The sequence below is a fragment of the Muntiacus reevesi genome, chromosome 11, assembly GCF_963930625.1.
Source record: "Muntiacus reevesi chromosome 11, mMunRee1.1, whole genome shotgun sequence".
Taxonomy (NCBI): Eukaryota; Metazoa; Chordata; class Mammalia; order Artiodactyla; family Cervidae; genus Muntiacus; species Muntiacus reevesi.
This window is the reverse complement of record NC_089259.1, coordinates 73,088,165-73,196,375: the sequence shown is the minus strand read 5'-3', so window position 1 is coordinate 73,196,375 and position 108,211 is coordinate 73,088,165. Positions and strand designations below refer to the sequence as shown.

The following is a 108,211-nucleotide window of genomic DNA, read 5'->3' as shown; positions in this document are numbered from 1 at the left end:
GAGACCCAGTAGATGCTAAGTAAATGTTGAGTGAATAGCTGGGAAGGTGACTTGCTAACGAGAGGTAAGAAATCCTTCAGCACCACTTTGTCCTACCTCTGAGAAGACAAATGATAGCAGTTCAAATGCAGCTGAAAATAATGAGATTAAAGGGGGGAGGGCAAATGCTGTGTGTGCTCAGTCCTGAGCGACTCTCTGGACCCCACGGACTGCAGCCCACCAGGCTCCTCTGTCCATGAAGTGTTCCAGGCAAGAATAGTGGAGTGGGTTGCCATCCCCTCGTCCAGGACGAGGGATCAAACCTGCGTCTCCTGCATGTCCTACATTAGCAGGTGGATTCTTTACCACTGAGCCACCTGGCCAGGTTGTTAATTTTGAGTGATGGGAGGAAATGAAGGAGTCACGTAAGGATAAGAGTGAGGATGGAGGAGGCACAGGAGTTAGAGCCAGGCTTTGAAACGACTCCTTGCCTGACTCTTCGCAAATCACACATTTAGGAAGTAAAGGAGGACGTTTGTTACCTATAAGAATTTACCACGTCCAGTAACCCCACTCCTGGAGCAGGATAGCTGGTGGTGGTTGTTCTGTCACTCAGTCGTGTCTGACTCTTTGCGACCCCAGGGACTGCAGCACGCCAGGCTTCCCTGTCCTTCACCATCTCCCAGAGTTTGCTCAAATTCATGTGCGCTGAATCGGTGATGCCATCCAACAATCTCATCCTCTGTGGTGCCCTTCTCCTCCTGCCTTCAATCTTTCCCAGCATCAGGATCTTTTCCAATGAGTCGGTTCTTCACATCAGGTAACCGTAGTATTGGAGCTTCAACTTCAACTGAAAACTAATTCAAAAAAATATATGCCCCACAGTGTTCGCTGCAGCACTGTTTATAATAGCCAAGACATGGAAACAATCTACATGTCCGTCAACAGAGGAATGGATAGAAATGTGGTGCATGTGTATAATGGACTATTACTCAGTTATGAAAAGAATGAAATAATTCCATTTGCCGCAATGGGGATGGACCTAGAAATTATCAAACTAAGTGAAGTAAGTCAGACAGAGAAAAACCAAACTCATATATTGTTTATATATGAAATCTAAAAAAATGATAGAAATGAACTTGCTTACAAGACAGAAATAGACCCACAGATGCAGAAAACAAACCTATGGTTACCAAAAGAGACTTGTGTTTACCAAAGGGCTTCCCCGATGGCTCAGCTGGTAGAGAATCTGCCGGCAAGCTGACTCCGGTTCAATTCCTGGGTTGGGAAGATCCCCTGGAGTAGGGGAGGCTACCCACTCCAGTATTTCGGCCTGGAGAATTCCATGGACTGTATAGTCCATGGGGTCACAAAGAGTTAGACATGACTGAGCGACTTTCACTTTCACCAAAAGGGAGTGGTGGGGGGATAAATTAGGAGTTTGAGATTAACATATACACATTATTATATATATAGATAACCAAAAGGGACCTACCACATAGCAGGGAAGTGTACTCAATGTTTTGTAATAACCAATAAGGGAAGATTATCTGAAAAAGTATATGTGTGTGTATGTATGTATAACTGAATCACTTTGCGGTATACCTGAAATTAACACATTATAAACCAACTATCCTTCAATTTAAAAAAATCTATTAGAAATTTTGTTTATTAACTTACAGAGCCAAGGAGAGAGGCCCCTGTCTTGGTCACTACTAGGTAGCCCTATGAAAGGTAAATAGTAATAACCTGTGAAAGAACTAATGTGCATGGTTATTCACTGTATCATGATTTGTTATTGCAAAATATTAGGGAAAAATCTAAATGTTCATCATCTTGGGGCCAATTTTTTAAAGTATGCACATGAAACAACAGAAAGGTATGCAACCATAAAAAGAATTTCCTTAATAGTTTGTGTCCTTATTCTTTTACTAATATATGAATGTACCAATACAGAAGCAGTTTCATTACGTACAATAGAATACATTGAAAGGGATAAAAAGACATGGCACAGAACGATTGTATTATATTTTATCTTCTGTGTAAAAAGAAGACTAAAATTAAAATACGGTTCACATTTTATCCATTTTTAAATTTGTTTTATTTTTGGCTCTGCTGTGTCTTCGTTGCTATGTGGGGCCTTTCTCTCATTGCAGCAAGTTGGGGCAACTCTCCAGGTTCAGGGTGCAGTCTTCTCATTGTGAGGGCTTCTCCTGGTGCAGAGCTCGAGCTGTATTTTTGTAAATGAAAAGCACTTGTAGATATTTAATCAGTACTATATGTCTGTTTTGCAGAAATAAAATGCTGCTGAGAGATTCTCTTTAAATATTTCTTATTTTTGTGCTTAAACGTATTTTCTGTTGGTCTATGGAATGTTCTGTACAGAGATGCATTGTGGTACTGTTGGGCTAGGCCGTTTTTTCAAAATCTGGAGTTATCCACGTATCTTTGACCATGTTAAAAAAAAATAGTATTTTTTATTATTAAAATTTTGACTGCATAATTAAGAAAAAAACTCTGAAAGGAAAAATGTGTGTGTGTGTTAGTCATTCAGTTGTGTTTGACTCTTTGCAACCCCATGGACTGTAGCCAAACAGGCTCCTCTGTCCATGGGATTCTCCAGGCAAGAATAGTGGAGTGGGTTGCCATGCCCTCCTCTAGGGGATCTTCCCGACCCAGGGATGTAACCTGGGTCTCCTTCATTGCAGACAGATTCTTTACCATCTGAGCCACCAGGGAAGCCCGAAAGGAAAAATAATGCTTCTAAATGAGGGGTTACCTGTTGGAGGAAGCAGGAACGAGGCACATGGAGATGGGGATGGGGAAGATTTCCACCGTATCCCTTCGGCAATTTTAAAACTTTTGAACCATTTACATGTATTATTTATTCAAAATGTTAAATTTAAATCATATGAACAAGTCAAAAAGAAGAAGAGAAACCAGAGTCTTACCCAACTAGACGCAGGTCCCTAACTCAGCCTGACACAGAGACCCCTGCACCATGGTTGTATGTGGACAGTGGGATGCCATACGCATGTTGGCATCTCTGTGGTCACAGAGCTCCGTGTCTGTTTCACATACCATATTGGGTTAAAAACTCCCAAAGGCCCAGTCTCTGATTCCCAGACACAGGGCCCGGCGACTTACACAGTTGACAGAGTCTTCACAGCCTCTGTGGACAGGAGACTTGATAAAATGTGTAACACTGAACCCTATGATGACAGCTGGTTGGTTAAGACCCTCTGGCTTTTGTGGAATAATCTTTAATGCACCAGACAAGAAGACTGCTAACCAGCCTTATTACTGACAATTTCCTCACGTCCCTGGTAGGGCAGGCAGACGATTTGAGGATTATCCAGGCTCTGACAAATCCCCTGGGCCCTGACAATCTCGTTTACAAAAGAATCAAATCTGTTTATTGCTGATAATAGATGGTATGCCCTAAGGTTTGCTTGTAAGTAACATGTGAGTCGTTTTTTTTTTTTCTTTTTTTCTTTTAGCAACAGGAACCAAACTTAGATTCATCCTGATAAACTGGGCATTTGGGATTTTATGTGATGTAATTGCTCTGAATGATTTCTTAATCCCCCTTTTCTAAACCTTTGCTCCCCAGCTCATGATGATACAAACAGCCTTGATTCAGAGCAAAAATGGTCCATCTAACAAAAGAGCGTGTTCTTGTGATTAACATTCACTGGTCATGGTGCTTCATTTTAATCTGTTGCTCTGAGAATTATTTAAAACAAAGGACAAAGCGCATCTTGAACTTATATGTCTGATAAGCCGAGCCCTCTGAATGCAAAGACCATATCCTCATTTGTCTCTGTATTCCTTGCCATAGGTATAGTAGCTCGCACATTGTAGATTCTCAAAACCAGTTGTGAGATTGCCTTGTTCATAAACTACCATCATTTCTCCAATGACATGTTCTCTAATGTCTAAATGTTAGCGAACTACATTTAGAAACCCAAATAATGGGTAATTTTTATTAGCTCTGTCCTTCCTCTTGATTTCTGAGAAGTAAAATGCCCTGACGAATTCTAGCCTATGCATGTTATTAGTATTTAATCTTATTCATAACGTCTCATTGAACGTGGCTATTTTTTCAAGTATTGCTGCATAAGGAAAATTTCCAAGCATAAGTTAATATCTCCCTTAGATATTAATTAATGTCTAAGGGATATTAATATTAATATCCCTTAATATTAATCTGTGTGACTCTGGTCTTCTATTTCCCTCCAAGTTGCACCTGAAACTGATGCAAAAGCCCAGGCTTGGAGGGAACTCTGGGCTCCTATATTTCTTTTGTTGGGGGGCAGGGGAAGGGGGCACTTACTCTTCTGTACTTTGTACACTAATCTAGAGATCAATGAGGACCTGTCTGGTGAAGAAACGATCATTGGTACCCAAATTCATCCTCTTCCATGTATAATAGTCCTCATTCTAATTTTCTGCCTAATGAAGCAATACAGCTAGCCAGATGATTTCCAGCATTCAAAATCCAGGCTTCTTCTGAAGGTTTTGTCATTAGTTTTCTCCAATTTAGAGGAGTTTTAGGATTCCAGAGGTTGAAAAGGCCCAACTGTTACATCTCTCTCTATCTCTCTTTTTAAAAATAATTTTATTTCTTTCTATTTGGCTGTGCTGGGTCTTCATCGATGCGCAGGCTTTTCTCTAGTTGCACAGGCTTCTCATTGCAGTGATTTCTCTTGCGGGGCACGGGCTTCAGGGTACAGACTTCAGTGATTGTAGCTCCCAGGTTCCAGCGCACAGGCTCCACACTCGTGGTGCATGGTCTTAGCTGCTCCCTGGCACGTGGGATCTTCCTGGACCAGGGATCAAACCCATGTCTCCTCCATTGGCAGGTGGATTCTTTACCACTGAGCCACCAGGGAAGCCCATCTCTCTCTTTTAAAATCCCATTTAGTATTCAATATATATTCATTATAGACTGATTGAAACATATGGAAATAAATCAACAGGGGCATGGGGAGAAAGTTAACATTCAAAGGTAATTATTAATATTCTGATGGTTTCCTTATAAATAGGTTCTTAAGCATTTTTCTACTGTGTGTGTGTATTTCTCTCTCTATCTCCATAGATGGATAGATAATTCACACACACACACACATATATCCATGGGGTTGCAAAGTGTTGGGATATGACTGAGCGGCTGAACAACACTCTTAACAAATACATATACATACTACTTTAAAATTTGTTTTCTTTGCTCTCAATAAATTACTAAAACATATGTTTAAGGTTATATTGTAACACTCCAACACACATGGAAATACTCATATATTTTCTTCTGTGGAAGCAAAAAGAAATAAAATACATATATAAAAATACTGAAAACAAATCTAGTGAAGGGGCGTATGTAAGCCATGAAAACGAGTTCAGAGTATTAGGAAATTAATTTCTTCTAATTCAAATTTTTTTCTTTACTCTGGTAAACGTTGAAAAATATTTTTCACACCATAAAGTTTTTGTAGGAACACAGCTAGGAGATTCTCCTATTGTCATGTAATCCTAAGCTTAAAGTTTGCAAAGTCTAGTTTTTCTTCTTCTTTTTTATTTTAAGCCTTTTAATTTAACTTATTGACCCCAGTATTTTTGCTACATCCATTGCTAGGATCAAATCGTTATACTTTTCAAAAGCATTCCTTTAACCTGAGGTCAAACAAATGTGAAATATGAGGAAGTTATAAATAGACTGAAATCTAGAACAACCATAACCCTGATATCTAAATTTTTATATCTTTGAAGTACACTGAATACAGAAAGAATGCAGACTTTTTCTTTTCCAGCCAGAGAAACCACACACACAAAAAAAAGAATAAAAAAAAAGATTTCTTTCTCATTTCTCTAGTCAATCTCTCAATCCAAAAAAAGAAAGTGGGGGAGGATTTAAGTCAAGCCAACAAAAATAAACTGTTGCCACTGTTTATTGAGAAAATAATTCCCTGAGATTTTGCTTTTCCCCAAAGAACTACCCAAAAAAAAAAAAAAAAAAAAAAATCACAAAGAAGATCTCTGGCTTAGTTTATTTCCTAGAGGAAAAAACTGTTAACATTTGTTTATTTTGTAAAGCCTACCAATAACAAGTGGGCCCATAAAATTCCCCTCTTTTTTGTGTGTGGTGGGAAAGAAGCAGGGGGCAGGCTAAGTTTGGCCTGCGGTGTGAATATAGTTTGCTGTCTGGGATTGCCCAATCTTGTCTGGCTTCTATAAGATTCCCAAGGTCCATGAATCACGTCCCAGATGAAGAGCCCAAAGGGTATTGGACGGATGACTGGAGGGAGACCAGACAATGGAAGACTCTGAAATCCAGATGGTAGAGTCTAGAGTGGACTCTGCGGTAGATGGGGTTAATGACTCCAGGTCTCCCCTTTTCTCTGCGTCCACACCCCTCCACAGGCTCGGCGGAGGTCAGTATCTCTCCTGGTCCCTTGACCTTGAGCTTGGCCAATGACAGTGTGGCAGTTTTCGGCTCTAGGCCTTGGGAAGTCTCACGCGTTTCTGCATCACCGTGAGAACACCCTCTGGCAAAGCCCACCGGAGACAGGAGGCGGGGGAGGAAGGTCCTGGGGGGCAGAGCTGCCCATTCAGACCTGCAGGAGCGACAAAGCTGCCCCAACAGGAAGCAGAGCCCCCAGCTCAGTCCAGGCTGGCTGAGCCTCAGCTGACCGATAAACACTCGCCAATAATAAATGCCCCTGTGCTAAGCCCCTGAGTTTTCAAGAGCTCTGCTGTGCCCCATTTGTATTACTGTATTTGTATTACTGCTGTGATTGCAGTAATACAAACTGAGGCACACTTTTAACCACCCTCTCCCCCCAAAAAAATCATTAAAAATTTCTTTTTAAGAACCTAGAGACTTCTGTGGTGATCCAGAGTTAAGACTCCACGCCCCCCAATGCAGGGGAACCATGCAGGCTTGCTCCCTGGTCAGGGACCTAGATACCACATGCTGAAACTAAGAATCTGCATGCCTCAACTAAGATCTGGTGCATCCAATTAAATATTTTAAAAGCATTTTTTTTAAAGAAACTATAATTTAGGGAGTTTAACATGCGGCTGTGTGCAGGATGGGCTGGGATGGGAAAGAGACAGGATCGTCATCTGGATGTCAGATGATGAGCCCGGAGCAAGCGTGGAGGGGGCAGGCACAGGATGAGGGAAGAGACTGAGGACTGGCCGTGAGGATGAAAGAAAAGTCTGACTCAAGGAAGAATCGCACACCTGCAGACAGGAAATGGCGGTATCTATGGGGGACTTCGGATGTGGTTTTGGGAAAATCACTGGGCTCACTTGGTGCCACGGTGGGTTTGAAGCGACAGCAATATAATCACAAGGCCATGTGGGGTAGAGGAGAGACCAACAGGAACAGACAGACCGGCTCGCTAGTCCTGGCTTGACTTCTTGCTGATCGTGGGGCTCTTCCAAGTGACACAAACTCTTTGAGCCTGAGTGTCCTTCCCTGCAGCAGTCTTCAGAGTTCTCAGGATTGTGGAAACAGGGCAGGCGGAGAGGAGATGGACATCTTGGTCTGCCCAGCTTCTCTGCTTTTGGAAATGCTCCTCCCTTAAATCCAAGGGGCTGTAATTCACGTGACCACCTTCTCTGCCCCCATGATTCTTCCAATCAGACAATGAGAGTCCACTTTGGTGGGGTGGATATGAATGTTTGATGAGAAAAGTGCTTCTTCTAATATTAGGAACAGTAAAGACACTACAAGTCTAGAATATATTGAAGGTGGCTCAGATGGTAAAGAATCTGCCTGCAGTGTGGGAGACCTGGGTTGGGAAGATCCCCTGGAGAAGGGAATGGCAACCCATTCCAGTATTCTTGCTTGGAGAATCCCATGGACACGAGGGCATGATGGGCCCCAGTCCATGGTGTCCTGAACAGTTGGGCACAACTGAGTGAATGCTTCAGTTCAGTTAGGCTGCTTTGGGGAAAGAAATTGCCTGAGAATGCCGGTAGCCTAGATGAAAGGTGCAGATAGAAGGAGAGAGAGAGCCCCAGTGATATTGCTTGAACACCTAGATCTAACAGAGCCATCTACTGGACTTTCCAGTTACATGAGCCGGTATTTGCATGTGTGTGTGTATAATACATTTATGTGTATGTACTTTTTTGTATGTATTTACTTTTTTTCTTTTGCCTGCACAGCTTACAGGATCTCAGTTTCCTGACTAGGAATTGAACCTGGGCCACAGCAGTGAAAGTGCCAAATTCTAACCACTAGATCAGGGAGGAAAAGGGGACGACAGAGGATGAGATGGTTGGATGGCATCACCAATGCGATGGACATGAGTTTGAGTAAGCTCCGGGAGTTGGTGATGGAGAAGCCAGGCGTGCTGCAGTCCATGGGGTCGCAAGGAGACGGACACGACTGAGTGACTGAACTGAACTAAACTGAGACCAGGGAACTCCCTATATATATATATATATTTTTTTTTTTTTCCTGGTTAATGTATTTATTATGTAACAGATAGTTCTGAGACAAAGTCAATTCAAAACATATTATTGAGGACTCTGTAATAGTTGACTTTAGAAATGGCATATGCTTATGCTCAATCGCTTCAGTTGTGTCCGACTCTTTGCGACCCTATGAACTGTAGCCCGCCAGGCTCCTCAGTCCATGGGATTCTGGCATAATCCAAACCTATTTTTCCAATTAATTTCAGTTCCCCAACCAGAGATCAAACCTGTGCCGTTAACAGTGAAAGTGTGGAATCCCAACCAATGGACCTCCAGGGAATCTCCTCCGATAAATTTTCTCATGTAACCCCCAAAGAATTTTTCACTGCCATCATTTGGCTCTGGAAATCCTTTATAGGCAATAATATTTTTACATTAGAAAAAAATTAAGTACCTGTGTTAGGCACAGATTAAAAGGGTGATATGCGCAAAATATAATAATTACAGATCAATTTGAACACACATTTGTATTTAAATTGTTCAAATAATCATTGTTTTAGATAAATTTAAAGCATGCTTCAAGAATCGGTTTTAACACCTCTGTTCTAATGCACTATGGAAAAAATTTCTTTCTTATTTCTTCAGCAGTAAGAGCCTCAAAAGTGGTGTTAGAAACCCAGATTCTATCCTTGTCCTCTCAAAAAACAAGTTGAAGAGGTTTTGGATCTGATTAAAAACATTATTCTAAGGGAAATATCTGCAGAGAGAGAAACCCTGGGTCTACATTTTTAATTAATATATTTTGAGCTGGGTTTGGGGCTCTTGAAACTGAGTCCTAAATCAGCAGGTATTCAAGAAATAGCAGCTGAACAGCATTCAGTAGGGAATTGACTCTTAGAGCTTGCCTGACTTCATATTTCATGCTTCTTCCTATAAAGGCCTTGAAGCCAAATGGCAGCAGAAAAGGCATAAAGTCTGCATTGTTGAAATAGACGTGGATTCATGGGCTTTTGAAAGGAAACATGACAAGAATCACACTGTGAGATATGAAGATCTACTACAAAGCCATAGTGATTAAACAAAACAGGACAAAGCCCAGAAAACAATGTGGTGTTGGCAGAGCAACAGATAAATAAGCTGGTGGGACAGAATGAAAACAGAGTCATTTACATATGGGAACTGATGTATGATTCTCAACACCACAAAACCGTGGTGTTAGGAAACCAATTTACCATATAGAGAAAAATAGACACCACACATAAGGGTCAATTTTGGATAGTCTAAAGTGTGAAAGGTAAAAATATAAAGGGCTTCCATGGTGGCTCAGTGGTAAAGAATCCCCAAGTCAATGCAGGAGACGTGGGTTTGATCCCTGATCTGGAAAGATCCCCTGGAGAAGGAAATGGCAACCCACTCCAGTATTCTTGCCTGGGAAATCCCATGGACAGTGGAGCCTGGAGGGTTACAGTCCATGGGGTTGCAGAGAGTCAGACATGACTTAGTGACTGAATGAATGAATGAAAAACATAAAACCAAGAGAAAAAAAAAATCAGATACATTTGTTATCTTGAGGTTGAGAAGAACTTCATAAATTCTAAACTGTGAGACAAAAACAGATGGATTTGAACCCATCAAAATGAAATAATCAACCAAGGACACCACAGACAGCAGGAGAAGAGAACTGTGATGTCAAAATCCAACAAGGAAGTCATATCTAGAACAGAGGTCAATAAAACCATGGTTCACAGGCCAAATTCAGCTTTGCCACCTGTTTTGTAGGCAAATCTTTACTGGAACACAGCCCCACTCCTTCACCATGCGCCATCTATGGCTGCTACAGCAGCACAGTTGGATTGGTGCAACAGACAGCATATGGCCCGCAAAGCCCAAAATACTGTCTGGGCCTTTACAGTAAAGTGTATTGACATCTTATCTAGAATATACAAGGAAACTAACCAAAAAAGTCAGAAATCCGGTAGAACAATAGGCCAAGGATATAAAAGAGGAAATATGACGACACGCTCAATCTCACTATTGTTTAGCTGCTAAGTCATGTCCAACTCTTGCAACCCATGGACTGTGGCCCAACAGGCTCCTATGTCCACGGGATTTCCCAGACAAGAACACTGGAATGGGTTGCCATTTCCTACTCTAAGGGATCTTCCTGACCCAGGGATTGAACCTGCATCTCCTGCATTAGAGGGCAGGTTCTTTGCCACTGAGCCACCAGGGAAACCCAATCTCACTATTAGAGAAATGCAGATTATGTAAAAGGAGAATCCCCCTGTACACCCACACCATAGGGAAAATTAGAAAGTCAGATGATTGCAACTGTTGAGAAAGATCTAAGGAGGTGGAAATTAGCACGCAACGCAGATGGGCAGGTAGACTCGGCCGTCTTCTGGAGAGCAGCTCAGCAGAGCTCAGCAAACCTCCTATGTGTACACCCCATGAGCCTGAAATCCCACGCCTGCGTGCAACTCAGGAAGTTTACACCGGTCTGCAAGAGAAGGTGTGCAAGGATGCATCCCAGCAGTTTGTGGAAGCAGGCTGTTGGAGTCAGACCAGTCACATCAAAGGAAAGGACAGACCAACTGTGCTGGGTGCATGCCGTGGGGGCTGCAAGGCAGTTAGCAATGAACAAGAGGTTCATACAGCTGCATGAGTAGGTCATGGTGTGGAGAGAAAAACAAAAGCAGAATGAGACCCAGAGCCCAAAACTATATGTATTGTTGTTCGTTGTTCAGTCGCTAAGTTGACTCTGCCAGGCTTCCCTGTCCTTCACTGTCTCCCAGAGTTTGCTCAAACTCATGTCCATCGTGTTGATAACACCATCCAACCATCTCATCCTCTGTCGCTCCCTTCTCCTCCTGCCCTCCATCTTTCCCATCATCAGGTTTTTCCCCATTGAGTCAACATGTACTGAATTGGTCAAAAAATTCATTGTGGCCTCTCTGTAAGATGTTACAGAAGTGAAGAAGCAGATAGAAAGATTGGTAAGTCCCTTAAGACAAGGCTCTGAGCAGATGGCAACAGATTCAAGCCTTGGTTTTCAGACAATCAGGGAGCTTCAGAGTCACCTTGATGGCTCATTTAACCTCAGCTTCCCGGGTGGCCCCAACCCCCTGTTTCCAGTCCAGTCCAGTGGGCCTGGGCCTGGGCCTGAAAATGTGGGCTTCTAACAAGTTTTTAGATGCTGCTGCTGCTGGTGGTCTGGGAACCACGCTGAGAGCCGCCAGAGCTTCAAGAAGAAGTGAGTGGCTAAGAAAATCAAACACCGCAGAGGCTTGGCAGGAAGTACTGGACAGACTGAGAAAACATCTCTGCTGTCAGTCCAGATAGTAATTTCCAGAGAATAGTAGATTGGTGGCTTCCTGTCCCCTGAAAAAATACCCCCCAAAGCTCTTCCTGTCCCCTGGGAACACCCCATGCTCAAAAGCTGCAGCAGCACAGAGTCTTCTTCACTAAAGCTGCCGTCAATCACACTGGCCCAGCGCCCAGCCCTGGCTAGGACGGTCGCAGTGGGTTAGCGGGCAGTCAGCGTCTGTCGCCCTCAAAGTCCTGCCCTTTTAACCAAACACCTCGGGTCAAACGCCTTCCGTGCGATAAAGGCACTCGTGGTCTGAATCCATATTTCAATAGCACGGAAACTGAAAATAAGCAAAATCATTTTGAAAGGTGATCAAGAGAGTCACCCCCAGGAAAACAGCTATTATGCATCCCTCATCTAGGCTAGCGTCAAAATAGGAATGAGGGAGCGAAGGCTCTAGAGCTCCCTCAGGTGGACATTTTAATTTCAATTCTGTTCCCACTTCATTTTTTAAATTTTTTAATAACTAAAAAAAAAAAAAATTTCTTTTAGTGGATCTGCATGGCCTGTGGAAGCTGAGGTCCCCAGCCAGGGATTGAACCCACGCCTTCTGCCCTGGAAGCACAGAGCTGCATCCACTGGAACACCAGAGGGCAGGTTTCATTGCCTGCTGAATATGGGAGGTTATACTGAATGCCGGCTGTTTGAGTTTCCTATAGCCGCTGGAGCAGGTCGCCACAAAATGGGCAGCGGGGGTTGAAGGGAGGCTTAAAATAACGGAAACATGTTCTCTCACAGCTTTGGAGGCTAGAAATCCAAAATCAGGGCGCCTCTGAAACTGCGGAGATGGGTCCTTCCTCGCCTCTCCCAGCTTCTCGGGATTTGCTGGCCGTCCTTGGCCAGCAGGGGCCTCACTCCAGGCGCTCTTCGTTGTGACGTGGCATCTCCCGTTTGGTCTCTGTCCTCACATGGCTCTCTCCTCTTCTAGTGAAGACGCCAGTCCTTTTGGAACAGGGTCCACCTAAGGCCAGTAGGCCCTTAACTTAGCTAATTCCGTCTGCAAGGACCCTATTTCCAAATAAGGTCACATTGTGAGGTGGGGCCGGGGTAGGATTTCAACACATCCTTTCTGGGAGGACGCGATTAACCCATAATATCACCCCAGGACCCTGTGCTTTTTCTCCTAATCAAACCCAGGTTTCCCCCAAAGCATAGTAACTGAAACAACTATGACTCACAGAATTTCCGGGCTGAGACCACGGGGCAATGGCCTGTCCCAGCAAATCCTTACTGGGCACACAGCAACAGACACTCAGGTAGCTCAGAGACTGTGCTCTTGAAGAGCTTCTAGCGAGGGGGCATCTGGGCCAAGGGACAAGCCTTTAAAAGATGGGATATCAGAGGGCCATGCATGGCAGTGGTCCTTCTCAGATCATCAGTTTGCTAGTTATCTGCTTTCCTGGCTATTATCCCCATTAGAATGGGAAGGTTGACCCTTTTTAAAAAAAAAAAAAATGTATTTGGCTGCACCAAGTCTTAGTTGCAGACTGAGAACTCTTAGTCATAGGCATGCGGGATCTAGTTCCCTGACCAGGGATTGAACCTGGGCCCCCTGCATTGGGAGTGCAGAGTCTTAGCCACTGGACCACCAGGGAAGTCCCAGGTTGACTCTTAAAAAAAAAAAAAAATCTATCTAAGCTCTCACTGTAAAGCCGAACATATAAAAGGCAGTCAAGTTGAATAAATGTTTCAATATTGTTAAATGTCTATTCTGCTAAATCCTCTTTCTGCCCGATGGTGAGCTGTTATCTGCCTGTGTCATAGAATGAGCGAGGAAGTGTGTTACTATAGGAGCAGATATTGGTTTTCCCAACTCGGAACCAAGGAAGCAGGTGCGGAGCTTGCGGGTCAGCTGTGATCAGTGGGCGATCAGTTACCACATTGGGTGATCACACCACTTGGGTGATCAGTTACCACATTCAGCACTTTCACAAGTGCATTCAATAAGACCAAGTGGCGAATGCTGGAACCACGGCAGAGGGTCTGTTCCCCCCCTCAGGCATCAAGTAACTGCGGGTCCCCAGGGATGTAGATGGCAGGCTTCCCAGGTGGTGCTAGTGGTAAAGAACCCGCCTGCCAGTGAAGGTAGACGTGAGAGGCATGGGTTCGATCCCTGGGTCAGGAAGATCCCCTGGAGGAGGGCATGGCAACCCACTCTGGTATTCTTACCTGGAGAATCCCATGGACAGAGGAGCTTCAGTCCATACTGGCGCACAGAGTCAGACACAACCGAAGCAACTTAGCATGCACTTAGGACGCATAGAGGGATGTAGATGTGGCTTACGTGGCCTTGCAAGGAGGTCAACTGGTAGGATGAGTTTATCCTGGCCCATGAGAGACAGGCTGAACCAGACCCCAGGTGAGGTCAGAATTGAGTGAGTTTCCTCCCCACCAAGTTGGGTGTGAACTCACTCTCAGGGACCCCCTTACACATTGCAAAATAGGTATGCTAGGAAAATGGCCAAAGGTTTGGAAATGGGCAAAAGAGATTATTAGTATCCTTCCAATAAAATGCTGGTCTGTTGTCCCCCAGATCATTCAGGAGTACCAGATCCTATAAAGGTGTGTGCACCTCTGATTGCTTTTGATTGGACTAGTATTTAGTTTTGTACAGATAGAAGTAAACGTGTAGAAAATGGAGAGTCAGGCAAACATTCTCTGTCTCAAGCCATGCCAGTGAGTCCTGTTCATAGTAATGCAGAAGAATATTATCCAGTGGAGAATATAAATCCCTGTAAGTCTAAATCTCATTTGACCTGGTTTTAACCTCTTACTCATTCTCTCATTGATTAATAAGTTAAATAAAATCTTTAACAAGCAAGAAGTGTAGGTCTGTTTGAGAGTCATGTTTTACCTTCCAGAATTTTATAGTTTAACAGGTAAAGAGGTAAATAGGAGTGAAGTGGGGGACAGCGAGGATGCCTGGAGTCTCAAGGTTCAACAAAGAGGTAGGTAACTATGCAGAAAATCAAGGCAGGGTTGGGGACGGATGAGGAAGTAATCTGTTCCTGAAAGATGGCCGCCCTCCAGCACACCTGCGTGAAGGATATGCCAAGGAATATTGCTACCTCCCCTCTCTCCCCTTCCTATTAGCTGGTATGTTAGCTTTGTAGGGCTGCCATAACAGTGTATCATAAACTGGGTGGTTTACAAAACATAGATTAATCCCCTACAGTTATGAGGCCGTAAGCCCAAGCTCAAGGTATTGGCAGATTTGATAGCTCCTTAGCTTGTAAATGACCATCTTCCCTGTGTGTGTGTCTGTGTTATCATCTCCTCTTCTTATAAGGACACCAGTTATATTGGATTATAGGGCCCACCCTAATGACCTCATTGAACTTGATTACCTCTTTAAAGCCCTTGTGTCCAAATACATTCGCATTCTGAGGCACTGGCCATTATGGCTTCAACATATGAATCTGGGGGGCGGGAAGGGGACAGGCACACAAGTCAGCCCTAAACACACCACTCTCATGCCCTGTAAGTTTTTAGTTTGCTGATTTGATGAAACTGGGTTTATGGAATACGGTGCTCACTATGTATTGACATAGCCTCGAATCTGCTTAGTGGACACAAAACCACTCAAGACCAGATCCAAACTGCAGAAATCTCTGGGAGGAGACTGCACTAACTCATTGACTCAAATGCATCCCAGGGCAGGATTTTCTGGCTGCTTCCTGAGACGAAATGCATTCTCCCTGAGCAGGTGGTGGGGGTACACGAGATGCTGCCAGTGAAGGTGGTGACGGGAGTGGGAAGAGAGCTGGTTGTGAACTTTGTGATTTGGGGTAAATTAACTTACCTGGGCCTCGGTTTCCTCCTCTGTGAGAGGGAGGGGCTCTTTAGGCCCTTCCTACTCAAACCTGGGCCAGGAACCAGGAGCATTGCACCACCTGGAGCTGATGGGAAGTGCAGACTCTCTGGACCCATCCCAGGCCAGGTGCATCTGAATCTGCATCTTAAGATCTCCATGTGATTGACAGGCACATGGAGGTTTGAGAGGCACTGATTTAAGTCTCGCTGGGTCTGGTGGTCACAGATGGAGATCACGGAGGCCATCATTATAAAACAAGAAGCCCATCGTTTCTCCCTTCCCTCATTGCCCCTTCTCAGAGAGCAGGTTGGAGGAAAGACGCACATCCCTGCTTCTGAGCTGCTGTGAATGTGCGTCCTGTCACCCCACTGAAAGCAGAAAATAGGGATTCAAATGCAAGTCCCTCACCCCACCCTCACCTTGCTAATAATCCTTGGCTAAGAGATCAAGGGGATGAGCAAAGACCCAACAGTTACTGGGTTAATTTGAGAACTTCCCCCATCTCCACCCTGCAATCCATTATAGAAAGGGAGAGATGAACTCAAAGATCAAGACAAGACAATCCAATTAGAAAATGGGCAGCAGACATGAACAGACATTTTGCCAAGATGGCAACTAAGCACATGGAAAGATATCCAGTAATCAGTAGCCATGAGGAAAATACCGATTAAAACCACAATGCCAATATGAACCTATCAGAACATAAAAAATAGTGACGTCAACGAAGGCTGGTGAGAATGTGGAGAAGTGGATCTTTCCCATGTTCCCAGCGGGAATGTAAAATGGTGCACAGCTACTCTGTACAAGTTTGGCAGCTTCTTATAAAACTAATCGTGGAACTACCATTTGACCTTGCGATTTCATTCTTGGGCATTTATCCCAGAGAAATGAACTCATGTTCTCACAAAAATCTGTATAAAAATGTTCAGAGAGGCTTTATTCATATTTGCTGCAAACTGGGAATGATCCCAATGTCCTTCAATGTGGGAAACAAACTCTGAACACCCATACTCTGGAATGTTGTCATCGATAAAAGATAGTGAGATTCATCCCACTATCTGGGATACAACTGGGATGAATCTCCAAAGACTGCTGGTGAGTGAAGAAAGCCAGTCCTAAAGATCACATACTGCTTGAGTCCATTTAAATGATATTCTTGAAGTGGTAGAATTCTAGAGATGGAGAGTGAATTAATGGTGGGAGGAGACTAAAGGAGGTGGGGGTAGCTATGAAAGGGCGACCCGAGGGATCCTTGTGATAGAGATGCTCTGTATCTTCATGAATCAGTGTCAATGTCCTGATTTTGATATTGTGCGATGGTTTTGCAAGATGTCATTACTAGGGGACCTGGGCAAAAGGTAATCTGGGGTCATCAGTTTTGTTTCTTAAAGTTGCATATAGATTGACAATTCTCTCAAAAGAAGAGACAGAGAAAGAAAGGGAAAAAAAAAACCTATTCCTGTCATTAAAAAAAAAAAAAAAGCAAGTGAGCTGGGTCCCAGTCCTCTTTAGAGAAATGTGCTGAATGCTTTGCCAGTTGAGGAATTCTGGTGCTTCTGCTTGATGTGAAGGGGGAAGGGAGAAAGTCAGAGAAGGTAGAAAGGAGATGTTTTATTTATCCCCTAGAAAGGCCTATGTTTCTATGCGAAGTAGGCAACTGCTTGGAACATCTTCCTCAGGAAATAACTGGTCGCCAAAGCCCAGCCAAACCTCAGAACCTGCCAGAAATCCTAAGAAACTATAAAGTAGGTCTTCCGTGCCCTCATGGGCACTGCATGTCAAAAGCCCTGTTTGCCAGCAGGATGGGCCCTGGGGGACCCAGGGATCTGCAGCTTCTGGCTGTGGGAGAAGTCTGTCTGGGGTGTCGGTCCAGTCACACCCCATCAGGAGGCTCAGCCTGGCTCAGCCATTCTTGAATCAAAGCCCTGCGTGCATGCTTAATTGTGTCTGACTCTTTACAACTCCATGGTAGTCCGCCAGGTTCCTCTGTCTGTGGGATTCTCCAGGCAAGAATGCTGGAGAGTGGGTTGCCATTTTCTTCTCCAGGGGATCTTCCCGACCCAGGGATGGAACCCAGGTCTTCCACATTGCAGGCAGGTTCTTTACCGTCTGAGCCACCAGGGAAGCCTGGCCTTTGACTGAGGAGCTCATCGAATCCCATTTGAAGACGAGGGAGTCAGTGGCACAGCTCCTCTCTCCAAGGAAAGCCGGTTGCCTGGTCTGAGAGTTCCGGAACTTCCCTCCCCCTACATCCCTCAGCATCCTGCCCGCTCAAGGCTTGCCTCTGCGAGTGCTTACAGGGCGCTCACAGACAGGTGGAACCTTGGCTTCCTGCCCTGCCCGATGTAGACAAGGACAGGAAAGGCATGAACCAAGGACACCTTGAGCTGCCCTGCAGTTTACAGAGCAAGTGGCAGGAGGGTGGAGGTCAGGCTTGGAAACTGAACAAGTCACCGTCCTTCCTTCAACTCCCACCTTTTGATTCAAGAACAGTTATCATTCAACTGCCACCTCCTATTCTGTATTTTGTTCATGTTTTCTGTTCACGAGAAAGCCAGTGGATCTGGGCTTCTCAGTCAGCAGTCAACAAACACTTCTCTGTCAACCTCCAGTGGTTTCCACCTGCGTCCCGTGCCTTGACTGGAGGGGACTGGGGCTTGCTTCCACCACCCAGCCAGCAGGTAAACCCTCTGCCTGCACCACCGGTCAGCTGCTTCTTGGCAGAAGCCTCTCCTTCTCCCAACAATGCTCACATGCTCTAGCAATTCCTCTCCTTCCTGTATGGTCACACTAGGATTTTAAGAAAATGAATAATGCACTAGTAAATGCACATATAGAATATCTAAATGCTGTAGAAAATCAGATAAAGTTAGGATGAACATTGCAATGCCAAACGATTGGGTTTGTAAGTAGAACACTGAGAAGATCAGAGGTAACTGTGGTTTAATATACGATGACATCCATATCCAGCTCCCTTTGAGCCTTTTGTCACCTGCTGGGAGAACTTCACATATGTTGATTCACACTTGTTCAGTCGCGAAGTCGTGTCCGATTCTTTGTGACCCCACGGATTGCAGTATGCCAGGTCTGTCTGTCACCATGTCCCCGAGTTCGCCCAAGTTCATGTCCATAGATTCAGTGATGCCATCCAACCATCTCATCCTCTGCTGCTCTCTTGAAGAGTAAATATTTGAATCTAAGTGTCAGTCAGGTGGGATTAAATAGTGTTTATAAATTCTTCATGGTTCTGGAAATAGGCTACATCTTCCAGTGAAAGAGGGCAGCTCCCGGGCACTCAGGTGTGACGTCTCTCCTTGCTTTCCTGGGAGCACATTTCCCCACCAGCACCCTGGGCTTCCGTGGGTGGGGGTCTCCTCCTGGGACTATCCTGGTGGCCAGGGCCCACAGGGCAGGAGGGGCCTGGGGGACTGCCCGAACCCGGAGCCTGGGCCCCAAGGGTCTGAGGCTCCCGTGCGCCTGGGCTTGCAGCCACAGCCAAGCTGTGGACAGTGAGGAGAACAAGGGGGGTCCCTTCACGCCCGGAGGGGCTGCTCGGGAGTGTGAAGCCAGCCAACTCAGGGGAGCAACAAGGGCGTGGGGAAGGAATGGCTCCCCATTTGTTCACGCTGATCCTTGGATTTCTTGCCCCCAGGAATCAAAGCTCATTTCACTGTTACCCATACGGTAACATACTGCCACTGCCTTGACAGAGATGTGAAAAAAAAACAACAACACAAAGTTCACACCTGAGGCAGAAATAACACACATCGTGTCTTCTTCTGAAATTAAGCTTTCACAAGGCTGGGTTGGGAGGGCACCCAGCTCCTGAGGCAAACAGTGTGTGTGTGTGTGTGTGTGTGTGTGTGTGTGTGTGTGCGCGCGCACATTTTAGGTTGGGAGGGCACCCAGCTCCTGGTGTGTGTGTGTGTGTGTGTGCACATTTTAGGTTGGGAGGGCACCCAGCTCCTGATGTGTGTGTGTGTGTGCACATTTTAGGTTGGGAGGGCACCCAGCTCCTGAGGCAAACTGTGTGTGTGTGTGTGTGTGTGTGTGTGTGTGTGGACAAACTGCCAAGTGCACATTTTAGTGTGTGTGTGTGTGTGTGTGTGTGTGTGTGTGTGTGTGTGTGTGGACAAACTGCCAAGTGCACATTTTAGCCAGGCACCAGGTTGCTTTTAAGTTGCTTTTCCAAAAATTAGTAACAAGGGGCCACAGGAGCTGAGGTCTTTTTTTGGGGATTCGTTTAAACACTCATAAAATCGCCTTGTTTCAGAACTCATTTTCTCTTAGGTACAGATTCGGTATCCAGGATGGGAGAGTTTTCTCCAAGGCACCTACGTGCTTCGGGGACCCACTCTGGTGCACAACCTCAACTCGTTACGAAACATCCTTTGTGAGCTGGGATCTTTCATCAGATTGCTCATCATCGTGTGGTCTCTGGGCAGTGAAGCTGCGGCAACTATCTTGCTATGGAGTAAGAATTTTCAAGTTTCTCTCAGATTTCTTTCCCCAAACAAGTCCTAAGAGGTGGTTTATACCACCTTACAAATCTATTAAGTATCAATGAGGTGACTTTGTAACAGCAATGCTTTGTACTAATATATCAAACATACTCTGCCCAATAAAAATAAGAGTCTCCACAGTTGCTTTCTTAAAACTCTCACAACCAACTCTGAAACGGAATACTCTTAATACTGTCAGTTAAATAGGAAATCAAAAAAGAGGTTTCAAGTCGGTACATTAAGAACAAAATTTCAATTTCTGGAAAGAAATGGTTAACCATGATTGTCTCCAGGCAAGAGAAGTCAGTAACTGGAGGTTGAAAGTAGACTTACTTCTCTCTATATTCTTATACATTTTGTTTTTTTTTTTTTTTTTTTTTTTTTTTTAAATTATTATTTTATTTGGCTGTGTTGGGTCTTAGTTGGAGCATGTGGGATCTAATTCCCTAACCAGGGATCGAACTGGGATCCCCGGCATTGGGAACATGGAGTCTTAGCCACTGGACCATCAAGGAAGTCCCTCTTATACATTTTGAATTGTTAACCATGTGTGTGGATTACCTATTCCAAAGAAAAATTTGAATAAGTCAAAATTAAATATTCAGAATCTAAATTGAAACTGTGAATACAGACTATCCCTGTTAAAGTGATTTTTCTTAAATCTTCAAAATAAAGGGAAACAGGCTCTATTTTAAAAAGCCCTCCCCCCTGCATCCCCCACCACACTTCCTTTGGTAGCTGCATGTAAGGCCTTCAAGGAGCAGAGTAAGCCTGTGCGGGAGTTAAAAACACATTCATTTCCCTCCCCACCCACCCCAGATTTGACAGAAGTGTGGCAAGGAGGGCCATCTGTTTTATTTGAATGAGAAATGACCCAGCATTCTGATTTCAATTAGCCTCTTTGTAGCTTTATGTTTGAGCTGGTTCCATGGGTAACAGTTCAAACGAAGTGCAGAGAGAAGCTGGCCAAGTTCTGCCAGTGCGGATTTGTTTTAACAACTGTCAATGAACAGAGAACGAGCGGGCAAGACAATGTGGCTGGATGCACGTTAAAAGGCAAAATTTCACAAGATCAAAGCACATCCTGGCATCTGAGAGCTAAACAAAACACTGAAACGGAGTCTTTCTATCATTGCACCGATTTAAATATTTAATATCAGTATCACTTATCATTTAAATGCCTAGTTCGGTTAACAAATACGTGCCTTGGTGTTGTTCAGTCGCTCAGTGTCCGACTCTTTGCAATCCCATGGGCTGCAGCACACCAGGCTTCCCTGTCCTTCACTATCTCCCAGTTTGCTCAAACTCATGTCCATTGAGTCGATGATGCCATCCAACCGTCTCATCCTCTTTCGCTCCCAAATACACACCTAACAAATGCAAAGTCCTGTTACACTTGAGGCCTGAACCAAAGAAGCAGCAGTGGTTCCTGCTCTTGAAAGGCCTGTGATCTATTTGGAAGGATAAGCCTGCAAAGTTATACAATAATCTTGAGTAATATTAATATTTAGGACAGTAACAGAACTGTCAGACATCAGTATTGAACAAAGTAGCGTGAGTTCTGAGGATGGAAAGGGAATACTTTCGTCAAAGGCTTTATATTGGAAGGGATCTGTTCATTAGTGGTAGAACAGGGCTGAAACAATCCCATCTAACACTTGGGTCCCTTCCGCATCACCTCTACTCCCCTTTTCACACAAGCGTGCATGCACACACACACTCAAAAGCCCAATGAGGCATCACTGCATTGGTGCCAGTTCAAAGCCTCTCCCGTGGCTCCACGGAAACCACTGCCTCCCAGGATGTGTTTGTCAAAAGACACCAGATTCCAGAGGCCCCATTCCACACAGGCTGACTACCCAGTTCTTTGACAGCTTCATGTGATGGGTCTCAAGGAGGTCATATGAACCAGGGGGGCAGCGGAAGAGTCGTTTCTGATGGCAGCTGGTTTGCACAACCACACTGAGTCGCGTTTTCCCACGGCACTCAGGGGTCCAATCCTTACTATCTGTTTCCTTGAAGTCCTGAGAGAAGAGTCTACGACCTTGGTTCTGCAGCTTCATCAGTTTCTCAACATGTCCCTCCTCAAGGGGTTGGCCAGTTCTCCAAAGCCACATCGTCCAGAGCAGAGGGGTCATGGTGGAGACAGCCACCAAGAGGGGAGCCTGTGGCTGGGTCCTGGCTCAGCGGCAGTATCGTGGGATGGATGCTGAGCGCCCAAGCTCCTTCCACCCCAGCTCTGCTGACAGGTGAATGTCCACAATGCGGCTGACCCAGCCCCACCCGCTTAGCTTCCTGCTGTCCAGGAGACAGTCCCAGTCAACACGCTGCAACACAGTGATTTCTTAATTTCAGGAAATCCAAATTAAGACAAATGTAATCATATGTTTGAAGAAGAAGAGCTGCTAGTCATTGTTAATGTATAGATCATAAAAACTGATTTAAAAAAATAAAAAATACTGTATTTTGAAAAACAGGTAAAAAAAAATATGAAATCCTTAACGGCAATGCAGTAGACTCATATTAACTACTATACTTACATAATTCATCTAGATATGCGTGACTAAAATTTCTGTTACTGCCTAATAGTGAAAAGTTTAGTTTTGTTACAAAGACTGGGAAATTGGAATTTCATTTAGCTCAAAGCTCAGAAAGTATATTAGCGATAATCAGTAGAATCTGATAAAACAGTATAAAACACTTAAAAACACCATTGGTAATTAGATCTGTATTTACAGAATCCCCATGAATATACAACAGGTAATGATGCAGTGAAGATGTTTTTACAATATTTATTAAGATAACAAATTTATAAATTGAAAGACTCAGAGGCACATAGTTTAAAAGGCCAATACCATGGGAATAATGAAGTCAACACAGAAAAGAAGATATGAACAGTTACAACCAATACAAGATTTTTTTAAAAGCAGCATCCCCCCCACCCCAATACACATCATAGGAATCATCCTTCAAAATTACCATGATAAAAAGTTACTTCCTTCAAAGAAAAATAATTCTTTCCACCTACCGAGCCTAGAAAATCCTATTTACAATGAACTGTCCTGTATTTCATCAGTATTGTTTAATATGGCCTCTTCTATTCTGCCATTAGAAGTACTGAAAATTTTATAGCTATTATATTTACAAATGCACATAATATTTAAATTTGCTCTTCATTGAGAACAATTGAATATATACTTAATTAAATCACGATACAAATGTTTTAGTGTTGATAACACATTCTGCAGGGACTGGTGTACCAGGAGAGGTGTATTTAGAATCATGTTGTTTCTTAAGGATTACTAGGCCAATAAGTCTGGTAAAACTCAAGGTAGTCACAAAAACAGGTGTTTGTTGATGAAGAATTTAATTTATTTCTGTTTTAACTGGACACACTGGGCTTCTTCAGTCAACCTTCACCACACTGTATATTTTGGTAACAAACCAAAAGCATGCAAAGAAGCCAATTGTTCCTATAAAAGAAAAAACAAAAGTCAACCTCCTTTCAAAGGCAGCTTCATGATTTACATAAAAGTACAGGCTTAAAATGACTGGTTCCTTAAAAAAGCCATAAAACTATAAACCAAAACTATAAGCCATTACCAGGAATACACCAAAGACCCTAAACTTTTCTGAAAAATACAGAACTAATTCAAATCAAATTTCTTATAGAAATTGATTAAAAAAAACTTTTTATGCTATAAGATTATCTAAAGCTTTCTATAATATATTCTTTTTCTTATTACATGGAAAAGCCTAAAATTGGAAGAGAAAAAGGATGCCAATCTTACTTTCCTATTTAAAAATACTTTCTTATCACAAAATGGAAAATGCTATTAATTCAACATATGATATGAACAACTTAAAAATCAGAATATCAGATTCACAGAATTAAAAGGGAATATTTTCTAAGTACAGTTATTGGGAATGATCAGTTTTCCAAGATTATTATTACAAAATAACTCAAAAAGATTTTACTAAGTGTTAACGTGATATGATAAAGAATAATAATAAAGACACACGCCCTCTGAGATGAGAGGTGGCACAGAGCTGGAGGACACAGCAGCGCTGTCCTGAGCTGTGTGAATCATCTTTAGATGAGTCACCTGGAAGCTCCACCCCATTTATCTCATTAAAGAGAGAGAATTTTATCTGCCCTCCCGCCTCCACAGACTGTTACACAGAATAAATGAGCAGATTCATGAAAAGATACAGGCCTTGATTTTCAGGTATTTTTTAATCACTTTAGAGTCCAAAAAATTTGAACGCCAGAAAGTTGATGAAAGTGAGGCTCTGAGGGATTAGGGAACTGTTTAGGACCTGTGGCTGATAAGAAAGGCCAGGATTCAGATTTACTTCTTCTGATTTCAAGCGTAGGATCCTTTTAAACTGTACCATACTTACATGCAATAAATGTAAATTCAGAGACCCTGTTTTGCAAGACAATATGTACTAAATTATGAAACTGCCTACCACACTTTAGAATTGATGCATAGCATTTTCCCCAAGATTATTCCCTAAGAAATAGTCAATAGGTAGGGCTATAGAAGAATATAGAAGGGGATACACATGCCCCTTGTGGAAGTTTTATATTTAAAGTTCCAATGGTTTTCACCACTGTTTTAAGATTTCATAAGTCAAGAGACTATAGTTGGGACATTACCACAGAAGTTATGAATGTTACTATACCCGTTCTTACATCATACATGTAGCCAAGCACCTGCTCTGCACATGCCATGTACCATGTGTTTTTTCAAGGACACACAGATACACCTTCTGGATATTCAAAGAGTCATTATTAAGGCTTGAGAAGAGGTTGGGGTTAATTCCAGAAAAGTAAAGGTGAAAACATATATACACTGAAACAATTTTATGTGAAACAAGAACTTCAAGATAATAGAAGGCATTTTAAGATAAGAAAAAACATTTTATCATCATACCAGCAACTCCAAGAAAGTTAAGTTTACTTTGTTCTTCAAGTACTTCTAGTATTTTATTTTGTTCTTAATACTAGATGGGTACAGTGTACATACTAAAGTGGCATCTTTCCTAATGTGGCAGAATAATAATTATTGTTTTGTAAAATAGATTGACTTAAAAAAATGGTGTCAGTGCAGACTCCTGAAATAAATGTGGATATTCCCACTTTAGAAAAATGCTAGACACTGAAAGGGCTCAGCATTCCCATGCAGAAACCCTTTCCCACAAACTGAAGTACACTAAAAGTCACTGGCTTCATTGGTTGATTTAAATTTGATGTGGCTCCAGAATTTAGATTAGAAAATTTGTTTTATTCAAAATAAATAAAAATGCTTTAAAAGTCAAGAACAATAAAGTTGAGGTGATGGTTGAATGATCATGATAACATGTGCCTGGAAAAACAAGACATTCACCCAGACCATGACTTTTTGTGTGTAACAAGGAATAAACTGTGTATGTATTCACAGACACGGATACAGATGCCCCCAAACAGTAATCCTCGTTTCATAGGCTATGACTGTTTCACAGATCATTTATGGAGACTTAACGGCTGTGGATCTAAATCTATCACACAGAGACCAAGATACGCATCCCCCAACACACACACCCACACCACTATGTCTGACTAATGAATGGCCTGATGTACAGAATTGATCTAAGCGCCTGAGTCCTGTTATACACACTGATGTAACAACAGGGGCGCTTCTAAACTCTCCCTAATTCTCTTAAATGCTAACAGATGAGTAGAAAGTAGAAAAGTTAATTTTTTAACAAGTTTCTTTTTCTTTTTGACTCCTATACTTCCTCACATAGCATGCAACACAATCTTAAGATAAAAGAAATGGTCCCTCCATTTGTTATTCTGGTTTAAGCATCCCCAAGCACCCAAGCACTGAGATACAGAGAACTTTCCTAGGTCGACAGAGAAGGTGTACATGTATAAATACCAATGTAAAGCACGCTTTATCCCACTAGGTAAATGGGTTTGGAAGTGGAGATATAAACCTCCAGTTTAAAACCTCGAGAATAAGGGATGTCCTATGCTCATCTTTTCTTGGTATCACTTATTCTCAATCTCATCTTAAATTTCTAACCTCCAATTTCTACTTACTCCTCGATTTAGGTAGTTAGAGCTTTTTACTCTATTTCTGAAATGAGCAGAAGCAAGACTGTTCCATTAGGAGACGAGCAGGGGGAAGCCTTGAGATGTTCTGCTCAAGGCGCCCCTGCACTCTCCGCACAGCAATGGTCCCTGGGAGTCTTCTTCCCCTCGGCCCTGTCTTCTCACCTTTGCTTGACTGGCACTCACCTCACCCTCACAGGGGGGCAGACCAAACCACGCTTAGTTGCACTGAGAACTAAAAATAGGAGCAACAAGTAGTAGAAGCCTTCATGGGTTTTACAAAAGCAAAATAATTATAAATAATAAATAATTATAAATAATGTTATTAACTAAAAATAAATCACTCTAATTCTTACCTGTAAAAAGAAAGAAGATCAAAACCATTATCATGGTATACCCGAAGTACAGGATCGTACTTGCGGTCCCTGTGATTTGCAGTTTTGAGAAGAAGTAATGTATTGCATATATTAAGAAATACACCGCAGTAAAGCCACTGGTGAGGAATGAACGCCACTGCCAATGATAATCCTGGGTAGAAGAGAAAAAAACACAGGATCAAGAATTACTTTCCAATTAAAAGGTAATGCAGCTGAAGAAAGTTAATAAAGAGAACATAGCTAAATGGAATAGCCCCCCAAACCTAGTTTTTGCTATTGATTCCAGTCCCTTTTCATACTAAAATTTGCCAATTTCACTAAAGGTGCTGAGAAGCACCTTCTATCTTTGATGGAGCTACTTAAAAGATTGGCTAAAAACATGGAGAAAAATCTTAAATGGTTTATGAATAATAAAGCATTAGGCTGTATTTTAAAATGTATGATTCCCTAAAAGAAAAGAAATATACAAAAACTTTGGTGCCAAACATATTATTAAGAAAGTGAGAAGAAAAACTACAGAATGGGAGAAAATATTTACAAATCATAATCTGATAAAGGTTAGTATCCAGAATATAAAAAGAACTCTTACAATTAAACAAAATTATAAACCATCTAACTTATAAATGACCAAAGGAATTCGACATTTCTCCAAACAAGATACACAAGAAAATATGCTCATCATCATTAGTCATTGGAAAAATGAAAATCAAAACCACAATGAGATACCACTTCACACCCACTATGGTGGCTATAACTTAAAAAACCAGAAAATATCAGGTAACTGGCAAGGATGTGGAGAAACTGGAACCTTTGTGCATTGCTAGCAGGAATATAAAATGGTGCAGCCACTGTGAAAAAGTTTGATGGTTCCCCAAAAACTTAAACAAAAAGTAACTATATGACTCGGCAATACCACTCTGACATATACCCCAAAGAACTGCAAACAGGACGCAAATGAGCATTTGTACATGGATGTTCATGGCAGCACTATGCCCAACAGCCAAAGGGTGGAAACAGACGTAACGTCCATCAATGAATGAGTGTACAACCAAACTGGAGTGTAACTACGTGATGGAAAATTACTCAGCTCTAAAAAGGAGCGAAGCACTGACACACGCTATAGTGAGATGAACCTTAAAGCACTGCCAGCTGAAGGAAGCCAGACACAAAAGGGCACACATATTGTGCACTTCATTTATATGAAATTTCCAGAACAGACAAATCTGCAGACAGAAGCAGACTGGTGGCTGCCAGGGTCTGAAGGGGAGAGAGAACAGGAAGTAACTGCTTAGTGGGTACGGGATTTTCTTTAGGGGTGAGGAAACTATTCTGAGACGGAGACAGCGACTACCCAATACTGTATATGCAGTAAATGCCCCTGAACTGTTCGCTTTGAAATGGTTGATTTCATGTTATATGAACTTCAATTTTCTAAAAAAGCATATCAGGGATGGGGAATACGTGTAACTATATGGCTGATTCATGTCAATGTATGACAAAACCCACTGAAATGATGTGAAGTGATTGGCCTCCAACTAATAAAATAATATTAAAAAAATAAAATAATAAAATAAAAAATAAAAAAGCATATCAAATTTAACAGTTAAGATTTTATCTCGTGAAAAAAAAAGATTTTATCTCCTGTATAGAAAACAACTATAAAATAATGATTTAACACAATCTAAATCTTTTAAAAGTCACCCAAGGACATCATCATTTTGTCTTGCTGCCAAGTATATAACTCACTGAAACAAAATCTCTGATATGTTTTAATAAATTTTTCCACGTAAAATGTTTGCTCTCACTAAATTTTCAGTCTATAAGTGTCTGTATCACAGTAAGAATAGTAATTTTAAAGTCCAACAGTTTTTTAAAAATTCAGCATAATGTGCTATTCTTAGGAAATTAACATTTTAAAACTTAAGTTCTAAATAAATAATAAATATACTGCATTGGGAAACTATCTTAAATGAGTCTTAAAGATGGCTGCATTTGATTTAGGAATATAGGTCAATTTCTACCTTAATAAAACATATTTACAAAAAAAAAAAAAAAACCATATTTACTTCAATTAATAGTATTCAAGGCGACCTCATGCCAAAATTATAAATACAGTTAGCAAACTAACATTAAGTGAATGTTGCTAATCCATACCTCTGCACACAGGTGGAAATAGCAAAGAAGTATAGTTGCTTCGGAACAGGTAATAACCAAAATGATGAACACCAGGAACAGGAAGCCAAACATGTAATACATCTGGTGTGACCTACAATCAGACAAGTCAAGAGGAACCGATCAACAGCTTCTTTTTGACACAGTAAATGACACACTCCTTTTTTTCTGAACTGAAAATGTCTGCTTTTTCTCCCATCTAATCAACGACAAATTCTCACAGGTTCAGACAGTGACGTATGCGGCAGGGCAGGGCAGGGCAGGACACAACAATGTGCTGAGCTGTCTTCCTGTTCCAGGAGGACTTGAAACTCTTATTTATTCAAATATGCTTAGTCTGTCTGTCTACTGGTGAGTCAGAAAAAATTTGACACTCCCCCTTCCCTCCCCAAAATTAATGTAAAGACAGAGCCAAACTAAGAAAAGGTTATATTGGGTACAGATTGTTTCTTATTATATATGATAGCATCAGCTGAATTTGGAAAACACTCTAACAAACAGGAAGGAAAGACAGGTTCTAATAACTAAAAACATTCAAATTTAGTTCTGACAATGCTACCTGGAACCCTGATACTTTCTGTAGCATATGTCAATGTGATCAAATAGAGATCACAACATACTGCAGTGTATGAGCGGCTCAAAATTACCACGGTGCAATTTTCTACTTGAACAAGAAACCAGAGAATGAAGGGATCTTGGGATAAGAAACAACTTTGAAGGTTGCCTAGTTCAACAATGCTTGCCTGAATCCCCTCCCATCAAGAGCTCAAAGACACTCCTCTGAAGCAGTACAGATTAGTTATTAAAACACAGGACTGGAGAGACTTAGGTGAATTTTCTGTCACATGGTAGCTGGGTGACACAGGCAAATTACTTCACCTTCAAAATCTCATTTTCATCTCTGTAAAATGGAATAATATCCGCCTCATAGAGCTCTAAGAATTAAGTAATAACTAATAAGCCCTTGACTAATAATAATTCTTATCACAATTCTTCTAACACTGAAAAGATAAAACAACTTTTTATCTCTTAAGATTTCTGATTATTGGAGAACAGCTTACATTTAAAGGTATAAACAGTAAGCCCTATAAACAAAAAGAGAAAGCTAGCAGTACATGCAATGGGAATGAGAATAAGAGGACTTAGTGCTCAGCTTACCAAATACTATTCAGGATGAAGAAAAGCTGTATAAAGATGCACCCAAAGGGCAAAATCCCTCCCATGATAATACCAGGTAATGGCTTTGTGTAGAAAGACTGTTCAGGAATCTGACGTGGAATCTGATTGGTTCGAACTGGGTGTTCAATGGCCTTCAGTTAAAAAAAAAAAAAAAAGAGAGAGAGAAAGGGTTAATAATTATTTATCTATTTAAGAAATTCTTCTCTGCACTAGATTATTTGTCAGCTTTTTCTCAGCATCCATGCTGACACTAACGGCAATCCAAGTCTACCTAGGTCATCAGAGTGAAACTTGTATTTAGAAGCCCCAAACCAGATACCACCAGGTACAATAGTCAGTCTGTCTACTGGAACAAGCCGCCACCATTTCCAGCAGTGATCCAATGACTAATGGCTTTAAACAAAATAAGAAACACACAGGAGGAAACAATATAGGACTCAGAAAATAGCAGTTAATACAAAGGTAGAGTTAAGCTTCTCCTTTTAGTTATATATTTATTGTAAGAAATGGGCTGGCCAGAGATACATCCACGTACCTACGGACACCTTATCTTCAACAAAGGAGGCAAGAATATACAATGGAAAAAAGACAACCTCTTTAACAAGTGGTGCTGGGAAAACTGGTCAACCACTTGTAAAAGAATGAAACGAGAACACGTTCTAACACCATACACAAAAATAAACTCAAAATGGATTAAAGATCTAAATGTAAGACCAGAAACTATAGAACTCCTAGAGGAGAACATAGGCAAAACACTCTCCGACATAAATCACAGCAAGATCTTCTATGACCCACCTCCCAGAATATTGGAAATAAAAGCAAAAATAAATAAATGGGACCTAATTAAATGTAAAAGCTTTTGCACAACAAAGGAAACTATAAGCAAGGTGAAAAGACAGCCTTCAGAATGGGAGAAAATAATAGCAAGTGAAGAAACAGACAAAGGATTAATTTCAAAAATATATAAGCAACTCCTGCAGCTCAATTCCAGAAAAATAAATGACCCAATCAAAAAACGGGCCAAAGATCTAAACAGACACTTCTCCAAAGAAGACATATAGATGGCTAACAAACACATGAAAAGATGCTCAACATCACTCGTTATCAGAGAAATGCAAATCAAAACCACAATGAGGTACCATTACACGCCAGTCAGAATGGCTGCTATCCAAAAGTCTACAAGCAATAAATGCTGGAGAGGGTGTGGAGAAAAGGGAACCCTCTTTCACTGTTGGTGGGAATGCAATAGTACAGCCACTATGGAGAACAGTGTGGAGATTCCTTAAGAAACTGGAAATAGAACTGCCATATGACACAGCAATCCACTTCTAGGCATACACACTGAGGAAACCAGAACTGAAAGAGACACGTGCACCCCAATGTTCATCACAGCACTGTTTATAATAGCCAGGACATGGAAGCAACCTAGATGCCCATCAGCAGATGAATGGATAAGGAAGCTGTGGTACATATACACCATGGAATATTACTCAGCCATTAAAAAGAATACATTTGAATCAGTTCTAATGAGATGGATGAAACTGGACCCATTATACAGACTGAAACAAGCCAGAAAGTTAAACACCAATACAGTATACTAATGCATATATATGGAATTTAGAAAGATGGTAATGATAACCCTATATGCAAGACAGAAAAAGAGACACAGATTTATAGAACAGACTTTTGGACTCTATGGGAGAAGGCGAGGGTGGGATGATCTGACAGAACAGCATCAAAACATGTATATTATCAAGTGTGAAACAGATCACCAGTCTAGGTTGAATGCATGAGACAAGTGCTCGGGGCTGGTGCACTGGGAAGACCCAGAGGGATCGGGTGGAGAGGGAGGTGGGAGGGGGGTTCAGGATGGGGAACACATGTAAATCCATGGCTGATTCATGTCAATGTATGGCAAAAACCACTACAATACTGTAAAGTAAATAGCCTCCAACTAATAAAAATAAATGAAAAAAACAAAAAACAAAAAAGAAATGGGCTGGTTCTGAAACTGTTGTCAATGTGATTTTTGGAGATGGACAATGGCATTTCTATTAAAATTGCTCAATTTTTGCTAAGACTTAAGAACACAAGGAAGATAATGAACAGCCGGCTATATGAAGCTTTATGATCATAAACTATTGGTGATGTTCTCAATGATTCTTTCCTATAACACACTACATGGTAGTATAAAAACAACTGGAGCCTAAAGTACCTAAACATAGTAATGCAAGGGGGAGGGGGGGAGAGTACACATGTAGAAATTCACTTCCTATGTAAAAAAAGTTCAAAACCTACTTCTATAGTTTTTGTTATGATACAGCAAAAGTTAAAACCTGATATTCTCATTGAGATTATACTTCTGTGAACTCAATTATTTCATATGTCAATGTATGTGTATAGAGGCAGAGAGAATCACTATACCATTCTTCAAATTTTATATTTTTAGAATTTTAAGTACTTATTTCATCCATGTAATTTAAAAATTTCAAATCATGTCAGTTTACTATTTATGCTATACACATTTCAAGTCATAAACACAATGTCAAAGAACTGAGAAATCTTTTAGTAGCCTGGCATGGTAGGTGCAGTGGAAACTCTGAAGTCTCTTAAAAGTACCTAAGTTTCTTCCAAGGTATTCCAGGCCCCCTCACAAGGTGTACTGAACTATGTAACCTCTTTTAACCTTGTGGAGACATTTTCAGAGAAGAGCAAAGATAGCAGAGTTAGAGAAGGACATAAGAATGGATTCTCAGTTTCCTCTTGGCCTGTGGATAGAAAGCGGGCAGCAGATGTGGAGACAGACAGACTGGAGGGAGGGACTGAGCCTTGATTATAATCCTTCCAAAAATCAAATACTAGTAGCTAAGTATATAAAATTTATCCCAAAACTACATATTAAAAAGTCTGCTATCCTTACTGTAAGGTCACTGATTTTTTTTTTTTTTTTACAGCTTTACTTCCTAACCCATACTCAGTTTTACCCAGTTTACTTAGTTAAGTTATATAGATTAGAAATATTTATTGCTAAGAAAAAAAGATACATGTACTTTTTAAGTTAAAAAAAGGAACAATTTATTTTTAATGTAATATTCATATTTTTCATTAGTTTAAATTAGCATTTCATTCCCTGTAATCTATTTTAGTTTCCATTTACATTTCCTTATGAAACTTTGAAATCTAAGTTTATATCCATAACCTTTCTCTAACCGCATACTTCTGAGTACTATTTTAAGAATGACTGCAGTCAAATTAAGAAGTCATCAATTTTCTATGAAATTCAGATCCTACAGGGCTAGTTTCTATCTTCTAGACACTTGCATCTTTAAGGTGGCATATGCTAATTGCCACGGCTGAGGTTCATTCAAGTAAGTTAACATCTATAAACTTACATTCTTCTTAAAACCAAAGTATGCACCAATAAATGTCAGAGGCACAGATATACAGAACCAAAGAGCCAATATGGCAACCAAGGTCCCGAAAGGAATAGCTGCTGAAGATCCTTCTCCCCACAGAATCAGGTTCATTATGAAGAAGTCAGCAAACACAATCCTGAAAGACACAATAGGCATCTGGGTAACATTTGAGGTAGAAGCAAAATGATATAGTGGCAATCATATGCAGTGAGTATCACAATTTCTGTGCTATACACAGTAAAGTGGAATTGCTGGGTCATTAGTGAATGTGAATTTAAAACTCCAGTAGATGTTGATGTCTGGAAGAAACCAACACAATACTGTAAAGCAATTACCCTTCAATTAAAAATAAATTAAAAAATAAAAAAGCTTTAGTAGAAAATCGAATTGGTCTTCAAATTGGTTTTGCTTGACTTAAACTCCTATCAGCACCTTATGAAATTTACCCCTTACCATATTTTCATCATGCTCGGGATTGCTAGACTAAGAAACAGACTTTTAAGAAAAGGAATACATAAAAAACTCTCTTGTCTAAAGGCAATTTTTTCCAGGTAAAACAGGTAGTAGTCATTCTGCAAATATTCACTGAACATTCACTGTTTAAAAATTAAATTCATTTTCTTGGATACACACAGAAAAGATTAGACTGACAGGACAGAAATTCTGGGAACTAAAATATAATTATGTTGAGCAAGTTCTTATTGAAAACTCCACTTACCCAGGACAAAGAAATGATGTTAATAAAACATTTGTTTTCCACTTCTCACCTCCAAAGGCTGCAGGAGAAAACAAAAGTGGCATTAACACAAAGACGTACCTTCAAAGCAAACCAAATGTCCATACCTCAGGTCTGGCGCTGGACAAATGAACACACAGCACTCGGTGCCTATTCCTAGAAAAATGACATGAGCAAAGCTCCTAATACTCCCTCATCAAATGATCCAAACCCAGAGACACACATCCCAGGACTGCCTGGATTAAGTCCCCCTCTAAAGACTTTGGTTTCAGCACAAAATAAATCTAGTATCAAAAGAAAGTCATCCAAACAATTTTCTCTTCTACTTTTTTTAACTTCAAAACAAAACAAACCCTTAAATTCTAAGCCAGTTTCAATCACTGGGACTGGATGAAGAAAGGGTAACCTAAATGCTCATTTCCCTTGAGGTCAGTTTCAGAATCTGTTATAAAACTAGGAGCCCTCAGGCCTGACAGGCAGCACTGCTGAATGCCCACAGGAGGTCTGAATCGCCAGGGCGCCTCCAGCAGGGCGGCTTCTCCAGTCGGGGGTGGCGAGGTCCGCATGTAGGACCAGGTGACTAAGAACAGAAGGGGTGCGGCCCCCTGACGGAACAATTTACTTACTTACCAACTTTTTACTCTTCTTTACTTCTAATTTTTCCCCCCACTTTAAAAACGTAAAGTATCTAGAGTAAAATAAATGAAAGTACTCCTCCACTCCTAGTTTAAAAGTTGGCGATCAAACTGGCTGAGATCTGAACACAGCTTTGATTTTTAAAACAAGCTATAACAATTTATAAGTTTAAGTACTTCTTGGTCTAAAATAATTTATATATATGATTTGAATTCATAGCATTACTGACAAGACTACTGTGAAATTATGAATTTTGGGGGTTTAATACAATTCCAATCAAAATTCAAATATTATTATTTGAAACATTAAAAATGAAGCTATACCATGAAGCATTGTGTGACAGTATGTCTCTGAATGTTCTGCCTGATGAATATGCTACTTAATCTGCAGCAAGGAGGTCTGAAGTACAGGGGAGGTGAAAGGGAGGTGTGTCTGCTGGGCAGGGAGTATGGATGGGCAGTCAAGTAGAGGGAACAGCAGGCCAGAGGGTCACCCAGCAGGTGAAAGGTGTGCAGGCGCAAAGCCTACTGAGGAACGGAAGGAAAGCGCGTGCACAGAAACTGTGAGAAAGGGGGAGCAGGCAGGGCTCTAACCATATCTCCTTTGTGTGAAAATACGTATGACCAGCCTAATCCTACGTCTGTCAGCAAAGAATGAAAGAAAAAGAGAAGGCTGACAAAACTCACAGCAAGTAAACACACTCACTCACTCACACATGCACGCAGACCTTCACATACTCTACACATCTGGCAAAATCTAATACTTCTATTGGGGGTCGAGTCTAGCCAGCCACACCTTAAGGTCACCTAAGTAACCCTATGTGTTTTAGCTGAAACCTTAGTCCTATCAGAAGACCTTGGGGAACCCTAGCCCTGTGTCATCATCTCCCTGGCATTTTCAATCACAGATTACCGACAGGATCATCTCAACTGGACCACAGGCTTCCTAAGTAGGGCAAACTTTGGCCATTTACTGACCCAGAAAAGCTGCTTTCTAAGTCATCTAATCCTATCCCACCCTTATTCTGTGGTTCTGAATTCTTTTTTTCACTGAACTTAATTTTACTTTTGGAAAGCAAGAACACAAGAGAATGCAACTAAACCCTGCTACAAGAGTAACTTATTTGGGGGCTCTTCAAAACAGTGAGATCTGAATTTAAGTACAGTGTACTTTCATAAATATTAAATCAATGTAAGTATGACCGCTCTCACATAAAGTATTCCTATATATATGTGTGTGTGTATATATATATGCTATTTGTTTTAATAAATGACTCAGTGATACTTTTTTCCCTTTACTAGACTAAATATATTTCTATGAATGTAGCCAAGCTGAGTTGTCCAGCCAAAACTATTAAATCAAAACTCAAGAAGGAGAGACGGGACAATGGAGAGGCAGCACCTAAACTTGCTGAAGCCACTGTTTAATAAGCATGATTAACAAGCACATCTAGGGACAGTCCTCCATTTCACAAGCTTCTTTAAATGCCTCTTAACACACTGCTTGAAGAGCCTCAACTACCAGACACCAAGGCTCAGACCCCTGACGTGGAGGGTTAGAGACTCCTGGCCTGAGAGCCAGCAGGGCAGCTCCTACTTACACTTGTAGAACCTGGCGGCGACGTAGCCTGCCGGAGTGCCCAGGAGCACCCATAAGACCACAGCACACGTCATCAGAGCTCCGCGGTTGGCAGGTGACAAAAATCCCAGGCAAGCAAAAACTAAAAAAATAAGCAATTTAAAGTTATTAATTTTATTACTGTTTCCTTTGAAGTGATAGACGACCCCACTCATTTTTTAAACAATAAACTAAATACAACATCATAAAAATATGCTCCCTTACCATGCAGCCACACTGAATCTTAGTAATATCTAAGGCACTGCATCAACAGGATCACACATACGGCAAGCTCCAATCTGGACATTTCCTGTCAGGGTCTACCTTTCCTGTTATCAGTGGAGGCTGACTGCAAGCTCAAGAGTGCTTTCAGCTCTTCTGAGATTCAAGTACAGCTTTTAAATTAACATCAATAAAATACTCCCACTGTAAAATATTCTCACTTTCTGCTCCTTTTAAAAACAATACTGAGTCCTCTGGGGTGAAAAAAAAAAACAAAACTCTGTAACATTCAAACATAAGAGATGAGGCAGAATCTAGTCAAAGGACAAAAGAGAGGAAAAAAGATTTCACAGCACCATTAGCTTTGTGAACACTAGCTACTGAAGGGCTTGGTCAGTAACTTGGGAAATTGTTTCCTACTCTTATTTAGCCGGTTAGCTTGTTTGTTCTTCACTATATAACCCTCCCAACTAATTAAGAAAAGAAATACCATCTTATATTTATAGCGATTCCGAGCTTTAAACTGGGAGTTAGATACTATGACTTTCTCAGAAAGAAATCCAAGAACAGATGCACGTGGCGCTCTCAGCCCAGGAGCACCAAAATTTCCAGTGTCTCCCCCCAGGAGCACACAGCCAAGCAAACACTTTCCCAGCAACATCGACTGGAGAGGAGAAACTCACAATCACAGGAAACCAAACAGGGTAACTAGAGGATCTACTGAAATTTTAGCTAAGATGCACCCTCCCCCCAGTCCTCTCAGGCCTGAGCCATGGATTGTTCTGAAGCAAAAAGTCCATATACAAGCCCTAAAGGGAAACAATCCCTATCATTTTCTAACTGAGGCTCTCTGAAACTGTTCTTCATGACAAGGTTGCTTTCTAGCTGACACCAACAAAGATCAGAGAGGGGCAGAAGGCCACTCTCGATCCAATTTGAAAGCAGAATTTCACCCTCAAGCATCCACTCCACTGGAACTCCACCTCAGCTCTCTGGGGACTCTGCAATCAATCGGCTGGCTGTGTCCAAACCTCTTTCCCAATCCCCCCTCTTCAGTGCAATAAACTTACACTGCTAGCTAGCCTCACCCATCACACCGACGTCACCATATCTAAGTTGTTAGTAGATAAATATGTTCTAGTTAGTCTTCAACCAAGCCGGAAGGTGCAAATCAGTCAACCCCAAACTTATTCAGGTGCCAGACATCTGGAATCGGTTCATTCTCTTTCCAAACACTTACGTGGTTAACTGTATCATAAAAACTGGAGACAATTTTACTTACAGAAAATGATTACAGTATTACATATTTAACATGCAGACAAACATAAGAAGTGTTTGCTAAGAAAATTACTGAAAAGTCAGTGATTTCTGAATTTTTCTAGGAATATTCATGTGTTACTTGTTCACCAGTAGCAGGCAACAAGAGAACATGAGGAAATAAATGCAAAATTCAGAAAACTCTTTTCATAAATATATTTTTCTCTGATAACTTGGAAAACTCAAAGACCACGGCATTAAATCTCCTGTCTGGAGACAGGAGTCTCAGGGCCACTCCTGCAGCTGATGAATACCTCTAAGGCAGTTCTATTTTTTAAAAAAGAAAAATCAAAAATTTGTCCTAATTGACAAAATTGGCAGTTTAAAAATTTACAATCTGACCTGACAAAACCTTCAATAATAAAATTTCTGAAGGCTTTCAAGAGTCACAAGGGAGAGATCTTTTGTGCGGGAAGGCCTTGCTCGGCGTCGCTGGGGAGACAGAGGCCTTGCTTCCTGAGCTCTGCCAAGGCGGCGAGGTCTCCAACAGCTTCCTGTCTCGTCCCCTCTGCGTTCTGTCCCATCTCCTCTCCGTTCTGTCCCTCTCAGCTGAAGCCAGGTGTGTCCTGGGATTTTCATCATACGCTCCGGGGAGGCAGGACAGCCAACCCGCGTGAACCTGCTTCCAGGCCGCCCAGACGAGGATCCGGTCATCGGCAGCTCCCGTGCTCCCACGACAAGCGCTTGGTCTCTATGCAGCTATGAGAGTCATCTGAAGAGTCGGCTTTGGGCACGGCTAACCCCGCCCCTGGCCACTTATGGTCAAAGAACACAGATTCTAAGAAACAAAAGGACTCTCAGAAACAACAATCTAGACTAGCTACAACTTAGGAAAACTGGATTTCAAATAATTATTTTTAAAAAATATTTTCTACTTTTTAGTTTTCACTTAACACTTACATAGAGTCACGAAAGTCATAATCAAAATCTGTGTCCCCGATCCCAGAAAGACGGACAGCAGCATCCCTTTCCTTGGAGGACGGAATATATCACCATGAACCAGCTTCCAGCCAAATTCTTCCTGGGCATCCTCCTGAGAAGGGAAGGAAATAGTTTCATCACCATGGGATCGTCAAGGAAACTAGGCAGTTTGTTCACTGTTGATATGCATATGCATATACAGAACTTTAAAGAAAAACTTACAGATATTAATTTATTTCAGTTTTGAAGTACGAAGTTTGATTCATGGAGCTTTATATAACTTTCTTGAATTGTTTCTAAAGAAATGTGTGTGTTAAGGTCTACAAATAGTTACAGAGATACTTTAAAAGAAACACAAAGATAATGGGATACCATGTCCTAGTCAGTCAAGCTTTATGATCCAACTTGATGACAATTTTAAATCATACTCTATATCCTTTTTAACCCACACTAACTAATTTCCAAAACAAGCAAATGGTATCAGTTCTCAAAGCTACTCTGCATGCATAGTAGGCTGTGAAAATTTTAGTAAGCTTGTGTCACCGGCTCACACTGCTCCTCAGTCTCCAGACACACACACATACCTGCCTAATTAACAGCTCCAGCGGGCGTTTAGTGGACACCTCGAACAGAACCATCCACAAGGGAATTGATTCTCTCCCCACCTCCACCTGCAGCTCCCCCAGTAGATAAAAACTCAAGCCTTCCGGCTGCTCAGTCCCCAAAACCTTGGAGTCGTCCTTGATGCCTGCCTTTTTTCCCCCACACTTCACACCATCCTTTAACAATTCTTACAGCTTAGCTTTAAAATCCACCCACAGGCTCCACCACGAGCCCCTGGTTCTGGCCATCCCCCCTCACCTGGCTATCACAGTGTGCACTAAACTGGTCCCGCTTTCTACCCTTCAGCTGAATCTCAACACAGAACCAGAAAGATCCTTTTAACTAATCTGGTGGTTCAGATCAGAAACATGGGATCATTCACTGGCTTCTCTCCTCTTCCACCCTCTCAACTGGGCATTCAACATTCCACCCCACCTCCTGGACACCCTCTGTTTATCTGCCCACTGCCCTACTTCTTCCCTGCTACCATCCCGACTCTGGAAATTCCATACAGTCTTCTGACTGGTCTTTGGGCCTCCAATCTTCCCCAGCTCCGGACAACTGTCCACAAACTGTTAAAGGTGATTTTCCTAAAACATGAACCTGGCCATGTCAACACTGTTTTGTATACTTCAACAGCTTCTCGGTGATCTTCTGACTGCATAGCTTAGAAAGTTCTTCAAAATGTGGCCCCTGCTATTTCTTCAGCCTCCTCTCTTAACATTTTGTCCAGGGTACTTCTGCAGCCCTCCCCCAAATTCCCACTCAGATTTCTATCTTTGCAGCAGTAGACAAGATTTAAAAATAACTTCCCATGTGGTATAGTATTTTACAGTTCCACATTTTCATTTAATCATTTCAATATAAGCAATGAAGTTGGAATTTACCTTTTTTTTCCAGATGGCCACCCACCTCACCTACAATCATCCCTCAAAGCTACCTTTTCTTTGTTGATACACTTTTGTTAACACCCATATTTAGACTCATTATTATTATAGATAGAAAATATTCACTTGGAATTTCTTCGTTCACTAGTCCTTTTAAACTTCTCTTTAGGATTATTATTTATTTTCTACTAAAGTATTTCTATCTGGAGAAGGAAATGGCAACCCATTCAAGTATTGTTGCCTGGAAAATCCCATGGACAGAGGCAGCTGGTAGGCTACAGTCCATGGGGTTGCAATGAGTCGGACACAACTGAGCGACTTCACTTTCACTTTTCAAAGTATTTCTATAGAAATTCCTTTAGAGAAGGTCTGTTTGTGGTCAACTGTTTTTGTTAGTCTGAAAAAGGTATTTCACCTTCATTTTTGAAAGACAGCATCTCTGAGTACACGATTCTATGTAAATAGTTAATTTCTCTCACCACTGATTTATTTTTTTCATTGATTTAAAGATATTATTTTTTGGTTATATATTTAAAGACATTATTTTTCCATCGCCAATTTCATTGTTTTTCCTTTGCAGAAAGTTCAGTCTTTTTCCCTTCTAGCTGATTCTAAGAAAAGATCTTCTCTCTTCTCTGGTGTTTATGGTTTTGCCTAACTGATTGAGGTATGGATTTCATTTTATTTATTCCACTTTGGATACACTGCGTACTCTTTATCTACAGATTCTCATCTTTCCTCTGTGCTAGAAAACCCTAGCTGTTACTTTTTCACATATCTTTACTCTGTAATTAATAATCCTAATATCTGAAATATTTGGGACCTGGTACAAATTTGTTTACTGTAAATTTTTGGGAATTTCTAGATCAAATGTTATGAACCTCAAACGCAGAGAATCCAGCAAACCCAAATTTGGAAGACTTTCCTTCAATTTCTACTCAATTCTGCTGAGAACAGAAGGCATTTACTAACCTAGAATCATTCTGCCTGCTTCAACAATCCAGGCTTAATAAACAGGAGGAGATAGAGGTTCACCACTGACTCAATTTAACTGCCCAATTGGTTAGAAACTTGATATAAGCATATTCCTAAAGGAGAACTTTAACCTCTCATGCTTGCAATGCTTCCTGATCTAGCCTCACTCAATCTGGGGGGACCGGGTGGATCTGGGGAAATTCTTCGGTTTGTTGTTTTTTTTTTTTTAACCAGTCGTAAGTCCAGCAATGCATCATGTCTGGTACATCAAGGGCTAATTCATTCGTTCCAACAAATAATTGCTGATCACCAACCATATGCTTGGTACTGTTTAAAATACCAGAGATCCTACAGTGAGTATAACAGACAACTTCCTGTGAGCACATCTTCTCATTGGAAAGGCAGACAATACACAAAATAAGCAAAACACATAGTACATGAGATGGTGTTAGGAATTATGGATGTGGGGTGTGGGTGGAGAGGAGGTAATCTTAATGGGATGGTGAGGAAGGGCTCACTGGGAAGATCACATCTCAGTAAAGACCAGAAGAATGTGAGGGGCTCCCTGAGGGAGGACACTTGAGGAAGGCAGAAAAGTAACTCCAAGGAAGAGCCTGGAGATGGGAACATGCCCGATGCGTCTGGGGAACAGCAAGGCGGCCAGCACGGCTGGAGCAGAGCGCCAGGGGCTGCCGCAGAGCCTCGCGGGCCACTGTGAGAGCCGACTCTGGCTTCTCTGAGTGCAGTGGATGGAAGTCAGTGGAGGGCTGTGATCCGAAGGGAAATGCCCCGACGCTTTAGAGCAGACTCGCTCTGACAGCTACCGTGAGAGACTGGCGGGAGGCAGAGAACAGGAGCGAGACTGGAAATGGGGCCTTCTGTCCTGTACCCCAAAACACGTCTATGCAAATTAAGAAAAAAACTCCACTGACTCAACATTTGGAATTACCAATTATGAACAGAGTATCGTGAAATTATTTCAATAAAATATTTAACAAGACATATAATCAATAATATCATGGGAAAGAAACTACAGCGTGTAAGTGCTAAAAAGCTTCTAAATATTAACATGCTCTTTTTTCTAATTAGAACAAGACAGAAAGATGGGTGGGGAGGCTAAGAAGCTAGGGAAGAGAAAACAATGAAAACCTGAGTTTTATATATTCATTACAAATCATTGCTGGGATGTGAAAAAGCATAAAATGCAAAACATTACACAACTTAAAATGAGAATAAATGAAGCTAAGACATTAAATTACTTTGAATACAACAAAATGTTGAAATGATATAAATTCAGTTAAAATTAATTTAAAAAATCAAACATACACACATATAAAAATTGCTTGGGAGTTACTACTCTATTTAACTCTGTTGCTTCCCGAACTGAACACCTGCCGGAAGCAAACTCGGACAGGGACGACGGCGCTAAGTGAAGGAGGGCAGAGGCGGGGCCCTGCACCTGCACTGTTCCTCCCCCTACTGGTGTAGACGAGGCTGAGAGCAATTCAGCTCTGAGAGCTGCAGGCACCAAGTCTCTACCAACAAAACCAACTCTTAGCCATCATTTTCTTCTTTGAAAATGTCAATTCAGGATCACTTGTGAGAAGAAATGTTTTAAAAGCAGATTCTGACTAAAGATATTACTTAAAAATTTTCCAAAGAAAAACATAAAGACTACCCATGGCAGACCAGGGTCTAGTTCAGATGTCTCACTCACTGTGGAATCCATCTGATTATATCTGGCAATATCCTTATGCAGCGTCCGCAGCATAATCATAGCCACCATTCCAGACAGGAAGAGGACAATGACCAGGGAATTCATGATGCTGCAGAAATAAGCACGTCAGGATTAACTTAGAGCTTAATCATTGGATCAGCAGAACTCTTTTTAAAAACAATTTACTGACTAACATTACAACAGCATTGATCAATTAAAAAACTGACCTAAAATCAAGCAAATTCAATGAACTGTGCTCTGCTTCATGGCCTATTGAGAACTAGAGTTTTTTGTCCATGGTCAACATTAATAACTACTGTGCAAAAATTAACACACCATAAGCTGCAAGAATCAATAATGGACTGGTCTCTACCCTCAAGAAGTCTACTGAAAAACAAGCTATTCAGTAAATTAGTGTGTGTCAAAAAGATTAGTCAGTGAAGTAGAAAAAGGAGAGTAACAGCACCTTGAACAGTTCTCTAGATTAAAAGTTCTGGGTCATGTTCTGAAGAAAGAATAACAGCAATAATAACTCTAACCCTAACTATTATTTATCAAAAACAGTCCTAACAGCTGTAGCAGCTTGGATACTGAGCCCTCTTCCATGCTAGGTAAGGTATGCAAATGCTCTGTTTCATAACCTCCCTTCAACCCTCAGAATAGTACAGTGAGACAGGTTAATGTTAGATGAAGAAATGGACTCTGAGCACCTGGGTGATCTGGCCTGACTCACAACCAGTGACCAAAATCCAGGACTGAATCCAAGTCTACCTAATTCAAAAGTCCAGCCTTCTGAGTAACTGGCGAGAGTTAAGAGTGAATGAGATGCTCAAAGCGACAGAGAACAGAATAAGGACAAAGCAAGGAGATTAACGCTATAGTCTTACCTAAACCACTGAATGTGGGTATGAGGCATGGACTCCAGAATGTAGTCCCATCGAGATGCCCATCTGATATTCTTCTCTTCCTAGACAGACGAAAAAAACAAACAAACAACTCTTTGAATAAGAATGGGCCAACAAAGTGTACTAGAAATCCAAAGATTTCCATTCAGAGCTTAACCTTCCAACCAACAGATACAATTTCTCATTGCCATAACTCGAGTCAGTCATAAGATTGACTGAGCGAGACTTACTCGAAACTCAGGAAAATCAAGATGAATTTAAGCAGTAAATAAGAAATAATAAGGGCTCCTAACAGTATCTAGTTACTTGTATTTTTTAAAGTCTTGTTTTAAATCTTAATTAGCAAAGGCTTATTTTAAATGTTATGATTTAGGAGCTGTATTTAATTTTTTCGGAAAATTGAGTGGAATAGCTTACTCTTGATTCTCTTTGATGCTATCTATCTATATCTGGGACATTTAACCAGACCAAAGTCATAACCTAGGCACCCTGAGCCTCTAGCAGGTGTCACCCACACCGAGCTCTTAATATCCAGAAGGAAAGGCATACTATTTACTGCACCAGGCTTGCAAAATTACACACTATATAGGGACATTAAACGTCACAACTATATTGGATTGCCAAAATAGTTTATTAAAAATAGAGGTGGAACATTGTCTAAGATTCTCATACAATAAACTTTACTTTCCTCCTAATAAAACCCTCCAGTGAATGTATAATAAATCATCTATCATCAGGAAACTTCATTTACAATCACACTTAAATTCTGGTTTCAAAAATGGTGTCGTTTTCCCAAATGCTTGCTACAGTGCTCACTTTGGCAGCACACATACCAATGCTTGTTGCATATCTTGGATATCTTCATACCATCCTTTATGCCTCTTTTCTACCTTTTGCCTTGTTTGTATCTCTTATGGTTTAACATTTTAAATAAGGCTCAGTTCTCCAATTTCCTATACTTTTTGTTCAAATGAAGACTTAAGTTTTGAGCACGATTATGCTGCCTGGTGCACTGACAAACTATTCCAAAAATCAGCTCATTAAAAGCTTACCTACTTGACAAGCCTGATCATTAACATTTTTAATTAGTTTAAGTAATATGAATTTAAAATCCATTTCTGAGTTTATACTAAGGATAGAATCACACTCACCTCAAAGCTAACAGAGTAAGTATAGGCAACTTTGATCTCTCCAGAAGCCTTGTTACTTATATCCATGGGGGGTCCAGAGCAGTCTGGTTTATCTATATGGGTATGCTTGAAGCTGTGAGAAGAAACATTTTGGGAAGATGCTGATGAAAGTAGTTTTTTTAAATGGAGTAAAGGTTAGAGATCTTGTACGTATTTCACAACGCTGCTGACAGTCAAAAGTGATTCGGATTACACTGAACTGTACAAATCTTTACTTCATATAAAGGGCTTAGTTATACATATGTATTACTCAAACTGTTACTCAAACAAGAACCAAACTTTTGAAAATATTACTTTAAGAGCACTAAAGAATCTTCAAAGAAATCAAAACAAACACTGAGGGAGTGTAAATTAACTGCCATCTTATTATGGTATGCATTTCTTTACCATTAGTGGCATGAGAAAATGGCTAAATCGGTGTTGGGGGCGGGGGGGATCATGGGGGGAAAAAAAAGAATACTCAACCAAAAAAGCATCTCCCAAATAAATGACAGGTACGTTCACACTAAAAAAGCTGATAATTTGAAGAGATGCCCTTGCAATGACCTGTCACATACTGGCATCTAACACTTTACGAAGACTTTCGATATGACACGTTAAGCAGCTCATCTGGGGCTCTGCTTTTCCACTGTAAAAGGGAACATGGTCCTGACCACTCATGTTCTCCATTCCAGGCTGACATGGAAAAGCTGTCAAAAAGTGACTGAAAAACAAAACAAAAAGGCACCTTGGTTTGCCTACCAGCTACCATGACAGGAAAATAAATATTTATATGGTTTCTCTGGACAACCCATTACTCAATAACAAATCATACTAAAGGGAGTTTTAGTAAAAACAATTAAAATATCAAATTATATGTCAGAACACTGATTAAAAGTTAACTGGGCCCCAAATATTTATTCTTTGGCTCTAAACTTTGCTTACAGTTAATTTTTTTTTAAATCTATTTTATGGTTACCTTTTTGGTTCAAGTTTAGCAGCCACTAATCTTGCTCCCATGGATCCAGTCTCAACAACATGATAATATATTTTGATGTCAACATGGTTGAAGATGTAAAATGTATCTCTTTCATGGAATTCTGACTGTGGAACAGAACTTAGTGTTAGAACACTGGCTATAAAAGAATCAAAACATAAAATTTTATAATGAGCCACAGCATGTAGGAAAATTTGAACCTAGACAGAATTTTCATCTTTTCCATAAAAATGAGTAAGTTTTAAGCTTAAACTCCCCTCCCTTTTTTAAAAAAATTGAAGTACAGTTTAACTAAAGCTCAATGTTGTGCTAGCTTCTGGTATATGGCAGTGATTCAGTCATATATATATATATATCCTTTCTCATTATAGTTTACCACAAAATACTGAATACAGTTCCCTATGCTGTATAGTAAGACCTTGTTGTTTACCTAGTAGTTTGTATCAAATAACCCAAAATTTCTAATTTATCCTCCTCCCCCCTCCCCTTTGGTAACCATAAGTTTTCGTTTTCTATGTCTGTGAATCTGTTTGTGCTTTGTAAATAAGTTCATTTGTATCATTGTTTAAGATTCCACATATAAGTGATATCATATATTTGTCTTTTCTGTCTTACTTTACTTACTATGATAATCTCTAGGTCCATCCATGATGCTGCAAATGGCACTATTTCATTCTTTTTCATGGCTGAGTATTATAATATCTCACTATGTGTGTGTGTGTGTGTGTGTGTGTGTGTGTCTGAATATCATTAAGAGGCTGATATTCAGGTTATATTCATTAAGAGATTAAACCAGGTTGACCTCATTATACTAAATTTGATATATATTCTCCAATAATTTTGACTACTTTCTCAATCAATGCCTTCACTTATTTTGTTTTTTTTAATCATAAAAGAATGGCCTCAAAGATTGATACCTTTTTAAAAAGGTATAATACCGAAACTTTTGCAAAATAATATTCTATGGACTTAACTCTGCAATACAAATTCCATGGACTTACAATGAGGTCTTTCTGGCAGTCCAATAAGAACATTTTTTAATAGAGTCAGAACATACAAAGTCCAAGCCCGTAGCACAGTATTTAGCATGTAAGAAACAATACCAGTAAACGCTGAACTGCATCTGAATTATTTAGTTCCAGAGTTATAAACTGCAACTCAAGTATGCGAGTTCCCTGGCAGTCCAGCGGTTAGGACCTGGCACTTTCACTGTGGTGACCCAGGTTCAATCCTTGGTTGGGAACTAAGAAGCCACAAGCCTTGTGTCGCAGCACCCCCAACCCCCAAAAAAGACTGAGCAGTTAGTTGTCCTTCAGAACATGTGAACAGTACTCATTTGACGAATACAACAATTTCTGTCTGGATAAGGACTGAATCCTTCTACCAAAAAGCTTATTTTTAAAAGTAGCTGAGTTAGTTTATCAGAAACTTACGTTAATAACACAGGCATCTTTTGCATGTCCTTTATCTGTAATGTAACAGCCAATAGGAAATCCAGGATTACAGAATCTCTGACCATCTTCAACATCATAACACCACGTTACAGGCATATTATCCACAATCCTGTGCACGGAAATGAAAGTCAACTTACAAACCACTAAACATGACTAGGAATTACTCATCAAATCTGTCATCACTCTGTAAAATTTAAATGTCTAGAAATGCCTTAAGGTGTCAAAACGACACACATAGATTACATAGAATGTGGTATTTCATAAGTGATAGTATTACGCCAATGTATGACACATTATAGTGAGAAAAAAATCTATATAGTTTTTTTGAAAGGGAGCTTTACAAGTTAATTTACTGCAATCACTGACTTAACAATGTCATTATCTAGATAACTAAGTATAATTTATCTTCAGTAGAACACTCAAATGCTCTAAATAGGTATGAAACAGTATGTTTAGTTTCTTGGGAACAGCTTATGGAACAGTATAGAAAGAAATCTTTTATTAGTCAGGTAGTTCAATAAAAAAAGACTTCCCTGGTGGCTAAGATGGTAAAGCGTCTGCCTACAATGTGGGAGAGACCCAGGTTCGATCCCTGGGTTGGGAAGATCCTCTGGAGAAGGAAATGGCAACCCACTCCAGTACTCTTGCCTGGAAAACCCCATGGACGGAGGAGTGTGGTAGGCTACAGTCCATGGGGTCGCAAAGAGTCGAACATGACTGAGTGACTTCAATAAAAAAGGAGAAGAATATAACTGCAAGATATGGGGAACTATTCAACTTAAGGGTCAGGTGAAGAAGTGAAAATTATAGTATCTATTAAAACTGTGTAAATCCAACTTATGTCTAAATCAAAGGCTGCTATAAAGCTAAAGAAATAAATCTTTCAAGTTCTATAGTGAAAAGAAACTTTTTTAAGAATAAAATTCTGTAGTACTGTATAACCACATTAAAGTCTGAGCATGGGGTTCCCAATGCCCAGAACACACCACAGGATACAAATAAAAATAATTACTAAAAATATACTAGCTCTATTACAGTCATAAGACAACACTCCAGGGCATGTTTTATTTGTTAATTAACATATGCCTTAGGAAGTAAAATTATGATTCTATATTCACTCAAGGTACACATTCATGACCTAATAAAACACATCTCGTCACATTTAAATGCTTTTTAATAGTACCCAATGTACTAAATTTAAGAATCACCTACACTATTAAGTTGCTTATTATTATAACCAGCAGGCTAGCAGTTCCCATGAAAAGACTATAAAATATTAGACGCATGAAAACTATGTTATATAATATAAATAATTCAAATTTTCAGGAGGCCTCAAGAATCAGTTAATTGCTTCAATTTTTTAGACAATGAAGTTCAATCAACGAATATATACTTGTAATATATAAATTGTAATATCTTTATGCTATCATATCAGAGAAAGTACTGTATAAAATTATAGTGCTAGTTAGAAAATGAGAAACTAAGGTGAATATCCTAAATTACCATTTATATAATGCCTTGATATAATCTTTAACTGGTTGGAAACAAAAAAAAACAAACCCCAAAATCCTTGGATATAAATGCATAAGTTTCAAAGAATGTAATTTTCAATCACTGCCTTTTTAAGTTAGAAAGTTGTAGCTATTGAAATTTGTAACACCAAAAATATTAAAAATACTATTTTCAACTAGTGAAAAAGAATATATAAACCAACTCAGAAAATTAAAGCTCGAATAACTAGCCCCAATTTTTCATCATTAAGGGATGCCTTCTATTATTCTCTACCTTTACAGGCTCCACCTGAAACACTTCTATCAGTCAAGCTTCATTTATTAATAACTGCTTTTCCCAATAAATTAATGCCTAGAGTTTCCTTTTTTAAAAACTTCTAGAGCTTCTGACCAAAATGAAATAACCCATGTTGCCACAATACACCCAAAAAATTGCAGCAAAAAGCAAAAAAACCCGGCATTTAGGTTACTTCTGCGGCTTCCCTGGTGACTTAGATGGTAAAGAATCTGCCTGCAATGCAGGAGACCCACGTTCAACCCCTGGGTCAGGAAGATCCCCTGGAGAGAGCAATGGCTACCCACTCTAATATTCCTCCCTCTCTGCCAGCCAACTGAGATCCAGGACTGCTACTCACTAGACTAAAATATCTTCAAAGACCCCTTTCTGTCCAATAAGCCAGAGCCTGGCGATTTTATGATACTAAAAAAAAATGTAAGTACTTTGATAACTAAATAAATTATGCTTTTATAAATAAAATGTCACAAAGACCCAAGTCTTTGGCAAAACTTAGGGAAAAAGCATAATCACAGGCCATGAAGAGAACAGGGATTCAAGTGTCTATTGCTGGTATCAAAATATTTATTGTTCAGTCTCAAGAATAAAGAAGTAGCTTAGGCAACTGACAGAGCAAGCCAAGAAATCCTCAAATCATGTTCTAAAATCCCAAATAAGAATTAAAAGTATTCATCAATTTAGATATGAATATTAACTACTGTTAATTAACTGTTCTCTATAACAAGAATAATGACTTGGTGAACTAATAAATAATCAGGCATTTTAATCATGCAAAAGGTAGCATGGTTAAAATATTATAGAGGAAGAACTACGGATCAGTCATATGATGGAATATTATACGATTACAAAAAGAATGTGGTAGACATAGATCTACAGACATGCTTTACATGGAAAAATGCCTGTATTTTCTTAAAATGACCAATTTGCAAAATTGTGTACAATATTTCAGCTGCTATTTTAAAAGGCACACACTCTTTTATATACCTACATATGCACAGAAATCTGGCGACATACATGAGGAATAAACAGTGCTGCTCCTGGGGAGCAGGATAAAAGAAGCTGAGAGCAGTAGAGAACACTTAATCATCCATCTTTCATATTTCTAAAGGATCATGCTATTTTATCTCTGTCAACTCTGTTACCTGTGCTTAAAATCAAATTACACAGTAAAAAAACTCTGAAGGACAGAAATATACTCAACTAATGGTTCACATGAATTCATCAATATGAATCAATATTTTCCAAATGTGTAATCAACTGATTTGAGGACTAAACCCCATTGCATAGATTTACCAGACTGTATATCTGTGATACGGCTTAGAATTTTTTTGTTAATGGCTTCAGACTTGAAATCATAAACTTTTTTCACTCAACAACAAAAATCACTATTCACCAGTACTTTCCCAGTTTATTTTTTTTTAAGAAGAATAGTTTAAGTTTGCAACTATTTTACATTATTTATTCTTGCTGTTAAGCATACTGGGATTAAAACAGTGTCTATGTTAATTGCATTATAAATAAGTTGAGAGTATTTCTAAGAACCTTATTATCAGGGAGCTATGAAGGAAGAGCTGCCTCTGTTAGGAGTAAGACTCTAACAGTCCTTTAAGAACTGAGGGCAAAGGAGAAAGCTAAAAAATCACCCATACGCCATTAAGAGTATTCTTTCATTCATTCAACAAATGATCAGCTGTCAGAGAAAATGGAGGTGACAGGGGCAAATCTGAGCCTTAAATATGATTCTGTAGGCTGTAAAGAACACTTTGAAGCAAAAACACCAAGGGAAACTTTTGAGTAAGAAATGTATCCCAAGTTACATTAACTCAGCAATTAAGCAGTAATCTAACAGTAGCTTAGAAGAAAAATGCTCTTGGCTTACCAGAAACCAAAGAAATGAGGAGGAGATGGAGGGCACTTTCAAGTTGCCGTTTGTACTGAGGTTCAAGATGAGAAAGAAGCTGACATGGTGTAATGGGCAAGTTTCCTTCCTTCTAATGGAGCTCTGCTATGGGAAACTCATTTCTATGTGGTTCAGGTATAGTCTACCCAGGTCTGGCCAATCAGAGTGAATCCCCTAATCATCAACTAGCTGGTGAATAGCATGGGACCCTGGGTTGCCCCTCTACAGGACTTCTTTGCTCTATTTGTATGGAGGGGATGATGGGGAGGAACGCAAGAGGGAATGAGAGGTACCAACCATCCTACTGAATCACGGAATCGGGTCATGTCCAAACTGAGATCAATGAAGGAGGGCAAAGGGGTCAATCTGAGATAGCGACACGACCCACATTCAAGACAGTATCCTGTTCACCACCTCCAGCATCATATACTTTTCGGAAAAGGTAAAACATATATAAACCATGAGACCACAGAATACAGGCATTTGCTGAAAAATTATCTGGAAGAATAACAATTGGTTATCCTTGAAAAGCTGCATTTTTGAAACTCTTTTTTAATACTGTTTGAATACTGCATGGTAGGTAAATAGTACATGGAAGTAAAAAAGTTTTAAATAGTTTTTTATTATGATGCAAACTGCTAAAACAGTTTGTTAATGTTACATCCTCCTTATAAAATAAAAAAATTACACAAAATACAAGTATTTTTATTTGAAATAGATGCTACTTCTCAAAAATCAAATGGAAGTTAAATTTTTCCCCTCTATGGTCTTTTTCATGGTCCAAAAGTATAAAATAATGGTATTTTTCTAGAAGTTTGATTCAGGTTCTTTTGCCAAGCATAAATATGCTCCTTTAAACTACACATGAATAAAAGAAGTGCTCTAGGTACCAGGTCTATGTGCCAAAACAAGTAGCAGACAGCACAATAATCTAAGCATAGTCTAAAGACAACACTTTAAGCTGTCAACCTTAGTAATCCTCTGGCAAATAAACGTGCTACATTTTGTTTAGTCAATGAAGTAATTTACATATTCAATCAAACAGAAGCCTCTCCTGTGAGAGGAAACAGCTCCAAATCCCAAACTTCCATGTCTTACCAGTGATGCTGATAATTCAGTAGCATGCTTTTTTTCAAGAATTCTAACTTTTGTTTGTCTTCAGCTTTCTCTGTATGGTATGTTTTTGTACAAACAAGCTTACAGGTCTCCTCCTTCTTAAATGTAAACTGTATTAAAAATAAAGTGGAAAGCAAATTAAAATACCCAGGTCCTTCACACCTATAACATAAATAGAGTAAAAGCAAAACATTCTCATTAAATTAAAAGCATTAATATTGATAACAAACATAAAAGTTCCTCACAGCTCAATCACATTTAAATTTCAATCTGTTTCTCTAAAAACCTAAGTCATCAATATTTCTTTTGATAGTAAGTTTTTATCTTTGATAATTCCAACTTACTGATTTTTTAAATGTAAATGAGTCCTTGGAGAGGAAAAAACCCACATGGAAAACAAAACACCTGTCTCTCCATAGTAATGTCTCCTACAGCTTTCAAGTAATAAACAGACAAGCTTCTTTGTCTATACATTCATTCAGTGGATATCTGTTAAGTGCCTCCTATGCACCAGGTGATGGGAGGTTCAGCAGTGAATAACAGACTGTGATGACACAAGAAAAAGCCAAATCTGGCTGTTGAGAATCAGTATAAATGTGATTCTTTTTACTCACAACTGAAAAGACTGTCAACTTTCAAGATGTTTCAATTTTTTCAATCAAAGTTTAAAAACTAAGGAGTCCTCCAACTTTGGGATCAAGGACTTATTTGAGAGCATGAACACATACACACATATTATTCACAACATATGATATCATGTAGGCTTACTTTACCAGGGGCCCTTAGGTCTTAATTTAAAACATCTGTTTCCGAGTTTTTAGGACTCTGCTTCTGCTGCTTTTTTCACCCTGTCCCCGGATAGTCAAGGGTTCACCCCCTTAACTTGCTTCAAGTCTTTTGTTCAAATGTCTCATTCTCAGGCGAGACTTTCTCTGGCCTATTTAAAACTGCAAATTCTCCATCCACCTTCTTCCTTGATTCATCTTCAACAGTTCTTTCATCAGCAACAGACATGCTATATATTTCAGCAATTCATTTTGTTTCCTTCTCCCCATCAGAACACAATATCTACAAGGACAGAGATTTATGTCTTGTTCACACCTACCACAGTGCCCAGCATGTGAAAGGCATCAGCAGTTGTGTTAACTGAGTGAATACGAGTAATTAGATGTGAGACTTTCTGATCCTATGATAGGGAGCTCCAGTTTCACCTAGTGCATACAAAGTCCTGCACTGTTTCTTCCTGACCTCAACAGAAGTCGTAGATAAAAGACGCCAAAGCAGTTTGAGGTCTGTTCTGCTGCTGGTTGTTACCACTGCTCTTACTACAGATCTAAAATAAGGCAAAATTCTTTGAAAATAAAAGATAAATAATCAACACTGAAAAATATGGCAATACATTTATGGTTGGCTTGGGGGGAAAATAGCTGGTGTTTTAGTCTATGTTTCTGTTAACCTATGCCTTGATCTTAAGAAATGCCTGCTCTGTCTCTTTAAGAAAAAAATTGTTTTAGTATAAATCTTGATCCTAAAAAATTCTAGAAAACTCATAGAAAATGTTAGGTGCATATTCTTTCTCCATTTTAAAATGCTCTTTCTGTTCTTCTATTTTACCTCAATTCCTAGGACAAAATTAAACCTGAAAAGCATTAGGCCTAAAAGAAGGATTTTTTGCATAAGCAAGACACAGTCTTTATATACAAAGAAATGAACCCTGAGTAGAATCCTACTAAAGAAGTAATTTGCCTTTAAAACCTGCACCAAAGGGAACAAAACTTCTCTGTGGATCTGAATATTCTACTGTTCACTGTCAAGAGACACCCACTGCCCTTCAAGTTCATTGACGGTGTTATTTCCTGATGCTCTTCCCGCCTCCCATCATTTCCAAGGTCAAGGCATGTAAACAGAAAGATGGGGCTCAGAGACTAAGGGAGGATTTTCGGGCAGTTATACAGTTTATATAAAACCACTCTCTGCTATAAAAAGAATGCGACAATTTCCAAAGTAATCTCAACATACCACAGCAGGGAAATGTTACAGTTAGTACGCTTGCCCTATTCACTATCGCTCACGTCCATATATTTTGAGTTCCTTCTTTCCCAGTGACTTCATCTCATCAGGCCTTCAAATTTGTCTGAAAATTTTTTAAATTTCTGGCATCTTTACAGCATAAAATCTCAAAATATTTTAAGATGACAGTGCAGAACAGTATTTTAAAACATAAATACACACATTTAATTCTATTTATATGTGCTTGCAAAAATGGAAAATTTCAGGAAAGGTTAATAAGAAACTGTGATGTAGAACAGGGCAAAAGAGAGAAGAGAAACTTTTCATTTTATATTCTTTGTACCATTTAGCTTTGTATATGGTGATATATTATTATTATAAATGAGTTTAATTCTTCTAAAAGAGCTCCATTATTCTTTGTGGAGCAGGAGACCAGATATATATATAAAATGAACCGGGGACTGTGAATTCAGATAACAGGCTTAAAAGATAATAGATTTAAAGGGCAGACTAATTCTGGATGATGAAGAACATATACTGAAGAGAGTATCTTATATTGTCCTTACAGCTTGGTTTAACTGAAGTCCTAAAAATGCATCAAAGATGTACCTCAAATATACTTTCACTGGTCAAAATAGAACAGTTCGCTTCCGCACAAGCCAATGGGAAAGTTGCAGCAGTGCTCTAAGTGCGAACAGGGAAAATCTAGGGATACTGTTCCCAAAGAGGAGGAGGGAAGTACGGAGAATCGTGCTTGGAAGCAGGGTCTGGATCCCTCTGCAATGTGAGCCGGGGGTCTGAGCACGCTCATCATTGACAACACTGACTGCAGGAAAGTTCCTTAGGACAAACTCACTCATGACATATTGTGAAAGGGGAAGGATCCTTCTGAACTGTGACTTTAAGAAGTTATTTCTGGATGCAAAAGAGAAATGAATTCCTTCTTAGCTAAGTTACCACAGGCTTTTCTTTCTCTAAGGTGGGGAGGGGGAAAGATGCAACTAAATGACGTTTATATAACACTGTATACAAACCTTATATGGTGATGGTTCAATTCTTTCCCCAAATAATACCTGACCCAGATTTTCAGATGGCCGTTTTCCTTCTGATGCTTGGCAAAAATCAAATCTGCAGACAAGAATATTTAAGGTTTTAAGCAAAAAAGGAAGCAACGAGATACCAAACCCCTAGCCAACCTAGAGGACAGATTAGGTACTATCACTCCAGCAGCTCTAGCAGATGAATAAGAAATATACTCCTACTCCAAGTTCCATGTACCACCATCTCCTCAAAACAAAACAAAAATCGGAAAATTATGTTTTATAACACTTCTATTTTCAAATATTTTTATTAAGATATAAATTATAGAATTTTAAAAATTGACACAGTATAATTTATTATTATTCATTCCAATGATAAAATTATTTACATCCTATTCTTCAGGGGAATTCTGCATAACTTATCTCCCTTTGTTATCTTTCTAATCCAGATATTCACTTAATGACCTTTCAAGAGTGTCAAATTTACATTTACATGTGTCAAATTTATCTGTCTCACCCTATATGACAGCCAACATGAAAAGCATGGCCAGACAGACCCTCTGAGAAAACAGTCATGCAGAAGCCATGACCAGTCAGCTACAAGCTTTTCTCTATGACTTCCTGATATTACTAATCAGATTTGTTTGAACACTACAGCCAAACTTCAGTCCTGCTATAGAACATTAAAGGGCAGTACTGTGTTCACTACGGTTGAGACCAGCACAATGACTACAGACTAGTTAGAGCCGTAAGAGGAAGACGAATCTTGAGTGATAACAACTAGAGCTAGGAAGTCCCCTAATGAAGATTTTCCATCTACTGGATGTAAGAGATCGACTGAGTTTTCCCAAGAATATTCACAAAGATTTAAGGACAGGGACTTGTTTACTTAACAAAAACTAGAAAAAAGTCTCCAACAGTTACATAAATTATGGTACATTCGCTCATCAACTCTGTATCCTCCTCTTATACATGTTTAAGAATACGGATTCTCATAGGATCATCTTAAATTTTTTGTGTATTTTTCTACAGCAAACATTTTTTTTCAAAACTTAGATAATACAGAAATTTAGAACTCAACGAAAATTTAGAAACTGTATTTTATACCCAATATGGTATACAGTGCTCAAATTTAAAAAAGTATATTTATGCAGAATTTTTTATAATATCAAAAATGGAAATAATGAAATGTTCATAAACAAAGAATTAGTGAAACAAAGCATAAATAGACGCCACATGATCTCTAAAAAGGGATAATAAACAGCTACTAAAAAGACTGAGGCAAATTAGAGAAGGAAGAAATGAAGAACCCCAGGGTTAGCAGAAGGAAAGAAATCTTAAAAATTAGGGCAGAAATAAATGCAAAAGAAACTAAAGAGACCATAGCAAAAATCAACAAAGCTAAAAGCTGTTTTTTTGAAAAAATAAACAAAATTGACAAACCATTAGCAAGACTCATTAAGAAACAAAGAGAGAAGAACCAAATTAACAAAATAAGAAATGAAAAGGGTGAGATCACAACAGACAACACTGAAATCCAAAGGATCATAAGAGACTACTACCAGCAGCTCTATGCCAATAAAATGGACAACTTGGATGAAATGGACAAATTCTTAGAAAAGTATAACTTTCCAAAACTGAACCAGGAAGAAATAGAAGATCTTAACAGAGCCATCACAAGCAAGGAAATCGAAACTGTAATCAGAAATCTTCCAGCAAACAAAAGCCCAGGACCAGATGGCTTCACAGCTGAATTCTACCAAAAATTTAGAGAAGAGCTAACACCTATCTTACTCAAACTCTTCCAGAAAATTGCAGAAGAAGGTAAACTTCCAAACTCATTCTATGAGGCCACCATCACCCTAATTCCAAAACCAGACAAAGATGCCACAAAAAAAGAAAACTACAGGCCAATATCACTGATGAACATAGATGCAAAAATCCTTAACAAAATTCTAGCAAACAGAATCCAACAACATATTAAAAAAATCATACACCATGACCAAGTGGGCTTTATCCCAGGAATGCAAGGATTCTTTAATATCCGCAAATCGATCAACGTAATACACCACATTAACAAATTGAAAGATAAAAAACATATGATTATCTCAATAGATGCAGAGAAAGCCTTTGACAAAATTCAACACTCATTTATGATTAAAACTCTCCAGAAAGCAGGAATAGAAGGAACATACCTCAACATAATAAAAGCTATATATGACAAACCCACAGCAAGCATCACCCTCAATGGTGAAAAATTGAAAGCATTTCCTCTGAAATCAGGAACAAGACAAGGATGCCCACTCTCACCACTACTATTCAACATAGTGTTGGAAGTTTTGGCCACAGCAATCAGAGCAGAAAAAGACATAAAAGGAATCCAGATAGGAAAAGAAGAAGTGAAACTCTCGCTGTTTGCAGATGACATGATCCTCTACATAGAAAACCCTAAAGACTCTACCAGAAAATTACTAGAGCTAATTAATGAATATAGTAAAGTTGCAGGATATAAAATTAACACACAGAAATCCCTTGCATTCCTATACACTAACAATGAAAAAACAGAAAGAGAAATTAAGGAAACAATACCATTCACCATTGCAACAAAAAGAATAAAATACTTAGGAGTATATCTACCTAAAGAAACAAAAGACCTATACATAGAAAACTATAAAACACTGATGAAAGAAATCAAAGAGGACACAAACAGTTGGAGAAACATACCGTGTTCATGGATTGGAAGAATCAATATTGTCAAAATGGCTATTCTACCCAAAGCAATCTATAGATTCAATGCAATCCCTATCAAGCTACCAACGGTATTTTTCACAGAATTAGAACAAATAATTTCACAATTTGTATGGAAATACAAAAAACCTCGAATAGCCAAAGTAATCTTGAGAAAGAAGAATGGAACTGGAGGAATCAACCTGCCTGACTTCAGACTCTACTACAAAGCCACAGTCATCAAGACAGTATGGTACTGGCACAAAGACAGAAATATAGATCAATGGAACAGAATAGAAAGCCCAGAGATAAATCCACGAACCTATGGACAGCTTATCTTTGACAAAGGAGGCAAGGATATACAATGGAAAAAAGACAATCTCTTTAACAAGTGGTGCTGGGAAAACTGGTTAACCACTTGTAAAAGAATGAAACTAGAACACTTCCTAACACCATACACAAAAATAAACTCAAAATGGATTAAAGATCTAAATGTAAGACCAGAAACTATAAAACTCCTAGAGGAGAACATAGGCAAAACACTCTCCGACATAAATCACAGCAAGATCTTCTATGACCCACCTCCCAGAATATTGGAAATAAAAGCAAAAATAAACAAATGGGACTTAATGAAAATTAAAAGCTTTTGCACAACAAAGGAAACTATAAGTAAGGTGAAAAGACAGCCCTCAGATTGGGAGAAAATAATAACAAATGAGGAAACAGACAAAGGATTAATCTCAAAAATATACAAGCAACTCCTGAAGCTCAATTCCAGAAAAATAAACGACCCAATCAAAAAATGGGCCAAAGAACTAAACAGACATTTCTCCAAAGAAGACATACAGATGGCTAACAAACACATGAAAAGATGCTCAACATCACTCATCATCAGAGAAATGCAAATCAAAACCACAATGAGGTACCATTACACGCCAGTCAGGATGGCTGCTATCCAAAAGTCTACAAGCAATAAATGCTGGAGAGGGTGTGGAGAAAAGGGAACCCTCTTACACTGTTGGTGGGAATGCAAACTAGTACAGCCACTATGGAAAACAGTGTGGAGATTTCTTAAAAAACTGGAAATAGAACTGCCATATGACCCAGCAATACCACTTCTGGGCATACACACTGAGGAATCCAGATCTGAAAGAGACACGTGCACCCCAATGTTCATCGCAGCACTGTTTATAATAGCCAGGACATGGAAGCAACCTAGATGCCCATCAGCAGATGAATGGATAAGGAAGCTGTGGTACATATACACCATGGAATATTACTCAGCCGTTAAAAAGAATTCATTTGAATCAGTTCTAATGAGATGGATGAAACTGGAGCCCATTATACAGAGTGAAGTAAGTCAGAAAGATAAAGAACATTACAGTATACTAACACATATATACGGAATTTAGATAGATGGTGGCGATAACCCTATATGCAAAACAGAAAAAGAGACACAGAAATACAGAACAGACTTTTGAACTCTGGGGGAGAACGTGAGGGTGGGATGTTTTGAAAGAACAGCATGTATATTATCTATGGTGAAACGGACCACCAGCCCAGGTGGGATACATGAGTCAGGTGCTCGGGCCTGGTGCACTGGGAGGACCCTGAGGAGTCGGGTGGGGAGGGAGGTGGGAGGGGGGATCGGGATGGGGAATACATGTAACTGTATGGCTGATTCATGTCAATGTATGACAAAACCCACTGAAATGTTGTGAAGTGATTGGCCTCCAACTAATAAAATAATATTAAAAAAAAAAAAAAAAAAAAAAAAAAAAAAAAGACTGAGGCAGCTGTGTATTAACACAGAAAAGTTGTCCACAAAAGATTCAGTGAGAAAAACAAGCTGCAAATAAAATACATAAACCTACTTTATTTAAAACAAAAATGTGGTTAGGTACATGAGAATATGCAGAGAAAAAAATGCAGGGGGCAGACAACAAAGCAGTTTTTTCTGGGTACTGATTATGTGGGACACAAGGATTTTGTTTAAAACTATGTGGGTTTTTTAATAATCAAAAAAATTAAAGAAAACAAAATGGCTATTTGTCCAATCAGGTAAAAAAGGAAATCCATGGTCCATAGTTTTAGTTGGTGTTGCAAAGTAACACTAAGAGATCACATCCCATGTTTAAAACCTACCTTAGAAATAAAGAATACCCCCTTTAAAAATGTTTTCAGGCCCTGTACATTTTTAAAATGCGTGTGAACTTACACTAACTGTGGAGAAAGTAAAGTTCTAAATGCACAAAATCCTGATGAGTCACAAAATTTCGTATGAAAACCAAGCCAAGAAACTTACGCTGTATATTCATAAGGAAGAACAGATTCCACAGAGTCAAGCCTGTTCACGAACAGTTCTATTTCAGCCTGAAAATGAGAAAATAATGAGAATATAAGCAACTGGAGACCAAAACTTAGGTCATGCCTAGAACTGAAAAGGAATTTGACTTTTGAAATGTGAAATTTTATGATATCCAACTCACTTTAAATAAAGAGTTCTCTTATAAATCCATGCACTGAGTAGATTTATATGCATTTAAATTACAACAAAATAATTCTGAGTGCCGAAGAACTGATGCTTTTGAACTGTGGTGTTGGAGAAGACTCTTGAGAGCCCCTTGGACTGCAAGGGGATCAAACCAGTCAATCCTAAAGAAAATCAGTCCTGAATATTCATTGGACGGACTGATGCTGAAGCTCCAATACTTTGGCCACCTGATGCGAAGGACTGCCTTACTGGAAAAGACACTGATGCTGGGAAAGATTGAAGGCAGGAGAAGGGGACGACCGAGGATGAGACGGCTGGATGGCATCACCGACTCAATGGACATGAGTTTGAGTAAAACTCCGGGACAGGGAGGCCTGGTGTGCTGCGATTCATGGGGTCGCAAAGAGTCGGACACAACTGAGTGACTGAACTGAACTGAAGAAATATTTTGAAAATAAACTTGATAGGACTTTGGTTGTGTGTGTGTTTGTGTGTGTGTGTGTGTGTGTGTGTGTGAGAGAGAGAGAGAGAGTAAAAGGTAAGAGTTTAAAGATGTCTTGAGTTTAAAGATGTCTTAAGTTTAAAGACGATAGGACTTTGGTTGTGTGTGTGTGTGTGTGTGTGTGTGTGTGAGAGAGAGAGAGAGAGAGAGAGAGAGAGAGAGAGAGTAAAAGGTAAGAGTTTAAAGATGTCTTGAGTTTAAAGATGTCTTAAGTTTAAAGATGTCTTAAGTTTAAAGACGAGAGACGAATTACTTGTCCAAGTTTCTGATCTGGACAAGTCAAAGAAAAAAGGACACCAGAAGAGAATTAGGTTTGGGGGAAGAGATCATGAGTTTGCCTTTAGAAATGTTTTAAGTGCCTTTGAGATATCTAAGTGTAGGAGGATAAACAGCCATGGCATTTATTTTTAAAAATCTGGAGATATGAATTTGAGACACATTTGTAACTAAGCTGAGATACTAGTAAACTTGGGCCAAAAAACTGCAAAAGCTATATATAACACCTGTGGCTTTTTGAAATGTGAAGTGGTTACAGCCTTTTGAAAAGCAAAATATTAATACATAAAATCTTCCACCCAGCAATCCTACTTATGAGAACTTACCCCCTAGAAATAAAATCATCCAAGCCCAAGAGACCATATATCAGAATGTGTATTGCAGACTTGTCCACTAAAAAACTAGAAACATATCAGAGTATGCCTATTGATAAAAAATCAGCTATTAAACATCATCGGACTATTAAAGAAATAAAAAGAAATGCCAGGTAGGTAAGAAATTTACAGAACAACTGTCCTAGAAATACAATCTCATGCTCTTAAGCAGACAGCAGACGGACAACAACAACATGGTTTAGCTTTGGAGGACAGCTTTGATCAATTTGAGAATGCTAACTACAAAGGTAGTACAGAGAAGAAATTTATGAAGACCAAATCAAGTTCAACAACAGGGCAGAGAGAGCAAAGCTGAATGAACTTCCCAGGAAGCCGGGGCTAACTTAAAGCCATGCCTGCCTACTGAAGCTCCCCCAAATTCTCCAAGGCATATCTGAAGTTCCATAGAGCCCCATGAACCCTTCTCCCAATAGTGGCTTACTGCTACTCAAGACAGAGTTCTTTAGTTGAAAAGGTCAGTAAGTAATTTGTGCCCTGAAGTATTGTGGGTGCTAATCAAAAACAAACAAACAGGAGCTGTTTACCTGTATTTTATAGGGTCGGATCACTATGGCTGCCTCTGAACTCTGACCATAAGGCTACCTGCAAGTGCATAAAGCCACATCTCCCATTTTGTTCTCATTTACTAGTGCTGTCAGCAGTCCTCTATACCTGTCAAAACCTCAAAAGTGAGACAAGATGTTCAATGTACAAAAACTAATAAGACACTATCACTGGAAAAACACCAAAACAGTGGGCAAGAGTAGACCTCTGGGGTCTCTTTGCCTGGGTTCAAGTTCCAGGCTCCACTATTTATCCTTGGTTAAATTATTTAACATCTCAGTTTCCTCATGGGTGCTTCAGTTTCTTTATCTGCAAAGTGGGATAATAGTTATTTATCTGAGAGAGGTATAAGGATTAAATGAGTTAACATTTATAAAGTACGTCAAACAGTCCCTAATACATGAAGTGCCATGAATCTGTTATATAAAAAAAAAACAAATAAATGTAATGATACTCAGAATAGGGAATGACCAATCTACACTGCTCACCCACTAAAATGCTCTTCCAGTATTCATGATCAACGATGGAAGACATCAGCCTCTGTACACCGTACTGAAACAGCAGCACATAAACTCCCTAAAACTGTACTCAAATAAAATGACAACTCAATGGCAACACCGTCTCAAACACAAAAAGTTTAACTGTCTCCTTGTATAAAATAGGAGTATCACTGCTCATTTTGGCTAAGAAGACAATTAGGGTATGATATTTAACCTTACAGATTGTTTGATTAATTATCACAAATATTTGTAACTGTTTTGAAGGCAAAATTCCCAGGTGACAGCCTACTCTGCCAAAATAATTTTCACTAATTATAAGGAGGTCAACACTGCTATGAAGATACACCAGAATCCAAGCACTATACTTAATATATTATCTTATGAAAAACAAAAGCTCCTAAAAAGTTAATCCAGTTCACATCTTTACATTTCTTTCCAGGAAGGAATGTAGCTACTATATTCTACACAACTATTTTTTTATATTTATTTTTATTTATTTGTTTGTACTGGTTCTTCATTGTGGCATGTGGGACCCAATTCCCTGGCCAGGGACTGAACCCAGGCCCCCGGCATCGGGAATGCGGCGTCTTCGCCACTCAACCACCAGGTAAGGCCCTCTACACAACTTTTTATATTTTGAGTCTCAAAATCCACAGAGCCACGTTTTCACCACAGAAGCTAGCTTCCTTGTGCTACGATTAAGTACACTCCTTACTCTCGACCTTGTTCAGTACAAAGTGATTAAAAACACAGACTCTGAAGCCAGGCTGCCTGGGTTTAAATCCTGACTCTTGACATTTACTAGCTGTGTGATCCTGGACAAGTCGTTTCACTTCCCAGGGCCCTGGTTTTTTCATTTGTAGCATGGAGGTAACAATAATCTCTGCTGCAAGTAGTTTCTGAGAAGATTCAAGAACAGAGCCTGTCACAGAGTACTATGTAAGTATTATTATGCAGCAATGTCCAAGAGACTTTAAGCAATAATGAAAACGGCCTTATCCGCACTGTCAAATTCAGTAGCTACCAGTCACACAAGACCATCGGTTACTTGAAATGTGGTCAGTGTAACTGAAGATCTGAATTTAAATTTGTATTTAATTTTACATTTAAGAGGTCACAGGAGACTAATGGCTTCAATACAGGACAGCATGGTAATGGGAAAAAAAAAATAAAATGTTGCTTAGTACCCTCTATATAGCCTTTTCAAACACTTCATATTTTACTTCAGTCATTACAAACTTTTCTTTACCTGGAAAAATAACTCAAATGTTAGTCTATCCCAGAGGTTGGCAAATCTTTTCCCCCAAAGAGCCAGAGAGTAAATATTTCAGTCTTCTCTGGACAAACAGTCTCTGCGTTCGTAGTGCAAAAGCAGCCACAAACATTACAGAAGTGAACTAGGCTGGCTGCAGTCCAGTAAAACTATTTACGGGCACTGAAATGTGATTTTCATGTAATTTTCACTCGTCTCTAAAGGATACTCTTTTTAAAAATTTTTTCTAATCACTTGAAAATGTAAAAAGTCCATTCTTAGATCAGGACCCTACAAAACAGACAGCACGCCGGACAGGACTCCTGGAGTGCATCCCGGAGCTCTGTCTGCTAGGCAGTTCTCAAGGTTCTCTCAATTCCCACCTTCGGAAACCCAAAACAGGGCAAACGGTTAAGAGATCTGATGCCATTAAAAAAAAAAAATTAGGACACTGTGGAAGAGCATATAAATTTAGAGGAAAAGTTTCTTCCATTTCACCTAATGGATGAAGCAAGATATTTTCCTAGTCTGTGGTGTACTCTCTGAAGTTCATGGTACATCTCTTGGCTGTAGGATTGCAAGACTGAAGGAAAACCCTATTCTCATTTTCTGACTTCTCTCATCTCTCCTTTGAGTCTTAATCTTTCAAAACGGAAAGGTCTTAATCTTCTGAATTTCCTATCTCCTTGATCATGCCAGCTGCTTTTCACAGGACCTTGCCCTACTCTCTTATCTTTCTTGAAAGGTGTACCATTGAGAATTACAGGCAGAATTCAAGATACAGACATCAAAGTTTCACATCTGTATAGGATGACATTGTTAATTTTCATTAGCCTTTTTGGCCAAAAGCATAAATTCTTCAATGACACTCTTCATCTCTTTTTTATGTTTTATAACTGATAGTTTAGATCTCATCACCTCAAAGATATACTTTTTAACTCTTTTCCTTCAAATATACTTTCTTATCTTACCCATGACCAAATTTACTACTCTTTGTTTCATATAACTTTGAGAGCTTCTGGAAACATATTCCCAGTGGTTTTTTATTACTACAAGAGCTTAATATTACTAGTAAATTAAAACATTTCACATCTTTCTTTTTGCTAAATTTAAGATTCACATTAGCCTCAGATACTTCTGGAAGTGTGTCTCCACTTTTACCATTCCCCATGGTTTATTCTCCAAGCCAGGCTTCAACAATACATGAACCGTGAACTTCCAGATATTCAAGCCGGATTTAGAAAAGGCAGAGGAAACAGAGATCAAATTGCCAACACCCGTTGGATCAATGAAAAAGCAAGAGAGCTCCAGAAAAAACATCTATTTCTGCTTTACTGACTATGCCAAAGCCTTTGACCATGTGGGTCACATCAAACTGTGGAAAATTATTAAAGAGATGGGAATACCAGACCACCTGATCTGCCTCTTGAGAAATATGTAGGTCAGGAAGCAACAGTTAGAACTGGACATGGAACAACAGACTGGTTCCAAATAGGGAAAGGAGTAAGTCAAGGTTGTATGTTGTCACCCTGCTTATTTAACTTATATGCAGAGTACATCAAGAGAAATGCTGGGCTGGATGAAGCACACGCTGGAATCAAGATTGCCAAGAGAAATGTCAATAATCTCAGATATGCAGATAACACCACCCTTATAACAGAAAGCGAAGAAGAACTAGAGTCTCTTGATGAAAGTGAAAGAAGAGAGTGAAAAAGTTGGTTTAAAACTCAACATTCAGAAAACTAAGATCATGGCATCTGGTCCCATCACTTCAAGGCAAATAGATGGGTAAACAGTGGAAACAGTGACAGACTTTTTTCTCTTGGGCTCCAAAAGCATTGCAGATGGTGATTGCAGCCATGAAATTAAGACGCTTACTCCTTGGAAGGAAAGTTATGACCAACCTAGACAGCATATTAAAAAGCAGAGACATTACTTTGCCATCAAAGGTCCCTTTAGTCAAAGCTATGGTTTTTCCAGTAGTCCCGTACGGATATGAGTTGGATTATAAAGAAAACTGAGTGCCGAAGAATCGATGCTTTTGAACTGTGGTGTTGGAGAAGACTCTTGTGAGTCCCTTGGACTGCAAGAAGATTCAACCAGTCTATCCTAAAGGAAATCAGTCCTGAATATTCATTGGAAGGACTGATGCTGAAGCTCAAAATCCAATACTTTGGTCACCTGATGTGGCCATTTGAACTGACTCATTTGAAAAGACTGATACTGGGAAAGATCGAAGGCAGGAGGAGAAGGCGATGACAGAGGATGAGATGGTTGGATGGCATTACCAATTCAATGGACATGAGTTTGAGTAAGCTGGACGGACAGGGAGGCCTGGCGTGCTGCAGTCCATGGGTTGCAAAGAATCAGACACAACTGAGCTGAACTGAACTGAACTGATGGTTTACTCCCTACCTCACTTGCCTTTAGGAAACCCACAACACTTTAAATTCCAGTTTAACCTTTTAAAAAAACTATCTTGTCACAAATTTAGAAATCAAATTCACTGGTTTCCTCTACTTTAAGTCTCCGAATCAAACTCTAGAAGCCAAGAAAATTTCTCTTCTAGACATCCTGCCAGTCTTCTGATTATAAAATTTAGCATCATTTAAACTGATTATTACCACACTTACTGCATTTCAGGCTAGAGTCCAAAGACTTACACATTCTCCCTTGCTATTTTCTTAGTTGTACATTACTAGTTTTTATCCATCTAACATTTGGCATTTTGTCTAGTATCAGCATCCCATTAAATTTACCTATCAACTTTTCCTGATCTGGTAAAGTAGCTTTGAATTCTACTCCTAATAACAAAAATGTTAACATCACCTAAGAAACATATTTCATTCTTGGTTTGTGATTTATAAGGATGTCTACAATTTGTGGAGGGCTGTCCACATAATTTTCCAAAACAGCAAAAAAAAAAAAAAAAAAAAAAAAAAATCCTTCCCACAAATTTTTCACCTAAAAACAAAAATTAACACACGACATACAAACAGAGAACAAGACTTCAGTTTGGGAGGGAGAATAGGGCTAGAGTTAGAGTTCTGAGCTCGTTTCCAATCCTCGGTCTACCGTTAAACACGTGCTTACGGGCAAGTAATTTTGAACGTGAAGAATGAATGTATGTAATAACAAAAAAGAAAACAATACAGGTTCATAGTTGTCACACAATAACTAGTAAGTTAAATGTCTAACTGGGGGTTCTGGTGGCTCAGCGGCAAAGAACTAGCTTGCCAATTCAAGAGACAGGGGTGGTTCAATCCCTGGGTGAGGAAGATCCCCTGGAGAAGGGAATGGCAACCCACTCCAGTATTCTTGCCTGGGAAATCCCATGGACAGTAGGCTAGAGTCCACGGGGTCACAAAAGAGTTGGACACGACTTAATGATTAAACTATAACAATAAATGCTTAACTATAAGCTAAAGATAGCTATTATTATCTATTATTTAAGAGAAACTGGACCTTCATCAATTAGAATACCTATCAGTGTAAGGATAACCTTGAGGGTTTCTGGGAGAGGCTGTCCCATCTCCCTCTCATTAAAGGATACTAAGGACAGTGGCTTCTCATTTACTGTTTATGCCTATTCATTACTCCCTTCTTGGCTATTAGTCTAGGGAAGGGGAAGGTAATAATTATCAAGCACAACTCTCATAATAACCTTATGACCTAGGGATTACTTGTTCTACTTTAAGACAAAGAAAAAAGTTCAAAAACTGGACTGCTGAAAAGCAAGTAAACTGAACTGCTGCTACCACTTTTAATTTCTGCTGCTCTCAGTCCTCCACTTTTCTCCTTCTGAAACTTTTCCACAATTATTTTTTTTTTCCCCACAATTACTTTTATAGGAAAGTTGGTCCATCATGGATATCACCACTAAATTATGGACCTTTCCCTGTCATCTGGTGAACTAATCAAAACACACCTTGGATATTCAGTTCATCTTGGCTATTTCTGCCACACTTTCATTCATTCTCCCTTTTTTAAGTTGTGAGATTTTGAAAATTTAAGACATCTCATTTACAACATACTAAGGGGACTTCCCTTGTAGTCCAGTGGTTAAGACCATGGCAGGGGGTGAAAGTTCAATCCCTGGTGGAGGAATTAAATTAAGATCCCACATGCTCTGGGCATGACAAAAGAATTTTTTTTAATTTAAAAAATCAAAAAATAAAGCATGATAAGAACTGTAAATTAAAATTAATGAGACCTTTTCACACAGAATATAGCAACTTACAATATATTTGTAAATATGCTACATTTATAACATTCTATTTTAAATATTGACTGTTATAATCAAAAAGAACCTCAAAAATATTATAAGTATCATAAAAATAGTATTACTAGATCTTCATAATACGACAGTAGGACAAATGTTAAAAATCGCAAGAAAGGAGAAAGGAAGTTAAGACTGCTAGTGAATGTATGTGGTTTCATGAAGGGCAAAAGTACACTACAAACATGACATTTGTCTCTAAAAAATGTTAAGTGCACACACAGATACAACAAATAGAAGAAAATTTAAACAAACACTGGTTCTAGCAGGCTAAGCAGTGGATATACTGATCATTATTCTTTCAACTCTTGAATTCTAAAAACTGCTGCAGTTAAAAGTTGGAAAAGGAAAAGGCTTTAAATGTAAGAGTGAACTTCAGTCATATTATCAAGTGACAGAAGCCAAATGAAAGCAATAAGAAATAAAGACGAAAGAGTAAAATTTAGTGTGGAAACATGTCAGAAGCAGGAAAGATGACTTCAAAAGAAGTAATAAACATGGGGAAATACTAAAATTTGCAATGTATGTGAAAACTGAAGAATACTTAAAATGACAAATCCTGAAAAACCATGAGAAATTCATTCACTCAACACATTTATTCAAAGCCCATAATGTCCTGTATTAGACACTGTGAATGCTATAATAATATAAAACACATGAATGCTTTGCCTTTTAAAGAATTTATAATCCAGGGGGGGAAGAGAGGGCATTCATTGAAGGAAGTAAAAGAAAAAAGTGACAAAGCTATTTATGTGTTCTGGGGGTAGCTACTAGGAGTTAGTTTTCTAAATCTATGGGATCTAGTTTGTTTTTTTATTAAAATGGCAATTGCTATAAGAGAGCAGTACTTGATTAACTTTAAGGTCATTTTCCATTCTAAACATCTTTATTTCGCAACCATACGTTAATTAAGTGCATCTCCATCTGGAAATTTGCCTTAGAGACCGCCAACTCCAAAATCTGACATGACTCTGAAGAGTCTTAAGGTTACTCTCAACATCTCCACTTTCAGACTGTCTCAAGATGAGTTCTTACGAGCATGAAAAGTTGTGACAACATAAGAAAGGTACAGAGTAATCCTAAGCGAGACTGTAAATCCTAAAGCAAGACATAGACAAAACAAGACCGATTACATCATCACCCTAAGAAATCTTTTATGAAAATATTTTTATAGAGAGTTCTATCATTCCCCTTCTAAATCCTGCTCCTCCCAAACGTACAATTTTATTTCTAGTCCCCATCGGCCCATTCCGCTTCTGACCCAACTCTGGTCACAACTGCTGCTGCTAAGTCGCTTCAGTCGTGTCCAACTCTGTGAGACTCTAAGGACAGCAGCCCACCTAGAGAATCCCGTGGCTCCTCTGTTCACGGGATTCTCTAGGCAAGAATACTGGAGTGGGCTGTCATTTCCTTCTCCTTGGTCACAACTACACCCTACTTTATGGCTTCAAGGCACACCTTGCTGTAGGACCGCATTTCCAATTTCCTAGTTCCTTTGTTTTGATTCTGCTTTTACAACTACCATCACATATGTCCCATCTTACACCTACTATTGTTTTTCAAGGTAGAGAGAAATCTCAGGGAAGAAATTTGACTTTGGGGACTTCCCTGGTGGTCCAGTGGTTAAGAATCTGCCTGCCACTGGAGGGGATACAGGTTCGATCCCTGGTCCAGGAAGATTCCACATGCCATGGAGCAATGAAGCCTGTGGGCCACAACTACCGAGCCCACTTTGCCCTAGAGCCTGTGCTCCGCAAGAGAAGCCATGGCAATGAGAAGCCCATGCACCGCAATATATAGAGAGTAGGTTCTGCTTGCCACACTAGAGAAAGCCTGAACGCAGCAATGAAGACTCAGCATGGCCAAAAAAACCAAAAAAGTCACTTTGTACAATGATCAATATAAATGACTAGTCACAAAAAGATCTGAGATACCAAGGTGTGTGTGCACGCCCCCTAAGTCATTTCTGACTCTTGTGACCCCATGGACTATAGCCCTCCAGGCTCCTCTGTCCATGGGATTTCCCTGGCAAGAATACTGGAGTGGGTTGCCATTTCCTTTGCCAGGGGATCTTCCTGACCCAGGGATCGAACTCCTGGCTCTTGCATCTCCTTCATCAGCAGGCAGTTCTTTACCAGCCGAGCCAGTGGGGAAAGCCAAGGTATAGCCATAGGAAAGGAAAACTATGGAAGCTTCAACTACTTTAATAATGGAGAAGTTCATGGTAGGAAAACATCTAAAGAAGGAAAACCTTAACGCGGATGTAATTTAAAAATCCCAACAGACATGCTGGAACTCACAAATGCTGAGTTACCTCACCAACGGGGCCCAGAAGCTGCTCTCCTAGATCCTAAGGTGGTTCTTCTGCTCCCCCATTAAAAAATAAAATTTTAACTTTAGACTGTATCAAAGGAAGGAAGAGACATCAATGTGACTGGTTAAAAATGGATTACGTAGGTAAAGAGCTTCCCGCTGTAAGTGCAGCAACTGTGCAAGCCCAGGATCACAAGCAGCCGGGCACCTGCAGGGTGGTGTCTGCTCGGCCAACGTGAAGAGCCCAGGCTGCGGACTCACACGCTCCTGGAGCCGCACCTTCGATCCGTCCTGACCGGAGGGCACTGTATCCTACCCAGCCTTCAGGGTCCCCATCTAAAAACCACAGGACTGTTCTGAGGATCAACTAAGGTTAACACATACCTGGCACATACAAAGTATACAAACTGCAGTCTCTATCACTGTTATTAGCAAAGGGCACTAAATAGGAATGAAAGGTGAGAGTAAGAAGAAATCTCTTAGAGAAAAATACATTCACAAATTTCTTACAAAGCTTTTCATAGATACTTAGTTAATTTTCATGGCAACAAAGAATGGCCTCATAGAGCACAGATACACGGGAGCTACAATTAACTACAGTACAACACGGACTAAGAAGACACGGCGATAGTAAGCTGCAATGGAAAGTCAAAGTAGGGCTTTTGGGAACTGGGCTCTGAGGCTGAAAGAGCACAGACCAGTTTCTAGAACTTACGTGTGTCTGCATGTGCAGCACATGGCTGCGGTTTTCAGATGTTCAAGAACACACCTCTTTCAGGGCTTCCTTCTATGGAGAGCCAGAGACAGTAGGACTGTATTTTATCTATATCAATCATGCTTGCTTTCCTAATCCTAGCTCTCACATCCACTAAAATGAACAACCACAGCTTTAAAACAATTTTATGCAAAAGAAAAAAAAAAGGAGTTTCCCTCGTGGCTCAGACAGTAAAGAATCTGCCTGCAATGAGGGAGACGCGGGAGCAATTTCTCTTTAAATTTTCAAAATCTCCAAACTGTCTCTATGGTCAAGTTAAAACAAGTAAATGAATGTTCATTCTTGTATCTGTTCAGAGCAACATTTAGAACTGTTTTCTTAAATTTGACTAATTCTAAAATAAAACGCAACTGCTCCCAAAATAACAGACACAGAATTTATTAAAAGCTTCTAAAAATAACTACCATGAAAGGAAATTAAAAAGTGAGATTCTGATTTTTAATTAAAAAAGTTGTTAAACTAATTCAATTTAAACTTTTTTTCTTAACCACTAGGGGGTACATTTGGTCATTTCCCCTTACTAGACAGGAAAGAAAATCTTAAATCTTTCATTTAAGACAGGAAAGAAAATCTTAATCTTTCATCTAAGAACATTATCTATAAATCAAACAGTAAAAAAGCGACAGACGTTTTCTAGAGTTTATTCATGTTCACAAGCCATTAAATAATTGCTTGAAAGTTAAAAGCAGCAAGGGTGAACTGCTCACTGCTGCTGCTAAGTCACTTCAGTCGTGTCCAACTCTGAGCGACCCCATAGACGGCAGCCCACCAGGCTCCCCTGTCCCTGGGATTCACCAGGCAAGAACACTGGAGTGGGTTGCCATTTCCTTCTCCAATGCATGAGAGTGAAAAGTGAAAGTGAAATCGCTCAGTCGTGTCCAACTCTTAGGATGGACTGCAGCCTACCAGGCTCCTCCGTCCATGGGATTTTCCAGGCAAGAGTAACGGAGTGGGTTGCCACTGCCTTCTCCAGAACTGCTTACTAATCTTCAGCTATTAGCCATTAGAATGCCACTCAGTACACTTAAGACTCAGTTTAAAGCTAACTGCACATTTTACCCTGTGAAGATCTATTCACTCTTGACCAGGACTTATTCTACTTATTGTAGTCAACACATTATCCCCTGAGTTTAAGAAAGTAAAATGCTAGAGGAAAGGAATACCATGGTTTAATTCTTTAATACTGTGGCTTCAAAAACTAACAAAATAAGAGAAAAAAAAGAGAAACATCAATAGCAGCAAAAGTAATGCAGCACTAAAAAAATATTTGGGGACAGAGCTATTAAATTTATAAATAAAAACTATAAAATTCTACAGAGACGGAGTCATTTAGCTCATGATAGTCCTCCCAGGTGGGGTCACTGGTGAACTACCCGCCTACCAATGTAGGAGACAGAGATACAGGCTTGATTCCTGGGTCAGGAAGCTCCCCTAGAGGAGGGCGTGGCAACCCACTCCAGTATGACTGCCTGGAGAATCCCAAGGACAGAGCCCATGGGGTCCAAAAGAGTAGGACACGGCTGAAGCAACTTAGCATGCATACAGGCACTGTAAATCAAATCTATCTTTCTTGGAAAAAACCTGGAGATATTAAATAGGGCTATAAAATTGTTTCTTGCCTTTGATCAAGTAAGTTGTGAATACGCAAGTAATTCCTGCTAAATACATCCTAGCAATGTTATTTATAGTAGAGAAAAATCGGGACCAATTGAAATGCCCTGTAAGCAAGAAATTAAACCATAGTATACTAACACAATGAAATACTATATATTCAATAGAAACCTCACGAAAACGTGCACTAAGTTGATGTCCAAATGTATATGCAATGATAGCAAGCTAAAAAAAAAATCACACACACACATACAAAGCCACAGAACACAGTCATACCATTTATAAAGGTAAATGAAGATCATAAATCAGAAGCTAGAAGAATATGAATAGGATCTGATGTTCACTGGATTCCTGATTCTATGCCAATAAAGTGAACATAAAATAATTTTGAGAGGAGAAAATAACTGAATCCTCAGGGTTCTTTTGACTGTCTCTCAGTATACATAGTGAGCTAGATACGGGACATGGACTTCACAGGTTAAGTAAAGACTATACTCCATAAATTACACTTACGCTGAAGATAAACTTGATTCATCTCTACACCTATGAATACTGTATAATACTGCAACAATGATATATATTGTACTTTCTCTCTAGTGAAGGCAAAATATCCTTCAAGGGGAATATATAATAAACAGTTTGTATTGGCTCAGCCAGTAAAGAATCTGTCTACAATGCAGGAGACCCAGGTTCAATCCCTGCGTCAGGAAGATCCCCTGGAGAAGAAAATGGCAATCCATTCCAGGATTCTTGCCTGGGAAATCCCATGGGCAGAGAAGCCTGGTGGGCTACAGACCATGGGGTCACAAAGAGTTGGGATACAACTTAGTGACTAAACCACCACCACCATATAACAGGCATATATGATAATCTCTGTTTTACAGATGGGAAAAAAACTGATGGAAATAGTTATCAATGACCTGCCCAGTTCATCCAACTCCTGATTTCCTAACCTAAAATCACTGCAGATGGTGATTGCAGCCATGAAATTAAAGGATGCTTACTCCTTGGAAGGAAAGTTATGACCAACCTAGACAGCATAGTAAAAAGCAGAGACATTACTTTGCCAACAAAGGTCCATCTAGTCAAGGCTGTGGTTTTTCCAGTGGTCATGTATGGATATGCGAGTTGGACTATAAAGAAGGATGAGCGCCAAAGAATTGATGCTTTTGAACTGTGGTGTTGGAGAAGACTCTTGAGAGTCCCTTGGACGGTAAGGAGATCCAAGCAGTCCATCCTAAAGGAGATCAGTCCTGGGTGTTCATTGGAAGGACTGATGCTGAAGCTGAAACTCCAATACTTTGGCCACCTGATGCAAAGAGCTGACTCATTGGAAAAGACCCTGATGCTGGGAAAGATTGAAGGCAAGTGGAAAAGGGGACGACAGAGGATGAGATGGTTGGATGGCATCACCAACTCAATGGACATGGGTTGGGTGGACTTTGGGAGTTGGTAATGGACAGGGAGGTCTGGCGTGCTGTGGTTCATAGGGTCGCAAAGAGCCGGGCACGACTGAGCGACTGAAATGAACTGAATGGCATCTTCTGGAAATAATCATTTATAATAATATTTATATATTTATAATTTTAATGTATTTTAATATATTTATAATTATTCCAAATAATTATTTATAATTATTCCCATTTCACAATTCCAGTTCCAATTTTAAAAATAAGTTCTTTCCACTTTTCTGACAGTATACAGAAGACTGTCTTCCTTAACAAACATGAAATGATGAGAAAAAATTATTAATTCCCTGATTGATGTAATGAAAGTTTAGACTGTTTATTGTTTTTCTTCTTTGAGAGGCAAAGAGAAGAAATGTTAAAGTATACTTTAAACTCCCTAAACCAATTAGTCAAATTCTAGGGAAAAACTGCTAGAAGTACATCTTTGTACTGGTCTGAGATTTGCTACCACTGACCAAGATGTGAATGCAGCTGGCCACACAGAAGAAATCCAAACATCTCAGAAATCAAACATGATCTGTCTTGCCTGTTTTATCTCTACATCTGTGAGAATGAAAACACCAAAAAGGACTCCCTGAAATTAATCAAGAATTTACTGTTTTAAGAGTTTACAAAGTAGCTACCTAAAGGACCTGTTGAGGAAACAAAATTACCTAACTGGAAGAACATCTGTAAATTTCACTCATACTCATATCTGAAGTCCACCTCAAATGTCACTTCCTCTCTGCAGCTTTCCCTGAAGACTCCAATCCAGAGATGTTTTCTCGTTTGTGTTTTAGAGCACTTTGGACATACATCTTTTATAACATCACATTGTGATAATCTGTCATAAGCTTATGACCTTTGAGTTTCCTGGGAGACAGGAATATTTTTGTCTCTAACGCTCGAGTTATACAATACACAATTGCTGTTAAGTTTAAAGACCAAACACTAAGTTTTAAAGGCTGGTTACTAAAATATTTAATGGAAAAACTAGTGTGCTTGTGGGACTAGCTCTCTCTTCCGCTTGGAAGCACTATTTTTTTTTTTTTTTTTTTTCAGTCAGAACTCTCAGAGTGAAAGCACCTTGCACTGCAAGGTACCAGAGTTACAGCACTGAAGCGCTGTTAACCTGCGTGAAACTTAAAGATCTTTAGACATTTTTAGAGATCCATTTTTTTAAACAGAAACTGTAAAATGCCATGAAAAATTTAACAGCTTCTTTAGTGCCCTAAAATAAGCTCAAAATTCACAACTATAGTAAAGCTAGTAGTAATAAAATTAACACTAGCTTAAAAAATTCAAACTTAGTAAATAAACCTATTTATAGATTGTAAAAGTCTGCTGAACGACTATTTGAATTGTTAAAATTATTAACGGTTCAAAGACTTTTCTCGCGCCCCAAAGGGTAAGTTTTAGCCATCTAAAATAATTGCGTAGGTATACTGTCCTGCCCTACACGGAATAACCCCAAAGCAGGTTACTTCTGTCTCTTTTACACAGTAGTTAAAACTGAAAAGCCTTGGGTTTAAGGTCGTTAAGAGATCACAAAGTTTTCAAGGTCTGTCCTAGGAAGAAAACGTGGCCTGCTCCTTTTAAGTGTTCAAAACCGTCTTAGAGAAACTAAACAGTGGGATCTTATAGACATATTTTTGCACACTAAAAACTTTTTCTTTTTTTAACACTTAAACGGTTAAGACATGAACGGTCTCAGCCATCACAGCAATTCTTTATTAAATACAAGTCACACGGTTCTGGGTGTAACAACCCCACAAATAAGGAAGCGACTCATAATCGTGAAGTTAAAAATACACCCCCAAGTCCTAGAAAGCACAAGTCCTCATAACCGACCAGAAAAGTAGAAAACTGAGGAAGCCGTGAGATGAAAAAGTTCCTGCAAGACCTGGCGGGGGCCCCTTCCTTGGCGCCGTGGAGCGAACACACCCTCTCACCCGCGGAGCGCTCGCCGACCCGCACGCAGCTCACCGCCGCGCGCAGCACACCACCCCCAGTTCTTACACACACACACACACACGCACACACACCTGCTCGCTCGACTGGCCCCGCCGGACCTGAGGCGCGCCGAGGCCCACCGAGTCCTCCACAAACCTACCCCTGCCGCTCACCGAGGCCGTTCCGGAGCCGCCTCCGACCCACGGCCCCGCGCTTCTGAGAGGGGGGGACACGGATCGCCCAACTCCCGCCCCACGGCGGCTACGCCCCCTTCCCCTCGGACCCCAGTTCCTCCCAGGGCAGGGTGAGGGGAGTGTTGTCCGCCGGGCCGCGCCCACCTTGCACTCGTCGCTCTTCTTCTCTTCCTCGCAGAAGTTGACGGGCGCTAGGCCGGGCAGGTAGAAAGCGGCGCCCCGACGCGGGCCCGGGGCCGCCCCCAGCAGGAGCAGCGACAGCAGCAACCACCACCGAGGGGGACACGGCGCCGGCAGCCTCGCGCTCATGACGGCTGTTTCGGGGAAAGGGCGGCCGAGCCGCGGGGTGGAAGAGAGGGAAGGAGGAACGGGGGGAGGCTCGGAGACGACGAGCAGGCCGCCCGAGCTGAGGGAGGCCGGCCCCGCGACGGAGAGTTCCGGTGGCGCTAGGAGACGCCGCGGGTTCCGCAACAGAAACCGACCCGGACCTCGACGGCGCATGCGCGAGGCCGCCCGCACATGCTCCGTGCGAGCGGCTGCGAGCGCCCCGGAGAGTTTCCGGGAGGGAGCGGCGAGGAAATCCACTTTCCATGTTTTCGGCGGGCCGGCTTAGGCTGTTGCTACAAGAGAGGTTCCAGCGCCCGCATTCCGATTCCAAATTCCGATCTGGAGCCCCCTTGGGCGTCGGGGAGCGTGTCTCACTTGCCCAGCGCCCCAGGCTTGCTGCCTTGCCCTATTTTCCCACTGTTTTCTTCACCTCAGTGCCTGAGGCACACCAACCCCCATTACGAACTTGGAATGTTACACAAAGTACTTGCTGATGAAGGCTGAGTTGGCGGAGGAAAGGAGAAGGAGACGGTTAGGTGCAGGATGAGGAAGAAAAGGGGGGAGAAACCAGCCCCCAATCTTCAAGTAGCTACTCAGAGGTGTTTGCAGGGCCCGGTTCCCAATATTGGATGCAGTGACTCCTTGCGTGGGATAATTTATTTGTTTGTTTGTTGCATAGTGTTTGCATAGACTAAATAAGACTTCCTTTAAGGGTGAGTGGAAATGAGGTGGGGAGGAGCATGGGACTAGGCAAGTAGGGGAAGATGAGATTGACATTTCTTTACAAAAGAAGACATGGGCCTACTCTATAGAGCCCAGTGAGAAATGTAGTTCATGCAAAATAGAAATCTGGTATGATCTTACTTGAGCAAATTTGTCACTTTCCCTATTGAAGCGACGCGCTGCCTGTCACGACGTACTTGTGTGTGTGTGTGGTACATTGTTCCAGGAGAAACTTGCTTTTGGTGACAAGGGGAAACACAACATGGAAGTTTTAAGTTTTATTCAGGGACCTTACTGAGGAACATAGCATAGAAAACCCCCTCTCAGACAGCTCTGAAGAACCCATCTCAAGAGGTAAGGGAGGAGACAGGATGTATATGAGTTTTTTGGCTGGAACAAAATAGCTAGGCCAATATCAAAAGGTTACTGCTAACCACAAAGAATAGACATCTCAAGTTAAAGATTTTAGTGCTTTTGTATATATGAGCAGATGCAAGCATCTGAGTTCAGTGAAATTATTCCTTAGATATGCATTTTAACTCTCCAGGGCCAGGCTCCAAAGCACAGAATATTCTTGTTTTTTCCTCCATCCTGAATTCCCCTCAGGGTGCACTGTTGTTGGGTGACTGCAGTAGCAAATGGCTTGGTCCTTGCAGAACTGGAAGTATGGGCCACAGTTTTTGTTTACAAAGTCCATTCCTCTGATGTGTTTAACTTTCAATCAAATCTGCAGAAGAAGGCATCAATTTAGACCACATAGCAAGGAATTATAACCCAGACGTACCCCCAGCTCAGAATTCAAGAATGGGCAAGTTTGCTAAGAGGATAATTCAGAAAAGTGTGGAGCCCCATGCAACTCTATCTAAATTCTTTGAGTATCTGCACGTTTCCCCCCCTGGAAATTTTATAACATTTATGAAATTTTCAAAGGAATCTATGACCCAGCAAAAGGCTAAGAACCACTGATCTATATGCTGTGCGGATAACCGAACAATGGAAGAATTCTTGCTTGCAGAGGTAGTAGTGCCCATGAAGAACTGCAGCTTTAGAACACTACTATCCAGTAACGTGCATCTTGGGCAAATTAATTTATCAAGTTCCAGGTAATAGGGAGAACTGGGAAGTAAAAAGGTTGTCCATCTTCTTTAGATCGTTGGGAAGATTAAGGGAGGATGGGAGAGAGGGCCAGAATATACGTTAATCATAGGGCAGAGGAAAGAGAAAAGGGAGCCATTTTTATAAGAAAGCTGGAGTTGGGGGGCTGTGAGTAGGAGGCTGAAGGGGCCTGAGCGGTGGCATCCTGTCTAGGTCACTTCTCCCTTGAGAAAATCAATTAACATATTTGTTGAATTTATTTGGGCTGTGAAAAGACTTCCATACTTGAAGTCATAGAGATTTCCAATATAATAAGAGGAAGCAAATGTTCTCTACCTTTAGAAAGGGGCAGAAAAATGAACATTTCTTGTCCATTGTTTATCCAGTGCCACTAAATACTTGATCTTCAGTATCTCACTGGCCCCATCCCAACCTTTTCCTCCTGTTTTGCACATCACCTGCTTCTCAAGCGCCAAACCTAGAAGATAACCTAAATTTCTTCTTCATTCACAACATACTGTCCTTCAACAAGTTGTGTTTGCTGGGTCGCTGAAGTACGCTAAATCCTTTCAATACTTTCCAAATCCACAGCTACACTCTAGTCCAAGCCAAAATCTTAGTTCTCTCGGACGTGTACTTCCTGCAATAGCCTCTCAGCGTCCACTCTTGACAATAGCGACCTCATAAAATCTTTAAATCACTCAATTCCACTCTTCTGCTTAACGCTGACACTCCAAAACACTTACCGCTTCCTGGCATTAACGTGGTTTTTTATGGACTGCCTCACCCCCCCCCCCCACCTCACCCCCATTAGCTCTACACCCCGAGAGCCTACAGTAGCGTCTAGAACACGAAGGAGGAGTTAGTAACTGGAACACTACTGGAATTGGTACTGGCCAGACCACATCAATTCTAGATCTGAATTGACAGTCACAGACTTTCAACCATCTGATGCGATCAGCCAACTCATTGGAAAAGACCCTGCTGCTGGAAAAGATTGAAGGCAGGAGAAGGGGACGACAGAGGATAGATATTGGATGGCATCACCGATTCAATGGACATGAGTTTCAGCAAGCTCGGGGAGATGGTGAAGGATAGGGAACACTGGCGTGCTGCAGTCCTTGGGATAGCAAAAAGTCGGACATGACTTGAGCGACTGAAAAACAACAGACTTTCAGCGCTGACAGAAACCTGACGTTTTCCACACGCGTTTATCCTCCTCCATTCACAGAGGAAAGAAAGGGGGCCGCCTGACGGCTCGCCGTCGAAAGGCTACTGGAAACCCAGCCCGCAGCTGTGGGGGTGTCTAAGGCGTGACTTCTCGCTTCCCCACCCACATCACCACCTCTATCCGCCGAGCTCAGCATCAGCAAAAACCCGGAAAAGGGATGCCTGCCTCTGTAACAATGGTCTCCCGGCTCCAGACGCAATCTGGCCCGCCCACTGCGAGGACTGCGCGTGCGTACACCCAGCAGCCAGCCGCACCTCGCCATCTCCTGCCCGGGCGACCTCGTCCCCGCTTCCGCCTTCACAGTTCAGACACGTCACCCCGCGAGGCCAGGCCTGGTGGGCGCGGCCGGGGCGGGGCTCGGCCGCGGGGCGGGGCTTGGCCGCGTGGCGGAGCGCTTTCCTCACTTCCGCATCCGGTCTGGCCGGACTTCTCTCGGTTACTTAGCGCAGGTGCGCCTGCCAGGTGTCTTGGGACTGGCGTGGGGAAATCGTCCGACTCGTCAGCCAGGCCTCAAAGTGGAGCTCCTTCCTTGTAGGCGCTTGCTTTCTGGCCGCTGCCACGTAGAAAGGCTGAGTGGGGAATTCTTGATCAGAAATTATTGATAAGAAATGAAGTTCTCCTTCCATCCTTCCCTGGACTGTGACCCTGCCCTTCCTCCCAGGACTACTACTATTTCTGACTCGGCTGTAACACTTAGGATTTTTCTCTTTTACTCTGCTACAGGTAGCTTTTGCCAACTCCGATGCAAGGCTGTTTGACAGCCTGGAGTTTGGGTCTTCCACTCTTTTTTTGCCAAAGTTATTTGGACAGTATGTTTTTCGGTAATTCCCAGGGCTTCTATGTCTACTCGCAAATGAAATACAGGATCTTAGTTAATTTTTAGTTTCAGATGAATAATGAGTAATTTTTAAGTCTGTGTGCATCCCAAATATTCTGTGGGACTTGCATATGTTTTACCTGGCAGCCTTACTTTTGTGTCACGTTGCAAAGAGAGGCAGTTCTGCCCTGCTCGTTGTGTGCCTGTAGAAATTTTTGTAAGATAAAAATCATCTCATTGCCATTCCGTTTCTGATGTAAAATTGTGATAGGGACAAAAAGTCACTCATTGTCCTCTTCCCTCCCAGTCTGAACACTGCAATTCGGAAACAAAATTGGCCTGGAGGCTATAAACACAACTCATGGTAGTTAAGAGCCGAGATATCTGAAGTTTTAAGATGAAAAGTGGTTCCCAGGACAACATAACTTGATCTGTAGGCTACAAGTAGGCATTGTACCAGAAGAATGCTTATTTGGCCAGCAGAACCTAGAAAAATGAAAGCCGCAGAGGCAGACACTAAAGTATAAACTCCATATCTGAAGTGATTGTATGTCTGTGATGTAAATGGAGATATTCTAATCACATATAGCCAGTTCAACGTGCTCTGAATTTATGTCCCAACCAAATTTCTGATTACAATGTAGCTTGTCGTGTAATGTTCGCTGGGTTCACGTAGCTGGTCTTCTCCGGAATTACTGTTGTTAACTTTATTGAGGTATAATTTTTACAAGCAATTCACTCACTTTCAGTTCAGTTCAGGCGCTCAGTTGTGTCCGACTCTTTGCAGCCCCAGGGACTGCAGCACACCAGGCCTCCCTGTCCATCACTAACTCCCAGAGTTTACCCAAACTCATGTCCCTTGAGTCGATGATGCCATCTAACCATCTCATCCTCTGTCGTCCCCTTCTCCTCCTGCCCTCAATCTTTCCCAGCATCAGGGTCTTTTCCAAGGAGTCAGTTCTTTACATCAGCTGGTCAAAATATTGGAGTTTCAGCTTCAACCTCAGTCCTTCCAATGAACACCCAGGACTAATCTCCTTTAGGATGAACTGGTTGGATCTCCTTGCAGTCCAAGAGACGCTCAAGAGTCTTTTCCACCACTATAGTTCAAAAACATCAATTCTTTGGTGCTTAGCTTTCTTTATAGTCCAACTCTCATATCCATACACAATTACTGGAAAAACCATAGCCTTGACTAGATGGACCTTTGTTGGCAAAGTAATGTCTCTGCTTTTTACTATGCTGTCTAGGTTGGTCATAACTTTCCTTCCAAGGAGTAAGCGTCTTTTAATTTCATGGCTGCAGTCACCATCTGCAGTGATTTTGGAGCCCCCCAAAATAAAGTCTGCCACTGTTTCCACTGTTTCTCCATCTATTTGCCATGAAGTGATCGGACTGGATGCCATGATCTTTGTTTTCTGAATGTTGAGCTTTAAGCCAATATTCTCACTCTCCTCTTTCACTTTCATCAAGAGGCTCTTTAGTTCTTTATTTTCTGCCATAAGGGTGGTGTCATCTGCATATCTGAGGTTATTGCTATTTCTCCCAGCAATCTTGATTCCAGCTTGTGCTTCATCCAGCCCAGGGTTTCTCATGATTTAACTTCTCCGCATAGAAGTTAAATAAGCAGGGTGACAATATACAGCCTTGACTTACTCCTTTCCCGATTTGGAACCAGTCTGTTGTTCCATGTCCAGTTCTAATTGTTGCTTCCTGACCTGCATATAGGTTTCTCAAGAGGCAGGTCAGGTGGTCTGGTATTCCCATTTCTGATCTGAGTTAAATTCACCCATTCCAGTCCATTTTAGTTCGCTGATTCCTAAAATGTTGACATTCACTCTTGCCATCTCCTGTTTGATCACTTCCAATTTGCCTTGATTCACAGACCTAACATTCCAGGTTCCTGTGCAATATTGCTCTTTACAGCATTGGACCTTGCTTCCATCACCAGTCACATCCACAACTGGGTGTTGTTTTTGCTTTGGCTCCATCCCTTCATTCTTCCTGGAGTTACTTCTCCACTGATCTCCAGCAGCATATGGGGCACCTACTGCCCTGGGGAGTTCATCTTTCAGTGTCCTATCTTTTTGCCTTTTCATACTGTTCATGGGGTTCTCAAGGCAGGAATACTGAAGTGGTTTGCCATTCCCTTTTCCATCACTCACTTTAAGTATACAAATTAATGAGTTTTAGCAAATTTATCAAGTTATGCTGTCATCACCGTAATATAGGTTTAGAACATCCTCCCAAACAGGGAGACCTTTAACATTTAATCCCTCTTTCCACACACCGTTTCAGGGACCACTAATCCACTTCTAGTCTATAAATGTGCCTTTTCTTGACTCCTCTGTTTTTTTTTTAATTATTAATTAATCATTTCATTTAGCCACCAGTTTCAGTGTCTGTGGCTAGTGTAATTCCACCCTAGAGATAAGTCTGTTTTTAGTGTCCTGACAAGTAAATAGTCTCAAGCTGTTGGATTATTCCACTTGGGGAATCCAGTGTCAATGCCCTCCAAACAAAGACCATGAGGAGGAACACACCGGCTTATGTCTGTCACTATTGAGTTTACCGCTTGATAAAATGAAGGATATACAATATGGGGTTTCTCAGTAAGAGGGTGTTAGAAAGGGACTAATTTTAGGATTCAGGGCCTGCACTGGATGGTTTGGGGGAGTGTCTAAAAGGGTGGAGCTTTGTTCTGGGTTGGATGCTGCCAGGATGCAGGATAAATTCTTAAGACTGGTTATCTTAAGTCTTATCTAGAAGGAGGGCAGACTAGACTGAGGCTAAAGCTATATAGTTGGTAAAGAAACAGCAAGCAGTATTCTCAGCCTGAGCAGGGGGATGTCTGGTCATTTTGTGGTTTGGACAATGTTCAGGGTTTTGCTGTTGTTTAAACATAATTACAACAGGCCCCTGTTTTGTCTTGATCATGGTCAGAGTGGCCTAGCTGAGGTCCATGTTCTCTGAAATCATTTATACTCAACAGAGCCTAGCTGTGATTACCAGCCCAATTCCTCCTGTCAGGGGCTGTTTTTTGCTTTTTCACCAAGATAATGCCATTTTGTCTGGATAAACTACTGCTCATTCACTCCTTTGTGTCGCTAAATATATTTGCCCTTTTCCTGAAACTTCTGCAAAAAATATTGGGTCACTCAGGTATACTTCAACCCTTAAATTCAGATTGTGGTAATATTTATGGATTTTTAAATAGTTCACCTTCGTCTCATAAGTGAGGTAGTGAACAATGTTAGTATTCTATTTGTTTGCTTTATTTCATGATCCTATATCTTTTATTTATTTATTTGGCTTTGCCAAGTCTTAGTTGCAGCATGTGGGATCTTGTTCCCTAACCAGGGATCGAACCCACGGCCCCTGCAGTGGGAGGGCAGAGCCTTAGCCTCCAGACCACCAGGGCAGTCCCATCTGGACTTTTAAATGCAGTTTAGCAATATTTACTGTGCATACGACCAACAGAATGTTCATATCCAGGATACAAGGACTTTTATTCGCTGTTACAGGAGATAACGAAGTAGAAAAAGGGGCAAGAGATAGAACAGATACATCAGAAGAATAGCCAATGGTTAACAAAAATGAAAACATGTTCAACTTCATTCATCATGAGGAAATTGCATATTAAAACTTCAATGAGATACAGTTATATACACAGCAGAAGAGCTAAAATTTAAAAACTGACAATACCAAGTACTGACAGGGCTGTGGAACAACTGAAAGCTTCATCCACTGCCAGTGGTATGTAAATTGGTGGAAAATTATTTTGGACACATTTTTATATGTGTCCAGAAATTTCACTCCTAGATCTAAATCCCTATTTACTTTCACCAAAAGATATGTTCACCAAGAGAATTCTAATGTCCATCTACAGCAGAATGGAATAACACCTTGTAGTATATAGTTCTAGTATAGAATACTATATAGCAACGAAGACAAACCACTTTTAAAGGCAACAATGTGTCTTCATCCCATAAACATACTAAGTGAAAGAAGCACAATGAGAACACTTGTATGAGTCCATTTATCTAAAGTTCAAAAACAGGCAAAACTAATCTATGCCGTTTGAAATCAGGGTAGTGATTACCGTTAGGGAGCTTTAAAAAGGTCGTGATTGGGACTTCCCTGGGGGTCCAGTGGTTAAGACTTGGTGCAGCTTCCACTGCAGGGGATGAGGGTTCAGTCCCTAGTAGGGGAGCTCAGAACCAGCATGCCGTATGCAGGGCAAGTGCTGGGGCTGCTGAAGTGCTGGTAACGTTCTATAGCTTAATCTGAGTGTTGGCTACCTGGGTGCAGTCCTTTGGTAATAGTTCATCAAGCTGTACACTTATGATCGGTGCACTTTCCTGTATGTATGTATGTAATACAGTACTTGTATTCTTGTGACTAATGTCACTGCTGTGAATAACGTTTTTGTGAAAAGTTGGTAATCATTGAAGTTGGATGTCAGACACAAGAGTTACCGGAAGGTGCCTTTCTCATGACTTTTATGCATTTTCCATGATAAAGCTTTTTGGTTGGCCAAAAAGTTTGGGTTTTTCTGTAAGATATTACAGAAAATATATATGTATACAAATGTTTGTGTGTATGTGTGTACATATGTATTTATGTATCTTATATATGTATGTATATTTATTTGTAAGTATTTGAGTCACTCCTTGATTGCCAGTCTCTTCAAAAGTGAACAAGATTTTACAGAAACCATAGTGATAAGAAAGAGCCAGTAATTCTTTTATACCATATTGGGTTTAGAAATTGGTGTTAAAACATATATATGGAATTTAGAAAGATGGTAATGATAACCCTATATGCAAAACAGAAAAAGAGACACAGATGTACAGAACAGACTTTTGGACTCTGTGGGAGAAGGCAAGGGTAGGATGTTTTGAGAGAACAGCATCGAAACATGTATATTATCTATGGTGAAACAGATCACCAGCCCAGGTTGGATGCATGAGACAAGTGCTCGGGCCTGGTGCACTGGGAAGACCCAGAGGGATTGGGTAGAGAGGGAGGTGGGAGGGGGGATTGGGATGGGGAACACATGTAAATCCATGGCTGATTCATGTCAATGTATGACAAAAACCACTACAATATTGTAAAGTAATTAGCCTCCAACTAATAAAAATAAATGAAAGAAAAAAAAAACTGAAAAAGAAAAAAAAAAAAAGAAATTGGTGTTAAAGAAGGTCAGTATATCTAGACTGTATTAACCAATGAAAGTAATACATCTAATATGTGAAACAACTTGAGTGAACATTTTTATACATGTACTAATGCAATTATGTTGAATATATATTATATTTATATTATAGATATACATGTATTGAAGAGAGCAGAAGACAGTATGACAATGTCATTCACTACAGGTCAAATTCTGTTAAAATGAACTTTGGCACAGATTACAAATGTTTTATTTCATTGAAATGTTTTAAATATGCTAGAAGTAAATGAGATTTGAATGTTTTTCATGAATTATGATTGCTGTTATGAACATCATTCTTTCTGTTCATTTTGCTTTGGACCCCTGACTAATGATTGATTTGAAACTTCTGAGTATCCCTAGGTATATTTCCCGATAAAATGTTGGGCAAAGTTGTTAGAAAAATGTCCGGAAAGAGAAATAAAGAGAAAGGGTGTGTGAAACAGGATGTGATTGCCCAACAAGCCATATGAAGCCTGTCACCATGATTACTCTTAAGTAGCTGCTGAATGATCCAAAATATACAAGTTCCCCCAGAAGAAAAATATTTGAGTAACTTGGGGTTAGAATGTTTATTGAAAATAAAACGTGGACCGAGGGAGTTGGAGAGCGTGAATTGAAGGGTAACTGTGTAAAAACAATTTGACGTAGTCACAGTGTGGTCCTGTTTTTCCTGAGCGCTAACTTTAGAGCTTAATAGCCATGTGGGATGAACTTCACTATTAAATCTTGTTAAACCACCACAACTACCAATAACCACTTGTTTAAACATTTTAAAGCCTGATACAAAACAGAAAAGCCTGAAGGCAGACAGGAATCCTTGAAAATCCTCTTTTTCCTCCCCGTACTGACACAAGAGGAAAATGTTTTGAATGACCAGCCATCTGCCTGCGGACTTTTCTCCTATTCCTGAGGAGTTCTTACTGTTATGGTGCATAAGAATTACCATATAAGGTAGAAGGCAGTACTCATGCATACTAACTTTGAAAGCTACTTAAAAGGACTTTTAAAGATACTTTCAGCCTTGTACGATTTTTGCCCATTGTGCTGACTTCAGAACCCAATTCAGCCATGATTTGACTCCTAGTTAGGGGTGCAGATCAGATACAGGGTGGCCAGTTACCTTTACGCTGCAGATAGTTTTTAGTATAAGAGCATATGACCTATGTCTACCTGAAACATTCTTATTTAAAAAGTATTTGTTGTTTGCTTTTTTTTTTTTTTTTCCAGTGGGTTTTGTCATACATTGATATGAATCAGCCATAGAGTTACACGTATTTCCCATCCCGATCCCCCCTCCCACCTCCCTCCCTACCCGATTCCTCTGGGTCTTCCCAGCCCACCAGGCCCGAGCACTTGTCTCATGCATCCCACCTGGGCTGGTGATCTGTTTCACCATAGATAATACACATGCTGTTCTTTCAAAACATCCCACCCTCACCTTCTCCCACAGAGTTCAAAAGTCTGTTCTGTACTTCTGTGTCTCTTTTTGTTTTGCATATAGGGTTATCGTTACCATCTTTCTAAATTCCATATATATGTGTTAGTATGCTGTAATGTTCTTTATCTTTCTGGCTTACTTCACTCTGTATAATGGGCTCCAGTTTCATCCATCTCATTAGAACTGATTCAAATGAATTCTTTTTAACGGCTGAGTAATATTCCATGGTGTATATGTACCACAGCTTCCTTATCCATTCGTCTGCTGATGGGCATCTAGGTTGCTTCCATGTCCTGGCTGTTATAAACAGTGCTGTGATGAACATGGGGGTGCATGTGTCTCTTTCAGATTTGGTTTCCTCGGTGTGTATGCCCAGAAGTGGTATTGCTGGGTCATATGGCAGTTCTGTTGTTGGCTTTTGTTTGCTAAATCCTGTGACCCTAACATTGATGGATCTTTGATTTGCAAAGATTTGAATAAGGACTCAAAAAGGGCCTGCACAATTAAGGTACACTGAAATAAAGCTGGGGGGAAACATTTGCAATAAAATATAGTTATTATAGGACTTCCCAGGTGGCACTAGTGGTAAAGACCCCTGCACGCCAATGCAGGAGACAATAAGAGACACAGGTTCAATCCCTGGGTTGAGAAGATCCCCTGAAGGGAGGCATGGCAACCTGGTCCTGTACTCTTGCCTGGGAAATCCCGTGGACAGAGGAGCCTGGTGGGCTATAGCCTGGAGTCTACAGGGTCCCAACGAATCAGACACTACTGAAGCAACTTAATACAGTGCAGCACAGCATAGCTATTATAAGGCTTCCTGGTGGCTCCACAGTACAGGATTCACCTGCAATGCAGGAGATGTGGGTTCGATCCCTGGGTTGGCACTTGATTTCAATGTATAAAGAACTCTCCAAACTCAACAGGAAGAGAATAAATGAGTTAAAACACGATGAAAGGCTTGAATCGACATTTTGTCAAAGAGGATGTGTGGCTTGCAAATCAGCACATGTGTTCAGCATTTATTAGCCAATAGGCAAATGAAAATTAAAACCATCATGAGGTACCACTACCCACCTATTAGAATGGCTTAAAACGCAAAAGAAGAATGGAAGGACACACGTGAAAATTCTTATACTGGTTTACTTCTATGCAGTCAAACGCAGGCGACTTCCTCCCTCTTGATTCTGTGGTTTTTACACTTCTTTACTGAACATGTTTCATTTTTAAAGAGATTTTTGTATAGATAGCTTATCTATATTTAAACATATAAATATATATACCTTATATATATTTACATATATATGTAGATAGATTTTTTAATAGAAAAACTTCAATGATACCGTTACCAAGTCCAAGCTCGCTCTGCTTGCCACAAGATAAGCCAATGAATCCGAGAGACGAGGTGTTGAGGCATGGAAGAGACTTTAATCTGGGAGCCGGCAGACCGAGAAGATGGCAGGCTAGCACCTCAAAATCAACATCTTATTGGGGGTCTGGCTGCCAGGTTCTTTTATAGATCAGAGAGAAAGAAGCAATGAGGAACCAAAGTCAAAAGGCAGAATAGGGAGGGAAAGGCAGTGGGAAAGTAAAGCAAAAGGGTCCTCAGTCTTGCAAAACCTCTCCAGGGAATGGCCAGCCTCTGGGAGAAGGGGTGTGTTAATCTCTTCTATTCACTGGTGGGCAGGGACAAACTCTCTCTCTAGGAGCTAAACAAAAGCACTTTAGTTTACAGTCAACCAGAGGGTCAGGGTCCTCCAGGCAAGCCATTAAGTATGATAACAAGAGCAATGGAAGCAAGTCAAGACAACAGTTTCCAACATGGCGTCAGAATTGACTTCCTCCCTGCAACAATATCTGCCATGATTTCATATTGGTTCAGCCTTTTAGGGGCAAAGATGCTCCTCCATGCTATTGGAGAAACAGCTTTTAGATAAAATGTTTCTTTTAGTCACGAAAGAACTGGCAGTGCTATCATCGTCCCATAAATCTTGCGCTTTGCCCTGGGCGCTGCAGTGTCCTGGCCTCCCCTGCACCATTAGCATCCATTAGCCCACAATTTCCACTTTGTGGAATGCAGCCAGAATTCCTTCTGAAAGGGGAAAATGTTGGCATGATGATGCAATCAGAAACCAAGTACTGTATTTGTTTCCCTTTCTCATCATCCTAGCATGTCTTACAAGTAGACCAGAACTCTCATCAAGAATTAAGCATCAGGAAGCTGCCATGCACTTCAGCAGCACTTGGCTTATTTGATTTTGCTCTACAAAAGTGACCAAAGTTATGCTAGGTGGAGTTTTCAAATGGTCTTATCTAAAAATCTAGAGAAAAGAACTGAAATTGTTGCAGGAAGGGGGACCCCTTCCAGGGCCCGAAACTGAGCTCTTGTCTAACACTTGGAAATGAATTGTCCGAGGAGACACGTGCTCACAAAGCAAGAGATTTTATTGGGAAACGGTGCCCGGGTGGAGAGCAGGAGGGTAAGGGAACCCAGGAGAACTGCTCTGCCACGTGGCTTGCAGTTTCAGGCTTTATGGTGGTGGGATTAGTTTCTTGGTTGTCTCTGGCCAATCATTCTGACTCAGAGTCCTTCCTGGTGGTGCACGCCTTGTTCAGCCAAGATAGATGCCAGCGAGAAGGATTCTGGGAGGTGGTCGGACATGTGTTGTCTCCTTTTTACCTTTCCCGAACTCTTCCGGTTGGTGGTAGTTTATTAGTTCCGTGTTCCTTATCAGGACCTCCCGTCATAAAACAGCTCATGCAGATGGTTACTATGGTGTCTGGCCAGGGTGGGCGGTTTCAGTCAGTGTGCTTCCCCTAACAAAACTAACAGGGAAGAACAAAATCTGACTCCGTGTTGGATCTGTTTCTTTTACTTTAACCTTTGCCTCCCATTGCTTTTGTTACTATAATCACTAAAAAGTTGCTATCTATAGCTTTTGTTAGGGCTTCCCAAGCGGCACTAGTGGTAAAGAACTCGCCTGCCAACGCAGGAGATGCAAGAGACCTGGGTTCATTCCCTGAGTCAGGAAGACCCCCTGGAGAAGGAAATGGCAACTCACTCCATAATTCTGGAAAGTGACCGCTACATCAGCTCAGTCTTCTCCGAGTTAGAAGGTTGTCCTCAAGGAGTTGACTGGGTCTTCCCCTATGGCTCAGCAGGAAAGAATCCACCTGCAATGCAGGAGATGCAGGTTCGATCCCTAAGTCAGGAAGATTCCCTGGAGAAGGGCAAGGCAACCGACTCCAATATTCTTCCTGGAGAATCCCATGGACAGAGGAGCCTGGTGGGCTACAGTCCACAGGTTCGCCAAGAGTTGGACACAACTGAAGCGACTTAGCATGCATGCATAACTATTGTTGTTCAGTCAGTAAGTAGTGTCTAACTCTGCGGCCCAATGAACTGCAGAACTTATAGCTATAAGCATTCATAATAATGGCCTGCCTTGGGAAGCCTGCCCTTCTGCCTAAATGTTAAAGTAAAGTGTCTTTGCTCAGGGAGACACCATGACCCTGCCCCCCTGTGAATGGCTGCAGGAAAGGAGAAATTAACTCATCCCCTGCCCGAGGTTGGCCAAACCAGGGGATATGTTGTAAGACTTTCAACCTTTTAACTTCCTCACCTCCTCTCCCTCTCTGTTCTATAAAAGAAACTAGCATCCAGACCCCATACTCCATGAGCAGATGAGCTTGGACTTGGTGACAATCCAAGTGCACGAGGCCTCCTAGATCATTATTTGCTGCGTCCAGGACAGAAGGGAGATTCTGACGGCAGACCGAGAAGCCGATCCCTACTGGGCTGTGACAATCAACCCTCTATCCACCCCTTGAGGGATCTCAGCCTCCCTCAGCTATTCCTGCCGGGGCCGCCAGCAGGAAGCGAGGCTCCAGGCACCTCACAGGCCAAGCTGTTTCTCAAAAATCCACAGGTGTTATCAGGTATTAGGCCTCCGTTTGGCGGTTTGACTGTGAGCTGCCTTGAGGGCTCCACCACACAGAGCGAGGGTATTACAAAAGCCTAAGACAGGCAGATTATTGTCATGGTCTGTGCTCGGGTTGGAAAAGAATTTCCAGACGTGAGGCAGAACGAGAGGAGAATAGAGTTTATTAGAGTTAGGGTTGCAGGCCTACTCAAGGGAGGGTCACCTCCTTTCTTGGGCTGGTAGCCAATTTTTATAGCTCCAAGACAGAGAAGGGCTTCCCTGGTGGCTCAGATGGGAAAGAATCTGCCCAAAATGCAGGAGACCTGGGTTTGATCCCTGGGTTGGGAAGATCCCCTGGAGAAGGGAATAATAACCCACCCCAGCATTCTTGCCTGGAGACTTTCATGGACAGAGGAGCCTAGCAGTGTCAATAGTAAAGATGGCAGGGGTGGAGTGGGGTGGGGAGGGGACTTTAAATTTGCCTATAACTATCAATGTTTCTACAGCTCATATAATCTATGTGATTTAAAGTAATTTAAGTCCTAGAATCCTTTTGGGGGAGTGGGATGGAGAAAGATGGATAAATCCCACCGTTTTATCATTTGATAAGAAAGAGCAGTTACTCTGAAGGAGTTAAGGACAGGAGAATTTGAGAGAAGTGAGAGTCCTTCCTTTTCTCCTGAACTATGGAAGTCTGGAGGCAGACAAGACACCTGGAGGAGGCATTAGGCCTGGAGTAGCTCTGAACAGGGAAGGTTGTTCCACAGCTGGAGGAAGAAACGGTGGAGAAATGATACAGTATTGTCTGATGGTCTAGTGATCCAGCAGTTCTCAACTGGATCATTTCTGTTCTAACCACTGAGAGAATGTGAAGTCGTTAGAAGAAGAAGATCCAGGACAAAGAGTGGCCACATGACTGAAGGAAAGAGGTGAGCTCTGTAAGGTTAGACACACAGTGGACAGTTTGCGGAGGCAGGAAGACCAGCTGAGGACCAGGGGTAGGAGACAGGTTCAGAACCGTCCTTGAGCATATTTTCTTGCTGGTTGTACTGGCATCAATATTGTTCATCTTGCAGATTCAAGATCTTGCAGAATGCAAGGAACAGGGGCACGTTCTGAGTAGTTCTGGTCATAGGGAATGCACCATCTAGATTTCCTGCAAAACACGAGAGCCAAGTGAGACCTCTGAGTAAGAGCTTCACTGAATCTGTGTGTTAGCCTGAGAGGAAGGTAGCAACATTTTACAGGTAGAAGAGGAAAAGAACGGGCTTTCACTGACCCCTCACTGAGGGGAGATTTCAAAGGTTCCTGTCGGAAGTCAGAGACGGTAATTCAGCGTGACGGAAGTGCAAAGTGAGGCAGGAACAGACCGGAGGTTGTGACCAAATTATCCTGGCAAGTTTTTTAGAGGACTTGCTAGCTGGGTTGATGTGTATAGAGTAAGCGTGACCGTGGGCTGCCAGGGATTCAGCCTGAGCAAGAAACGAATCAGAACCACCAGGATCAGAGATTCAGACCTGGTAACAAAGAGGGAGTTAGAGGTTCAGCCTAACAAAGAATAGACTGAGATCTGCTTAGAGGAACATGGTAAGAGGTATTGTGTGCGACGTTAATTCCTCCCACAGAAAAGAAGAGATTGAATTAGAGAATCAATCTCATGAAAAAGCTGAAGAGTTGAGTCACTGTTTAGCATTTTGAGAAAATCTCTTTTGAACTCATTCAAAGATGCTAACAGAAGAAAAGCAGAAAGAGGCTTCTTTCTTTTCTCCCTCCTTCTCTCCCTTACCCTACCTCTCCCTTCTTTCCTTTCTCTCTCTCTCTCTTTTTTTCTACCTGCACGGCGTGTGGGATCTTAGTTCCCAGGGATTGAACCTGAGCCCCCTGCCTCGGAAACATGGAGTCTTAACCACTAGACCATCAGGAAAGTCCCTCCTTCTCCTTTTATTTCTCTCCTTCCTTCCATTAATAAGGAATTCTTTTTCAGGAGAATCAAGAAGGAACCTATTTCAAAGGGACCATGACAGATAACACAATGAACTTTTATTAGGAAATTACAGTCAGTGGTTCAGTGTAGGAGAATGAGGTACTATCTTAAGCTAATAGCAACAGAAGTTCGCAAAATAACAGGAGCAAAGGTTCTACTAAGGAGAGAACAAGTCACTAAAATAAGATACCATAGCTATTAGATACATCCCACTTACAATTAGTCAGAATTTCCAAGTAAGAAAATTGACTCTTTAATGATTACCTTAAATTCTATTATTTTTATTCTGAGTACAATCTGACATGTTTAACCAGAAAAAAGCAACAGAATGGTTAGTGTGATCCTATTTTTATACACATCATTGTATTTTTCCATTTATTAAATTTTAAGATACTATTGTTAAAGACATTACTAAAATTACTTATATATACTTGGCGTCTTTCAGAAAATAGGATTCCAAGAATAGTGGTGGGTCACTCTATATTTGAAGAAAAACACCTATTTTTAGAGCAAACTTTCTTCTTTAATGCATTAATTCATTTAGCTCATTTGTTTTTTCAAGTTCATTGTTCTCTTTAGTAATAAGGTATGGAAATTTACCCAACGATGAATATTTTCTTCCTAGTTGCAATGCATAAATATGGTTCATTTTGCAGATTCAAGGTTTTTCAGGCTACAAGGAACAGGGGCACATTCCGAGTGGCTCAGATACTGCTGCTGCTTCTAAGTCACTTCAGTCGTGTCCAACTCTGTGTGACCACATAGACAGCAGCTCACCAGGCTCCTCTGTCCCTGGGATTCTCCAGGCAAGAAAACTGGAGTGGGTTGCCATGTCTTTCTCCAATGCATGAAAGTGAAAAGTGAAAGTGAAGTTGTTCAGTCCTGTTCAACTCTTCGTGACCCCATGGACTGCAGCCTACCAGGCTCCTCCGTCCATGGGATTTCCCAGGCAAGAGTACTGGAATGGGTTGCCATTGCCTTCTCCGGCTCCGATACTAGGGAATGCATAATTAGGATGAGGAAAATGTCTCAATATCGAGGCCAATAGGCTTCAAAAGAAATTAAAACAGTATGAAAACCATCTGATAGGAACTCAGAAGACACGTTAGTTGAGAGTCTGCTGTCCCCAAGGTTAGGGCCCTGACCCTGTGGATACTCAACCACCAGCGCGTCGTCACCCAGTGTTCCTCTCACTGTTGATCAGTCAGCTCCTTGAGTGCCCGCTCCGTCACCATAGTCGTGTCTGACTCTTGGTGACCCCGTGGATTGCAGCCCACCAGGCTCCTCTCTCCATGGGATTCTCCAGGAAGAATATTGGAGTTGGTTGCCTTGCCTTCCTCCAGGGGATCTTCCTGACCCAGGGACTGGAACTGTATCTCCTGCCTTGCAGGTGGATTTTTCCTGCTGAGCCATAGGGGAAGCCCCAGTCAACTCCTTGAGGACAACCTTCTAACTCCCGAGAAGACTGAACTGATGTAGCGGTCACTTCCCAGTAGAGGGCGCCTGTGGTAGTCAGAGTTCTTGGTTGTGTGTAATAAGCCCTGTCTTTTCCCAGGGCTGCAATTCTAACTAGGACATCGTGGAAAAGGCCAAACTATGGAGGTGGTAAGATCAGTGATGGGGAAGGTGGGCTTCTCCATTGGCTCAAGCGGTAAAGAATCCTCTTTCAAGGCAGGAGACTAGGGTTCCGTCTCTGTGTCGACAAGATCCCCTGGAGAAGGGCATGGCAACCTACTCCAATATTCTTGCCTGGAGAATCCCATGGACAGAGGAGCCTGACCAGCTACAGTCCAGAGCATTTCAGAGTCATTCATGACTGAATGACTGAACATGATGTGAAAGGTAGACAAAACCTGATGCTAGTTCAGGTGATAAGGACAGATTTTGGTCAGTTGCCATCAGGAAAAGAATCCGTTGTGGACTGAATTCAGTCTTGATCCATGTAGTGGTGATGGCAGATGGGGGTGGGGCGGAGTGGGGAAAACAGGGGCTTGAGAAGAGTATGGGAGGTGAAAAATTATAAAAAGTGGGTCCATGTGAAACCGTCTGGGTTTGCTAAGTTGAGCTCGATCTTTCTCACAGGCTGGGAGCAGGGCCCTTATCTTCAGATGTGGCTGGAACAGGCAGTTTTGGGGAAGCCTTGAGTTTTCTCAAGCAGGCACTTTACAGGGAGGTACAGTCACCCTAAGGACATGACCTGGAGAGGTTAGATACTACGCTAATGTTTATTCAAGTTTTTATGGACCAAGGTTGAGGCCTGGTAAGGCCTGGGCTCTGAGGAGCCTGGGTAGACTTTGGAGGGAATTACTGTATGTGGTTACTAGAAGGATGGTGGATCCCAGGGGGCTTTCAGGGCCGTGAAATTCTTCTGTGTAATACTGTCATGGTAGATACATGTCACTATACTCTGTCAAAACATGTATCCACATGTCATTATACTCTGTCAAAACCCATGGAAGCTACAACAGCAAGAGAGAACTCGAATGCAAACTATAGGCTTTAGTTAATGTATCTACATCGGCTCATCCATTGTAACAAGTGTACCACATTAATAATGTGGAAAAATATTAATAATATTTTGTTAATATTATTAGCATTAATAATAATGTGAATAACAGGGAAAAGACAGTGAAGAGGGTGGGAATATGGAGTCTGTTTATTTTCTGCTAATTTTTTTCTGTGAACCCAACCTAAAATTGCTCTAGAATAGTCTATTTATTTTAAAATCGAATTTTCAGATTTTTCTTTCCATTTTTTTTCTTTATGTTTGAGCAGAATCATTACATTTGAAGTGCATACTACTACTAAGGTTATATTTAATATAATGTGTTACAGCCATGAAGATACCTTTAGCATGCTATGTATAAAGGAAAAGTTATAATTGAAAAGTTAATAGCTTCAAAGGTATTGTGCAATAATAAAAATGTCTAAAAGAAAAGGTGGCTCCCTGCCCCTCACAGGTGACTTCTCTTAGGAGTTTGAAATCCACCCCCCAACTACCCTCATTTATTTGGTCCTCACAAAAATTTTTTGTGTGACACAAGCAAGGAAGCTATTTTAGATCCTGCTCAGCGTCAGTGAGACAATTTTCAGGGCATAGTTTCCGTGAGAAAACACCAAAAGGCACCTACTCAGTGCCTGGCAGAGAGGTGCTAGAGAAATCATGTTTTTTCCTCTGTCCCCTATAAAATACGGGAAAATGGACCTCTCTTTGAGGTTGGGCTTCCATGGTGGCTCATACAGAAAAGAATCTGCCCGCAATGCGGGAGACCTGGGTTCAATTCTGGGTAGGGAAGCTCCCTGGAGAAGGGAATGGCAACCCACTCCAGTATTCTTGCCTGGAGAAGTCCATGGACAGAGAAGCCTGGTGGGCTACAGTCCGTGCGGTCACAAAGAGTCGGACACGACTGAACAGCTAACACTTTCCCTTTCTTTCTTATTTGATGTAAGGCATTTTAAAATGTGCTTAAACAAAAAGATCGAGACTCTAAAAGAAAAAAGTGTTTCCAAAAAACCAGAGGATGCTGCGGAGCTGACTGACTGCTTTCTTTATTTCCAGGGACTAACTTTATTAAGGCATTAGCACACCCAGTCCCAGTGCTAGGTACCAAAAGGTGGGGTCTGGCTGCTCGCCGCTCAAAAGCCAATAAACAGGCCAGGTTGGTGGAAAGGAAAGTTTGCTTTCTTTCAGATGCTGGCATCTAGTGGGGAGGGCTTCCCTGGTGGCTCAGTTGGTCAAGAATCTGCCGGCAGTGCAGAAGACCTGGGTTTAATCCCTGGGTCAGGAAGATTGTCTGGAGAAGGAAATGGCAACCCACTCCAGTATTCTTGCCTGGAGAATCCCATGGACAGAGGAGTCTGGCGGGCTACAGTCCACGGGGTCACAAAGAGTTGGATACGACCTAGTGACTAAACCACAGAGAAGAGGGCGGATATCCGTCCAAAGGCCAATTCCCCCTTACTGGCGACCCGTAAGGCAAGAGCTTATATAGACCTCCAAGAAGTAACAGTCAGCTCTGAAAGTCATCTTGAAATAGGTCACCAGTGGTCTGACTGGCGTCATCTTGGTTGTTCTAGGTACAGTTAATCTTCAGTTCCAGGGTTATCTTGTTTCTGTTTCTCTGAGGCCGATTCTCAGAATTGTGGCAGCTTATGTCGTAGGTACAGTCTGGTCAGAGAGTTCACTTCTCCCACCTGGTGGGGCTTTCAGTTCCTATGAGACAGCCCACAGGATACGGCTCAGAATAATATTTGTAGCCCTTAAGAAGGAACGAAAGGCCCTTGACTTTGCTTAATGGCTACATTATTATTATTTGGTCTCCTTTGACTGTTTGCCTTTGTTTTTGCATGTCCTCATTTCTCTGATTAAACTTACTCTTGGACTTAAGTTTTCCATAGACAAAAGGCAGGCAGAGGACATGGCGGGAAGTACCACAGGGTTCTACTCTCTTTTACCAGGAAGGCATGGCGTTTTGCATGAAAATAATAGGTATTTGGTGGATGTTGGAGAAGGCACTCTATTTGGATCATGACTCAGATTAAGGTATCCAGTTGTCAGTGATTTTAGCATTTGATTGGTTTTATGAAATCTTTTGGGCTTCACTGGTGGTGGCTCAGTGGTAAAGAATCCGCTGGCAATGTAGGAGTCACAGAAGAGTCGGGTTCGATTCCTAGGTCAGGAAACTCCCTTTCTCAAGGAAATGGCTCCCCGCTGCAGTATTCTTGCCTGGAGAATCCCACGGACAGAGGAGCCTGGCGGGCTACAGTCCATGGGGTCGCAAGTCTTGGACATGACTGAAGCAACTTAGCATGCATGCATGCATGAATCTTTTATTGACTTGGGCGTTCTGGTTCAGGTTTTGTTTTTTCGTTCTCCACCTGTTTATGGGTAGATTTTTATGACTGGTGTGGAATTCCTCATTTTACCCATTTAAATTACATTTCATGCTTGATATTTGATGAAGGAAATTGAGCTGTTCTTTCTAGTGCCTTATGGGCAGGTTATCCTGGGGTAAACATTGCTTGGTGGGAAACCAGGACCAGTAGAAGTACTAGGAAAACAAGCTTTGAAAAGAGAGGTAATTACCTAAAATTAGATCAAGCAAAAGAACAAGCAAAAACTGTTCTATTAGGTAAATCCTGTTGCTAAATTACCAACAGCAAGCAAAGCACGGGATAATACTGTGTTCAACACACAGAAAAAACATGTTTAAGCCTTAGCAACAGGAAAATGTGTCAAATATCTAGTGTTATCAAGTCCTCTCTTATTTTTCTTTATTACTTTTCCAATTTGAAAAAAGAGAATTATAGAGACAATTGATTTAGGGCATGGGGGAGAATGGCCCCATTTTTTAAAATGTTCATAAATAAAGAAGTTAGTCACTTTGTGATCAAGTGATGTTTCTGAGAGATTAGTGATCTTTTTCTAGAACTTATTGGACAGACTGTTTTCAAAAGAAACCATTGGTTCTAGCTGCCCTACTTTCATTGTAGTCATAAGTACTGTGAAAGGCTTTGAGCCATCGGGGGATTGAACTTCCCCAAGAAAAGAGCCATGAAACAAGTAATGTTGAACTAAAGAACCGGGTATCTTGGCCAAGTTGCAATGACAACTGTGAAGTTCTACAGAAATTCCTTCTCCAGGGCTATGAATTCAGCTCAGCAGGAGAACTCTGAGCCACACACTTTGTCTAACTATCTGACACCTGTTGGGGAAATCTACGGGATGCAGAAGAGAGGACATTCATTGTTTTTCATTTCTCTCTTCCTTCCACACCCAGCGCGTATAATTTTTATAGCCCCGTCATCTGGCTTAAATCCAAGTCAGAGCTGATAAATCATTAAAATAATAATTTTCAAAACTATGTAGAAATTTGAGAAAATGCCTATGACATCATGTCACCCAAGAGAGGCAAGACACAAAAATGAACTTTGCTGTGATTACAACAGTGTAATAGTTTGGACACTTATGAACATGGTCTCTAAGAGAGCAGGGCAAAATGAAAAAACATCTGTTGTCTGGGGAGATTTTTAAAAGATCTTTGAATCTTTTAATTGACTAATGTAATCTTGCTGCAGTTGGTGCAAAAAAAAAAAAAAAAAGAAAAGAAAGGCAGAGTGACATTAAAAATGCTGAATAACTGGCTTCCCTAGTGGCTTAGTGGTGAAGAATCCACCTGTCAATGCAGGAGCCACAGGTTCGATTCCCGGTCCGGGAAGATTCCACATGCAACTGAACCCATGTGCCACAACTACTGAGCCTGTGCTCTGGAGCTGGGGAAGTTCAGCTACGGAGCCCACGAACCGCAGCTAACTAAAGCCTGTGAACTCTAGAGCCTGTGCTCCGCAACAAGAGAAGCCCCGGCAGTGAGAAGCCCACTCACTCCAACTTCGGAGTAGCCCCTGCTCTCAACAACTAGAGATGAAGCCCACCAGCCCCGAAGACCCAGCATCACCTAAACATTATTAAAAACAAAAATAAATAAAATTATTTTAAAAATGCTGAATAGCCGGTATTATATACCACGGAGTCTGCTCCAACAGGCAGCTGCAGTAAGTGACAGCAGGAGTCAGATGGCGGTGGGTAAACACAGCCTTGAAAAGCCAGGTTGCGCTGGGCATGCCCCACGGTCTGGGGGTTGGAAGTTGTTGCTGCTCCAGCAGGAAGCTGGTGGCTTCATACCCCCCAGGATGCCTCACCTGCAGCCAGAGCGGTGGGCGGGGTGGGAGGGAGGCAGTTAGTGGATTCCAGCGTCACCTAGCAACCAACCAGCCCTTAGTGTTCCCACACTTTAACTGGTACAGCTGCAGTGGTGCCCGCGAGCTGATTAAGAGTTCTGATTAAGAACCATCCTGAAAGAGGGTCTCCTGCATTGCAGGCAGAGTCCTCACTGTCTGAGTCACCCAGAAAGCCCTGAGAGAATGAGAGGCTCTCGGAAAGCCCTTCTAGACTCCAATGCCCAGTACCTGGTACAGGCTCCATGCGCACTGACTTGCTGTAACAGTGCTGCCTTCCCGATCTCTGATTGTATTCTGGTTAAGAAGCAGAAAACAGCACACAGCCTAGAAGTTTCTCCAGGAGACCATGGAAGTAGGGTGTAACCATCGCACTTTTTCTTTTTTGGCACTGAAGTGAAGTGAAAGTCGCTCAGGCATGTCCGACTCTTTGTGACCCCATGGAGTATACAGTCCCTGGAATTCTCCAGGTCAGAATACTGGAGTGGGTAGCCTTTCCCTTCAACACGGGATCTTCCCAACCCAGGGATCGAGCCCAGGTTTCCCACATTGCAGGTGGATTCTTTACCAGGAAAGCCCAAGAACACTGGAGTGGGCAGCCTATCCCTTCTCCAGTGGATCTTCCTGACCCAGGAATTGAACTGGGGTCTCCTGCATTGCAGGTGGATTCTTTACCAATGAGCCATCAGGGAAGTCCCTTTGGTCCTGAAAGGGGCTTATTATCACTTAGTTTCACTGTCTCTTTTTCCCAGATCTGCCAACCAGGTATTGCCTTGCAGTCCTCTGGTTTTTGGTGTGGAGATGAGGACAGAGAAGAAAGAACAGCAAGGCACCTGAATGTGGGAGAAGCTTCCAAACTGCCATTCCACATTAGCCTGATCCTTCCAAACAATATTCATGAAAATAGGTCTTCTTACACAGACCAGGAATTAGGGAACCCAAGCAAGGATGCCATGGACACCCTAGAAAAGCAAACAAGAGTGCTACAGCTGATCTTCTAAACTTCTTATTTTATACATGAGACAACTTAAGCTCCAAGAGATTAAGTACCTTCCTCAACTTGATATGTTACCTTTTTTCGATAAGTGCATTTTTTGTGTGTCTCGTTGATCTAGCAAACTCTGGGAGATGGTGAAGGACAGGGCAGCCTGGTGTGCTGCAGTCCATGGGGTTGCAAAGAGTCAGACACGACTGAACAACAAACAATAAGTTTGTCTTACTTTATACAACAGACACCTGCTTCTGGGTATCAAGAATGTGTTAAGAAACACAGTTGAAAAACACACAAAAAGAGATTAACAAGGCTGTCATACATTGTGGACAAAATGATTAATGCTCAAATGAGTTCTTAAGGGAAATAGGCAGCCTAGGGACCCTCTCCAGCTACGACAAGCCCAGTCCCTCCTGGTGGAGGAAGCCAACGCCTTGGTCTTAAGCATCCGTCTCACCCATTGTGTGGATGGAGTTTTCCATTACAAACCCATCATGGCCCATCTTCCCCTTCTTCCCAGGAAAAAGAGCCTAGTAAAGATGCCACGGAGTCATCAGTGCTGTAATCTCAACATCACTCACATCTGTGTTTTCTCCCTACGTGCATGTGTGCGAAGTCGCTTAAGTCGTGTCTAGCCCTTTCGACCCTGTGGACTATAGCCCACCAGGCTCCTCTGCCCATGGGATTCTCCAGGCAAGAACACTGGAGTAGGTCGCCGTGCCCGCCTCCAGGGATTGAACCCACGTCTCCTGCATTGGCGGGTAGGTTCTTTACTACCAGCGCCACCGAGGAAGCCCAAGCACCATCATTTCCAGTGGAACGCTCTGCTCTTTCTAGTGGCTGACATTTAGTGTGTGTTTTCTCTGTGCAGGTATTGCACTAAGCAGATTACATGGATTACTTCATTTGATCTGGTTAAGAAAATGTTCTTCCTATGTCCAGTTGCAGGTGGGGAAAGCGAGGCCATGGATGGGTGGATGGATGGACAGACGGTGGGTAAATGTTCAAACCCATTCTTAACCACTAAAATTGCCTGTATAAATGATGGTAAGATAAATTCTAACTTCTCCAAATCTAGGAATCAATAAATGATAAAGTAAAATAATGATACCTAACACATAACATGGAGAAGGCAATGGCAACCCACTCCAGTACGCTTGCCTGGAAAAAACCATGGATGGAGGAGCCTGGTAGGCTGCAGTCCATGGGGTTGCTAAGAGTCGGACACGACTAAGCGACTTCACTTTCACTTTTCACTTTCATGCGTTGGAGAAGGAAATGGCAACCCACTCCGGTATACTTGCCTGGAGAATCCCGGGGATGGGGGAGCCTGGTGAGCTGTCGTCTATGGGGTCACACAGACACGACTGAAGTGACTTAGCAGCGGCAGCAACACATAACAATCTTCTGAGATGGATGGCTATCATTGGCCCTGGTTTATAGAAATGCCTAAAGTATTTCTGGCTTTTTTGATAAAACCACATTCAGAAGAAGGAGAAACACATAGATACAAGCACCAGACGAAAGCAATCACACGTGCATTTAGACTTAGATAGAGAAATATACTCATAGGCAGGGGCTGTCTTTGTCAGCTCGGGTTGCCATAAGAAAATATCTTAGACTGGGAGGCTCAAACAACAGCCATTTATGTCACACGATTCTGGAGGCTGAAAAGTCCGAGATCAAGGTGGTGGCAGATGAGGTTCTTTGTGACGTCTCTTTCCTGTCTACAGACAACTGGATTTTCCCTGCGTGCTCACAAGGCCTTTCTTCAGTACCTGCATGTGGAGAGAGAGACAACTCCAGCGTCTTCTCCTTTTCTTACAAGGGCAATAACCCCATCACAAAGGTCCTAGTAATCAGACACTTGGCAGGTGCTGGGGGGACGGGAGAAATTCTCATTATAAACAGGTGTTTATTCTGCATGCATAAGAGTAACTTCCTTGGAAGCCCTTACTAAGACACGATACCATGAGTGAGGTATTATTCCATATTACAGAGGAAGGACTCCCCAGGTGGCGCTAGTGGTAAAAAAATCCGCCCATCAATGCAGGAGACGCAAGAGACGTGGGTCTGATCCCTGGGTCGGGAAGATCCCCTGGAGTAGGAAGTGGCAACCCACTCCAGTATTCTTGCCTGGAGAATCCCATGGACAGAGGAGCCTGATGGGCTACAGTCCATGGGGTTGCAAAGAATCAGACATGACTGAGCGGACATTACAGATGAAGAAACTGAGAATCAGAAAGTTAAGGAACTTATTCAACTGTTCTAAACACTTGCTAAGTTCAGATGACTCCCTGCTATGGAATAGGCATACTTTGATTCCCTCTGTCTCTCCTAAACTTTTTCTTATGGAAAAATTCAAACTACACATAAACTAGGAGAAAGTAGAAGAAACCTCTGTGTACCCATCAGCCAGTGACAACAGTTACCCACTCATGATTGTTTCAACTATGATTCTTTCTAACACTTGTAGGAGCTTGTGGAAATTTCTGCACAATGGTAAGTAGCGACCAGACAGATAGGTGTGTATTATGCCTTTTATTTTCTATCTCAAACAGTTTGCTCAACAAAAATATATAAATATGTAACATTTATATAATTCTCCAGCCCCTTGTCGTGAGATGAATTTTTCAAATGTCTAAGCACTGAGAATTCCTTGGCAGTCTGGTGGTTAGGACTCCATGCTTCCATTGCAGAGGGTGTGGTTCCACCTCTGGTCAGGGAACTAAGATCCCATATGCTTTGTAGTGCTGCCAAAAAAAAAAAAGGTCTAAGCACTTCAGGGACTCTGCTTACTTGATCTTAGGGGCAGACACAGAAATGCTGCTTGTGACCCACAGCCAAGTTCTGTGGGGAGGGCAAGGTGCCAACCTCAAAAAGGGGAAGAACTCAGTTCCCTCTGGTGACCTCTCTGATGACCAAGCCATCACATGGCAGTAATGATGGGCCATGTGACAGCCAGTCGTAATTCTCAGTGAGTATTTCAAGCACTTGGGGTGGACCCTTCCTCATTTCTTCTTTAACAGAACCACCAAAGGGTAAGGAAGTAATTTTAAAACATAACTTGGCATAGGAATTTGGTGAGTATTATCCAATCTCTTTTCTTACTGCAATATGTATAATTTATCTTCTGAAAAAGATGTATTACTGTGACTTAATACCAACACGCAACAATTTGTTCATCCTATTTGTTCTTCACAAGAAGGAATAAAATCATTAGCTATATTTAGTTTATAAAGGAGCCCATAAAGAAGCATTTGACCAAAGTTCTTCTAGAACTTAAGCTTCACTCAGCAAGTAAGTGGCAGAGACACAATTGGAAATGAAGGCCCATCTCTCTCTGTATCATTCAGCTTTGCTATAGTAACAAATGGCTCCTATAGAGGAAGAAAAGCTCGAATTTTTCTACCCTCTTAAGTTATGTCTCTGTGGCATGTGAATTAAACTATCAAAAGATAGATTCATAGGAGGGAAAAAATAGTTCACTCACATATGTAATGTACATGCACATGGGAGAACATAGTGATGAGTAACACAAAGGACTGGTCAGAACTCGGGGCTTATGTACCATCTATATAGGTGAAAGAGAGGAGAAGCAATATACTTATGGGAAAACCAATGACTTTTTGGAAAGATAAAGGGTTTTTGGGAGAACACACAGGGGATAAAATATTTGTGATAATGTTCTTCTATACAGGTATGAGTGATCTTTCCATCTCCTTCAGGGCCATAAAACTCCCTTGGTAAAGAGATTTGGGGAAATTTTTTTTTGTTTTATTCACTAATTTTTATTCGAGTATAGTTGCTTTACAATGTTGTATTGGTTTCTGCTCTTCAGCCAAGCAAGTCAGCTGTGTGTATACATACCCTTTTTCAGACTTCCTTCCTATTTAGGTCACCACAGAGCATTTGGTAGAGTTCCCAGTGCTCTTCAGTAGGGTCTCATTAATTATTAGTTGTTAGTTTTTACATTGAAGTATAATTGACTTCTAACACTGTTAGTTCCAAGGATACAACACAGTGATCAGAAATTTCTATACAGTACAAAATGGTCACCATGGTAAGTCTAGTTACCACCATGAGAAGTCCTTTACAATAAGTCCTTTAAAATATAGTTAAAGATTTTATATGGGGACACATACATATATTATAACATTATTGACTATATTTCCCACACTATACATTTCGCCCTTGTGACTCATTTATTGTACTTGGGGAAGGTTTTATTCATGTTCTCGCTTCTAGGAGTAGATCTACCCTAAAGAGGAAATAAAGCAGCCTTATTTCCCAGAAGTTGCTGCTTTTAGTCAGAGAGGAGGCTTTTTCCTTTCTTCCTCATCTGGTGACTTTCAAATCTCTTTAGCTTAAAATAACCTTTATACCAACCCAGGGGTTCTGAGTTGTTCCCACAGACCCAAATCTCAGTAGCTTATACCAACCAAGATGCACTGGGTTAGCCAAAAAGTTCGTCCGGGTTTTTCCATAAGATGTAACGGAAAAACCCAAATGAACTTCTTGGCCAACCCAGTACTTCTCAGTCATAGTACATGAGAGCTCTCCTCCACATGTTTTCTTCACTCCAGGAGGAAAATGGGAACATGTTGTTCTGTTATGGCAGAAGGAAAACAGAAGTGCCTGGGGCTTGCAATGCCTCTGAGAGCTTCCATTTCGATGTGGCGTTTGTCACTACAGCTCATGCTCCATTGGCTGAAGCAAGCCATACAGCCACGATGGCTGACAGGGAACCCGGAAGAGTAACTCCTCCCACAGGGAGGCCTCCACGAGGCTCAGGCACCTGGAGAGCGACTCTTACTGGTAAGGGGAGGGAATAATGGGGAGCAATACTATTCATACAGTTTATCAAAGTCTCCAATGATACACCTTCTCCACTCCATTCTGCTTTGAAAAGTTTCAAAGAGGAAGTAAGACTTGAGTTGGCTTTTTTCAAGGATAGTTCTAGGCAGGGATATAGTAGACGTCAGGTCAGGTATATTTGGAAACAATAAATGTGTGAAAAAATGTCTAATCCCAACGTCACTGTCGCTCAAGAAAGAAGATACTTTTTGCCTGTCAGATTGGCAAAAAAATTGTAAGTTGATTATATTCAGGAAAGTGCTATTCACTCCTAAACTGCTGGTGGGAATATATATACTTTAGCTTGTGTGAGCAGCAATATCGCAGTATCTACTGAAACTAAACATGCAAATATCTTTTGATCCATTCATTCCACTCCTAGGAATCTCTCCTACAAACAAAGATATTTGTTCGTGTGCACAAACATGAACATGAAGGATGCCCAATGAACTGGAAAGCCAAATGGATGTCCATCAAGATGAGAACTGTAAAATAAGTTATAGCTCTGGAATACTATATATATATGAATGTATACATAAATGTGTGTGTTAGTTGCTTAGTCATGTCTGACTCTGTGACCCCATGGACTGTAGGCCTCCAGACTCCTCTGTCCATGGGATTTCCCAGGCAAGAAAACTAGAATGGGTTGTAATTTCCTTCTCCAGGGGATCTTCCTGACTCAGGGATTAAATCCAGGTCTCCTGCTTGGCATATATATATATTTATATATATGCACACACATATATATACATATACACATTTAAAGATCATCCAGACCTATTTTAAGTTTACAACATATAAAATCATAATGCATAATACCATGAAAACTACATCTAAGTGTAAATAAAGTATTACCAGGATGCATATTACTTTGTTACAGTTGTTTTAGTTGTAGCAAAATTAGTTGAGATCAATGATGACAGTAGCAGTAATTACTCTAAGTACTTCTGAATCTTTGAATCTTTTACAAATAGGATATATTCCTGTATTCTTTAGCATAATTAAACAAATTAAAATGCCTAAAATTAAAATAAAATAGTGCTACTTTGTTTTATAATATTCATAAAGTTCAGAAAAAAATTTAAAAGATAATTTTTATTATTTGAAAATGAAAAGTCATTATTTGAAAATGACTCTAAAAGCAAACTCATTTGAAAGATTGATCACATACAGAATTCTCATTTGGACAGGCCTCATTCTGAAAATCAGACACCCATAGGAGAATAGTTCAAGAAACCTACCTCCCAATAGCTTTAATCAGCTGACTTACTTTTGTTAGCAGCTAACAAAGTCCCATCTCAAAACACTGCTAGTAACCACAGCTGACTGCAAAAGTATTGAGGGAACATTGCGATAGAAAACTGAGTTAAGAGGTGCCTAATGCAGGAGAAATTTCTCGACTGGTGTTTAAAAGAGAGTTTGACTAAAACTGCCGACTGTAAGGCCTGATTCAACCAATGATATGCAGCATTCCAGCCAAGTTTATTACCTGCTCAAATCAAATCAATAATCTTGGTCAGATAAAGCATGGTTCAATGGTTTCAATTTTCATCTGTCGTCAGAAGGACTGAATAGGAGCTGGAGTAACAAATGGAAATTTCTTTCATTCTTCATTAAGCTGAGTGAAAGGTTTCCTGAAGCTAGATTTTCTAGCAACTGTATAAATTGTTAAAAGCCTCGCACCCAGAAGGCTATTCGCTGCCATTTTCTTCCCTGATGGGTTTTCCTTAGCCCCACCCTGTGTTGTTCTTTGTTAGCACTGTTACATTATTCATGTTAAAAGTCCCGTTCATTTTGTGTGTCCTGGAGCTAGGATGTTTCTCCAAATCACTTTTGTTTGGATAGGTATCCCATTACCGTACTTATGCCTTATAATGCCAAGAAGCCATCCCTAATGGGCCCAGGTGACAAATCCAACATTATCAGATTTTAAGGTGCTAGGTACTCCTGTGAGCTTTAGAAAACAACCACCACAGTCTACACGATGAAGAAGAAACTCAGGGAGATTGAGTAACTTGTCCAGCTCATGATGGTCAATGTCTGATGGATCTCCAACTTCAAAGTCATTTTGTCCCAGCACTACCTGGATCCTGGTTCACAGAAGCAGGATGTCTGCGATGTACTGACAAAGGATGGAGGCAGGCCCTGAGTCCCAGCGCCTATAGGCAGTTTTAAGTCTTCTCCAACACCACAGTTCAAAAACATCAATTCTTCTGCGCTCATTTTTCTTTATAGTC

General features: G+C 40.9%; 1 protein-coding gene and 1 non-coding gene across 2 annotated transcripts; both read right to left on the bottom strand.

Annotated features, from left to right (window-relative positions):
- Window positions 1-13,301: 13,301 nt before the first annotated feature.
- Window positions 13,302-13,374, bottom strand: TRNAG-CCC (transfer RNA glycine (anticodon CCC)). The gene has a single exon. It is a non-coding gene; the product is annotated as a tRNA-Gly (tRNA).
- A 9,497-nt stretch (window positions 13,375-22,871) lies between these two features.
- TM9SF2 (transmembrane 9 superfamily member 2) lies at window positions 22,872-77,118 on the bottom strand. The gene is made up of 17 exons (XM_065901742.1): window positions 76,777-77,118; window positions 60,403-60,470; window positions 55,365-55,458; window positions 52,303-52,430; window positions 47,478-47,607; window positions 46,027-46,151; window positions 45,030-45,141; window positions 43,861-43,940; window positions 42,974-43,082; window positions 38,771-38,903; window positions 36,315-36,434; window positions 34,061-34,118; window positions 33,319-33,478; window positions 29,906-30,057; window positions 28,730-28,841; window positions 26,555-26,726; window positions 22,872-23,568 (listed from the first exon to the last, which is right to left on the bottom strand). Exons 1-17 carry the CDS (start codon window positions 76,939-76,941, stop codon window positions 23,501-23,503), a joined length of 1,986 nt encoding a protein of 661 aa, XP_065757814.1. The 5' UTR covers window positions 76,942-77,118; the 3' UTR covers window positions 22,872-23,500.
- Window positions 77,119-108,211: the final 31,093 nt, after the last annotated feature.

What these genes read in the sequence shown, in the direction of transcription:
- TM9SF2 (XM_065901742.1), bottom strand. Translation starts at nt 76,941, where the DNA reads ATGAGCGCGAGGCTGCCGGCGCCGTGTCCCCCTCGGTGGTGGTTGCTG. An exon ending in TTCATCCTGAATAGTATTTG is followed by an intron (nt 28,842 to 29,905) that starts GTAAGCTGAGCA and finishes GTCTGATTGTAG; the next exon opens with GTCACACCAGATGTATTACA. An exon ending in GATCTTCTTTCTTTTTACAG is followed by an intron (nt 23,569 to 26,554) that starts GTAAGAATTAGA and finishes TTTCTTTTATAG; the next exon opens with GAACAATTGGCTTCTTTGCA.